The 144,179-nt window shown below is 29.7% G+C and overlaps 9 protein-coding genes and 1 long non-coding RNA gene across 20 annotated transcripts in view; 5 read left to right on the forward strand and 5 right to left on the reverse strand.

The window, feature by feature from the left end:
- Window positions 1-11,380: 11,380 nt before the first annotated feature.
- Window positions 11,381-14,553, reverse strand: LOC137807443 (eukaryotic translation initiation factor 5A-2). Its single transcript, XM_068608090.2, has 5 exons — window positions 14,315-14,553; window positions 12,546-12,668; window positions 12,378-12,434; window positions 11,816-11,890; window positions 11,381-11,722 (listed from the first exon to the last, which is right to left on the reverse strand). The coding sequence occupies exons 1-5, from the start codon at window positions 14,435-14,437 to the stop codon at window positions 11,618-11,620; spliced, it is 483 nt and encodes a 160-aa protein (XP_068464191.1). The 5' UTR covers window positions 14,438-14,553; the 3' UTR covers window positions 11,381-11,617.
- Window positions 14,554-18,426: 3,873 nt separating this feature from the next.
- LOC137807445 (putative LRR receptor-like serine/threonine-protein kinase At2g24230) lies at window positions 18,427-21,905 on the reverse strand. The gene has a single exon (XM_068608091.2). It carries the CDS (start codon window positions 21,211-21,213, stop codon window positions 18,646-18,648), a length of 2,568 nt encoding a protein of 855 aa, XP_068464192.1. The 5' UTR covers window positions 21,214-21,905; the 3' UTR covers window positions 18,427-18,645.
- Window positions 21,906-40,494: 18,589 nt separating this feature from the next.
- UBP23 (ubiquitin-specific protease 23) lies at window positions 40,495-47,479 on the reverse strand. The gene is made up of 10 exons (XM_068608104.2): window positions 46,981-47,479; window positions 46,649-46,763; window positions 46,330-46,440; window positions 45,569-45,741; window positions 44,486-44,812; window positions 44,089-44,214; window positions 43,282-43,905; window positions 42,431-43,091; window positions 41,393-41,486; window positions 40,495-40,978 (listed from the first exon to the last, which is right to left on the reverse strand). The coding sequence occupies exons 1-10, from the start codon at window positions 47,245-47,247 to the stop codon at window positions 40,819-40,821; spliced, it is 2,658 nt and encodes an 885-aa protein (XP_068464205.1). The 5' UTR covers window positions 47,248-47,479; the 3' UTR covers window positions 40,495-40,818.
- Window positions 47,480-54,247: 6,768 nt separating this feature from the next.
- LOC137807446 (BTB/POZ domain-containing protein At2g24240) lies at window positions 54,248-56,370 on the forward strand. The gene has a single exon (XM_068608092.2). The coding sequence runs from the start codon at window positions 54,795-54,797 to the stop codon at window positions 56,127-56,129; it is 1,335 nt and encodes a 444-aa protein (XP_068464193.2). The 5' UTR covers window positions 54,248-54,794; the 3' UTR covers window positions 56,130-56,370.
- Window positions 56,371-57,248: 878 nt separating this feature from the next.
- FAD6 (fatty acid desaturase 6) lies at window positions 57,249-62,685 on the reverse strand. The gene is made up of 10 exons (XM_068608093.2): window positions 62,372-62,685; window positions 62,241-62,295; window positions 61,668-61,909; window positions 61,270-61,413; window positions 61,000-61,151; window positions 60,018-60,140; window positions 59,666-59,843; window positions 58,277-58,395; window positions 57,888-58,002; window positions 57,249-57,561 (listed from the first exon to the last, which is right to left on the reverse strand). The coding sequence occupies exons 1-10, from the start codon at window positions 62,408-62,410 to the stop codon at window positions 57,400-57,402; spliced, it is 1,329 nt and encodes a 442-aa protein (XP_068464194.2). The 5' UTR covers window positions 62,411-62,685; the 3' UTR covers window positions 57,249-57,399.
- A 7,828-nt stretch (window positions 62,686-70,513) lies between these two features.
- LOC137807448 (formin-like protein 13) lies at window positions 70,514-81,161 on the forward strand. 6 transcript variants are annotated; one of them, XR_011080520.2, is made up of 18 exons: window positions 70,514-70,877; window positions 71,114-71,811; window positions 72,674-72,895; window positions 72,984-74,551; window positions 74,650-74,773; window positions 75,313-75,384; window positions 76,220-76,318; window positions 76,420-76,461; window positions 76,664-76,744; window positions 76,829-76,879; window positions 76,964-77,045; window positions 78,265-78,359; window positions 78,559-78,630; window positions 78,711-78,827; window positions 79,906-79,974; window positions 80,051-80,117; window positions 80,502-80,834; window positions 80,940-81,161. XR_011080520.2 is itself a non-coding variant. In XM_068608094.2 (17 exons), exons 1-17 carry the CDS (start codon window positions 70,811-70,813, stop codon window positions 80,660-80,662), a joined length of 3,687 nt encoding a protein of 1,228 aa, XP_068464195.2. In that variant the 5' UTR covers window positions 70,514-70,810; the 3' UTR covers window positions 80,663-81,161. The 6 variants fall into 6 exon arrangements, 2 of the variants coding, with proteins under 2 accessions (XP_068464195.2, XP_068464196.2); XR_011080521.2 differs by having other exon boundaries at window positions 81,091-81,161; XR_011080522.2 differs by having other exon boundaries at window positions 80,530-80,834.
- A 2,594-nt stretch (window positions 81,162-83,755) lies between these two features.
- On the forward strand, window positions 83,756-94,057 carry CPL4 (C-terminal domain phosphatase-like 4). 3 transcript variants are annotated; one of them, XM_068608097.2, is made up of 9 exons: window positions 83,756-84,054; window positions 86,873-87,015; window positions 89,562-89,641; window positions 90,069-90,184; window positions 90,912-91,092; window positions 92,118-92,407; window positions 93,016-93,201; window positions 93,289-93,327; window positions 93,453-94,057. In XM_068608097.2, exons 2-9 carry the CDS (start codon window positions 86,873-86,875, stop codon window positions 93,744-93,746), a joined length of 1,329 nt encoding a protein of 442 aa, XP_068464198.1. In that variant the 5' UTR covers window positions 83,756-84,054; the 3' UTR covers window positions 93,747-94,057. The 3 variants fall into 3 exon arrangements, with proteins under 3 accessions (XP_068464198.1, XP_068464199.1, XP_068464200.1); XM_068608098.2 differs by having other exon boundaries at window positions 89,565-89,641; XM_068608099.2 differs by lacking the exon at window positions 89,562-89,641.
- Window positions 94,058-107,231: 13,174 nt separating this feature from the next.
- LOC137807450 (CBL-interacting serine/threonine-protein kinase 6) lies at window positions 107,232-109,277 on the forward strand. The gene has a single exon (XM_068608103.2). The coding sequence runs from the start codon at window positions 107,689-107,691 to the stop codon at window positions 108,988-108,990; it is 1,302 nt and encodes a 433-aa protein (XP_068464204.1). The 5' UTR covers window positions 107,232-107,688; the 3' UTR covers window positions 108,991-109,277.
- An 8,229-nt stretch (window positions 109,278-117,506) lies between these two features.
- LOC137807451 (uncharacterized) lies at window positions 117,507-119,905 on the reverse strand. 3 transcript variants are annotated; one of them, XR_011080524.2, is made up of 3 exons: window positions 118,835-119,905; window positions 118,665-118,752; window positions 117,507-117,903 (listed from the first exon to the last, which is right to left on the reverse strand). It is a non-coding gene; the product is annotated as an uncharacterized LOC137807451 (long non-coding RNA). The 3 variants fall into 3 exon arrangements; XR_016519168.1 differs by lacking the exon at window positions 117,507-117,903 and adding an exon at window positions 118,004-118,292 and having other exon boundaries at window positions 118,835-119,789; XR_016519167.1 differs by lacking the exon at window positions 117,507-117,903 and adding an exon at window positions 118,004-118,306 and having other exon boundaries at window positions 118,835-119,789.
- A 23,608-nt stretch (window positions 119,906-143,513) lies between these two features.
- Window positions 143,514-144,179, forward strand: part of LOC137807453 (Cytochrome c oxidase, subunit Vib family protein) — a 1,130-nt gene continuing 464 nt past the window's right edge. The window contains exons 1-3 of one of the 2 annotated variants that reach the window (XM_068608106.2): window positions 143,514-143,668; window positions 143,769-143,906; window positions 143,991-144,066. In XM_068608106.2, the coding sequence (XP_068464207.1) occupies window positions 143,594-143,668; window positions 143,769-143,906; window positions 143,991-144,066 (289 nt within the window). In that variant the 5' untranslated portion in view covers window positions 143,514-143,593. The remainder of the gene's footprint in view (window positions 143,669-143,768; window positions 143,907-143,990; window positions 144,067-144,179) is intronic. The other variant, XM_068608107.2, reaches the window with a different exon arrangement.

Genomic DNA, 144,179 nt, shown 5'->3' on the forward strand with positions numbered 1-144,179 from the left:
TTTATTCTTGTAAATTAGTTTCATTGATATTTGAACTTAATAAAATTATTATTTTATTTTCAAATGGGTTGTGTCATTTGAATAATAATAAAAATGATCAATGGAATAAGTTTATTGTAAATATTGGTAAAATAATTGTTGTACATAACTACAATTTTTTTCCCGAAATATCTTGGCAAAAAATTCGTTATAATCTACAAGTAATTATATTGTATAATTTAAATTTAAGAATATTGTGTTTATAATGTTATTAAGTTATGACTTGCATTTAAATAACTCAAGGTCATGTTTAATTGTTTTTAATGTTGTCTCTAGATGTTTTTGAACATATTTATTATTTTAATATAATGTTTAGACAATATAATAAATAATTTTTAACCTTTTGAAAATGTAAAATGAATTTATAATTAAAATAAGAAATCACATTTCAACACTAAAATAGGAACAACGACACTTATAATATGTAAATTAATTTTTAAAAAATAATGTAAAATTTTAGTTTTTATTAAGATGAATTTTAAATAGATAAATATTTAAAATTCGATAGATAAAAGGTTTATTTCTTATTTTATTATAATTGTTTTTACGTCTCTTATCTCTAAACTCTCGTTAAACATAGAAAAAAATTAAGATTACGGTTATTCTACCAAATTATAGCTAAAAAGAGATAGAAAAATAAAACATTTCAATGTACCAATCAAATGTGTTTCGTAAGTAAAACATTTATGGTTTATATTTCATTGTTTTTTATTGTGTATTCTGTTAAGAAAAAATGTTCTTAAAGTAGGATTCATTTTTTCAAGCTTATATGAATTGTTTTGAGATTTTTGAAAATGTCTAAGTGAAGTTTTATCTATAGACACACATCAATTAAATTAAAGCAAGAGAAAATAATAGTTTCTTTTATTTGAGGGTTTGGTTGTTTAGAAGTGTAGAATGTGTGATAACTAAAATACTAAATATATGCCTATAAAAATTGATATATGTACATTTAAAAACATTATTTGGAATGAAATGAAGAATGCATGTTTTTATGAATCAATTGAAAGTTGAAAACAATGTAGACAAGGTGCTTGATGCATTAGAATGATGATTTGGATGAATTATTACTAATTTTCTGGTTTTTTTTTAATTTTCAAACTAAATATTGTTCAACTGATGTATCATCATTGAAGTGATGCATAAATGGTGTGTAATGATTACACTCATTGTTCAATATCGTTCATTCTTACTTGAGTTACAATACGGGTGTTTAAACCATGACATTGTAGTTGAAACAAAGACTTGTGACTTGAGTGAGGAAGATGTAGATGAAACTTTTTCCCTTCTTGAAGCATATCGCTCAATTATTGTGTTCGACTCTCAAGGTATGGTAGATACCAAGTATTTTTGTTACAAGTTTGAGTGAGGTGCAGGAGGTCGATAAGCATGAGTTTTATATTCTTGGAGAATCATGCAGCTACGTTTGGGGTACTCAAGTGGTATCATGGTAACTTTAGCATTAGTCGAACAATGATAAAAGTTTTGGAACATGTTGGAAGAATATCAGTATGTGTATATTGCTCGAACATTAACAGTGCACTCAAGCGATAAATTAGGTGAGGGGAGTACATAATTAATTTATGCCCTCTAGATAAATCTCACCTAAATGGTGAGTGACCGCTCAAGTAAGGAAGCTTGTTCCTAGTTATGGAACGAGAGTCTCCTCAAACAACATGTTTTCATGTGTTTATATGTGTGTTGTTATGAGAATGAATAATCATCATGATGTATACATTGATGAATTAATAGTATATGCTTTAGGCATGTGATTAATGTAGGATATGTATATGACCGAAAATGATAAAGGTGAGATCATTTACTTATGTGTGAGTAAAGATGTGATGTATATGGACAATGATATATTTATGACATGTTGTGGATATTTGGGGTGACATCAGTAAGAATATTATGTGGCACCTCACGATTATTTATCTTATTAATTGATCAATTACCATAATTATCCTATTATATTATTGGTAATTACTTGATGGACGTAATTACTATTACCATAAATAATTAGGGTTTCCCCTTGGGTGTATTATAAATAGAGATTACCAGACAACTAAAGAAGACACTCTCATATTCTAACATCACACGGCCGAAACTCATTCCCTAAAGGGATTTTCGAGCCTCTCATCTCTTTGTCTCTCTACTCACATAATTCCATTCTAAGCGATACACCCTAAAGGGGAACCCGATCAAGATCATGTCTTCGTCCCTCAGCCATACAATCACGGGTCTACCAGGGAACCCGATCAAGATCATGTCTTTGTCCCTCAACCATACGATCACGGGTCTACCAGGTATTATTTAATCATCATTATTCTCGTTTCATTATATGATTGAGGAATCCTAATCCAACATGTGGTATCAGAGCGTTTATGTTGCTTAATCGATTCTTCTTTCGTTTTCCCTAAATTTGGAAGAAACGAAGATTTTGATTCAACCTATTGATTTTCGATGTTTTTATTTTGGTATATTATTGAACCACTTATTTTCGAAAATCCACCTTGATATCATAAAAATAAATTTTAATTTTTTCGAGATCCATAATTATTTTAAGATTTTGAAAATTAAAATTTAATATGAATGTTATGTGTTCTTCGTAATTTTCGTGAGTATTCTCTTATTTGGAATGAAATTAATTTTGATTCTATGTTCATCATCATTATTTGTTGTTTGTATGAATTTTCAAAAATTAGGAATAAAGAATTTTCGGAAATTAATTATTCCCTTAATTAGGAAATTTCAAAAATAATATTTTTCCTTAATTCAAATTTTCGAAATACAATTGATTCCCTTAATTAGGAATGGATTTGATTTGATTGTGTTTTCCTAAAAAAATAAATAAAAATTGATATCTTAGTCTCCAAGTTTTTCCTTATTTAGAATAGTATATTCTTGCTTATTAATTTTCGGGTATTATTATTATTATTACTATTTTCGAAAATAGCAGTCGTGTCAAACTTGGAAACATATCAATCTAATTAAAATTTTGAAGACCAAATCTAAAATCAAATCCTTAATATTCCGCTACTCACCTTATCAGATTTACGAGTAACATATTTACGCGTTTCCTTTTATTTATCGAATTAAATATGGTAAATCTCATGATACTGTAATTATGTTTAAAAAAAATACTTATTTTGTTAAACTCTTAAATATATATATATATATATATATATATTAAGTTTGACAAAATTAAAATTAAATTTTTTGCTTAAACTTAATAACAGGAGTCTCCCTTTTGTCCAACGATGATGGGTTATGTCTTGTTATTTGAGTCTAATTAAGCACCTTCACTTACTTGTGAGTACACTTAATTATTAAATATTCACATGACATTTGCCTAAAAACACAATTACTTCTATTCTGTCCAACGATGTTTGTGGAACTTGTGTTTTGCAAACTTAATATGTGCATAAGCTTAAATGTTCACTTCTGTCCAAAGATGATGTGTCACATTCTTATTGCACATACCTTACTTATAATTGTTCATTATGCTTAAATAATTGGTAATTAACCAAAGTGAAAGCTGATTATTTAAGTAGAACCTAATCTAGTCTATTATTTTGATGTTATAATAGATTTTATCACAACTTCATTATCATAATGGTTCTTACTTATGTCTGCTTTAGATATAAGTTTCCCTATGTCACTTTAACTTTTTCCTTAGCCTAAGTATCTTAATTCATCGTCTAACCAACCCCTAATATGGAAATTAAGACCTTGACTGGTGAAAATCAGTGAAGGTTTCCTAGTCCACTTCATTATGACTTCTCTTCCTTTTGCGTTTGAAGCCTTCAAAGTCAACTATAATACTCAGAAGGACAAATAGTCCATGAGTGAGTTGATTGCTATGACTGTTCAAGAAGAAGAGCGCCTGAAGCTGGAGAAACCAGATGTTGCTTACCTCGTGGCTACTGAATCAAAGAAGCGGAAGGGCAAATTCCATTGAAAAGGAATCTAATAAGGTCCCTAAAACTGATGTAAGTGCACCCTCCAGCTCTAACAAATCCACTAGCAAGTCCTACTGCAAGTTCTGCCGCAAGGTAGGACATAAGCAGTCTAAGTGCTCAAGCTTTAAGGAGTGACTAGCTAAGAAAGGTAATCATCTAAATATGATAATTGAGTCCTTTAATTTAAATGTTCCAACTAATACTTGGTGGTTTGACTCTGGTTCTATGGTTCATGTGACCAATTCAATCCAGGGATTCCTTACAATCCGGAAGCTGGAAAGAAACCAAAGAACACTTAAGATGGGGAATGGACAAGAACTATTTGTCGAAGCTGTGGGAACCTTAGAATTACTTATGAAAACTGTAAAATGTATTAAACTTTTTGATACCTTATATATTCCCGAAATTACTCGAAATCTTGTATCAGGACCAAAGTTAGACATTGATGGTTTTTATGTTTCCCATGGTCATGGCAAACTTACTATTTCTTTAAATTCTCAATTGTTTTGGTACTGGTTTTCTGGATAACGGTCTCTATAAGTTAGAACTAGATGATAGCTTCTCTAAATCTTTGTTATCATATAATATTAATGAGAACTTAACAAAGACCAAGAGAAAACGAGACTTAGAAACTTCATCCATGTTGTGCCATCAACGTTTAGGCCATATTTCACGAGATCTCTTATCTCGACTTGTGAAGGATGAAGTCTTACCATCTCTCGATTTCACTGATTTTGGAACATGTGTCAAATGCCTCAAAGGCAAAATGACATCCACGACTAAGAAAGGTGCCACTAGGAGTTCAAAATTATTAGAACTTATTCATACTGACATTAGTGGCCCTTACAACATCGTTGGAATAACAGGACATAATTCATTTATCATTTTTATAGATGATTATTCTCGTTACATGTACTTGTATCTCATTAAGGAAAAATCTGAATCACTTACAACTTTTATAGATTATAAAACTGAAGTTGAAAAACAACTTGATCTTCAAATAAAAGTTGTGCGATCAGATAGATGAAGTGAATACTATGGTAGACATACTGATTTGGGACAAGCCCCTGGTCCATTTTATGAGTTTTGTAAAAGCCAGGGGATTGTGAACCAATACACCATGCCCGGTACTCCTCAACAAAACGGTGTTGCTGAAAGGAGAAACAAGACCCTAATGAACATGGTACGTAGTATGTTAGCCAACTCCAATTTGCCCTTATTCCTCTGGACCGAGGCATTAAAAGCAGCAGTTCATATACTCAATAGAGTTCCTTCCAAATCTATCCCTAAAACTCCTTATGAACTTTGGACTGAAAGGAAACCGAGTCTTAGATATATGAAAGTATGGGGCTGCCTTGCTGAAGCTAAAGTTTATAACTCTTTCTTAAAGAAGCTTGACATGAAAACAATAACTTGTCACTTCATCGGGTATCCCGATCACTCAAAGGGTTATAGATTTTATTGTCCTTCCCACGTCACCTGCATTGTAGAAACCAAGCATGCTCATTTCCTGAGGATTTCAAGATCAGTGGGAGCAGTGACAATCCTTACCTGGATTTACTAGAAGTACAAGAGGCGGGGGAAGATCTACATCAACTACTAATTTGCCTCTGATCACTCCTCTTGTACCCACTTCGCGCGTCACTGCACCATCTACTCCACGCTCAGAACCTGATGCTACTCTGAATCCATCCGAGAATGAAGGCACCCTGAACGACAAACATCAGTACAATGCAGAACCCGCTAATCAGCTCAGGAGGTCATCTAGAACTAAAACTGCTACTAATTTTGATGATTATGTAACCTACCTGACTGAAGCAGAAATGGATCCCGGAAGGTATACTGATCCTACCTCTTACAATGAAGACATTACTAGTGATCAGTCTTCTGAATGGAATAATGCCATGCTCGATGAGCTTGACTCCATGAAGAAAAACAATGTTTGGGATCTGGTAGAATTACCCGACGGAGTAAAACCCGTAGGATCTAAATGGGTGTTCAAAACCAAGCTAGATCAGAATGGAAACATTGAACGCTTCAAAACAAGATTGGTTGCAAAAGGGTTCACTCAAAAAGAGGGAATTGATTATCAAGAGACCTTTTCACCTGTCTCTCGAAAAGATTCCTTAAGGATCGTAATGGCCCTCGTAGCTCACTTTGATCTAGAGCTACATCAGAAGGACGTCAAGACCGCTTTCCTTAACGGCGACTTGTATGAAGACGTGTACATGCAACAACCAGAAGGTTTTAAACCTGAAGGTCAAGAACACCTAGCAAGCTGAAGAAATCCATTTACGGGCTGAAGCAAGCCTCACGGCAATGGTACATAAAGTTTGATGAAGTTATGAAGAAACAAGGTTTCCTTAAGAATCAAGTGGATCAATGCACCTACCTCAAGATGAGTGGGAGCAACTTTACTATACTTGTCCTTTACGTAGATGACATTCTATTGACAAGTAATAGTATAGACATGTTGCATGAGTCAAAGCGCATACTTTCGCATAATTTTGACATGAAGGATCTCGGAGAGGCCGCTTATGTTATTGGCATCGAAATATACCGAGATAGAGCTAAGGGGATTTTGGGATTATCCCAAAGGGCCTACCTTGACCGTGTCCTCACTCATTATAACATGCAGCATTGCTCTCCTTTTGTGGCTCCAGTAATTAAGGGAGATGTTTTCGGTTCTTTTCAATGTCCGAAAACAGAGGTTGAAAAAGAGCATATGGCGATGATACCTTATGCATCTGTAGTTGGAAGCATTATGTATGCTCAAGTCTGTACTCGTCCGGATATCGCGTACATTGCTGGAATGCTAGGCCGGTATCAATCTAATCCTGGTCTAGATCACTGGAAAGCAGCTAAGAAAGTACTTCGATATCTACAAGGCACAAAAGACTATAAGTTGACCTATAGGAGAAGTGACAGTTTAGAAGTGGTGGGTTATTCTGACTCTGATTTTGCAAAATGCAAAGATGACAAGAAATCCACTTCTGGGTATATCTTTATGTTAGCAGGCGGGTCTATCTCATGGAAGAGTCATAAGCAGCAATTAACAACAACCTCAACAATGATGGCAGAATATGTTGCAGTGTACAATGCAACTTGTCATGGAATGTTGTTGCGAAATCTTATCGCTGGACTCAAAGTCATTAACTCCATTTCCAGGCCATTGAAGCTTTATTGTGATAACTCAGCTGCCGTTAGTTTTTCGAACAATAACAGTTCGAGTGGCGCTGGATTATATCTTGATACAAAGTACTTGTTCGTACGTGAGCGAGTTGAGGAAAATAAGCTTTGTGTTGAGTATATTAGTACTAAAAATATGCTTGCGGATCTGATGACTAAAGGTCTCCCACCTAAAGTATTCGAAGAACATGTTTCGAAGATGGGATTATCTAAAGACCTTATTTAGCATATTTATACTTACTTATGTTTAATAAAATTTCCTCATTTACCTTTATTTGTGTGTCCTTAAATATGTTTATGCATGCCTAAAAATACATAGACACTAACTGTACAAATCAAAGTCTAAAGGGCTTACTTATCAATTGATCCTAAAATTTACTTAAGTTTTAAATTTGTATTATAGTATGATTAATGGGGGTCTTGAGTTGAATATTGATTCAAAGACTGTATTTCTCTGCTACAATTACAGTTTAGGACTAAAATGAGTATTAAAATCTGGCCAGACTTATCTAATGCTCATAATAAATAATCCTTTGGCCAAGTGGGAGAATGTAAGAATATTATGTGGCACCTCACGATTATTTATCTTATTAATTGATCAATTACCATAATTATTCTATTATATTATTGGTAATTACTTGATGGACGTAATTACTATTACCATAAATAATTAGGGTTTCCCCTTGGGTGTATTATAAATAGAGATTACCAGACAACTAAAGAAGACACTCTCATATTCTAACATCACACGGCCGAAACTCATTCCCTAAAGGGATTTTCGAGCCTCTCATCTCTTTGTCTCTCTACTCACATAATTCCATTCTAAGCGATACACCCTAAAGGGGAACCCGATCAAGATCATGTCTTCGTCCCTCAGCCATACGATCACGGGTCTACCAGGTATTATTTAATCATCATTATTCTCGTTTCATTATATGATTGAGGAATCATAATCCGACACAGTCTATGTAACAAATAGAGTCAATGTAATGAGTAGTCTCTGTGGTAAGCAATCTATGCAATAGAGTGTTTAACAATCATTGAGTAAAAGAGATGTTATGAATTTATTGATGATCTTCTCACGTAGACTAAGACATAAGTTGTGAGAAGTTTACGATGGAGACATACTTGATACTTGTACGTTTTTAAAAAATATTTTATGATAATTTTACCATACATTATAAATATAATGTAATTACAAATTTTAACATGTTATTATTTATCATGTTCTAATTGAGATTTATACTTTATTTACCTTTTTATTTTTTAAATTTATATAATTTTGTTATGTGTATGTATATGTGTTGTGTTTCTATGATGTTGTTCATATAAATTTTACAAAATATATTAAACAAATTAATAAATATACATAAAAAACTAATTATGTATTTCCGTCTAAGACAGTAATTTTAAATTGACAAAAGTAACTTAATTAAATTTTTTATCATAATAAAATACTGTTATAGAAAATAGTAAATTAGGTTTAAAACAACGTAATTCGTTGGTTTCAATTTCAAAACACAAGAAAAATAATAATATCCAAAATGAAGTTATTAATAGCAAATTATTTTCATAAATGAAAAATGAATAACATAGTTTCATAACCAAATTTAAAAGATACATATAAATTTAAAAAAAAAGATTGAAAAAACTATTAATCCAAAATTTGATTGCTCCTTAAAATACAGTTGGTTAATTGTGTAATCGGTTTGATTATCAACTCAATTCAATTTATTGGGTCCATCCAAATCTTTAACTTATATTGGATTAACCAATATGATCATCCATAACTATGATTTTAGCTTATATGACTTGTGTAGTTGAGGAATGTAAACCAAAATAAAATTAATAGATTTTGTTAGTTTTTTTAATTATAAAAAAGAAAAATAAAATTAAAAGTAAATAAATTTCACTAATTTATTCATTTTCACATGTATCTATGTCTTTGTTTTTTAATCAAATGCTTATGATTTTCATTTTATTTCGTGCTATCAAGTGTGTTATCATTAGCAGCCAAATCCAAAAGAAGCAGCAGTTTCAGACCAATTTCATTATCGTTATTATTAAATGTTGATTAGATGTGAATAGTATAGCAGTCAAATTAATTGCAGTGAAGAGGCATAGTTTGGCCAACTTGTAGGAAACAGAAACGTTCAACTTTATTCAATAAAAAAGAGTTGTGAAATAACTGCTCTATAAGAATTTATTTGAACCTTATTCCTATCACACACTAAACACAGAATTATTATTATATTTTTTCTTAACTCAAATTCATACATGATTTCAAAGCTAAATGAAATAGCAAGCGGATTCAAATATCTAATCATTCCTTCATCAGAAATCGATCAATAAACAAAGAAAAATTTAGGTGATCTAAGAAGAGTAATGATAGTCTTCACCAATTTTGTAACAACTGGTAAAGCAAAGTCGTCAAGCTTCAAAAATGAAGTTAAGGTACTGATATATTGATAATTTTTACTTTTTATACCACAATATTACGATTCTCAGTATTATTATTTTAATATTTTTTCATATTATTTAATTATAAATTTATTTTTTATTATATATATTTATTTTTAATTCTACCACATTACAAATTATATACAACTCTAACAATTATCAAACTATTATTTTCCTATCTTATTATGGAAGACGCATATATTAATTCCTATGTCAACCATCGTGTTGGAAAATGAAGATTTTATGCCTGGTTGAAACGAAAAATCTAATTTTAAGAAATGCACACACATTTCAAGAACAATAATAAATGTTTGGATGATCCAATCTTTCAAAATATAAGCTAGATTTTCCGTCACCAAATTATGTTCTCAATAAAATAGAGTTTTGTAGTTAATTTGTTAAGAAAATTTGTTTACTTTAGAAAAAAAGTTGGGTTTCTTTTTTAAAAATGATTTATATCTAAATAGATTGTTTAAAAAAATAGTAAATATAATATGAAATAAAAATAATTGCATGTATAATAATATTTCTTTTACCTAATGATTTTTTTTTTCATATTTCTCTCCATAAAAATTGTTTGATGATTGGGCATCTACATAACAATATACACATACACCAAATTGAATTCGCACGCAATGTACTATGATGTGTGAAGTAAGTTAAGGATTTTGCAATCTCATTAACATTGACATTATAATATTTATATATATCTTGAACAACTTTTTCACCAGACCGTAATAATATTTATATCTCTAACAAATTTAAATATAATATAACATTAGTCTCCATAACTTTGGTATATATAATATATATTGTTTTGCCGACCAAAAAAACTTCCTTCCCGACACACTATCTTATAGCATCATTTATAATAATTAAATAATGAGAATAAAAAATCAAGAAAAAATAAAAAGGCAAACAACTTTGGTGACCCAAGTTAGACATGATTTTCAAATCGTGATAAACTTGGCCCAAGTATTAGAATATGATCTCCAACATTTTGAGCATTGCCAAGTTTGTGCTATCATGATCCATATGTTTAGAACAGGAAATGCTAATATTGTAGTTTAAAAATTCAAAGTATGGAATTGCTAATGAATTCCGTTGGATACATTATTGTGTTGGTCAGGATTATGATTTAGATCAAACGTTGCAACATGAGGTCACATCTCTATTACGGGTATTCCAGAAATGGAAATTGCTACAAATTGGTGAAGAATTATATGTCTAAAAGGTAGACGTAAATTACGAAACCTCTTGAAGAAGAAAAATGCACTTTATCATTTGATAAGTGCAAGACCTGTTCAAAATATGCAGTAACTTGAGTCTTGTAACATGTCCGAAGGTATGTTAAAGGCAAATATGATGATAACTTCAATTACCAGCTGTACAAGGTAATTCCAATTGTGCACCATTTTAGCAGCAGCAGGTGTTCATCGTAGACATCACCTAAATTAATATATTAGAAAAAACTTTATTCCTACTCATGGTTTGTACAACTTCTACAATTAGAAGGCCAGAAACAAACGAGATGAGATAATAAATGTGACGCAGAAAATGGAGGGAAAATTATGAATACTATCACCTTTTATTATAAAAAGGATAGGAAGTAGAATTATAGTTAAAAATCGATGTTAACTTTACCACTAATCCCAAAACGAAGATGGCTATCCAGAAAATTCACTACAGTCACTATCCTAAATTTATGTGTATCATCTGACAAGTGCAGAGAGTAGCAATAGGATTATATATTAAACTCAATAAAAACAAATAAGCATGGGACATTTATGAGAATTTCATCCAATCCAAGACCGTTGTTGTGCAAGGATTTAAGTTTTTCAAGCACAGGCAAATTTCCATCTGATGAAATTTATTTTGCACACATGCAACGGAAATATAATACTACCTGTTAGCAACATAAAAATAAAAAGCATGCTATCAGCTATAGCTAGAGCCATAGCATCATTTTAATTTTTGGGACCGATGTCCTTCAAGGCACAGATCTGCTCTTCTCCCATAGCAGACATGACAGAAACCACAAGATCTTTTCCTTCAGCAAAACCATCTTTAATCTACATACAAAAGCAAAATAAATCAATTAATGAGACATAGTTCTTATTCGGCATAAAACCATGTCTTAAAATAAAATGATTTTAGCAAGACACCTGAGAAAGCAGCGAATCATCGGTGGGAAGTCTAAGATCATCCTTGGTATTTCCGTTCTCAGTCAACAGACTCACCTAAAAGAAATCCACAGCAATTGGTTAAGAATGCTTTGCTACTCTGAGAAAAATCATAATAATCCAACTGCTTTTTCTTGCGGGTGACATTCTTGCTTTTAAGCTAACAGTGAGGGTAATCATTTAGCATCCTTTTACTTGTTTAATTTAACCAAGCTAAATTATTGGACTTAAGAAATACATCAACTTGGAAGTGCACCCAAAGGCATCTTGGATTAGGTATCGGATCTTATCTTGAATTGAATGTAAAGATTTCAAATAAAAAAAAATTATAATAAAAACACGTGGAATCAATGTGAGGTTCAAGTTTCTCCATGTGACGGAAGTATTTATCTTCTAAGCAACCTTCAAGAAAAGATAATCTAAAATCTTAGAAGATGGTATCCCAGCAATGTAGTTGATAAAAATTTCTCTCGTTCTCTTTCTCATTTTACAAACCACAAAACAATTCCACGTCACCTGGAGTTTGAAGTAAAAGAAAACTTACAAAGCCATCTTCAGATATATCAATCAGCTGATAGTCAGTGCGGTTCACGTGTGGAACCTGCAAAAAGAGCAATTATGATTGAAATGCATCACTAGCAAAAAAGGGCAATTATGATTGAAATGCATCACTAGCAAATATTAAATACATAAGTGAATGCAGTATTATTACATCACAGTTGTGGGATGATGGAACGATATCTTCAAGCTTTTTCCCATTAAAAATATCAATTGCAACAAAGTGGCATTTAGCATGTCCATGCTTGCCTGTTTTTGATGTAGAAACTTCTACAACCTGTTAAGATAAATTGAAAACCAACAGATGAACAAAAGTGTTGTTTACTTAACTGGCTATCTCAAACTCAGATCAAAATAACAGACAAATAACATTCAACAACGACCAAAATCATATCACATTAGATGAGCTCAACAATCACAGACAAATAACAGCAATACTTAAAATATTTTATATAGAATGACAAATTTGCTAGAACCAAAGCGTGGGAGGGAACTAGATCATATATATAGAAAAATAACAACAAAAATAATAAAATATTAAATTTATAACATAAATACATTGTTGATAAATCATAATGTTCCAACTGAAGTAGCAAAATTATTTAAAGAAAAGGCAAGTTTTGAAAGGAGAGAAACTGAAGTTCATAGTATTTAGTGACAAACTAAAGAACTAAACAAGAAAACTGGGTGTCATGAATGGGCTCTGATAAGTTACCAATCACTTAGGAAACCCACCCTCACAGGCTAACTATTAAAGGGTGAGAACTTCAACACTTAAATACTCCAACGAACATCTGGTGAGAACTTTAACACTTAAATACTCAAACGAACATCCAATACAGTTCGATGTAGGACTTGGGCATCCCACAGTACTGTAGTTCCTATCAGACTCATTTGTACTAAGTAATGGAACCGAACACATCCAATAAGGATAAAGCAACTATCAATGAGCACCTATGCAGGATAGGTTGCTATTATATTAAAGAACATATTTCTGAAGCATATTTACATTTGTGTGTTAGGATTATGGGTGAGACGCCGCAATTTCTTGAGTTTCATTTGGTATCAACAATTTGATAAAAAGGTGCAAATTGTTCAGTAGCCCTTGAGATCATTATACATTAATATACCTGAAAAGGCATACTTGTATGCGCCAACAAAAATATTGAAAAGACATGCCATCAATCAGGAGGAGAGTGGAGCAATGTAAAGGCACAAAGCAACCATATTTAGACATTACAAAATTGAAATAGGACACATTCTATATTTTATTTTGAGTAAGGACAAAAGATCAAGCAAAGCAATCAGTGTGCCCTCCCACACTAAATGGTATACTCACACCATAAAACACCAATAGGATATTTCCACATAAAAAACTCTCGTTAAATCTTCATCTGCATCATCCATTCATCTTTTGTTCATACTTTCTCCTTCTTTATTCCTTAATATCTGTTATCCACAATCCTATACGTGAATCATGCGAAGTGCACGCTATTCGCATCTATCGTCACTCACAACACATCATCTCTCCACTAAAGACGAGATCAAATAAAAACAATTCATCTCACGTTCCAAGCTTCTCGGTTCTTTCCACTTTCTACTTCCTTCTTAGCAACAGAAACTCTGAACTTCCTTTCATAATATTTTAATACAAATCAATCTAAAAACCTACTATTCTCAAATCACTTCCTTCCTATCCAAATTATTTATTCCTTTAAACAAAACAAAATCTATCTAAGGAAATAAATAACTCATCGAATCTAAAACAAACAAACAGACTCTACATCGATATTTCTCAGAAAAAAAGTGAGTTGAGTTCCTGCTCGATGCAATAGATGAGATCAGAGTGAAAATCACAGTCAGAGAATCCACGTGCAAACAAAATCGTGTAAATGAAAAAAGAAACGAAGAAAAATAGAAAACCTTGCAAGGCCTAGATTTAATGACGATGTAACCATTCTTGCGAATGGTACCAGCCTGCTGAGGATAGGTCTTGGATGCTCCTGCATCTGCGTGAGAATCGAAGTGATGTTCTTCGTCAGACATATTCACGCTTCTCTCTCTTTTTTCTCTGCGCAGAGAATAAAAACTACACAAAATGAAGAAGAAGAAGTGAAGAAGAAGAGTCACTACTACTCACCCGGTAGTGTGGTCCCGTGTTTTTATGCTAATCCCCAGATTACCCTCACCTAATTCACTTTTTTACATCCAATCGTAGCCGTTCATTATCATTCATAAATCCTAACTTAATTAGGATTTGTTTGCATAATATTCTCTCCCTTAATTCTCTCCTCAAGCTAACCCTTCTGTTAGCAGTTGCTTCGTATTTGTTACTCAACAATTTTTATTTTTTATTTATTTTAAATTATGAACTTGTTTTTATTTAGTTCTAAATTTTGAACGTTTGTGGTAAATGAACAACTAAGCTGATATTAACAATTTAAAAAAACATATATAAAGCACAGTATTAATTAAAGATGATTTATATATTTTTATTTGAATTCATATGATTTTTATAATTTGAATTTATAGTTGATAAATTTTAATTTATAATTTTTATATTTTATGCTAATTAAAAAAAACTTGAAGAATGCACAATATTTAGTCCAGTCAGCATCAAATCAAAACATGCATTATTGGATTGACAATCTGTAATTGGATTGATGATAAAGTAAAAACAACATTTTCTTATTTTCAATTGGGCCAAGCCCAATAAAAGAAATCGACAAAGAAAAGAGACAACAAACATTTGCTGAAAGTATAGAAACTCAATAATCCAAATGAATATTAGATAACATGTTTGGGCAAGATTAGAAATTAATATTAAATAGATATTTATGGATGGTGAGTATGGGTAATTTAATTAAATACTTCTTATTGAGCAGGTATAAACATAATGGTATGTGGATATATATTACCTATTGTAAGTTAATTTTCTTTAAATATTTTAAAAATTAAGTGATAAAAAAATATTAATTATCAAAGAATTTTTTAGAATTTAATTTTATATATTTATGTTTTTTATTTAGATTTATGATTTTTTTTAAAAAGGTGAACTTTGTAAAATTTATACTTGCAACTTATTTAAATTTATGTTTTAGTAGAAAGATCAGCTTTATTTTCAAAAAATTTATTATATAATTTTAAATAAAATTAATATTTTATTTAGGTTTATATTTTCAAATAATTTAAATTAAAATTTAAAAAATGAAAATAAACAATATTTGATATAAAAAAGTTCATAGTATTTTCTTTTTGGATACCTAGTAAAGAATAACACTAAGTATTAATAGTAACCATCTCAACCCATTTTCATTTTAAACTCACAATCAATTTAAAAAAAAAAATCAATTCCCTAAAAGGAAGGTGAATGATGAAAGTTCAAATTTGACTATGATTATTGAGTATGTACTTGATTTGTATTTTCAAAAAATTATTTTTACTCTTTGAATAAAATAAAGAAAACACATATTCATATTAAGTTTACTATCTAGCATTATTTCAATCCTTGAACTAGGACCACAGAAGAGAAGGAGATAAGAAATTATTTCTTAGTTGTTTTTTGTGGTTTATAGAAAACTTGCTTTGGAAAAAAGAATTTTGATAAATTTTAAATGAAAACTTATTGTGGAGTAGTGCAAAATCATTTTAAAAAATAGTTTAAATAATTAAAAAAGTTAAACGAAATCCTTAATTATGTTTAACTTTAATGTTTATGTGAATGGGTTTGAAGGTGGGATGATAATGTTATGGAACAATAGAAATATTATTTGAGAAAAGAGTTTTAAAGTGGTGTGAATGTGACCGTGTAGTGTCATTAGGTGACAAAAGGGCCAAAGCCCATAAAATTCTCTGGCAGATAAGCAAATACTATACTTTTGATATCATCTTTTTTGCTGCAGTAAAACATGTATAAACCCAAAGGGATTTTTTAACTGTTGGAAGAAGACTACACAGAAATTTCAATAATCTCATCTTCTCTTTTTTTATCATTACCCAAAGGGATAAAGTATTCTAGTTAACATGTCTTCCAAACACATTTAATTTAAAACTAAAACAAAATAATTGCAATGTTAACAACAAAGGAACAAAGCATAATAACAAGTATTCAAAAAAATATGTTTAACGGCTATAAAATAAAAATACATTTTAATGATGGATATACTTCATTCTAGTTATTAGTTTAAAATTAATCGTTAATATATATATATATATATATATATATATATATATATAATCATGCATCTTGTAGAATGAAGATGCATCACTTACTTGGAAGTATATACTTAACTAATTTCAATGCCAAAATTTAAAATTAAAAAATAATAGTGACACTTGCACGTTTTAATTTATTTTATTAAAGTATAATATTTTTTAATGTTAGATATTTATTAAAAATATTTTATAGTATATAGCATATAAATGGTATAAATTTATTTTATGAACGAACTTGTTAATTAATATTAAGTTAGAGTTAAAGTTTAATTCATAATATTTAAATTCATATGATAATTTATTAGTTTTATCAGATCATGATTAAAGTTGATTTCTAAAAAATTTGTAATATTGAAATTATACTTAAAATTCAATTTTAATATTAAATATTTTTATTGTTTTTTAATTTAAATTTAACATATTCTTTTTAGCACATTAATTTTGCTTGTACATTATTTATTTATATATATGACAAATTTGATGGCAGAGAATAATTTATTTGGTTTTGACTGGTTTATTTGTTGACAAAAATAGTTCCAGTTGTACTCCACTTCCATTTATTCAAATGTCAATATCTTGTGACTTTTCTCATTCACACAGCTTGTCTTTTACCCCCATTTTCAACAATAACAAACATATATTTGTGGCACTGATAACGGTTCATAAAATAAAATCAAATCAGTTATAATCCAATGATAAAATAATGTTTATAAAATTATAATTAGTTATAAGTGTTAACTTCACTGTTTTTTTTCTTATGTTTGACAATATAACAAGGTATAAGTTTAATGTTTTGTGTAAACTATTAAAATCTCCTATTACTGTGCAAATTTTATTGTATATACTTTACATGTTATTTATAAGAGTATTAAACATAGAGAAATAATGGAAAAATTATTATTTATTTGAAATAAAATAAAAAGTGAACTATATAAGAAATGTTTTCAATTGTAACTTAAAATAAAAGTGGGAAGAGATTTTACTTTTTCACTTTGGTTTCTTAAAAAAATAAATATTTTTTAGAATATGTCAAATAAATAAATAATGAAGAAATTTATATTAGTAAAATTAATCAATAAAAAATTAAGGTTAATTATGTTTAATTATAACAACTATTTAAAAATAATTAGTTAAGAGTTAAAAATTCGTATATTTCAATACTAAAAAAGTATTTTATACAACTTTATACATGGAAAATAACCAATGTAAATTGAAACAAACTGATAAATTTGTAATATTTTATAAATTTCTCCCAACGAGTGTTTTTGTAATTGATGCAAAAAAATTACCATTCTGCATGGGTTGTAATATGATACATGATATAGAAAGAGGTATTTTAAAATGGTCATTAGAATTTATGTTCATTTATGAGAAAAATGCACTAAATTATCCCATAATTATTCTATATGACAGTCACATCCATTCAAATTTTAAAATACACATTAATTTTCTTTATCGTTTTTAATAAAATGACATTGATATTCCTTTAATCTTTAAAATAACAAATTTGTGTAGACTTTCTCTGTGATGGTTTTGCCAGTTGGGGGTTCTTGCATCTGCCTTGCCTTCAACTCTACTTATCTCTGACAAACCTTTTATAGAAAATCATTTACTTATCAAATCAGCATGTGTTTCTCTCAACATTTACAAATGTAATTGTTTTATCAATTAATTCTGACTATATATCCTTATTTTTGTCTAACATTTGATTGAATGTTTTAAAACATAAACAGAGAATGGTTTCTTAATGTTATGATACTTATTATATAATAACGTCAACTGCAGCTAAAATCTGACATAAAAACAACATCAAAACAATATTAGGAAAATGACAAGTTATAGTTGAATGTATATTCATCATCAAAGTTTTGTTCATTTAGCAGAAGTGGTGGGGGTAAATGAAAAGAGATCAACATTGAAGAACTCATAACTGCTTTACATTTTCTCCGAGGAAGCACGAGAAAAGCTCTCAAGAAAGAAAAAAATGAAAAGGAAAATGCAATGAAAGAAAAGGACCTAACTCATTCTCATCATGCTAACTAATCAGCAGTAGGTTCAATATCCTTTAGAAGTCCAACTATCTGTTGCATGCTTGGTCGTTTGAAGGGATGGTCAGCAGTGCAAAGATAAGCAATCTTAAGAGCCTCTTCCATTTGTTCATCTGGTCCTGTGTCACGAATTTTTGGATCAATAGCTCTTGAAGCTTGGTTCTTTCTCACAAGTCCTCTCACCCAACTCACCAAAGTTGCCTCTTTATCATCAGGGTACTCATCTCCAACTGGCTTCTTTCCAGTTACTAGCTCAAAGAGCACCACCCCAAAACAGTACACATCAGATTTTGGGGTTGGGGTGTCCAATTCTGGTTGAGTAAACTCTGGTGGAACATAACCAGGTGAGCCACGCGCAATTTCATCATCCAAGCCACTTCCAAAAATCTTGGCCAGTCCAAAATCAGACAACCTTGGCTCCAAGTCATAGTCCAAATAAACACTGCTAGCCTTAACTGCTCTGTGGATTATTGGAGGGGAGCAACCGTGATGCAAAAATGCCAATGCTCGAGCCGTGCCAAGGGCTATCTTGTGGCGAAATCTCCAAGATGTGAGTAGCCCTTCAGAGCCAGCATTTTGAATTCCATTGTTGTCAGCTTCTTCCCATGTGTCTGTGCTCCAATCATCTGTGCTTTGTACCCCAAGTGGCAGGTCGTAAAGCAGGTTTTGCAAGTTACCATTCTCCATGTAATCATATATGGCAATTCTTTGGTCCCCAGCTACACAATATCCAGTTAAAGGAACAAGATTCGGGTGCTTGATTCTACCAAGAAACTCTAGCTCTCTTGCAGCCTCCTCATCTGTTAATGTAGAACCAACAACCAAAACTTTAACTGCCACATGAATACCACCAGGTAGAAATCCTCTATAGACTGGCCCAAATTTCCCCTCAGCCAAAAGGGTGCCCCTGTCAAAGTTGGAAGTTGCAGCCAAGAGGTCTGCAAATGTGATATTCAACAATGGCTTCTCAAAGATTACTACTGGGACTGATGTTGCTTGCTTAACATCAGCCACCCATGTCGTTGAATCAGTCTGGAATGAAAAGGGACCTGAAATGTTTTGTTCCTCTTTGTACGAAGATTGCTTGAATTCCCACATTTTTGTTTTCCTTCTGCAGCCAAATGCTAGAAACAAAAGCCCAGCAAGCACAAAGATCATTGAGAAGGTCAGTGCCAGAGCTAGCTTCATTCCCGTGTGTCCAGTGTCTCTTCTTTTGAAGAGTCGCGGGTTTACAGCAATTGGACAACTGTTCAATGATCCAAAGAATGCTGTTTGCAGGATCTCAGGTTTGATTTCAGAAGCACAAAGGGTTAGGTTATTATAAGAGAAGTTGTATTTCTCCATCCGTGGGAGTTTGTCCAAGACAGATTGAGGGACTGCTCCGGTCAAATTGTTGTTTGAGAGGTCTAGGACTTGGAGCTTTTCATTCCTCAGTGAAGGAATTTTCCCACTCAGATGATTCAAAGAAAGATCAAGTGCATTCAAATTGCTTAATTGTGAGATTTTACCAGGAATTTCACCGACAAGGCTAGTTTTGGACAAGTTCAGATATTCCAAATTCAGTAGCATTTCAATTTGGGGCAATTTCTGTATGGTAAATCTATTCTGAGCAAGATTAATGTGCTTTAAATTCAACAAGGACTCGTTCAAATTTTGAAAAAACTCCCCACTAAGCTTATTCTCTGACAAATCCAGGTAAACTAAATGAGACCAATTGTAACCACTAAAGTTGTACAGTACCTGTGGAATGTGGCCTTGAAATTGGTTTCTGCTAATGTCCAGAACCTCCAACCTTCCCTGAAACACGTCCACAATGGAACCCTGAAACGAATTCCCTGATATGTTGAGATTAGCAATGGACTTCAACCCAGAAATATCTGAAACACGACCGTACAAATTATTCCCAGCAAGGTTCAATATCCTAAGCTTAGGAAAAGCAGCACCAAAACCTTCTGGTAGTGTTCCATTGAGCTGATTTGATGAAAGATCAATTGAAACTAGAGACTGGCACTTGAGAATCCCAGAAGGTATGTTGTGTGCAAACCTGTTGTGGTCGAGTTTGAAGACCCGTAGACTCGGCAGTGAGCAGACAGCTTCAGGAATTTCCTCAGAGAAATTGTTGCTGGACAAGTCAATGCTTTCTAGCAAACCAAAGTTGGCAATGTTGCTAGTCAATGAACCAGAAATATGATTCGAGGAGAGGTTAAGGTTCTTGAGGGAGCTTAAGCTCCAAAAATCTGAAGGCAAGCCAGTGATTTTGTTGTGGCTAAGATCCAAAAATTGAAGTTTGCCTAGCTTGCCTATGGTGTTATCAGGTATAGTGCCAGAGAGGTCCATACCGGAAAAGACCAAGTCAACAACATGTTCTCTATCGGCATCACAAGAAACCCCTTGCCATGAACAGACAGAAGCAGAGAAATCGTAGGCTTTTGAGGATGTTAAACTCATATTTTTCAAGAACTCCGATACAAAGAACCCATCGGTATTTGGTTGCTGAGATGCCAAATGCTTGAATAAGAGTGCCAAAACCAGAACAGAACCAAACACTCCCAACCCCATCAAGGAGTGATGTCTGCTACTTGCAAAAGATGCAAAGCACCAGAACAGATTCAAAACATATCATCCAGTGTGGATTGTTTACAGTAAGAAAAATCTGAGCCAGGGAAACAACTTTTTTACAGCATAATATAGCATAGAAGGACACAACACAGGCTAAAGGACACGGTAGTTGAAAGAGTAAAAGTACACAGCACGAGCCTATAAAACTAATGGTACTTTTTAAGAAAAACAAAGCCACTGAGATAACAGGAAGATTGTGGACTATAAACAAGAGAATGTGAACAAGTTTGTCTGGATGCGAGGATCCCCCAAAAGCCAACAAAAAGAAGGATAAATAAAGAAACAACCGATGCAAGAAGCAAACTATTGGCTTTGTCTAGACTCAAGGTTGCGGAAAAGCTGTGATGCTTTGGTTCTGTGGCAGCACTTTTTGTGTAGAGACTTAGTTTTCAAGAGGGCCTTTTCCCCCTTCAAAAGAGGCAGAGACAGCGCAACATGCAGTGCAGTGTTTACTGGGAAACAAATGTGAACAGTGCAGTGCTTCCTCTTCATAAATGGGAAGTAACTGAACTCATTGAGGAGACGGTTGGTTATGGTGTGAATATATCAGATTTATTGGTGTGAATTCAATGATTCTATGTTGAGGGAGGGAGGGTGTTTATCACCATTTCGAGAAAAGAAAAGAAAAAAAAGAAACAAAGAAAAGTCTCTTTTCAAACTGATATCATTATTATATGAGGAAAATAAATGATTTCTTATTCTCGTTTTTACACAAACCTCTGCCATACTACATTTATTCACTGCTTAAATTAACATGTGTTCATTTTTAAAATGATTAATAATTAAAATTTTAAAGAAAGGATTATTTAAAACTATATCAATTTTAATTACAAAGTTAATTCACATAAACAGCAATGAATTGTGTGATTTAATCAAATCATTTAGGGTTTTGAAATCCGTACCAATAGCAAATAAATAAATAAAAAATCAGTTCTACTTAAAATGTTTACATGGGACCACATATAAAAAAATTCACTCGATAAATTTGCACGCGTAAACTTTTTATGATATTATGCTTTAAAATATTAATTACATTAATAATTTATTCAAATATGGAGAGCCTTTCTTACGAGTCACAGGATTATTTGTTTCTAATTCAATTTATCTTAAACTTTTAAACTATCTTTTCTTTTACAATGTATACCATAGTATAATCAGTAAAAAAAATTATTCTTTATCTCGTAGCGAAGAGTAATCTTAACTATATTCGTAATAGAAAAATTCTGATTTTTTTTATTTACAACCAATATTTATTAATTAAAATGATTAAAATCTCACCTACACATCTCAATAAAATATTTACTTTATTGAAAATAAAATGTCTTGATCACATTTTCACACAATTTATATTACACATCAATATATTATTTAATCACACATAAATTTAATTTTTTAATAACAATTTAAAAATGTAAAAATAATCACATAAATACATAAAATCAATATTTCAAAATACATGTATAATTAAAATTTATATATAATTTAATTAAAATAATAAACAATCATCAAACAATCTTTTAAAAACAATTGTTTTTTAAATTTCACTTAACCAGATAGAACAATCCCAAAAGTAAAATTTATCCTAAATCCATAATGTCTTGATTTATATATACAAGTATTCTCATTTAAATCATAATTTGATAAATAAATCAAAGATTTAAATTTTGAAATACATCCCGTAATCAATTTAAACAATCAACCATTTATCAAATTGTTTAAACTTCAAACAATTTTCATAAAATAATGTCACTTAACAATAACAAAACAAACCCTCCAACAGAAAATTTAGAACTTGTGACAATGTACTTTTACATCCATATCATTTAACATAAAGTTTTATCGAAAGATAAAACTATATTTTCTTACAAATGATAAATACTCACAAAGAGTTTCAACTCCTAAAAATAAGGATAACCTAACTTGCACTACAAGACCTTGATTTATTATCTAATCACATAATTATAATCTTGAACCAATAAAGACTAATACTAGGACAAAATACCTCAAATGCAAGACACGTGTACCTACTACACAACAAAATTCAAAATTGTTTAAAAAAAATGAGCAGAATTGAACTTACTTTAATCAAAATTTTAATTATACAATTTTATTCTAATAACTGTTAGGAGTTCAAACATGACGTAAGATTGATAAGATAAAAAAAATACAAAGAAAAAATAAAATAAAGAAAGATAAAAACTCATTTAAAAAGATGATGATTATTTTAAAATAAAATTTAAATAATTAAATTTTATTACATCATTTTTTATATTAATAATAAAATATTAAATATTATTTTAATTTTATATCATTTGATTCTAAAATTATTTTCTACATCTTACATAAGAGATATAATACAAATACTTATAAACACATGTAAAATACTTCATTTGTAATCGAAAAGAAGATATCATTCAAGTAAACATGCATGTATCATATAATGATTACCAATTAAATGCATTATATACATGATATCAAATTGTGTATTAATACAATTTTTCAAAACAATATCAAATAATGGTAGATACTTTTCTTGTTCTGCTCCAATAACGTGTAATTAGTTTATAAAATTGTGAGTGCCATGTGTTTGCATTTGTAGAGTTGTCAATCAAGTGATATCTTTATGAAAAACAAGATTAAAATAAATTAGATGTTGAAAAAACAATGCAACCGATTAAAAAGAGAATAAAATGTAAAACATGAATTTATCACCAACAGAACAGTTCCTTTTCTGCTCCATAATATGTTGTCTTGGTGTGGTCGAATATGTATGAGTGTGTTTTATGAAAGTTATGATGTGGTGAAATCAATGTTGTTTTGGTACTAGAAAAGCAGAAAAGAGCTTTGGTTGGGTAGTTGTTACCAGCATCTTTACTTTATATTGGTGGTTTCACAACCCACCCTTCCTTCAGTCCCCCAAAAAACTTAAATAATTGTGTTATGATTAATATTATTTGAATGGGTTAGTTAGGGTTCTTGGTAGAATATAGTGCATATGTTTGACTTTCAAACTTGGAAAATGGTTTATTTCTACCCCCATTTTCCCACCTTAATGCATAGTGGCAGTAACCTAGAATCTACCATGTGGACCCTCTCTTTCGCCACCATTCTCACTTTAAAACTATTTTCGATTTCAATTTCAATTTCGGGTTTTGAGCCCTGCGGCTTCTTTGTCGCATCACGTGAACCAATGCCAAGTTCTAATTTTGTTCGTAACAAGCTCCACTTTATGTTACTCACATAATCTTTTCTATTTCTATAAATATTATATTTTATTACATTTATTTATTTATTTGTATCATCACAATTAAAGATTTTTAATATGGATTAAGAACAACAGTAAATATATTTAGTTTTAAAATAAGCTAGAAATAATATTTTATTAAAAACTACAAATTATGTTGACGTTATTCTAACTAGATATTATATTACACATGTATCTATATTGTCTCTTTGTGTAAGTAGACACAATAATTTTAAAACATGACCATAGAAAGGATAAGCTATTAAAAATAATTAATAATGCACCATTTCATATAAATGACATGTTATATTTTTTATACATTTTTATGCACAATGAATTTACAATGGACTTAAGCACAAAAGAACAAAAAAATAATAATAATAAACATTTGTCTTTCTAAAATTATGTATTATATATATATATAACTTAATTGAAGAATTTGGTTTCAAAAATATCACAAAATAAAATATGAAGTTCATTACATCTACAAATATTTGGGTGCGTAAGGACTTTTCATCATTTTCATTATCTAATATCTCAATTACATCATAAGTGTTTACAATAAATAATTATTCACATCAATACAACATAGTAGTATATTATTATTATATTTTATTATTTAACTAACAAAAACTTAGACTCCAAAAATATTGTTTGAGCGATTTATAGTATAAATGAATGCACTAGAATTTCATTGTTGAGATAGTGTTGTTGAGGTAAAAACTTTATATATATATATATATATATATATATATATATATATATATATATATATATATATATATCATTTGAGTCTCTTGCAAGTGCCTTGCCAATATTTGAACAATAAATTCAAATAAAACATGAATTTATCTCATGTTACTCCAAACTCAAGTTACAATGTGTCATTTGAACTTGATTATACATGGACTCACCTAAAATTCTTTTATCATAATTTAAGTGATCAATCATCACTCCAATAAAGAACTTATAAAAAGAAGGGATTATCACCATCACTATTTCACTTGAGCAATAATCCTTTGTTCATAAGGTTAAAATTATCGCTTGAGTATTGTTCGACAATATTCACTTAAAACGAAAATTACATAAAACAATATTTTTTACATAAAACTTAAAATTTACCTAAAATCAATTTTAATAAAAAAAGCATCTAGTAGGTTCAAAATATACTCTCTTTTTTTATACCTAATATTAGAAAGCATAAATTATGTAAAAATGGTTAAAAATACTCATTTTAACCCTTATAAATCATTACCCAGTTAAAAAAATTCATGTAATGTAATGATCAACATCCATCCAATTCAATTTTAATACATAAACCAGCAATTCAACAATACATACTCAAATCAATAATTAAATAAAGTTTTAAATAACTTCCATTATAATCCATATAAACGAAATACACCAAATTTCAATCAAGAATATAACTAGTTAAGCAAATTATTTTTCTCAAATAACCTAACCAATATTGAACTAAAATACTATCGGTAAAAGAATTGAGAGATTTTTAAAAATAAAAAGACACTTACTATAAATTAAAATTTATTCAAATAAAAGTAATCATGGACTTGTCAACTACACTACAGGACTAGGTTGAAGGAGTTAAGAATTAGTATGAGAAACTTAAAGAAATAATAGGAGTTTAGACTTGGAGAGTTAAATAAAAATGAAGAAATGAAATAAAAATAAAGAAAAGAGAACAAATTAGAAGAAAGGCCATGTGCCATGAATCTTGGAACATATAAATCAATTCACGTGTTTTCTAAATTTAGTAAATAGTTTTAAATTCAAAATCATGTTATACAATTATGTTAACACATAAAAAGAAAAAAAATTTACAATAACTCTATAATTAGTTTATCTTGCATAAAGAATACATGTTTCTAGTGTGTTTTTTAATCTTTTTTATCTCTACTTCCATTATTTGATAAATATTTTGTATATTAATTAATTTTTTATTTACTATATCAGTTTTATAATCAACATTATGTGCCAATGAGAATTATGTTAACTATTGTAGAGAGAGATCAACAAGTACATGGAACAATGACAAATAAAATTGAGAAGTAATTTGACATTCTTTTAAAATAATGCAACAGTACTTTTATAAGAAGAAGAATGGGCAACGACCAAATTATATACTATTTATAAAATGATATGTAAATGTGATTATTTTATTTAATAAACATTGTAAGGACCGAGAAAAATAATCTTAGAGTATAAATGGTACAATTAAAATGGTACCTGAATATTTTATTATTAAAGTGAAAAAGCTATATAAATAGAAATTTAGTTATTCAGGTTTCATTTTAAAAGAACCATCATCTCTCTAAAAACTCATTTTCCTTTCCTCTACCTTCTCACTAAAATTTCGACCTCCTCGTTCATCAGATCAACGATCGGAGTCTGCCATTGGACTCTTGGCAGTGAACTCTACAAGATTGACCGATCAAAATCTTAGATAGAGTAAGTTCTTTCTTGGCTCCTTTTCATTTGAGTTAGTTTTGACCTGATTAGGTTGCCTTTTAGTTTAAGTTCGCATGTGAGGTTTTTATCTTCAGAATTAGTCTCTGTTAGCTCAGGGTCTTAGTGATATAGTTGGATTTGTGATCAGGACTCTGTGGTGCAAGTTAAGGTATCCTTAAGCTTTTGGTGGGTTTGGAGCTCTTAGTGAGCATCTGCTAAAGTCCAGGTAAGGGAAGCTAGTTTAAAATCTTCAAAAGAACCCTAGGTTAGAAGATTTGAATGTGAGTGTGATGTGATCACCAATTCCAAATTTTGTTGCAAGATTTCTTGTTTTGAGTAGATTGTAGTTTGATTGAAATTGAAAGTGTTGTGATTGAGAATTGGTTATTTGATTTAAATGGTTTTGGAATTAGAAATCATATATATGTATAGATGGACATAATAACTCAATGATTCAATGAGAGTGATTGTATCATGCTGAACAGTAACTGTCAATGTAATGTGTAGATTTATAATTTATGAATTGAATGAGATATTGATTTATAATCTAATAAGTATATTAAGTTATGCAGAATTTTTCTGCAGATTTCGCTCAAGCTACCAAGTTCTAGCTCAAGCTAAAGAATTATGGGTGTTAAGCTAAAATTTTGGGTGCTCTCTAGAGGATTTTAGCCGAAGCTAGCGAATTTTAGCTCAAGCTAAAATTTTGGGTGCTCTCTGGTGGATTTTAGCTCAAGCTAGCGAATTCTTGCTCAAGCTAAAATTTTGGTTGCTCTCTGGCGAATTTCTAGCTCAAGCTAGAGTTTTAAAATAATAATAATAAATAAATAAATGAAAATAAAAATATTAAACTAATTTTTATTTTCTTTTAAAAGATTGATTTATTTATTTCTATATAGTTTTTCTTATAAAGTATGTAAACTTTTATTTCATGTATAGTTAATTGAAAATCTCTTTAATTAGACATTTATATGATTAGTCAATGAATTGTTGTGTATTTTGAATATTCTAAACATTGGTATGATTTAATTGTTTGATGTTGGATATTATGAGGTTCAAAATATGAATTTTAATCAAGACATAATATTTTCAGGAAAGAAAATACCGTGTTAAGATTGTTTAGGATGTGCATTGACTAGGGATTCATCTAGAAGGAGATATCCTGACTCTACTGAGATAATGGAATCATATAGATGAAGTTATTCAGGTGGTGAGAGTCGAAGGAGGTTCATATGAATGGGTAAGTTGTTTGAAAGATAACTAACTTGACCTGTTATATGAGTTAACCCTGTCATACTGGGAGAGATATGATATTGAGATTAATTATGCGCATAGCTGTGTGGATTTGACAGTGATGTAGTATGACAGGTGCAGGTCTGAGTCTAGGTCAACGCACGAATCTTCCGGAAGTATGAGTCAAGTGTCTATGTGTTATGAGTCAGTAGAAACTGATATGAGAAAGATGAATATTGAAATTGTTGATAGACACTTGATGGTTATGTGGAATGCATGAGAAAGGATGAATTTATGTGGATGTTTAAAGTTATATTATGTTATAAGTTTTAAAAATACCTAGCTTACCCTTTGCTTTGTTTTGTGGTTGTTTTTCTTTGATCTGTGATGATTGTGTATTTTACACGGGAGCAGATGATATTACAAGTGATAAAATTTCTCGGTGAGAAGATGGATGATGGAAAATGTTTATTTTCTTTTGAAATTTTGTTTTTAATTTTATGTAAATGTTTCAAGTCTTATAAAGAGAGAGATAATTTGAAACATTATATGAAAGAGTTGCAAATATATTTGTATTATTATTTTTATTTATTTTAATATTTCATACAAATTATGGTTATTAGATATGGGAAAATATAGGGATGTTACAAACATATCTTATGATATTTTATTAATTTATATTTTGATATTCTTTTTCTTTTTATGATATGAATATAGAACCAATTATTAAAGTAGTAATAAATATGATGTGATTATCAATAAATTAAACTTATCTTTAATTTTATCAATATAATATTATAGAAGTCAATAAATTTATTATATGAGATAATATAATTATACTTAAATATTTTGAATAAAGATGTTTTTAATGAATTACTAAGGCAAAAATTAGATTTTTTTTATGAATTTTTTGAAGAATTTTCTAGTGTTTTTATTTTATTGTTGATCGATAGAGATTTAACGTTTACATGATTTTTTTTTAATTATTAAATCTTTAGAATAAACTCCATTGTTGGTACTAAGGAATATAAAGTTCTTTTCATATATATATATATATAACTTATTTTAATTACTTTAGGAAAATCAGGTTTAGGGTTCCTCATATTTTTCGTGAAGGAAATGCATGTGCTAATAAATTGGTTAAATTTAGAATTTATTCATAGGGAACCTTTTCATTTTCATTAATTTGTTCTTAGAATTCTTTAATCTACTTATGTATCGTTTTTGTTAGCATGTGAGTTTTGGTCTAGTCCCCCATATTCTTGTATTTTCTTTCTTTTTTTTATTTTTTTAATAATATTTTTTCATGTGGTGACAAATGATTATTGTCAGCTAAGGTGTCAGCCTAACTGAGATATCAAATTGCATATTGATACGCATATTGATACATAACATAAAAATTTTATAAATAAAATAAAATTATATATATATATATATATATATATATATTTCTCCCATAGTTATTGTAGAGAGTGTTAGAAAAGAACATATACGAGATAACAAAAATAAAATTAAAACTAATTTTGACATTGTTTTAAATGAAGCGATGATATTTTTATAATAAGAATAAAAAAATCACCAACAAAAGTATATACTATTAATAAAATGACATGCAATGTGATTTTTTTTATATGGGAAACATATTGGATTTATAACTTTTAATCCTTTTCCTTTTTATTGAAACTAGTCATTAAAATTTTAATAGATATAATATGACTATAAATCAATTAAAATTAACTTATTTTATTAATATAATATTATGAAGTCAATAGATTTATTGTATAGATAATATAATTATAATTAAATAAAATTGTAATTGTAAGAAATTGTAAAAAAGAAAGAAAGAAAAAACCACATATCCTACCTCTCTCCCATTCTCTTTCTATCCCTTCTCTTTTCGATCTCTCCTCCACAACTCATATATTTCAAAATCTGATCACATCCTGCAGTAGCTTAGGAGTCAGACTACATTTCTATTCGATCATATTTTCAAATAGAGTAAATTTATTTTTTTACTCTAAAGTGTTCCTCTTAACTTGTTTTACAATATACTAAAATTTGGTAATGTTTGAATAATTTATTTTAGGTCCCTATATTTTAGAGTGGTTGTCCTACTTGAACAGGAATTTCCTCGGGATAAGAAATTACAGGTAAAGGAAGTTATCTATGTTTTTTAATAGGATCTTAGATAGTTGATTTAAATAACAAGTTAATATAATAATTGTATGCATGTTAGGTTATAAAATTAGTTAAACTGAATTTGATTATGAGTTTATATGGGTATGAATTTCAAATATACATGTATAAGTCATTTGAGAAATCTTAAATGATGTAGGTATAAGTGATTGATATGCATTGTATGTGAATGATATATGTTGTATGTGATTGATGAAAGTTGCATGAACTTGATGTCATACATTTGGGGTAATGTATGAGATGTTGTGTTTTCGTACATTAAGTATGAAAAACCTACTAACAGATATCCTCTGACTTCACCGATGATTTAAGTCACATAGACTAAGGTTTCAATTGGTGAGAAGTTGAAGAGGGAGTTTATATGCACCGTTACCGCTTGTAGTCACACGGTATGGATGTTTGGACTTACCATGATCCGATTGGAGTGAATTAGATGTTAGTCTTTGGTAGAGGCATACTTAATGAGTCTTATGGAAGATAATAAATCTATATGTTATCAGTGATTGAAATGAAATGAAAAGGGTACTAGGGATTGAAAGGAAATCAAGGTACCATGAGACAAATGGATTTATGTGGCCACAATTTGATTAATGAGTCTTACGGAAGATGATAGATTCATATGCAATCAAGGTACTGTGAGGCAAATGAATCTATGTCAACTCAGTATGATTGAAATGAAATCAAAGTACTCTGGATTGAAATGAAATCGAATTATTATGATTGATATTTGGATTTTGTATGACCGTGTTTGAGTAAAAAGGAAACTAAATTAATTATGAATTACTAATCAAGTTAATTATTTTAATTGTATGTTGTGTGTCAAAACTTTATTTCGATAATTTACCCTTGCATGTATTTGTTTGTGTATGAACTGAGAAAATTGTATTATATACACGAGCATATGATCATACAGGTACAAGAAAGGCTGAAAGGCTGTAGAGTTTTTTTTTAGCTATGAATTTGTAAATATTTATATTTTTACAAGTCTTAATCATGTAATAGGAATGTTTTTAAAACTCTAAGTTATTGTATAAAAATATGTAGAACTTGTATTATAATAGTTAAATGTATTTTCGGGATATAATATTAATAAAGGCTTGTTTATTGAATTATTAATGTGAAAAATTATCTTTTTGTTGTTAGAAATTTCCCTCTTTTTCTTTTTATTATTTAAAATGCTATAGTTTATATTTTTTAAGCATTTTAAGGTAATTAATCATTGGCTAAAAAAATACACAAAACACAAAATATTGTAACTTTAAGTATAATACATTTTTATTAAATAAAAATTTTCATGTTAGGTATCACTATGCAACTTGAGATCTTAGCTAGGCTTATACCTCAAGTAACAACAATAATTTGTCATCACATGAAAACAGTATTATTACAAAAAAAGAAAAAAAATACAAAAATATGAAGGACTAGACCAAAACTCATATGTTAACAGAAACGATATATAGGTAGATTATACATATTCATAAAGAATTTTAATAACAAACTAATTGAAATCTCACGTCAATATATACTTGCTTTCTTCTTTCAGGCTAGACTAAATTTTTTGACAATTTTGATTTTTTATTTATTGTAAAAAATGTATAGTAAGCTTTATTTACTTGAAGTGTATTTCTTTAAGAATTGTTCTAAATCATATAACTTGGTAAACACAATTTGGTAAACACAATTGTAGATGCAAGCAAATACGTCGTTTAAATAAAAATGATTATTATTTAGTAAAACTTGTTTATAAGTTAAAGTCTTTTATAGAATACATTATGTTTACTATGACATGGTAAGTGACTAAATGATTCACATTCATAATCTTGATATACACATTATAGATACTTAATCATAATATTTATGAGTGATGATATATTTCTACATTTATTGTTTCCTTGCATGTTATCTTTGTACTATCTAACTATAATAATAGTTATAATGGAAGCATTAAATATTATTATCTTAGAAGCTTTGATGATAATGTATTATGATTAAAGAACCTATATTGTATATTTATAGTAGAGTTTTATATAACTATGATGTCTTATATTACCATACTAGTTAAGCGAGACATTATAACATGTAAATATATACTTTTTATTTGTAAATATATTGTGTGAGATTTTATTGATTTCTACTTTTTAATTCTTTCTCTTTTTACTATAATAATATCAAAACTACTCATTAAATTTTTAATGGATATGACATGACTATGAAACAATTGAAACTATTATCTTTAATTATTTTTAATACAATGTTGTAAAATTCAATAAGTTCATTATATGAGATAACAAATTTATAATTAAATAACATTGTAAATAATTTTTTTTTATTATATTATTAATTCGAAAGTTATCTTTTAGAAATTTTACACTTCGATTATTTACTTCATTCAATACCACATTTCATATAAATATTTTTAAAGAATTATTTAGAGTGTTTTATTTTTTTTATTGGTGGATAGAGAATTAATTTATTTTCTGTAATCATGCATATGATTATTCGAAATATATAAAATAATATTGTATTCTTAATTATTAAAGATTTTAAAATTAATATGATATGTTATAAAAAAAGTTCTTATTTTATTCTATAGAAAGAATGTTAACGTTACAAAATAAATAAAATTTATATGTAACTTTTATTTCTACCATTGTTACTGTTGAGAGGGAACACCAAAAGAAAATACGTGATAAGGAGAAATAAATTTGGAAAATGATTAACATTCTTTTAGAATGCTGCGATGATATTTTTATTGGACAAATAAAGGGTTAATTCTTGTCAATTGTTTTTACTTATTATATTAGTTTCATTTATTATTAAAAGATAAATTTTAAGTTGAATTTAAAATTATAAAATTGTTTTATGTGATAAGTTTTGTAGACATGTATATTATGAATTTGAAATATGTAACATTCCATACTAAAAAATTATTAAATAGAAATCAATTTTATAACTAGATACCAATTTAGAAATTATTTATCAATAATAAAACTAATTTAGAAATCATTTTTTTTTCTAAAATAGTATCTAATTTAGTCAATATAGCAACTGAACCGATAAGGGTTGTATGATTGATGTCACGTCTCGATCTCCATCACTAGGCCGACTGAGGTAAAGGCTCATATCCATAAGGCCGACCGACAACACAAGTCCAATTACGTTCAATCAAGGTTAGCGAAGCTAATCCATGATTAAGAACTAGGTAATGCAGCCCTAGATACGGTCTAACTCCTTAACCTGACCCAATAAGGAAAACCCAGCAAAGATAATATAAATAGCACATATTCCAAGAATCAGGTACACTATCATATATCGTGCTCTAAGAACTGAGTACCGAACATCTTTGCTGACTTGAGCGTCGAACTGCCTTCTGCAGGTACCCTCCGAGTTTGAATTACGAGAAAACCGAGAGTCAAGACTAGAAAGGAAAAGCGAAAAGTTTGCAAGGTAAGGAACTAAAGGACAGTACGACCGACCGATAGAAGGAAAAAGAAGAATCCTATCAATAGTTGTCTAGGTCTCAACCCCCCGTACGAGAAGAGTAACTAATTATTTTTTGTCTCTAAATTTGATTTCTATTTAATGATTTTCTTGTAGTGACGGTATTTTACTAATCATTATATATATTTATAATTTTTTTTGTGAAACATGATTATTTGAGTATATAAAATCTGAAAGTTCACGTAAATATTGATTAACATAATGAGGGATGTTGAGAAAGATGATTAGAGAAAGATGATTAGAGTAAAAAAGAGTGATGGATGAGAAGAAGGAAGAACATAAGATGCTTCATTGATGTTTTGAGAGGAGAAGTTGGGGTGTTGATGATAAAGGTCAAAGTTGATAAAGAAAGGTCCAAGTTGGGGCAATGAGCATAAAATGTTTGAGTGGTGAAAGAGAGAAGAAGGTAATGATTTGCATTGATTAAGGGTGAGTAACATGAAATCAACCCACAAAATTAATTTGAATAATCATACCATCCCCCACTAATATTTTAATGTGGACATTACTGTTCTACTCTCATTATGTATTCCATCTTTTTTCCTTAATCATGCCACCATACTTATATTTCAAACCACGTCAAATAAACAATCTTCCTGCAAAACAGGGACCACTTCATCTACTCATCACTTCCATCTTACTATCAACTAATCCAAATCTATATTATCTTACAAGCCTTTTTATCTTTAAATTTCAATACCTTTTTAACAAATATGAATTATAGTAATTTAGTTCTAACTTTATACTGAGTTAAATATATTTTTCGTTTATATATTTTTACGTAAAATTGATTTTTATGTTCTTTAGACAATATAAATATATATAAATATATGATACATATAATAAAAAAATTATTAGAGTAAATCGTTTTCAAATTATTTTATGTGTTAGGTGAATTTCAAATATAAATATAAACTAAGATATTAAAATATTTCATATTTTATTAGTGACGTGAATGTTATAATATAATTAATGTTGAAAATTCATTTGTTAAGTAAAAAAGAATAATAACATATTTTAATAATTTCTTTAATATAAACATCCAGAAAATCTAAGTTTGAAGTATTAGAAACAAAAATCTATATTACAAGAGGAAAAATGTATTTTATTTTATTTTATTAATAAAGATAAAAAAGAGAGTGTTATGAAATATTCCATGTAAAGATGAATATGTGGTCAAAGTTTGTGTTTGGTAGAAAAAGAAATGATGCATGGCAGAGATGAAGGAGTATATAAGAAGGTTGAAATACTTGAGAGCATTCTTACACTATTTTCAAACATCATAGTACAGTTCATGATTAAAGATAGGAGAAGTCATTATTTGATCTTCTACAAAATGTTTCTCAATTCATAAAACCATGCTAACTTGTGTGAATTTCAATTAAAGTCAGGTGTCTTTCTAAAATTTATTTTCTTAATACTTGTATTACCAATTTTCATACCAAATTAAATTAGTTTTTATTTATTTATTTTATGGGTTTTTTTAGTTTCTATACCTGCTTTTAGCATAATGGGACGTTTACAAATCAACAGTAATTAATCAGTTAACAAAACTATTTAAATATAGAAAATTAAATACATTTAATTTTGTATTTTACGTTAATTTTTTATTTAAAATAATTATTTATGAATTTTTATTTTTTATAGTTATGTATATTTGTAAGGGCCCGTATAATATTACTAGAAAGACCTAAAAGATTAAGGTAAAATGACAATTGCCTTTGATAAAGTTGCGAAGAATCAAATTAACTTAATAATTCATGAAACACAGTTTAAGAAATATAAATGAATGTCGTGATGATATCATAAGTTTTGTCTTGTCCCTTTAACATTGATAGCTAAATTTGTAGGTATTTTGTATATTTATTAACTTTTTAATTAAAATAAAATAAAAGTAATTCAAATTTAGAAAATAACTAAATTAAAATGGCTAATTTTAAATTATGTATAGAACACATTTTGAGATAAAAATAATTTTTTAATATTAAAAATATAGTGAAAGTGAAGGATATTATTCACAAGATGAGAACACAAATTGTGTTTCAGTTTAATATAAAAAGGTTGGTATTTAATTTTTTTTATAAAATATTAAGTTATTAGAGTCACACATATGTAAGAGCCTGATAATAAATATATCTACATTTAATAATAAAAATCTAATTCATAATATAAACAGTTTTTTTTTTACTTTTTTTTTCTTATAAAGAAACATTTTTAATGATCAAAGATCTCAATTTAATTTATTAAACATAGTTGTTTTTTTCAATCATTGTCACTAAAGTCTAAACTCGTTTTAGTTATATAATTTTTTTAAGAAAAACTAAAAAAAATTATAAATAAAAACTAATTTAAAAATTAAAAATAATTAATCACTATATTAACTAAATTATATACTATTTTGAAAATTAAAAAAATTATTAATATTTAAAATAGTTTTTATTATTAATAAATAGTTTGTAAAATATCAATTTAAAAATTATTTATTAATAATAAAAATTACTTTAAATATCAATTTTTTAATACTTTATAGTGTTTAATTTATTTAATATAGTAACTAATTATTATTTTATTTTTAAAATTAGTTTATATTTAATGATTTTTTTTAGTGAAATTTGAAAAATAAATTTTTGGTGTAATATAAGAGTTTATTGATTTTGATGTAAAAATAATAATTACAATTTAATAGTTTTTTATTTTTAATCTTAATACATCATAAAAAAATTCTTAAAATTTAAGTACTTTGAAACATTAGAAGTTTTAAATTAGTTTAGAAATAATAAAATTATAAAGATTTTTATGCTACAAATAATAATATCTGATTTCCTATGATGCGAATTGTTATGACAGTCATAGAAATAAACTAATTTCAACTATTTATAACATTAATAGCTTTTCATTATGAATAATTATAAATTATTAAATAAAATTATTCTATTTAATAACATAATTCTTATCATAATATATTATTAATATAAAAAATTCTTAATAAGTATAAATTAAACCTCACTCATAATTTAACATTAACATAAAATTCTCAATTTTATCTCCAATGATATTAAGATGACTTAATGCGTATTCATTCTAAGTTTTTTTTTTTTTTTATATTAACATGAAGGTAGTAAGTCTTTCTTATAAAGTATCATAATAAATGGTATAAAAGTTTTCATTACTTAAAACCTTAATATATGTAATTTAAATAACTAGTGAAGCAAAAATATCTCATTTATATTAATAGATTTTTTTACTTAATACTTAAAATCAAAATCAACTTTAAGACCATCTATTTTCATAAATATATCATCAATAATTATATTAAGCATGTTTCACTATATATTAACATATATCTAGTATATTCTTTTCGTAATTTTAATCTCATGATTAGAGTAATTTTTTTATGCACAAAATCTCATAAAACAATAGTGCAAGAACTATGCAGTACACATTAACTCGAACATTAATATGATATGGATATGAAAACAGAAATATGTATAATTTAAAATGTAGGATATGATGACACAAATTTATATATTATATAATTTATAAATTATATAAATTGACAATAAAAATTTATGTACATAAGTATATTTCAATTTTTTTTAGCAGAAATATGTTTTTCATGGCTGGTTCAAAAGGATTTGTTTCTTATTTTTATAATCATACTAAAAATTTGTACAATAAGTTTGAATTTTTAAAGAATTAATGTATTTTTTCTTTTAAAAATTAGGTTAGAATCGTGTTAGAATGGTTAGAAATCCAACAAATATTTTTTAAATTTAACATTTCATCCATACGTGTTCTACGAATCTAAATCACTCTTATTTCATTCACCACCTACCACATAGTATCCTAATATATGTAAATTTAAATAATAGAAAATAAAATAAAGATATTTTCTTTATAATAATGGTTCATGTAGCATATCATCATATACACTTATTCCTTAATTATAAATATATATCAATTCATAAACTTTATACATACACCTAATCAATTCATATAATCCATATTATTTTTAATATCTAAATACAATTATTTCCAGAATCTCAATATAAAATAAAATTCACATAATTCATAACACATACTTTGCTAAACATAGTATACAATTAATTATAATATCATATAATCTCATTTAAATTCAAGAAATCAAATAAAAAGAAAGTTACGAAAAATTAAGAGGGGAAATTTTTTATTTTAATCGTCTTATCTTCAATGTAAATTAAAATATACCACTTTAAATTCAATTTTAATCAAACATTCAATCTTTTTCAACCGACACACAACTTTATTTCATTCCAATCAAAATATTCAAATACTCATATTATTCTCACAATAACGAATTTTCAAACATAATCAAACAATACAAGATATGTTTAAAGTAATAAAAATAATTTTTTAAAGGTTTATTATTAAATTATGTATATCACGTACACACAATTTATCTCAACTTTAAAACATTTATATAAACCTTATATATATATATATATATATATATATATTTTAAAAAAATATATATATAAAAAAAAAAATATATATATATATATATATATATATATACTTGTATAATCTCTATTTCATCACTACAGCATCTCTTTCTATAATATTCCTTAAAAAACTGGTCAAAATAAATAATATCATTAATTCAATAATAAGCATCTAATTGAAGATTCGATTCAACACGAAATTATAAATATTATATATACAATATTTTGTTCTCTCAAAATAACTTAACAATTTAAGTCGCTTTTTATATTATGTTTTTTTAGAAAAAAAATTCAAAATTATAAATTTTTTGAAAAGTTGAGTTACTCCTAAAAAGAGTTATCCATATACCTTGTTTGCAAATTGAGCATATCAATGTAGACTAATATACATCCAGGAGTTTAAATCTCAGATACATGAAAACCACACATAAAAACCATTTAAAATGAAAAAAAAAAGGAAACTAAAGATTTCAAAAGATTAAATGAATTATTATTTTTTTACCAAGTTAGAGATCAAATTAAAATTTCCATTTTCTCAAAAAAACAAATTAAAATTCCTTGAATTGGAGGACAATGAAACTCCCAAAAACTAACAGCTAAGAATTAATAAAATGTAACCTTTTTTTTTTTGCTTTTCTTTAATTCATGATCCAGATTATACAATCACCAATCTTTGACAATCTATAGTTCTAAGTAACGGAAAATAAAAAAATAAGGGAAAATAAAAAAAATGGTAATTATAGCAAACTCTGCTGTCACAGTCTTCCATTATTCTCTATCAGTTCTTCTTGTTCTTGAGCTTCTTGATGGAGGTGGAGGAAGAAGCTTCAACCCAGATCTTTCTGACAAAATCATTGAGGTGAGTAAGTTTCTTACTAGTCCTCTTGGACCTAGGCTCTTGGGCTTATCACATTCATTATTTTAGGGATCTTGTTATTATTTTAGGGTAATAGTTAGCATCCTATGGATCATTCCTAAAAATTGGGGAAGGGGTTTAAAAATGGGAGGAAGAACATGTGTATGGTGGTTGATTCATCGTCTCACAACTTTAGTTTGTCGAGCACAGCATGAAGGGTAAATCAATGATAACCGAACACAATTGAACTTCTGTCTCATTTTTTTGTTAGAAAGGAAAATTAAAAAAATTAAGTGAAAAAAAAATCTTTCTAAAATCGTTTGATGAAAATAAAAGAAAAATAGATATAAAACATGTAATGATTGATTCTAAATCATATTGAGCATTGAAGAATTTTTGTTTTCATATAAAAAAATCACGTGTCATGGAAAGTAAATTTGGAGTTTCTTTGTTTGATTAGTCAAAATATTTCTGGAAATGTTCTGTAATTTCTTGAAATAAAAATATTCAATTTATTGTCACATTAAATTAAAATTTTTAACAAGAGTGTTGTAGTGTTTATTTAGTAAAACAAATATTTTAGCTAAGGAAGCTAAATTTCTACATTACTCGTGAAAATAAATTTAACGAGTATTTTTTTAAAGTAAAATTTTTATTTTAATAAAGGAAAGTTAAATTTCTACATTCCTCATGAAAATAATTGAGATTTGACCAAAACCTTTCAAAATAAACTCTAATATTGTATTTTAGGAATAAAAAAATTACTATAAAAAACTAACCGGCACTGTTAAGTTGTGATTACATTTATGAACGAGAATCAGTTAAACAAAATTCCTCTTTTAATTCATTAATTCAAAACTGAATATTCCTTTTATTTTAGAAAAGTTTTCAAATTAAGCACAACCTTATGGGGAAAAAAGAAAAAAAACAAATGCATATATATTTCTACCGATGATTCACGGAGTACTTTCTGTTATTCTCATATTACTTTAGCCTTTATAATTAATAAACCATTATAAATTTTCGCATTATTTTTTAAACTTTATACTACCTTTTTCAATCATCCCATTTTCTGTATTAAAATTTAATTTATTAATCGATAAGCAATTTATTCTGCGTAATCCAAACGAAAGCCCTTACATTTATGAATTAGTGTATAATTTATTAAACAAATCTTCCTATAAATTAATTGTACATGCCATTCTAGTACCCAATCCAAACTTAAACCAAAAGCAAAGTACAAGTTCAGTAGACGTTACACACTTAGTAATAAATTTGAAGTACAGAATGTGTTAACAAATTTAAATCCATGAACAAAATTTCAGAGCTACGGCATGCAGCTAATACAACAGAAATACAGTTTGAAAATGAGATAATTTGAACATGAACACAAGTGCATAAAACCCCAACCCTCTGCGCCTCTGTCACAAAGACATGCGATCCAGCTAAAAAATTTGTACCGGGGAAAAGAATAAGGTAGGTAGGTGCTCTCTTCGTTACACTTTCAGCGTTTGACAAAATTGCTACAAAAGATGCCCGCAGACAATAGCAGGCAAATAGTTAGGACATCATATCCTAAATGGAGGATTCCCTGAACAAGATTGGTCCAACTTTGCCCTTTTGGACTTCGACTTCTCAATAGCAATTTCTTGGAAAAGATTTGGCCCACCAAAGCTATGTTTGATGCCCCTTATCTTCTTCCTCTTCCCTTTATCATATTCTTCATCCCTGCAATTTTTGGGGCAGAAAGATACAAATTTGTAAATATATGCAAAAGTTTTGGATCAAAATGGTTCCAGCAACACAGCAATAACAAATCCTAAGCCCCATCCCCCATCAAAACTCAAAATATTGTGGCGGGTAACAGCTCCTGTTTCAAAGCCATGGAAACCATATTTTGTACACTTGAACTCAATGTACAAATTATTATTAGCAAAAGGAATGGATCACGTGCATCTCAACTATTTAAAAGCATACATCGCATCCTATTAAATAGAAAATGTTTTCTAAACACATAAATCTTGGAAAAGATAAATCTTAACAGATAGTGAAAAGGTAAAGCCTTCGAAAAATGCAAATTAATAACAGTCCACGTTACTACAAATAATAACCAAGAAAGAAACAATGTATAGCTGAGCTCACCATTCATCCCCAATATATCCAATGCTGACAAACTTGTCATTCTTTGACTCCAAGGGCCGTGATGATGGTAATTCTATATCATCCCAACGTGCAACTGTATCCAGATAAAGAATAGGGATGTTGTTATATACCAAACAAAAAGGTGCCAGACTTTCATAGGTGCAGAGAAAGAGAGAGCAGGGACTAATTCAACTTTACAAAACCATTAGATAACAAATTGACTATTATTAATTGAAGTGGCTAGTTTTACTATGGATAAACATTAAATACATGCAGAACAATCTAGATCATCTTCAAAGTAACATTTTGATTACACAAATACAGAAAACATTTGATTGGTTTACTTGAAGCATTCAGCATTCATTGATATCTAATCATAACATTTATTATGTATAAAATCCTCGAAACTAAGCACTTTCATCCCACATTACCTACATATAACTAATACTATAATTTAGGAACATGTGAATATTGACACAGCTGCTATTGCCCCCACAGCATAGAAAAAACCACTCAGCAGTGAATGGGTTTCATGAATAGAGAGAAGTGAATGAAGGTGAGATTTGAAACAAGTGAGCAAGTTTGTCATTCCTCAATATGACTGAGATTTTATTGACAGGAAAATTATAAAAAAAAACTATACCACTCTATGAATTCTCGAGCCAAAAAAGGGTACTTCAAAATTTTAAATTAATCAATTCTAGAAATCTGATAAACCACAAGATTCCTTTTTTTTCAAAAAGCAATAGTGGATATTAAGGCACCAGGTCAAACAATCAACACTAACAGAGCATGAACAGGTGGACTAGTATTAACACAAAAATCAACTTGTGTAGTATATTTCTATATGCTAAAATGTACAAGCAGACATATATAATTGACCATAAAAAAATATATTATTATCCAAAGACAGCACAAACAATTAAGCAATTTCCTCTTACACAGTACTAGAATAAGAACAAAACCAAAGGGTGTGGAACAAATATTTTCCGTATCTTGCCAGACAGAACTTAAAGGGAAATATTTATGAAAGCTTACCAACTGTCTCCTCCAGACCTCGGGTGAGCATACTCATTAAACCATTATGCATTTGATCTCTTCTACTATCTTGTATATTAGTAGCCTGTCTAGCTTTAAGTTGATTTACTACTGAACCACTCCCAGATATACTTTCAATTTGTGTCATTGATGCAAGCACAGCACAGTTCCGATCAACTCTCTTCCGAAATTCTCCTTCAACACTATTTTCTGTCAGAGATTCATCATTAGATTTAACATTATCACCAGATCTATAGCCAGCCTTTGTTGCTTTACTTTCAGAACAACTTGACACACAAACATATTCATCAGTTTTTCCACGTGTAGATGGTTTGCAATCTTCTGATGAGAAAGCAAGCTTATCCAATTTGTCCTTGTTTGGATTTTTCTTACTCAAAGTGAGGCGTTTATGTTTTTTTTTATTCCTCTTCCGTGGGCCCAAGTATGTCATGTATAGGAATATTGGACGAAGATGCATACCAGATACCTGATACTTAAGGAACTTCTTTTTCAATTTTTTCACAGACTTTTGATCACGTTCTTCTGAATTCAATGATCTATTTACTGACTCGTTAGGATGCAGTCCCTGAGAACCAACCAGATCTCCATTCACCTTACTACTTGTTTGCTCACACACCAAACCAGTTGCAGAAGTTCCAGGCTAAAAAAAATAAAAGTCAACACATAAATAATTCAGGCTCAGAACAATAGATACATATAGTAATATTTGTGCTTGAATCTTGAGATGCATCGTCATTAACTTTATTAACAATCTAAGTGAAGATAGTTCAGTAATCTACAAAACTGAAATAGAAACAAGTAAAATATTGGAAAATACTGAAATTATTTACCTTCGTAGACTGAGATTTTCCATCAGTAGCAAGTTCACAAGTATGTGAATTAGTGGATAATGGCACTAATGAAGGAGAATCCATAATGTCCTCTTTTGAAATTATATTCTCCTTACACAAATAAACTTTTTCTCCAACTGGAGCAGCTAAACCTTTCAAATTATGATGGAGACTATAATCCTTTCCAGAGTGGCCTAATGATGACAGGCATCCAAGTTCTGCTTTAGCCACAGAGAGCCCATCTGGTAAATCATGTGCCTGTGTATTGGAAGGAAGCTCAGATCCATGTTTTTTACTTTGCATCAGGTTTTCTTCTAATATGACACTATGATGAACAAGAGCGTCCTTCACAGAAGTTGATGAGTCAACATTTGACATTTTCTTTTTTTCCTCTTCAGTCAAAAATGGTTCAGTACAAAATTTGTTTTCAGCAGGAACATTTGGATACTCCATCAATACATGGCTTGAAGTTGAAGATTCTTTATTTCCATTCACATTACTCTTCACATTTTCCTTCTTAGCAATGTCAACAGGCTTTCTTGGAACAATACTTTTTCTGTCACGAACATAAAACAACATGTATGCTTGCTGATTTAAAACTTCCCGTTCACTGACATGACTTACCTGTTGCAACAGTGCAAATTTAGTTAAAATGATAAAAATAATTGACTTCAATAAAAAAAAAATTGTGTCTTGCTTTATTAACCCCAATCCTAGAAAGATTTCATTCATTGAACAATTATTTAACAAGTTATGCAGGAATCGTGAACAGAAAAAAAAAAAAACTATAAAGCACATTTTCAGTACCCGGTTATCATCCAAAGTATACCACATGTTATTTGAAGTGCGAACATAACAGTAATAGTGTCCAGAATGAGTGCTGGAACCGGAATGAACCAGAACCCCATATAGAGAGTACTTCACATCTCCATCCTGCCAAATGGAAGAAGATTGAAAGTAAGAAACCTAACATTAATACACAATAAGTTAGAAACACATAACAGTCAAACTGCATGTCACTTATTTCAAAACAAGAAACACATGAATTCTACTGTGTATGTCCTTTTGAGCATAGTAAACCCATGCAAAAACAAATATTACATATATATTTATGAATTTATCACACCAAAAAGAAAATAGAGGTACTAGCACAGAAAATAAGATAATTCATATCAATTTAAAAAATATACTTTATTGTACTTACATATGAGCCACTGACAAAAGGTTTCAAGTCCAGTGCACAGCCAAAATTAACCTTCTTTTTAATCTTTTGTCCAGGATCATGTGCATGGAACCGCTTTAAGTGAATAGTAAGCACATAAGGTGCCTTATGAATTGTTAGCTGTTTAAGAGCCCTAACTTTCTGTTTGCATCGTTGACAATGGTATTCTCTCTCCCCTCCATCCAACCATTCTGCAGCGGTGAAATTTGCAAGTGCTTTTTGCAATGAATCTGCCTTGAATATTTCAAGACTTAAATCTAAGAAAGGATCAAATTTGTTAGAGCAATAAGAACACTGGTGACATTTCACCTGCAAAAGCAACCAAGGAATTTTTCAATTATTGTAATGAAGTATTCATATTAAAACTTGTATACTGATACAACTTGGAATTATACAATAATAAGACAACTTTGAACATTTTCCTAGTATTTGATTTATAGGGTACATTTAAAAATAAGAACTTTCATATAATCTAAAATCTTCATTTAGTAAAATTGAGGCTTAAATATGTAGTTGGTCCTTGAATTATAATCATATTTTATCTTTGGTCCTTAAAAACTTTGTTTGCTCTTTAGCCCCTCTAGAATTTTATTTTATTTTTTTAACTTCAACCTTTTATTTGAAACAATCCTGGTAAAATACTATTTTATTTTGGTTCATGTTAGATGTACATCATTTTCTTTAAGTCCCTATCAAGATATTTCAAGTTTACTAATTCAAAATAAACAATACATTATAGATTCTAAAACAAATAAATATATATTTTACAGATAATAAAATAAATTAACTACAGAAAAAACAACAAATACATATGGTGATAAAAATCAACCAAAAAAAGGTTAGGTACAAAATGGAAAACATGACAATATTTCAGGATATGAAAATATATTTAAGCCTAAAACTAGATTAATTTTATATGAGTACCATCCCCTTTGATTTTTTAAAATTGGTCATATCCCAATGTGCATGTCATATCGTATCTCTGTTCTGTGCATTTCTGTGAATCCTAGCTCAATTAATAATGACGTTCCTCAGAAATTTCACCATGAAGCAAGAAACAAATACCTGACTCCTGAGACGACCACCAAAGATTTTATGGACAAAACTTTTCTCATAAGCACCAGGAGATTCACTTGGTACTCCAGAAGGAAGACAACATTTATGCATACACTCAAGTAAGTTCACCATATACTCATGTGCATCCTCCTGCCTTGCATTTCGAAAATTTCGTGATATACCTAATTTAATGTTAAGAATTACAAATTTCAAGCTAATAAAAATAGGAGACAGTAAATAGTGATTATTGTCTAAAAAATATAACAACCACTCTAGCTAACAGTATTATGCCTCATCTAACAGAGAAGCACATAAAATCTAGTTCTTAAATTTAGATATAGTAAAGTATAACTTGTCTAACCTTATCACCTTATCAGCTAAAGAATGATAAACTCTCTAATACTGTTAAATTATTCTTTCACTTTCAAAATATGATAAAGGTAATGTAATAGAGAAACTTCTAAGAATAAGCATAAGGACAAATATTTCTTTTAAATAAATGTCAAAAAATCAATCCTCGTATTACTCTAGAGTAAGCAGCCAAGTTATTTTCTGATACATTTATATGGAGAGATGTTAAGTTTCACTGTTTAAAATCTCCATGGCAACATTCTCTTCTGCTCATTGAGCAACGGTGATCTACCTCTTATCAAGTGTCTAGGATGATGATGATAATGATGATGAAATAGAAGAAATGAATCATAATTTTCCATTCATAAATAAAAAAAATACTTTCTACCCATAAATCAAACAATGAATCATAAGGATACATCGTAGATTTCCAACCAGATCCTCTGGGGATAATATTCTCCCAGTTGACTGCAGTGCCCGACTAACATGATTCTGTATGGCACACAAAGCACAAAATCCGGCAACGCGACCTACAGTAATTGCACAATATAATGAGAAACTCAGTTTTTTCATACATATGCATAACAGCCAACTAAAAGAAAAAAATTGAAAAATCTAAATAAAACATTACATTGTTCAACTGTACTAATTTTATCAAGCTCTAGCACACCAAAACACAAATAACAGTTAACAAAGAATTCTCATCGAAATAATCACACTAAGTGTAAAGTTGCTCACATGAAGTTTTATGCTTCCCACTTTGAAGATACGCTGCTAAAGGCTCTGTGTATGTCAAACACTGTAGTACTGAATTGAGAAAACAAGTGTTCCCCAAATTGCGCAATCCAGCACCCTGAAAATTATGAACAGCATCTCAGTACTAAAAAATTATAAAAACTAAAACATGCAGAAGCCATTCAATACCCATAATACAAAACTATTATGTTTTTTTTTCGTAGTTCAAGGGATTCGCTACAAGAAATAAAAAAAAAAAAATCCCTGGCAAGAACAAAAGTTCCTAATTACATACAAAAGTATAATCTCAAATTCTGAAACGAAATTGAACTCACTATTCTGCGGAAGGTAATTCCAAAGGTAAGTTCCGGATCCAAGCCAATCTCAAATTCCGAAGAGTCGCGTTTCTTGGGAGTGGAACCGGATATTCCAGGTTCGGAAGAGGAAGGATTTAGGGTTTCTATGTGAAAATCATGGGAGAAACCCTTAAATGGCTTCTTGACAGGAATAAAGACAATTTTTCTCGGTAAGGGAGTGATGGCACTGGTTGAAGGATCCAACGGATTCGGAGGTTCTATTTCGATCAATGATGTTTCCGTCATTGATGTACTTCTAGAAGCTTCAATTTGGAAGAGAAAGAACTGAAACAGCGAAGAAGAGAAGAGAAAGAGAAAAGAAGCTGCAGAGGGGTTCGGCTTCTGGAGAGAGGAGTAATAGCTGAACCTTGTGTCTACTAAAACCCTACACCACTGTTTTGCCTTTTCTTTTTTCTTATATTTCCTTTATTAATTTAAATTCTCTCTCTATGTATATCACCACAATTATGGGTGGTAGGGTCTGGGCTTGGGCCCAAAACTGAGTATATAGTCGTTAAAATTTTGGGTCGTGTTAATTTAATTGAGTCACTCTATCTAAACCGCGTGGTCAAAGTTCTGATCTATTTTGACTTTTTCTTATCTTCCATTACGGAAACTAAATCATTCTCACCAAAAAGAGAATAAAAATATGTGATTATTGAAATCAAAATTCATTATCTTTATTTTATTATTATTTTCATAACTAAAATATACAGTATAAGTTTGAATTCATGAAATCAGTTTTCAGATAATGTTACTGAAAAAAAATACATTTGTATTTTTGTTCTAAGTTAAAATTTTATAATATTACAGGTTCTTTATGAAAATATGTATTGAGTTTTTTTTTTCAATTTACAAATAGAAAATAAATGTCACCCAATCTAATAAATGTATTCGAGTTTAACATATGTGTACACACGAATATACTATCATGTAAGGATATTTAATTATATTACTTATTTTACTATTTAACTTGTATTAATGGTAAAAAGGCGTTATTTAAGTAAAATATATTATAAATTTAATATTTTTCCTTCTCTTAATTGTTTAATATTAAATAAAACTGATGGGTTAAAAAATTATCCATCAACATTTTAGATGTTACATTTGTTATATAATAATTTTGAATTATTCAATAGAATTTTAAAAAACATTTTCATTTTACATTTGAAGTTATTATATATTTTTTCTTCACCTCATTAAGAATATTTAGATAGATAAGTTGATGGTATTAAGAAATAAGTTAAAATTTGTGAAAAAATATAAATTAAATAGCTTGAATTCAATAGCCTGTATTTTAGGAATATTTGTTTTATGTTATGATTCTATATTTTTGGATATCACGCAAATAAATAAACAATGTTGATATTTGTAAATAATTTGTGTTAATTTAATAGTATGGATTTAAAACATTTATTTCAAGGTGTAATTTACTGAAATATTGTGTTAAAAGATCAAAAAAAACTATAATAAACATGATTTATTTAAAAAATATACATGTATTAATAAGACACAACTTACCTACATAACTAAATAAAAAAAATTATTCATTATCTAATAAAACAAATTGTACCATTTTCTTACAAAAATCAGAAAACATTATCCACAAAGATGATTTATTTTAAACAACTTACTCCTTGGGATTATAACATGTTGATAGAGGTTGAATTTAAGAAAATTAGAAAAACCTATTTTAAAAATATTAAAAAAATAATTTAATTTAGTTCTTATTTTAAAATATTATTGCACTATTATCTTTATAATAATGAAAAAAACACATAAATTATTTATTAGTACCAAAGCACTTAACTTGAATAATAAGGTCAAGTCCAGGGTGATTCTTAGTTTTAAAGTTTTACTTTTTTATAAACTAAAATTAGTTTTAAATTTTTAATTTCAGATTACATTGATTTCTTGTTTTAATAGTGTGCTCCTGAGAAAAAAATAGTTATTCTTTAAAGTATAAATACAGATAACCTTATATTTCAGTTACTCCTTTATATAAATTTTTAAATTATATTTTTGTAGTTACTTCTTGAATTCTTAAAATAATTAGACTTGTATTGAAACATTACGTTGTTTGGTGATTATTTTAATAAAGAAAAACAGCAACAAACTAATAAATTGAATAATAAATAATCAATAACTTAAAAACTAAAAGCATCCATCATGAAAACTAAATTCTAAGATTTGAAGCTTGTGTAAAACTCATTTTAATGTTATGGTTACATATGTATGAAATTGACACAGTATAAAAATTAAATTTAATGATTAAATCTATGTGAATAAGTCAATTTGAATGTGAGATGTTTATTTCAATAACTTTTTTTAAAAAAAAATTAAGGTATTATCTTAAATATTTAGTTTGATATTGCAAACCTTTTAAAGTGAATAACTTGATTTGTCATCCATCTTCTTACAAGGTAATGTTTAGATTATGTTGTGTTGTGTTATAATATAATATGGAGTCATGTTTAGTATAACTTAACCTTGACTAAAAGTTTTAGATGTTGAAGTTTGTGGTTTTAAGGACAATTATCAAAGTTGACAATACATTAAATATGGTAATTGATTAATTGATCTTAAGAGTATTATCTTAGTGGACTTGAGGTTGGAACATTAGTGTAACTTAATGTTTTCATTTGGTAGAATGTGTTGTGCATCTTTCTTAATTAATATCATGGTATCTGTACTAGGTAAAAATAGGTGTTGTGACTCTATGCCTTTATTGTTGAAGCTTGATGCTTATGTTTAAAAAAATCTCGATATTTAACTTATGAAATTCAAGTAGAGTGACTTGTTAATAAAACATTGCTCAAAGCACAAAGTCAAGTTAGACATGTCTAAGGCATGAAACTAAGTTAAATATCTTGAAGTTGTGAAGTTGAGCTAGAGACACTAAATGCATAAAGTTTGCTAAAGGTGTTATAAGTTTGAAAACAAGTTAAAAATGTTATGACCACAAGTTCTAGCTTAATATGTCAAAGACACAATGTTGAATTACAAGACATTACATGCACAGAATTGAAAATGTTTTAGGTGTCGATTAAGCTACTTATATCTCTAAGCATGGAGTCAATATGTTATAAGTTCAAAGTTGAGTTAAAAATATTATAGCCATGGGGTCCAACTTAATATGATAAAGATAAAATGTCAAGTTATATGTATAAAATAAAGTCAAAGATGTTATACGTGTGAATTGAGCTACATTTGCTCTAGGCATGAAATCAATTTAAATATGTTCAAAGTGTGAAACTAAGCTATATATGCCCAAAACCCGAACGTGAGTAATAAATATGTGAAACAAAACTATAGATGTTTAAGGTTTAAAATTAGGCTAAATATGTTCATGGTGCAAAGGCTGGTTAAAAGGCTAGAGGTGTAAAGTGAGGCTAGAAATGTTTAAGTCGTGAAGTGAGGAGAGGCTAAAAAAAGTGAAACCAAGTTAGAAATTATTGAGACCTAAACTCTCTAACTTGTTGAGGACCACTAAAGTAACCCTCTAAAGTGTTTTGATGATAACAAATATTGAATGTAACTTATATATGTTATATTCTTATGAACTTTTTAATGTGTGATGCATGCAAGTTGTAGCTCATTAGACCTACCAATAATCATACATCATCCATTAATGTTAGATGATACATAACTTTATTCATGTAATGTATTACCTATATGTAATAAGCTATAACATAAATGTTTTTTTATAATTAAAACAAAGGTATAATTAATAAGTCTACATGTTCAAATAGCATTAATTAACTAAGTGCAATTCATATACGAAAATAGAATTTTAGTTTTACAATTTCAAAGGAAAATCAACATTTCAATTTTGTCTTTTATCAACACTAATCAAGTCATGAAACATTAGTTTTGTGTAATAAATAAGGATCACAATATCAATGGGATAACTTGAAGTTTGAACGCAACGAAAATAATATCATAATGCTTATATGAGAATACTCAAGTAGGTCATGAAGAACACATGAGACATACACTAAATTCTCAGCTTAAATAATTATGTCTAAGTGTTTTAAGTGTATGTGGGAGGGCATTGGATTTTAAATTGTTTGTTCTTGTGAAAAATTTGAGGTTGTAGACTTGAGAAAAGATCAAAACAGACTAACTAGAAGTGTTTTGTGTATTTATTATAAATAAGAGTAATTTGTATACTTGTTTTATAAAAAAATATATTTGTAGAACGTCTTAATAAGTCGTCTAAGTTAGAACTAGATGTAACTCATGTGTTTGATGTAAACCAATATAAAAGTGTTGTATACTTTGTTTTTTGATAATCTAGTTTATCATTTGAGAGAAAATATTTAAGACTATATTAAATACTTCCATTATTAGATGTTTGAGAATTTTATCAAATTAAATATGTTCCAAGTGTGAAATCAAGCTAAAAAAACTATGAAGTTGAGCCACATATAATCAAAGTACAATGTCAAACTAAAGAAACTTAAGGAGTAATGTCGAAACAAACATGCTTAAGAAGTGAGGTTGAAATTAATGATACTAAAAAACATACAATCAAAATAAAAAAACTTAAAAATACAAAATTGAGTTAGATATATTAAAACTGCAAAGTTTGAACTATATATACTAGTGAAAATACATATATTTGTATAATATTTAAATAATATAATTTCAAGGATATATGTAAATTTGTAAAATAGTATTAAAAATACAAAGATACTATAATTTAACGAATATATATAATTTTGTAAGAATAGTATTAAAAGAATTATGTGGTTGTTATTTTAGAAAAAAAAAAGTTATTTACTTATTTTAAAATAGAAGCAATTATTTAATTAATTATTTTATTAAATAAATATATAAATTATTTTGTATTTATTAAAAGATACAATTTTTTAAATAAAAATGACATAAAAATAAGTAAAATGGTTATTCCTACAATGTTAAAAATTAATAGTTACTTCTACATTATTTTCGATTCATGTATATTTTAAAATATCATCTGCATTTATAACATACTTTAAAATATTTAGTATAATTGATTTCATTTATTTTTTCTTTTTTAATTCACAAGAACAAGACTCACTTTCACTACATAATTAATATAAACTTAATTTTTGAAAAAAATATATTATTTTTTAAAACAACACTACTATAATTTAAAAATATAACTAAAAAAGTGAAGTTATGACTTTAAGTGATGACTTTATTAAAAAAATAAAGTCGCGACTTAAATAGCAAATTTAGAAAAAAAAAATTAGCAAATATAGTATTATAATTACATATTGGTTGTTTGATAGTAAAAGCGGAGAGGTGTAACAATGAAAGAAATAAAAATTATGAATGCAAAGACGATAATTGGCCTATGCTGAAGAAGTATTTAAAAAAAAAAATTATGTTTGATCAAATAAATATTATATGAAAAAATATTACTAAAAAAAAGGAAATAAATTATGAGTGACTAAGTCAAACTCAAACATAAAAAGAAATCTCAAATTTATATTAATAAAAGCAATATATAAAGGATATTCATATTTTACTAGTTGTAGTGCCTAAATATCATACGTGAAACAGAAAAACCATGAATTGTTTCATATCTTAATTTGTAAGAGTAGGGAAAAAATATAATGTGTTTTAATTCCTTATGATATTTCTATTTTAGTTCTCTAACATTATTCTTAACTCAAACACTAATTTATTTTTTAATAATTTATTAGAATAATTTCTCAACTATATGTAAAATAATATAAAATACAATAATTTTTAAAATTAATATACGTGATATTTATATTAATATTGATATTTTTTAATTCATGTTTGTTTCATAATTAAGTTTGGAGTAGATTTATATATATATATTTTGTAGGATGTTAGAAAACTTGTTTTAGGTGTTTTGTATAAAGATTAGAACACTCCTGAAATGTCTCATTTTATTTTATTTATTTTTTACCGATAAAAAAAATAAAATATATATATAGTCACTAAATTTCTTTTAAATTGTAAATATTTACTAAACTAATATATGTTAAATTTATCCTAGCATTAATATGATTTAATTCAATACTGTTTTCTACTTAAAGTTTGAATAATTCCGTCTACATAATATAAAATATATTAATTTTTAAAATCAATATACTAGACAATTTTTTAAGAGTTAATTATGTTTTTCACTAAAATTGATGTTCGTCTCTAATCCGAACTTTAAACCTCCTTGTATTTGTAGTAAGAAAACTATTAAAATGAGTTTTTGTTAATTTTTTTTTCATGATAAACATATTTTTAGTATGAACTGGGATGAGTGACATAAATGTTATAAATTAACTTGTTATGTAAAAAACATTAGTAAAAACTCATTTTAATAGTTTATGTTACTATAAGTATTTAATAAGTTTGAAGTTTGATATGGACAAAAAACATATTTAACTTTTTTATATCTTAAAGTTTAATGAATATTAAAAAAACCTTAATTTTAGAGGAAATTTGTAATCCCTACTTTTTAGTTCGTTTTACTACTTTTAATGCTAATATTTAATGACATTAACATGTAATTTTAACCACCAACATAAATCTACATTAAAACTTTTTTTTTGTTGAAATGACTTTTCACAAATTACAGAATAATGCACTCCAATACGATGAATTCCCTTTTTAATTCCAATGAAAGTTTTAATAATAGTTGTTATGTGTTAATCAAGTGAGTGAGTGGATGATTATGGTTCCAATTCCAGTGGATTAGAAAACCCTTTTTAGGGTGAAATTTGGGTTGGAAAAGCCCATTGGGGTGAACTAAAGAGTGATAAGGACGCGTTACCAATCAATAAATGTGGAATTGGACCCAATTGGTTACAAAATTTGAAAGACTAAACAGAAGAAGTTGCTCATAAAATCTCAACCTTCACTATAAACAAAAGAGGGTGTGATACCCCCTGCTTTATTCAGATTCCTATCATTGAATCATTGGATTCCATTGCATGTAGATTAATTGGTTTAATTAATTATCTTTTTTGTTTTTGTTTCTGAAAATGTAAAATCATTACAAAAGAGAAATAGAAGGACTAAAACATACAGAAATTAAAATGCAGAACTGATACGAAAAATTAACACAAGTATACTAAATTAAACTACATTTTTAGTGTTTAATATCTATACTGCATAAAAGGTTTTACACAATCAATTAGTGAGTGTGAAGATAACTATGGCTAAAGTTGTGTGCAGTAAAAGTTGGGATTGGGGAGGTCTTAAAATGTTTTACATGGTAGTTGCATACTATATTTTCTCTTATTTTAAATGGAAGAACAAGGACGAAGGGACAAAAGGAAAAGGAAAGAAAAAGAAGAAGCAAGAAAACAGAGAGAGAAGAAAAACAGAGTGACTTAGTGGGAGGGATGAAACTGAGTCAATTCTGTTTTGAATTCAACCCTTCTTGATTCCTTCACCAAATTCCACACAGAGTTTCGAAAAAAACCCTTCTTTAAAACCAGTCGTCTCTTAGAATAACAATCCCCATGTCCAGTTTTTCACACAATCTCATCATTTTCCTGTAGCTTAATCTCTGTCCTCTGATCCCTATCTCTCTCTCTCTCTCTCACACACACACATACACCATTTGCTTCAATTCCAATCCTTGAACTGTAATTATTCACTCACCTATCGTCAACCAAACCATTCCTATTTATTCCCACTCATTCTCTGCTTTTCCCTGTTCATCCATCATCCAATTCAAACCCGCAGAGCGCAGAGCTGTTGAACTGAACATTCACCTACTTCCCCACCTGGGTTTCTGGAAAAGCCACAATCTTGGGAGGAATCGAGTGATGGTGGTTCAGAAAGACAGGGTGAAATTCAACGTGGGTGGCAGGGTGATGGAAACAACGGCAACAACCCTCGCCAATGCAGGGCGCAATTCGATGTTCGGTGCAATGTTCGACGACAATTGGAATCTGATACTATCGTCAAACAAGGAGGGCGAGAGATTCCTCGATCGCAACCCGGATTGCTTCGGGATTCTCCTCGATCTGCTCCGAACCGGGGAACTCCACATCCCACCCAACATCCCGGAGAAGCTCCTCTACAGGGAGGCCCTCTACTACGGCCTCTTGGACCACGTACGCGCCGCCAGGTGGGGCCCATTCGACGGCAACAGGTTAAGGTTGTCGCGGTCTCTGCAGGGCCAGGCCCCGGGTGACGGAACAGCCATTCGGGCAGGCCCTGATGGTGGCTGTTGCGTTGCTCATGGCAGCATGGTTCATGTGTATGATTGGATGTTGGATGAACACCCTCCTCTCAATCTCGATTACCAGAGGGTTAATGATGTTGGATGGGTTGACTCCGACAAGGTTGTGATCGGAGTGAGCGAACGGCTTGGGAGGGGTGATGGGGGGATGGGGCTGTTCAGTTCTCAGAACGGGGAGCTTAGGTATAAGTTTCAGGTTTGCCATGAGAATCAGATGAAGAGTTACACTGCAGGGGCCTTGAGTTTTAGTTCAGATTACAAGATATTTTCTAGTTGTAAGGGGAGGAGTAATGAGTATGGGGTAGGGATTTGGGACCAGGTTACTGGGAAGCAGATTGATTTTTTCTACGAGCCTTTGGGGTGGTCTCTTGGGGATGCTGATAAGCTTCAGTGGTTGGAAGGGAATAATTGTTTGTTGGTGGCTACTATGTTTCCTAGGAAGGACAACTGTTACATTAGTCTATTGGATTTCAGGGAGAAGAAGATGGTGTGGTGTTGGTCTGATGTGGGGGCTCCTTTTGCCGTGGATGAGAAACGGGTGAGGGATGCTATTGCCATGGAGGATAATAGTTCCATCTGTGTGGTTAATGAGTTTGAGGATTTGGGGTTCATGGATTTGAGAAGTTCTGCTGCCACAAGCATTAGGTGGAGCTCCAGAAGTAGGTTGATGAAGGGGAAGATGCCGGAGGAACCCTGCTACCCTAAACTGGCACTGCATGGGGGACAGCTTTTTTCATCCATGAATGATTGCATTTCGGTGTTCTGTGGCCCTGAATGGGTTTTGACCTCTAGGCTCAGACGAAGCTACGGGGGTTCAATATGTGACTTTTCCATTGGAGGGGACAGGCTTTTCGCCCTTCACAGTGAGGAGAATGTGTTTGATATTTGGGAGACTCCAACACCACCACTTGTATGATTAGTTTTTGTTTATTTTTAGCTTACCTTGCTTTGCTATAACCAGACTGCTTCTGGGTTTCTAGATAGTATTGAGTTTTGAAACTTGTATGTATATACGGGATTGAGTAGTTTATAACTTGTCATACATGTAGGTTTACCTATACTAAAGGTGTCATGGTATATGTAAATATCTATAGAGAAAGATGATATATGGACTGCTTATTTTCCGTTTCTTTTTGTGACTCGGATTTCATACTTCACTTCAGATCTCTTGCAGATTCTAATTTCGAACCAGTCCCCTTATTCTGTCTCTTTTCCTTTTCCAGCTCTACCGAACACTTTTTTGACCTTTTTCTTTCACAGCCAACATTGCTGTTTCAATTTGGTAAAGTGACTTCACTGAACTTAAAAAAGGTAAAGGGAATCATGCTAAGTGAAGTCCCATCCCCTGTTTGAGAGTAGTTGTAAGTTGTAACTGCTGCACCTTAAGGATTTGCTTTGAATAAGAATGGCTTCAGATAAAGCGTCACTGGTCACTTTCTCAACAAATAGTATACATAATAAAATACTCACGTAAATCCGAAATATTAGCTACTACGAGGTAAACCACGATAAACAACCAGACACTTTCGTTGTCGAAGTTCTAAATAATAATTTAGTCAAACTTTATAACATTATTTAGCAGGAAAAAAAAAAGACAAGATCGATCGGGCTCTCTTGGAGTGTCCACGAGGAAGGACTTGTTTATGTTTAGAAGAACGTTCCACACTTCCACTTTTAAATTTGCAAACAATTTATGGTTAAATATGCAGTTTTCATTAGATAAAAAGACACTGTATATTATTTTTTAGTAAGAAACTGTATGCTTGAATTTCAGCAATATAATATTATACAACCAAAAGAGCAATAATGAATAACAAAACACTGTCAGTACACAAGTAATTCAGTAGGCTCAATCCACTCACGTGCTTTTTTATCCGTCAGACAACTTTATAATATATTATTCTTCCCACGTGATAACAAGAACCCCACTGTTCAGATTACCACAACACCTACTTTAACTTAATGAATGCATCTCGGTGGCTTCGCCTTGGATAATCCGCAACTTCGTAACACGATTACCCTAATACGTGTGAACTTTGAGAGCAACAAGCAATTTTCTTACTAAACCAGATATGAAGATATAACAATTTTAAACAAGATCGAAAATGTAAAAAGAAAACCGATGGCAAACGAACCTAATTTGATACATACAAAATTTCATGGGATAAAAGGCAGGTTGGACCTAATTAAGCATAATCCGGCATGCTTTTCTTCAAAAATGCAATTGGACCAGAATCTTCAGGGGCAACATCGTCGAACGCAACATAATTTTGCTCTTTATCGTACACATGACACACTGTCATGATTGTTTTCATCAATCTCCAATTCCAACTAGCCTCATTCAGATACTGTCGATCCAACACAAACAAAACAAAATTGAATTAGCAACGGTGATTTTTATTTGAGAGATTTTAAACGTACGGGATTCGAGACAACTGTAGTGTTGGAATAAACAAAACTTCCACATCTTTATTTGGACTTCATCTATAATAAGTTTCAGTAGCAAAGAGAATATACGAACAATTTCATTTTCTTTAGAGAGGAAGTAAAAAAGCCATTACTTGTTAATTATGATAACAATGCTGATAATATATTTTGAAAGCGAACAGTAGAACAGTGGCCTTCATTCCAATACAAGAACAAAAAACAATATATTGGCAATTTTCTATCTTACCTTTCCCCAATTTTCTTCGATGGACTTATGGGCTGCTCTTAAATTATAGCTTGGTATCCTCGGGGATATGTGGTGTGGAATGTGGACATTAATATCATGACATAGGATCTCGATCCTGTTCAGAAAAAAAAGAGTCAATAAATAGCAGTTAGTTAATGCGAATGCTATCGAATTCATTTTGAAAACCTGCATTTTAGACAAATTGACAAGATGGGTAAATTCTTAAAAATTATTCACAGAATCAAAGAACAATCTTTTTCAGATGAGTAATGAAATAAAAACATTCGGCAGTAACTCATCAATTATGCAGTATATTCCACCTCCATGTGTAAATTTATAGGCCAGAAAAACGTACATAACTAAAGAAAGAAGTAAAAAGAATCCATTACCATTTAGGGTAATCACAATGAACAGTTCCATTAAGCTGTGCTTGTGCAGCATTCCACTCTTCTGAGATTCTGAATGGAATATGCGGTGCAGTATGATGAACCATGGTAAACGTACTCATCTGTGATCGCCAGCAAAATAAATAGATAGTGTGACTCTTCTAATTATAACTTTTAACTCTAAAGAGACATGGCAAGAGTATTGATTATATCAAGAAAATTCAGCCACAATTAAATCGTTGTAAAAAATTTCACTGAAGGGGGAAATTGATTTTATACTCTGGCTATTAATTAAATATTATCATTCATTGGCCTTGAGTTGTGTAATACCTTCGTCTTTTTGTCTTAGACCCTCAGTATCCAAAAGTGACACTGGACCTTAACCAAGTTCAGTTGAGCCAAGTAGAACCATTTAAGGGGACAAAGCTCTCCTAGTGCCCCCTTTTTTCTTATTCACAATACTTGAATCTCAAATCTACTTTTAACAGGAACCAACCTCCACTTTACTTGGTCGAATAGGCACTGGTGGTGGGTTGTTCAATATTTTACTATACTGCATGCTCATCCAAGTTTATACTGAAAATCTATCTTCTTCATTCATGTGAATATTACAGACTTCTTTTAAAACTTATACTTCATTAAGATCTCTTAGTTTAAGAATAACAACCAGTTTGTAAATTAACATTCCAATCGATTAAATACAAAGTCAGAGACCACACATGCAATTTTTCATTTGCATAAAATAATACCAGGTACAATATAATAGAAAATATAAGTGTAGATCCATGGTTAGAAGGCCAGGTCCTTACTGGACCCCTTCCCACAATCCCATCAATCCCTGGCTATAATATAAGACTAAAACTATGACATTGGCCTCAGTTTTCTGGCAGCATACAACTACAACCAGGTATAGTCTGGTTTTTTTCAGTCCCCAAACATAAGGTTACGAGCTGTTTTATATCTGAATTCAAGTTTAGCACAAACTGCCAACTACCACCAGCAGAACTACAACAAAAAGCTTATCATACATAAGTCAGGCTAGCTAAATCCATTATATGACATGATCGGACTCTATTATAATCTATCAAGAGAGACCAACGTTAAAGATTCAACAAGTTTTACATTGGCTGCCAAAGGCCTAAAAGCCTTTCATCTTGAGGCTTCGGGCTGACAATAAGACCATAGGAGGAGTTTGCTTAACTAACACCAATGCAGAACATAAATGGAAAAGTTTAACCCACTTCCAAATTATTAAAAATGGCTTCAACAATACCCTGGATAAATATGCGTAAGTCATTACTACCCATCCCAACAAAAACAAAAAAAAAACAAAAATATTGGAGCAAACAGTGGTGAACAAAGAAAGAATTTACAATATAGAATTGAAATTACCCAGAAGTGATAGCCCAACCATGGCATCAACCAGAATTTTATCCATCCCATGATTCCTGTCTTGTAAATAATTAATGGCCACCCAATCGCTATAAAGGAAAAAACACACGCTAAGCTTATCTTCACCCTCTTTACTTCACTTGGTCTGAACTTCTTCAAATCAAAGTGCAAAAGCAACCTGAGTTAGAATGCACCCGCATATCAAGATTTAATTTGAAGCTAAAGGTAATTAAATATGAAATCAAGGCACTTTTAGCTAATGAAGCAGTACTTTAGGAACTGCACAAAGATATTTCAAGCCATAGTTGACCTAAGAGATTAAATGATAAATGATTTCATTATAAGCTTATACCAATGAGCTATAGACATCCAACATCGAAATGGACCATATCCATATATTATTGCTTTCCTCAAAAGGGGAGAAGATTCAAACTCGTCCTTCGATACAGGGTTCCAAGCAGTATCTTCGGACAGCCTGTAGCATAATAAATGGCTTGCAGTTAAATGAAAGTAATGAAACAGTGAAGCTACTGAATCTATGAGACAGTTAAACTCGGAAATAAGCATACTGAATTATGTATTTATTACTGGAAACTTTCCAGTTTTAGGCCAGCATCACCGTACAGGAGAGACAACAGATGGTTTTCCTTCAGCAAGGAGTTTCCTCCTTCGACATACAGCAATTAGTAAAACTATCCTATGAATATAACCACCCCAAGTCCCATACAACTAACATTAAGGTATCACACACTAACTATCAAACCATTCAACCGCATTAAGACAGAAATGCCTGAAGACACAATTACAACACATACACTAATAATTCTGGCCTACTGAATCTCGTTTTGCTTCTTATCCCTTGCAGATATAAACTTTCCAAGGTCTATCTGTCAGAGACAAAGGAATTTAAAAAAAGCATACGTGTGCATCCTGTAAATAAACCAAGGTGCAAGATTTTATCCATAACACGGTGTCACCATTATGTCTCTTACAGTGCATTATGCATGTCATATAAAGCCTGTATTTTATCCTTTCAGTATTGGTGTCATCTGACTTTGAGTTAATCTGGGGCAGAGAGTGTGAATGTATACTGCAAAAATAACTATATACAACAGAATGATGCATTATCCCACTATCAGTTTTAAGCAGAAAATATTGTTTTCCTTCACTGACCTACTCATATATAAATTTACAAGGGCGGATTTGAGGACTTAAAAACATGTTTTCCACTGCATGTTAAATAAAAATATTATTGAGTTCCTCTACAGTATACATACAGGATGCACTTAGAAAATAAAAAGAATACAAAATAGAAGGAAAGACAAACTGCTTACATGTTTGTTTTTGCATGATGTCTGTCATGCTTGAATCGCCACGGCTCATATGGATAAATCAGTGGCAAAAAAGCCAGGGTTCCAACTATGTCTTCTACCAATTTGTTGGATGAAAATGATTTGTGAGCACAATCATGCCCTATAACAAAGAACTGTATGACAAAAGAGGAAAGAGGGTTACAAAACATAAACAAACATGTTGGCCAAGTTCTAAAGAGATATGATTGAGAAGGATCTGAGATACCAGAAAGAAATACAATTATAACTAACCCCAGTTACTGCAGTCCCAGTCCATGCCCAAGCCAGAGGAAGAAGAAACCAGGGAGCTTTGGAAATCATGAAGATCCCCAATGCATAAGAAGTGGCAGATATCAAAACAGATTTCCATGCTTTCACATCATCAATCTCAAAGACCTGCAAAAAAAGGTAAGACATTTTATCTTTCTCATAATGTGCAGAAAACATCACTGCTGTTATTTATGTTTTATTATAAACTTACATGCCACAATGAATGCTATTTTAAGCGCATGAACAAATATTTCACAAAAAAACAAAGTATTTAAGAGGTGACTCCGCATACTACAATTAAACCAAAATTCATGTTCAATGATGCTGCTATGAAGCATTACATCGATCTAAATAATAATAATAAAAATAAAATAAAGCACCTCCTTAGGAAGGGAATTGATGACATCCTTTAAAGTAACATTAGATGGAAGCGGCTCTGCAATTTGCCTGAAACCGTAGTCTTCAGCCAGTTGTTTTCTATACTCCACACTTTCCACAGGAGCTGGTTGTTGTACAGGAACTGCCACAGCACGTATGAGAGTAACCTTATTCCTATTAACAAAACTCCTTTGACGCCTGAACCCTTTCCGGATAAGTCCATCACTGTTTGAACTAAATACGCCTGTGGAAGAAGAATGCCAAGTAGTTAGCTAAAACAAACCCATTCCACACACCATTCATGTTCGTGCCTATTAAAAGTTAAACATAATGGCACCTTAAAGACTCCAGGCCAGCTTATCAAAGGATAACTCTCAAATTTCATGACTAAGTGATACTGATGACTGATACCACCAGGTAATGGTAACAATTCACCGGAGAGAATCTTATTCGAGTGAAATATTTGTGATAATTGTTAATATTTCATCATCGAATACGTCCATTTCCAATATCTTGAGCTTAAATTGAGACAAGGAACAGTAAATTGAATTACGGTAAGGGAAGAGGGTGCATACCTGGGGAGTAGTGTGCAGCAACGTCTCTCTTGCGAAGTGGTTTCTGAAAAGAGCCCTGAAAAATGGAACCAAGATAAGGTTAACATTTGCTTGAAAGTTGAAACACGCTCGAGAGAGAGAGAAAGGAAAACCTTGAATAGGAGCAATGAATCAGCGAGCGTGCAAGCCATTGTGAGCACAGATTAATCTGAGCTCACAAGAGAGGATTTTGGGGCTTTGAAAGAGATAACGCTTTTTTTTGTCCGTTTCTGAAAGCGTCGTGGATGGGAATGTGTTTTATATGGTCGTTTCGTCGTGGGGCCCCCAGAATGTGGACTTCCTTTAAGAGATCTTCGCAGCCGCATGTATGCATTGGACGGTGTCGTTTCTTCTCCGTCCACCACACCACTTCCTCCTCTGCTTTTTGCTTACATTTTTAATAATAACAATAATTAATTGCTTGTTTGTTATACGCAAATACACAATGAAAACAATATTATTGTTTTTCATGTGCAAAAACAAATTTTATTTTGCAAAATAATTTTTATTAATGGTCAAAGATAATAACTTGGGGAGGAAAGTGGAATATGAGTGATACAAAATTAAGATTTCAACCTTTATATATCCAAATTAGATTTACTGGAGGGATTTAAATGTGTATTATGTAAAAAAAAAACAAATTCATCAATAGATAATAGGGAAAAAATGAATAATTCCATTTGTTTGGGCTAAACCCATTAACTCGTTATTGGTCTGTCAAAAGTTAGATAAATATAATTGGTGCATCTAAATTATACAATTTGGAATTGGTAACTTGTAATTTGTTTTTTACCTATTTATTTAGTTGTAGTCATTAATATTATTTTTTAGACAACAAGTACAATAGAAATCAATAAAATTAAATTAAACTTGAATATTCTAATCAAATAATATTTAATACTTAACAAAACAAATTAAATATCAACAATATTAAAAAATATTATAAAAATATTAATGTAAATAAAGTTTAATATAGATTATTAACAATCACCAATATTTATTCCAAAAACATGACTTTCCTATTTAAAAGTACAAAAATCAAAGGAGGGTGTCCGTCCCGCTTGTGACCCAACAGGTTGACAAGTAAAAGTATTGACTTGTCCTATTTAAATAATGACGGTTGGCGATCTAACCTGCCAAACTCAACGTATTTTACCATCCTTACAAGACGTATAATAATGAAATCTATGTATATCTTATTTTTTAATATGAAATCTGTTGTAATGGTAAAGAAGGCTATCAAAGTAACATACATAGAAAAAGAAAAATAATAGAAATTTTTTCATTATAGACATTGAGAAAAAAAAAAATTTAGAGATCTCACATCGACTAGAGATGAAGACATTTCATTGTATATAAGTAGGTGCAAACCTCACCTTATAAGTCAGTTTTATGAGGTTGAGTTAGGTTTAAAGTTCACTTCTTAATACGGTATCAAAGTCATTTCAAGTTTATCTTAGTGAGTATTTGGTAGGCTTATTAGGTCACCCGCTATCGGACTGTTATCGGATCACCCATAATATGTTGTCCCACGAACTATCACTCTTGACGTGAGGAGTGTGTTGGAGATAAAATAAATTGAATCCATAAAAAAAAATCTATACATTGTACCAAGTGTACATGTAATATTTGAGATATAGATTCACTAAGTTCTTTTTATTATGTTGTTTCACTTAACTATTATTTATCACCTTTTTCTGATTTTAGGTGTTTTATTACTTGCCCAATAATCATCACACAAAACATATTTTGATTCTTGTTAGTATTTATCCTCGTTTGTTCTTTATGTATTTTTACTTGGTACAACATGTTACTATTTGTAATTAAAAGTAAAAAAAGAAACATTGACTAGTTATAGTATATCATATTTTTCATGAGAAATATATAAACCTTAAAATAAAAAGAATAATTAATTATAACATTACTGTTTATTTTAAATAATAGCAAAAATAGAAGTGAGAGAATATTTTTTTTATATAAGTGTGAGATAGGTAAATATTATTAGTAAATGGATTGTCAAAATTAAAAAATAAAATAAAACACGTAGGTCTTATAAACAAAATTATGTTATTTTTAAGTTATAATATATTTTAAAAAATTAATGCAAATTATTGATGATTAATATGATTCAAATTTACTTTTACCCATTTCTAATATAAAAGTTAATATGGAGGATAAAATAGAAAAAAAATTAACAACAATTGTTTGTTACTAATTGAAAAAATTATCGTTTGTCACGTTTTACATTTATAATATATGCTTGGCTCAACGTTTTTATTGGCTTCCCTAAGGTAATGCAGTGGTTGACTAAAAGGTGGTGACTGGTCTCTGCGTGTACATGTTTCACATGGGTTGTTGCTATTCCAATTTTTACTTAAATATGGATTTATTTCTTTAAAGTAGCAACATAGAGTTTTTTTTTATATATATTCTTATTGTCAGTTAATAAAACAATATTCTAATACAAACTTTAAATAAGTTTTATGCAAATTGATATTTCTAAGCATAAGATAAATATATAATTAAAGGATAGTATATAGAAACTTAAACTACTAGTTTATTTAAATTAAATTGAGAAAGTTTCATGTACTTTTAAATAACAGATTTTTTAATTTTAAAAAAACACGTCTCTCCTCTGTAACAGCATAAAAATTAATTATTTTCTTAATTTATTTTTTCTCTCCATCTACATATTATCTGAGTATCATCACATTCCAAAATAATACGAAAATATTTATAAAGTGGGAAGAAAAGGACAAATATTTTATTCGTGATAATACATAGCATAATTATTGAGAGTATTACCTAGGTAGCATATACATTTATACAACATGAAGATATATATAATCTCTAAAATATAAGACATGTGACACAAATCTATATATTATATAATTATGAATTATACAAGTTGATAGTAAAAATTTATATGTATAAATATATTTCACATTTTCTTTGAAGCAGAAAGATGTTTTTAATCGTTGGTTCAAAAGGATTTATTCCTTATTTTTATAATCATAATAAAAGTTTATACAATAAATTTAAGTTTTAAAAAAATTAATGTATTTCTCAATTTTTAAATTGTGTTAGAACCGTGTTAGAATGTTCAAGAATTTAATAAATATTTTTTGAATTGGATACTTCATCGATATGTGACTTACAAGTATCGCACAAGTGTGGGTGTCCGATACATATATCTGACACGTCAATTAAGAGGAGTATTCGAATTTCATAAGTACATACCTAAACTAATAATATAATTATTAAGATTTAATACATATAATAATTTTGGATATTTTTAAAGGAAGCAACTCATTACATTTGTGAGTTACTAATATTCTAGTTAATTTATAACCTATTATAATAAGTCTCTCATAATTAGGAGAATGTCTTAATGCAATGTTATTAAATATGAAATATGTGTTATAAGGTTAATTTCATTTTCTTCTAGCTCATCTCTCCTACTTTATTTGTTGTCCAATTTATCTTCATATGTAGAATTTGGCTGTGTTTTATTTTAGGATTATACACTTAGTTGAATAGAAAGAGGACCAACAACATATATTCACACCTCTTCCTAGGAAATGAAAGTAAATAATGATCATAAAGTAATGTTACAGAAAAATAATGAGTACTACTATCCTCCAAACCACCATGACACCTACCTTGTTTTTTTTTTTTACAAAAGAGTTGCATTTCATATATGCCCAACAATTATGTTATCTACCTATACTTCTCATTCACACTTTACCAACCAAAAACACTTTAGACATATCCACATTCATTTAAAAATTAAATATATTATTCTTTTTTTTAAAATTGTTTTTTCTTTATTATTAAAAATATTATAAAGTGGAAGTGAGATGAAAAAATAGTGTCAAATAAACTTTTTTTTAAGAAAAATGTGATTTTGCTATTTTCTTGTTTATGTGAAAGCAGAGTCAGATTTAGGATGATAAATGAGAATCTTGTTTGATATTTCAAGGTTTAAATTGTCTTTTAGAGCCCTAAAGCTTTATTTAAAAACTTTGTTATTTTATTTTATTAATGTATTTTTTTTCATCCGATTTTATATTAACTTTTTAAGACTTTCTGTTTCTCTCTCTTTCATCTAACATATATATATATGTATATATATATATGTATATATATATATATATGTATATATATGTATATATATATGTATATATATATATATATATATATATATTTTGATGCACACATCCTCCTCTTTAATTATATGATTTTGTAGTTGACATATATTATTTTGTTATTCTATTTTCTTGATTTATAATTGTCAACAACATGTTAAATATGTAAAAATACGCATAAATATTCACAAGTCATAAAAGACAATGTGAATTTGTTTAACTTTATCCTCCTATTCATAATTATAAATTAACAATCTTTAATATAACTTACAATTCAAAAGATTAACCTTGAACAAGAAATTTATTCGTGTACATTATATTTAAATTTATCTAATTTTAAAAAAAAATTATTGTTCAAATTTTTTATTTGTTTTTTTTAGTTTTTCTTATTTGAATAAAATATTTTTAATCACCAAATATAAAAAATATTTGATATCAAATAATTGTTAATAATTAAGAAACATCAATATTAATTATATTTTTTTAATGCATCTTGTTTGATGTCATTTGTCAGGATTCGTCAATATTTTTTAAGTGATTCTGACAAAGTTTTCTCAATGTTGGTTGAAATTCTTTTCTGTTAATGTTGGCTATTTATTTATGTTGATATTGCTTAGAATTAATATTATGATATTGGTTGGATTTTTTTTTTTTACTTTTCGATTTATGTCAATTGAAAAATTCTACAAACTACATTAACAAAAGACAATCATATTTTTTAAGTGGTTTTGACAAAATTTTCTCTTGGTTGAAATTGTTTTCTATTAATATCGACTATAATTATTTATGTTGATATTGTTTAGAATTAATTTTATGATATTGGTTGGATTTTTTTCTGACTTTTCGATTGATGTCAATTGAAAAATTATGCAAACTACATTAACAAAAAAACAATCATAGTTAATGTTGGCAGAAAGTTTTCCTATTTATTATTAAGAGAATAATCCAAAAGTATTATTTATAAAAAAAAAATTGACGTGGATGATAAAAACATATTCAGTACAAACATTAATAGAATAATAACTATAATAGATGTCAATTGAAAAAAATAATTACATATGTTAAAAAATAGTCTCTCAAGACATTAATTGAAAAAACCCTGCTTAATATGCAGTACATAATAATAGTGGTCTATAAAAGATATAATTCTAACAATTTAAATAAACAATAATTCTTATCATAATTGATATTCATAAAAAAAAGTGATTATTTCAACAATGTTTTGATATTACTCAAGTTAGCCAACTAAAATCGATTTGAGAAATGAATATAAAGATAATATATTTGAATATAAGAATTTGAAAAAATTTAAATCCTTATTTTTTTCTGAAATTTGGGATTTTTTTTTTCATTTTAAGTAATTCAATTACTCCTATAAAGTTATAGAGTGTCAATTTATTTAAAAAAAATCAAAAAAATGTATTTTATCATAAAGATATTGTCTATAAAAATAAATTACATTCTTTGGAAAATATTTGAATTCTTATTTTAAATAACTAATGTAAAAACCATTCTCTTTCACCTCATAATATAGTTTTGGATAGTTTATCTTAATTTTTTTATTAAATTATCTACCACGGCACACGAATCTATTATAAAATGAAAAAATAAATGGAGAAAACTGTGTATAAAGGAAAACAACAATCATCACATAAATTAGTTTATAAAGTTAAATTAAATCCAAGTCAAATTTTAATACCAACTATTTCTCTTTTCATAAGTAAAAACCGTACTATCTAATATTACGTAAATTTTAGTTACTTTTACTTCATTTAATTTAGTTGTAGTTTTCCTTGGAATAATCTAAGTTTAACAAATGATATTTCAGAAAAATGTTAGAATTTAATGTATTATGTTTAAATTGAAGTTTTTGTTGCTTATAAATAAAAATGGAAATAGTATTATAAATTATATATAAAATATTATTTCAGATGTCACTCAAAATTTAACAAATTATTTAAGTTTTTTCAATATTTTCTTCTACAAATTCACAAGTAACAACACAAGGAATGTAGAATAAATTCTTAGCTATCAAAATACATAATTTACTCATAAGAGGTGCTTTGCACATACTTATATACTATGAAGTGTTTTTATCTTTAGTTAATGTGAAAATTTCAACATTTCTTTACGTCAAAACCTTTTAACTGGTATGTGAGACTATATATCTATTTATGAGTGACCGGATAAGATAGTAAGTCCAACAAACTTTTGTTACGATAGACTTTAAATAACTTTGATATCATATTAAAAAGTGAATTTTAAATTTAACTAAATATGATAAATCTGACGTTTATATTCACTTATTATATATTATAAAATATAATTATCTTTAATTTGGAAAACTAGAAAACACTCATAACGGTCTAACACAAGAAAAAGTTAATGAGCTCTGAAATTGTTACACAACCATATAAGTTGTCATTAGAGAGAGTGGTGTTAGTGAAGGTTGTTGGCCAATTCTCGTACGAATCCCCAACTATGATTCCCTCTTTCTAAGATACTTAGCTACCACATAGTTTGTTTGGTGGTCCAAATTAGTCTCTTACAAGCCACTATTACTATAATTTCTTTCTACCTTTACCCAACCAACCCCTTTATTTCTTTATTCTTTAACTTTCTCACCATTTTCTGACTACTCACTATCTTTTTTTTTTAACTTTAACCATTCATAAATCTTCAAGCACAACAAATACCTCTAACCATTCTCAACTTAAAATCCCGTTTCCCATCATCCTCACAAATTCAGTTAAATAGATATCATATTCTCAATTCAGAACACTTGCTCAACAGAAGTTGGTGCTTTCCAAAGTTTAGATGCAAGGAACAAAACAACAATAAATTATGTATAAAGAAGATTATGTTTTATAATTATATTATTTTATACTATTAAGAAGTATACTCTAAGCCCAAGTCAATCCCATAAAACCGGCTCATAAGGTTGATGTTTGCATCCATCTATATACAACAAGTGTCCAATAAACACTTTTTAGAATAATCTTTAAATGACTCTGATACCATATTAAAAAAGTGAATTTTAAGCCTAATCAACCCCATAAAATCGGTTCCTGAGATTGAGGTTTGCACCCACCTATATACAATGAAATGTTCTCATCTCTAGTCGATGCATATTTTTTATTATTTTTATTCTAAGAAAAAAAAATAACTAATTTTATTGATTTTTATATAAAAAACTATCTGCTGTTATAGACAACAAAAAGTGAACACTGTATGGGACTGTGTTTTTAATTCTACCTACATTAGGTTGATATTTTGCTTTGGCTTATCAATTAATGACGCATTACTTATATTTAGGATCTAACTTTATATTTCAAGGACACCTATAAAGAGCTAAAAATAACAAGTGAAAAAGTAATTTAATATTTTTAAAAAATCTCATACATGTATCATATTCTCTCGTCAGTATTTCTTTAAAATTAATAGAATATGTGAATTATTTATTTTCAAGACACCATCTCAAAATTATTTTAGAGTGTGTGTAATATATACATTATGCTTGTAAAAAATAATTTAAATGACACGTGTGTACATATTCTATTTCAAAAGGTAACTATCTTATTTTTTTCTGGCATTTTAATAGGAACCGGAATAGTTAATGATTGCTGAGGAAATTAGTTAGGAAGTTAGAAGTAATAAAACGTATACATAAAATTAAGAAGACCAAAATAATAAATTCGTTAATTTTTATTACTACTACCTTAATGAAAATATTTTATGGTAAACGTGGATAAATATTAACTCATAAAATAAACGCACCAGATTATATAAAAAAAAAGTGATATAATAATAATAATAATAATAATGCAATCGAGAATTAGTTATAGGTTTTGACCGCGAAACGAAATCCGACATACAATATACATTCCAGTGCGAACAACTAACGAACACTCATGAAGCAATGATGGAGACACGTGGCGTACGGAAAGAGGGAAATGAGCGAGAAAATTTCCGAAAATGGAAAATAACAGTAATTAAATTACCCGTCATGGATATCACGGTACACGTGTATCATGGAAGGGCGTCCACGTCACCAACCGGTGACTGTGAGTCGGTTGGTAACCTCAGCTGCAGTCACGTTATTGAGCTACGATACGATACGAAAAATAAAACGAACGGACCCATCTCCCCCGCAAAACTTTCCTTTTCTTTTCACTGAGAAACAAAAAGAGAGAAACAGAAGCGACGATAAATCCATCCAAACTCTCGTTTCGTTCATTCTTGCATTTTTCTGCGAAACCGCTGCTTCGTGATTTTGTGCCGTGAAGCTTAAGGCAAATCGTGACGTTACGTTAGCCTCTACCGAATGAGAATTTGTGGTTCTCGAATCAATCGCGAGCGATAGGGTGAGTGAAGCCTGAATCTGAAGCTTCGCGGACGTTGGCTATGCTCCGCAGATTGTTCTTCCGCAAGCCTCCAGATGGCCTCCTCGAGATCTGCGACAGAGTTTACGGTACTTTCTCTGCTTTTCTCGTTCTCAATTTGTGAAAAATGTTTTAGCAATTGAAAATATATGATTCGAGGAACATTTGGTGTCTGTTTGATTGCTTGGAAATGCGGCAATGACGCGTGAATTGGATTTGAAAGGGAATAATTTGTTAAATGTGAAATGACTTTAACTTGATATCATCATTAGGAGTTGAGTTAGTGATTGTTGGAATTGACAATTAAGATTCTCCGTGAATGTAGTTTTTGATTGCTGCTTCACCACGGATGCTTGGAAAGAAGCGAATTATAAAGAGTACATGGATGGGATAGTTTGTCAACTCAAGGAGAACTTGCCTGATGCTTCGATTATGATTTTCAATTTTCGTGAGGAAGATACCAAGAGTCAGATGGCAAGTATCATGTCTGAGTATGACGTTACTATCATGGACTATCCTCGGCACTACGAAGGTGTTCCCGTGCTCAAAATGGAGCTCGTCCACCACTTTCTGAGGTCTGGTGAAAGCTGGCTCTCGCTTGGGCAACAAAATGTGTTATTGATGCATTGTGAAAGTGGTGGTTGGCCTGTTTTGGCTTTCATGTTGGCTGCATTGTTGATTTATAGAAAGGTTTATACTGGGGAGAAGCGGACTCTCGATATGGTTTATAGGCAGGCTCCTCACGAGCTTCTGCATTTGTTGTCACCGTTGAATCCTATCCCTTCCCAACTGAGGTATCTGCTGTATGTTTCCAGGAGGAATGTGGCCTTAGATTGGCCTCCTCTGGACAGGGCACTTTTGCTGGACTGCATCATTCTCAGATTCTTCCCAAACTTCGACGATGAAGGTGGTTGTCATCCCATGTTTAGAATTTATGGACAGGATCCCTTTAATGCTGATAAAAATCCAAAAATGTTGTACTCAACGCCAAAGAGAAGCAAAAATGTCCGGGCCTATAAGCAGGTATGTGAATTTCCCTCATGCTCTTTAATGGATTGCTCTGGGTTCTTGTGCCTCCTGTTTTTTATATTACAATTTGTTTGTGTGTTATTTTGGAGCCTGTACTGTATAGGAGGCATGCACTGATTGCCTATATCATGAAAACTATTATCCTGAAATTAATTGTTTTTAGCAGATAAAAAGACTTTGGCGTTACTGTTATTTTGCCAAAAAATGCCGAAATAAATCTGTAGCTGTTCTTGAGATTACTTCCAATCTCATAAATTGTGGCAAAAAGGCCATTTAGACTTGTAGAATATTTGTAAATTGTGCTGTACACTTTTCATATAATTTAAACTTTAAATAGTTATAAACCACTAAATTGCAGCTCAAACTTGTTTTTCTAGTTATCAACCTGAGCTTTAATAATTAAGTTTTGGCAACAACCTTGACATATGATTGTAGTGATACTGATGAACAACATTGGTTATTCATTCCTCCTTGACAAATATGGGAGCTACATTTAAGATAAGTCTTGGTTTTTATCAAGAGGTTGCACTTGGCACCGATAATCCCAAAAATATAAGAGGAAAAAGGGGGGGCATACTTAAAAGAAGAAAGGAGAAATATGTTTGTAAAATCTATGTTCAGCATTTAAGAGATCCTAGTAATATTTCAATACACCTTATGCATATAGGCCTTACAAGATTGAGTTCAGAACTGGCTTGTGCTCTTTAAATTTTAATAAATATTTTCGTTTGCAAAAGTTTTGCTGTTCTAATAGATATTGTATATCAATTCATTTATTCTATCCAGCGAGTTGAATCTAGAATCTGATATAATAACTTATGTAATTATTGTACAATTTATTGTTATTGTGTTGCAGGGAGAGAGTGAGCTTATTAAAATTGATATCAATTGCCATATTCAAGGTGATATTGTCCTTGAGACAATTAACTTGAATGGTGACCTGGAGCGTGAAAGGATGATGTTTCGAATCATGTTTAACACAGCCTTTGTTAGATCAAATATTATGATGCTTAACCGGGATGAAATTGACATTTTATGGGATGCTGAAGACCACTTTCCAAAAGATTTTAGAGTTGAGGTACAACTTGTTTTCAAAAATAATCATGATGCTTTTGATTGTACATTCTAACGGTGAATTTATTTTTGTGGTTTATGTTTGTATTAAGATCCTTTTCTCAGAGATGGATGCTGCAGTAGTTATTGCCGATAGGACCTCATGCTTTGAGGAGAAGGAAGGACTACCAATGGAAGCATTTGCCAAGGTTCAAGAAATCTTTAGCCATGTAGACTGGATGAACCCCAAGGCAGATGCTGCACTAAATGCTCTCCAACTGATAAGCGCTTCAACTATGAATGATAGGTTGGATGAAAAAGGTCCTAGAACGCCTCAAGGAAATTTGAGTGAAGAGGTACAATCTTCATTTTCACCCAAGACATCCCCAGATAATGATATGAGTAGAAAAGAGGACAAGACCAACAAGGTAGAGGGTATTCCGCAGCAACCTAGTACACCTAACAATATTTGTCAACAGTCAACCAGATTTTCTAAAAAGACCTTGGAATCCAATAAATGTCCAACAGGACCTACAAATCTTGATATAAAACTGCAGGCGCCTCATCCTGCCTTATCTTCTACCGATACTTCTTTTTCCCCTCGAACACCTCCTTTAAGGCCTCAATCCACTAGTGCTAAAGAAGCTCACGATTCTCCTCGCCAAACAGAATCGCCCCCTTCTTATGTTTTGCCTTTGCAATCAAAACACCAATCACAAGACAGAAGTCATTCATCTATTTCTGTCCCTACACCTGACACCCAATCGTCATCTACTTTTCATAGCAAGTCACCGGCCGACACCATTTCCTATCCTTCAGCTTCAACAACTACTTCAACTCAATCATCTCCGTCATTTTCTTCAAAAAATGTGGATGAGATTCCTCCTATTAAAACAAGAATAGAGTCTTTCCCTTCACGACCTCCAACTCCGCCTCCTCCTCCCACTCCGCCTCCTCCTCCCACTCCGCCACTAAATGATCATAGACGAGTTCGAGCTAGACCACCACCACCACCACCTCCTCCTCCAAAGAAAGAACTACATGTTAAAGCTGGACGCCATCCTTCTCCTTCATCACATAGGAATGTGGAGCCACAGGTTAGAGATGGACCCTCTCCTCCCCTTTCTCTAAAAGAGGAGCAACCTACTAGGTTTGAACCTCCTCCACCTCCTTGTCTCTCTGGGCTAGTTGCAGGTTCTACTATAGTACCACCTCCACCTCCACTTTCAAGTGAAGTACATTACTCAAATCACACTAATTCATCGTTACAAAAATCTTTAGCTCCTCCCCCTCCTCCTGGGGCACCTGCTCCTCCCCCGCCTCCCCCTCCTCCTGGGGCACCTGCTCCTCCGCCTCCTCCTGGAGCATCTGCTCCTCCCCCGCCTCCTGGAGCACCTGCTCCTCCACCTCCACCTGGAGCACCTGCTGCTCCACCTCCTCCATTGCCCTTTGGTAAAGGAGGTCTAAAACCTCCAGGATCTCTTTCTGGGAACGGTGATGTGTCAAGCACAACAGGACTTCGATCTAGTTCACCAACCAACTTAAAGGGACGAATTTTATCACGAACAATTAACTCAAAGAATAACACAAAAAAGTTGAAGCCACTTCATTGGTTGAAACTATCTAGAGCAGTGCAAGGAAGTTTGTGGGCTGAGACACAGAAGTCTGGCGAAGCTTCCAAGTAATGTTGATTGGCTATTGTATTTGATTTCTTAGGACAGATCATTCTTCTATTATTATCGTGTCTCACCTGCCTTTCCTTTTATTATCTTAATGTAGGGCCCCAGAGATTGATATGTCAGAGCTTGAGCATCTCTTCTCAGCGGCAGCCCCAAGTTCAAGTATTGCCAAAAAGTCAAATGTCCAAAGCTCAACTGGGCCTAAATCAGAAAAAGTGCAACTGGTAATTATTCAGTTTGGAGTACCACTAAGATTGCTTATGGATATTTACATAATCTAGTTGCTTACATTTGAGTGTGATGGGAAAATGCAAGAAATAATTACTAGGAAAATGCGATATTTCCTAGTACTTATAACCGGGGGTTGTCATTTTATGTTGGTTCTATGCAGCCATAAAGTTGTAAATGGTGTCATCTATCAGCTTTTCAGTGAAGGAAACCTTTAGAGTTGACAAACTGAAGAATCAAAGTTAATGTTCACAAAATTACTTTTGAATTTTTTTAGAATGATACTGTTACATCATCAACCATCTTAAACCACTAGTATATGTGGTAGTTTCTCCCTTTCACATATTTACAACTATAAGAGTTCATTTGAATGGTGCAATGTTGAAATAATGAGTGTTTACTACTTATCTGTGTGACGTAGTTCCTAAAGTAGGTTCTATTTATATTTTTTTTCTCAATAACATATAGTTTGTAGTCACAGCAAAATGATAATCCTTTTGATTTTGATTTAGATTGATTTTATAACTCCTTGCAGATTGAGCATAGGCGAGCATATAACTGTGAAATCATGCTTTCACAAGTGAAAGTGCCGGTGCATGATTTAATGGTAAGATTGACATTTACGTTTATGGTCTTATAATGTGGGAAACAAAATCAAATGCTATTTTTAAATAATATTGAGTCCTAATTAATAAGAGAACTATGATTTGATTGACAATTGAATTGTAGCTTTGTTCTTTTGATATTTTATAGCTTTGTTCTTTTGATTAAGAGTCTTCCTAGAATTTATTAGTGATTTGTTTTCATTGGAAACTATGAATGTTGACACAATTTTTATAGCATAACTATAAAGAGGACTGTAAACTCCTTCTCATTCTGTTCTTGTTTTTCATTATTGTTTTTTTTTTCTTCAGCTAAACTGTATTACCTCTTTATTGGAAATTGGTTTTCGGTTCTCTTTGAAATAAACAAAGATCTGAATGTTTTAACATAAATACTTTTTTCAAACTTGTATTTCTGTAGCATAATGCGGGCATGCTGTTTTTTTTTGTGTTTTCAGAATATGATTATCATTAAAAGATATTCTAAAACTTTTATAATGATTTTGTAAGTTTTACGAAGCATAATTTTTGGTGCATTTGTTAGAAATTAAAAATAGTAAATTTTTGGTGCATTTGTTAGAAATAAAAATCTATCATAGAATCTTTGTTTTTCGAGCTTACACTAAATGAGGCTTGACATTAATAAATTAATTGGAATGACTATTTTTATTGTGGGAAAGATGTATGAAATAATTATTCTGTGCCGTGATTCTGGAAGATATAAAGTGAATGAGAAGTCTCGTTGGTTTTATATGAAACATCTGTAGAACTTTTAACTATTTCCTTAAACCATTTTCTGTGTTATATTCAATAATAATGGTTTGTTTGAAATGTTCACAGAGCTCTGTGCTAGCACTGGAAGAGTCAACACTGGACACTGATCAGGTTGAGAACCTCATAAAGTTCTGTCCAACAAAAGAGGAGATGGAATTACTCAAGGTTGGGAGATTGATTATGGTTAAAAATTATGCTACGTTCAACTTATAGTGAGTCTCCTCTTTCTTTTCCAAAATTTCACAACTCCATTTATTCTGACACAGGGTTATAATGGGGAGAAGGAGAAGTTAGGAAGATGTGAACAGGTATATAGGGTTTCACGACTTTTGGTTTAGTGCCTGTATTTTGGATCTCTTCTGTTAGTGCAAGATTTATGAAAATTGAAATTATCGCATTGCTTGTACAGTTTTAACTGTAATGAATGGCTTATCTTCAATGGTGGAAATTGCATTTCTACCTTCTATTGGCATGAATCTGAATTATATATTCATAAATTCTTCATTACAGTTCTTAATGGAATTGATGAAAGTACCACGAGTGGAATCCAAGCTCAGAGTTTTTTCATTCAAGATTCAATTTCGCTCTCAGGTTGATATATTACTACTATCTTTACTACAAAAAAAATGGACTTGAACTTATTACCATTTTGACCATCTTAATACTTTTGTGTAGGTTTCTGACCTAAGAAAGAGCCTGAGTGTTGTGAATGCTGCTTCAGAAGAGGCATGATTATTCCTTTTTACTTAAACCTCCTTTTGCAACATGGTTCCTCTCTCTTATTTTTTGTGATTTTGTTTCTTTTTTCAGATCAGGAATTCGGTAAAACTGAAGAGAATTATGCAAACAATACTTTCTTTAGGAAATGCTTTGAACCAAGGAACTGCCAGGGGTATGTTTAAACAAATATACATATCAGATATATGCAACACGAACCATTCAAGTTTATGACAAAGAAAAGTACCATAAGTTTTAGAAAATATCTGTAATTTATGGCCTTTGTGCATGGTACTAGATCACTAGACACACTGCATTTAGTGTGATTTTGTATGTGTTAGTATCCCTTATTTGTTTTCTTTACCCTTTGTATTTTACTTTATTGTTCCCCCTCACCAGGTTGTGATAGTAAACTGTGAACGTTTTTTTTACTTGGAGGGCAAGCTATTGTTCCTCTCTTTATTATACAATTTAAAACAAAAAAATCCATCAGTATTCTGAACCCTTTATTCCTTGACACTTCAGATATAAATTATTTCTTTATTAATCATCCATATTTTTCATTTTAATTTGGAGAACAACATGCGCCCCGATGTTATTATTGTTACTAAATCAATCTCACCTGTGAACGTCAATTAAGATTGGTTTAGTGAAAACTAAACCAAATTAGATGAATGCATTTGTTTTGGCTCTCCTTGGATATAAGCTGATACAGTGTGTATCTGAGGTACCTGGAATCAGAGAATGAAAATGGAAGAATTGACAGACAAGAAGACAAGTTTCTAGAGAGCAGAGCTCTCCTAAGCAAGAGAGGAATCTCTCTGATCCAAATATCCACCCTAACGAATCCCAAGAATGATCCCAACATTCTTACAAAGGGAAAATATAACCAACCCCACTCCCCCCTTACAGAATCATCCACTTCCCAAATACCCCTCCTTTACTAATAAAAAAATTACCCCTAAACAGAAATACCACTAGACAATCAATCCTGCTTCTTATTCTTGTGCCTACGACTATAGATTTGAATGGGCTTATTCCACCTGAAGGGATGTTTCTATCATAAGCACCATTCTGAAACATTAATTATGGTTAGGGGGATAGAATATTCATTACTCTAAATAAAATCAAAATAAATCAAGGGGATTGTAAAGCTGGTTATTTTGTAGTCATTTTGAAAATTTGTAATGTTTATAATACTTCATTAATAAAATGTAGATAGACATATGATGAATGAGTTCGAGAGCAATCAATATCTTTTTTCTAGACATATGTGCTGAAAACAAAATAATTCACATTTACATAATTTTTTACTAGTGCTTTAGATTTTTACTTATCATTATTTATTTCATTTTGTCAATCTCCTATGTTTATATTCTCCAATCTTCTTTTAGGTTCTGCTATTGGATTCAGATTAGATAGCCTTCTGAAACTAACCGAGACACGTGCAAGAGACAAGAAGATGACTCTCATGCATTATCTTTGTAAGGTACATGTAGCTATTTATTCCCTTTTGTTTTCATTTTTTTTTATTTTGCAAAATGTTTACGAGTTTCTTCTGTGCCATGGAGTGACTTGTAATATTAAGTTGGGGGGAGATTGTTCTTTTTTTCATCTTCTGATATTAAGATCATCGTAATTTTCCATATCTGATGCATTAATCTCATACTGTGCGTACACATACATAGGTGCTAGTTGACAAACTACCGGAAGTCTTAGACTTCTCCAAGGATCTTTCTAACCTAGATCCGGCAACAAAGGTTCTGGACTTCTCAGAGACTCTTCTGCTCAATATATTGATAACTATTGTACTAACACTGACTTGAATAATTTTGCATAGATCCAATTGAAGTTTTTGGCTGAGGAGATGCAAACTATTAACAAAGGATTAGAAAAAGTAGTGCAGGAACTATCAACCGCTGAAAATGATGGGCCTATATCAGAAACTTTCCGCAAGGTATAAGCATCATGCCTTTACTTCTACTATAGTTGATTCACCAACTCTTGTGTTTCCTTTTTTCAATTTGCCCTTGTTCATTTTCACTTCTCCAAGTTTCATATTTCCACACCAAAAAGAAAATTATTTCACTTATTGGTGAACTGTGTATATATCTACATTAATTAAAGTCAATAGAGTTTGCTATCATCTCACTAAAAGAAGACCATATTCTTGGAGTCCCCATTCTGTGGAGGCAGACTTTTTGAGGCTTGTCTGCAAAACTAGTCAAAATGGAAATTTTACTAAAAGGGGACTGGAAATCCTAAATCGAGAGATTGTCAATACAGATTATTATAAACAATAACGTAAATATGAAAATTGTCTTTTAATCTCTACAAACACAATCTTAAATTGACAATCTGAAAGGTTAGATCCAACTAACTAGTCACAAAATTATAACTTCAGCTAAATTACTAACTAATTAACAACTCCAAATACAAAACACCAAGATTTTGACATTGAACCTAAACAGTCAAACACGAACCTCTTTAGCTTTAGAGACGTTTTCAGCACCAAAACAGACATCAATCAAGACCAAAACTGCACCAAAACCAATAACCCAGTAGAAAAACAAAAGAACCTCCTTCATCATCAAATGCTACGAGATGAAGAAGCAGAAGCACCTTCAAACAAAAGGCAGAACAAGAAGAAGAAGGAACAACAGAACAAGCACCCCGTGCAAGGAAAGCAGACAAAAAAGAGATTGGGGCTTCAGATGTCATAGGTTGTTTAGCTCGCCTGATCTTTCCATTTTTATGAATAACGTCGTGATCCTATCTGATCCAACCAAAATGGATTCTATCATATAATTGGGATCACAGAAGCCGGAAAAAAATTGTAAGATTGTGCGACCTTATTATCAAGATAGTAATTATAGCTATCGTGCCTGTCTGTGATTGATCTAATGTGAGAGTTTGTAAGTTATGACTTTAGGAGAACGCAACAAAGATTAAAATTGTGAAGTCCTCTTCTGTTTACTAAATGTTGTGATAAAATTATATGCATTGTCAGGCTTTAACTTTGTTTTTAACCACAGAAATTGAAAGAATTCCTCGGTTCTGCTGAAGCTGAAGTCCGCTCATTGGCTTCACTATATTCTAGCGTGGTAAGCTTTCTACAATATATTATATCTTTTAAAACCTTATAAAGGTTTGCTTTACTTTAAGAGTGTATGTTTACAGGGCAGGAGCGTGGATGCATTGATTCTCTATTTTGGTGAAGATCCATCTCGTTGCCCATTTGAACAAGGTGTGTGACTGAAATTTGGTACTTTTCTTGATAGCTAATTTAAGTGAGCACCCTCTGACTGGCTTATGCTTCTTATTATATTTTTAGCTTTGTACTTCACTAATATTGTACCTTCCTTAAAGTAAGTGCACGGATTCTTCACTTGGTTGCATATATGTGAGTGTTAATATTTTATAATAACTGACTTTGTTTTTAGTTTCGCAACTTAAAACTGATAGTTTCGTTTTATGCAAATTTTAAGACTATTCTTGAACGGTATGCAAGGCTTTACTGTGATCCCTTTTATGGGAAGAATGAGTGCACCCCAACTTGTGTAATAATGTTGATGCCCCTACTTGTTTTTCTATACTGCTTATTCTTGTAATTATTTTGAATTTTCTGCAGTCGCATCAACTTTGCTCAACTTTACCAGGATGTTCAACAAAGCCCATGAAGAAAACTGCAAGCAGCTAGAACTTGAAATGAAGAAAACTGAAAATGAGAAAAAGAAATGTGAATCAGAAAGAATTTTACCTACAGCTATCCGGACTGGCAATGTCAAATAGACTCTACTAGCTTTGAGAATTAGTAATACTCTAACATGACAAGGAATTTGACTGGACAAAACCGGGTCTGGTGTATGGTGTTTTTGAGAAGCGTGTATAGTGAGTGGACACAGTTAGTGGTAGCTGTCATTGATAACCAAAACGAAGAGAACTGCATTGCACTGCATGTTAGGTAACATTTTGAACCCATTGCTCTCTTTACATCTTTTTCTGAATATTAATCTCCTTCCTTCCTCACAGTAATTATTCTATTTTAAACAATTGTGAGTTATAGCAGAAATGGTGTAGTTTGCACGAGTTGTGTTATTTCCCAGTCAACCTGTATATATCTTCCTCTTCCCTCCTTTACTCGGAAACTGTATGATTGTATCTTGTAAGTATTTGCTGCAAACCTGGGATTCGTTATTAATTTTTTCTCTCTTCCTCAGGCTTGGTTCTCTGTTAGCAACATTGATTTCACATCTGTAATGCAATGCTTGATTTCTTCTTGTATAGCTTATATTTGATGTTTTTTTTCTTCCAAATTAATTATCATCTTAGGAGGCCCCAAAAACAATTGAAATTTCCTGCTCCGTATTATCGAATATGTAGTCCCCATAACACTATGCTTTAGTTGGAGATTGTTATGGCTCACACGATCAAGATCGCATATATTTAATACAAGAGTCTGAAAAATTCAGTTGGAATAGTGCTTTGTTGTCATTACTACTTACATTTGTTGAAATGATAGTATCATGTAAAGGCGCAGGTTTAATCACTTTGGTTGAAACGCAAGTAGATTGAAGTTGAGTTTGATAAAGAAATAAGGAGAATTATATTTTGATATCTTACTCCACTTTACACCCCACCCCGAAAAAATATTAATATTTATAATAAAAAAATTTAAAAATAAAAAAATGTTTTTAATGAAAATATAGGTAAAATATTAAAATAATTTTCAAAATTAAATAAATTAAAATATTAATATTTAGTGGTGTGTGAAAAAACCATTTTTCAAAATTTCCAGTTTTTAAAGGCAACAAGTCTCTCAGTAGAAAAAAAATCAAATAATGTTATTTTAATTCTAAAAATGTTTTACTTGATGCTGGTTTCATTGGATTAGTGCTACGTACGTAACAGAGCGTAACTTTTTTTTTTTCTAAAAACATTTTTTCTTCATTGACTCTTTCTTTTCATCTCCTACTTCCTTCCTGCACCTGTATAGCTATGGAAAAGGTTCAAATTGTTTTTGAAAATACTCTGTATTGGTAATTTAAAAATACATTTTAAATTATGTAATTTAAATTCAGAAGTGTATTTCAAATGACAAAATTTAAAATCATATTCAAAATTAAACAGTATAAAATACATTTTTTAATTTAGAAATATATTTTAAAATATATAATTTGAAAACATATTATGAATTAAGCTGTAAAGACATTTTTGGCTGTACTGTTTAGAATTCATTTTTAAATTAATATAAAATATATTCTCAAATCTAAAAATGTATTTTATATTATATAATTTAAAGATATGATTTTCAAATTTTGAAAATAAATTACGAATTGTTTGATATAAAAATTCGAAACATATTTTTAAATTGAAAGTATATCTTAAATTATATAATTTAAAATACGCTTTTAAATTTCGTAATCTCTACGTTATTTTTGTGTATGAAAGTTTAACAAGCATGTTTTCTTTTGTTCTTCGTCCTACTTCATATATTGTACTAGATGAGAATTATTAGTATCTTTGTTATGTTTGAGCTGTCATCTTAGAAACAGGTGGAGTTTATCTTAGAAGTTTGTTTTGTCTTGAGGAACTGCCACAATCTAGAAGAAAATTATAAGTTGAATATATTCTTGAAAATAATTCTATCAGATGTTTTTGGTTAGAGTTTCTTTCGGTTAATTTGGTTTTCCTAATCTTAACGCATAAGACAATGGGTCAAAAAGGTTTACAAAATATTATATTAAATTATATTGTCATAGATATTAAATTAAGACTATTATAATATAATTTAATTTGAATTATCATAATGTAATACAGCTTTCAAAATCACAAAAAGAAATTATATCTCTACAATGAAAAAAATTAAAAACCTAAATATTGATATTATTTTCACAACTTTACGTATTGAGTAACAATTAAAAATAGAAACAATAATATTAAATGAATGGAGAACTATAACTAGTCATAAATTAAAATGTAATTTGTGATTAAATAATAATATTTTATAGTTAATTTAGTAAACTTTTTTATTATATTGTGGTCAAATACTAGAGGTTTGATAAAATTTGATCCTAAACTAAATAAGGATAAAAATACATTTTATCTACATAATTTTATGATGTTCATAATATTAATAAGTTGGGAAGATAAATAAATAATTAAAATATTTTTTTATAACATTTACAATAATAAAAAATAATTTACTTTTTCACGTATGAAACAGAAAAGATTTTTTTTTCAGTTTAGACATTGTGAAGATAAGTTATTAGAGAAATAACTCAAAACATGAATCACTCAAGTCGTAGTGGTGTACCACACAAATAAAAAAAAGCGCAATAATAAAAAAAATCCAAAAAAAACAACTAAATGATTATTAAAGGGAAATCAAGTTATGAAAAATTATCGTAATTTAAATAAAGTATTAATAAAATTGAATCTATGTTCACGACATAAATTTAATATTTTGTGTATATTTTTAAACAAATTTTAAAAATGGAATAATATATATACACATGTATATATATTAAATGCAATTTATAGCATTGAACTATTTTTAATTTTATTATATGTTAAAGATTTTTTTAACTATACTTTTTAAATATTTATGTTCCTATATTATTAATTATATTATATTATATCATATTATTTATTTTAATTTGTTCTATTATTTTTTTGCAGACATGAATATCAAACCAGTAAAGAAAATCCTAGAAAGAATGAGGACTCTACCGATACTCTAATCAGTGATAAATCAAAATAGAGTGGAATAACTTGTTGTATTTTTATTCCATCTCTGAAGTGCTTGAAATTAAAATTTAATATTCCAAAATAAAAAAGTAAATTTGTTATTACGAATAATAATGTACAAAGGATAAATCTTTCATGCTTTCAGAGACACTGAAAAAAAGGCGCCTAAATCCCTAACGCACAAAATTCTCCTCTGCTAATGAAAAAAAAACACTCTTTTCCCCCCAAATCCCCAAAGAAACTGTTGAGACCCCAAATCAATGGAGCTGACCATGGAGCCTAGATCCCAAATCCCTAAAGCGTTTCGATCCAAAAGCCAAACCCTGTGGGAGCCCATAGCGTAGCATATAGGGGCCGAGAAAGCCATTCAGCTTTGGTGGGCTGAGAAGCACTCAGAAAGCCACGGTCACAGTCTTGCTGCTTCGCCCTAAAAGGTAAACCTCTGATACTTACTGCGTTGGGTGCCACCATTTCTGTCAGTGGTTAATACTGTTTTCGTAAATTTACATGGTCTTGCTTGTGTATGACATGCTCTTGCTGATAGCATAAGTTTAATATGATCATGGGGGTGAGAAGAGTGTTTTTGTAATGTTAAACATTTTTGCTTCATCATTTTGTGCAGGTGAGTGATATATTAGTAGTATTAGTAGGAAGACTCCCATTTTCATTCAATTGATCTTGCTACCGGATTTTTTCCACTAACAAGAATAACTTATAAATGGTTCTTTAATGTAAAAGTGGGAGAAGGAAGATACAAGCAACATATATTTTGTTAAGCTAACTATTAATCAAGAACATCAAAAGTTCTACTACTTATTTCGCAACCAGTTAACTTGTAGTGAAACTGAAACGATAACTACTAATCCTTTCGGTATGTGAGTACATGTTTAAACAGATGTTATCATCTTTTGTTATTAACTAGGGAAATCGAACTATTTTGACTGGTAGCTGTTATCATAAAATTTTGGGCATAATTACTAAGGTAATTGTGATTGACTTAATAATTGTTATAGACTGAAAAATTCACTCATCAAATGTGAATAGGCCACACTTTTCAGGTCTGGGTGATGGCAGCATAATTGAATGAAATGAATGCAATTTGAGTCCACAATAAGACAATTTTAGCTTTAATTCAACATTATTTTGCTTGTATGATATCCTTTTATATTTTCCTTATCATTTATCTCGTTTAATATTTTACTCCGCAATAAGGCAATTTTGGCCTTTTATATTTCAACCCAAAGGTAGCACTAGAAGGTTGTGGATCAGTTTTATTGCCCGATTGTTTTGTTTTATTTGTTTCAAATTAATCCCATAGCCGTAGACAATCACTTTGGAGGTGATTGGTAAATTATAAATGTACTTGATTGCCATATATCCTCCAGTTCGCTTGATTTTGAGAACTTTGAACTGTTGCATTGTAGGGGTTATTTCTATCAGTAGGTTGGACAGTCCAAATTTTGCTACTCTGGGCTTGTAATTTAGCATGAAGAAATATGTTTCGGGGCTTTATAACTCTTGGATTAGACATTTTCTGCGAAAGAATCATTCTCCATATCCCAGACACCATAAACCTATGCTTTGCCTTTTGCTTTTTTGGTTTTATTTTAACCAAATTCGTAGCTTTTATATTTCAAAAGAAGCATAAGACAGTTATTGAATTTGTCATGAATAAACTATCTCAAAAGCTTAGACTTTATCTTGAGATGTATAACTTTTGTATTATATAATATAACTAATTAATTAGCTAAGGTTGTAGAAAATTTTAATAACAGGTCTGTTCAATGTCACGTCTCTGTGTTCGACATTGATAAGCGTACTACATGTGTATGACATGTGTCAGATACTTTGCTTAAATTGTCGAATTTAGAAAACATTAACCAATTTGAATAAATAAGATAGAGAAAAAAATGTATTCAAACTACACTGATGAGCTTGTATTGATGTAGTATAAAACAAAGGTAACACTTGCCTTAACCCTAACCTTAACACTCGGTACATACAAAAGAAGTAATAATAAAATAACATTTCATTTTAACAATATATTACAGTAAAGGGTCATTTACTGCATGGGGTTGTGTGTGGAGTAAGAGACAGTAGTTAGTCTTTTCTTTTTTCTCCCTATTCTGTTCTTTTGTGAGGAAAGATAACTAGTGAAGGTAAACTGCACGGGGTTGAATTATTAGGGTCTTAAGGAGGAATTATTAGGGTCACCCTCACATGCAAATGAAGAATCTGTGGCTATGTTGTCAAATAATTGGAGAAATTATCATATCATCCTATAATGTATTCATGAACTCAGTTAATTTTTGTAAAGGTTGATCGATACTATAAATAATAACAGTAAGGGGTCATATAATAATTTATGATAAGAGAGTAAGGCATAAAAAACGTACCATTATTATTTTTAAATGTCCATATTTCATTGATAAGAGGCATAAATAACGAAAAAGCAATGTTTGATTGTGGCGGTGGTGGTATCAGACCAGTTCTGTGACAGAAAATCAAAGGCAAGCACCTGTAATTTTGGCTAATAGTACACTTTCTAAAGTTGAAGGATGGATTATATGCATACATGTGTGGTTGGTTAATGTTGATAAAAGATGAATCCAGTTGACCATGTTTGTTGATGAGAAATAGACAAAATTGTTTTAACAAGTAGTAAATCTGAACTCAAATTCAAGATCCTTAACCGAACTTAAGTAGGGCAGATATGTTTATGAACTGTATTAGTTTGACCAAACGTTACTTATGTATGTTTGGAGAAATTTTTAATAAGCATTTATAGAAGAAAAAAATAAGCTTGCATGAGCGTTTTATGCAAATTCAGAAGTGATATTCATGACCTTAATCACGTAGCAAGAGATCCTTGTTCTCTTAGTAGACCCAAGTTGTAGTGAAAGGTAGCCAAATGTATTTAAGCCCAATTACTTCAACAAGAGTGGGCCAAAGTTGAAGTTACCTTGTCAGTACCATTGCCTCGAGTAAATAATTCCTAGGGATTCATTCATTCGTTCATTCTTATTCTTTATTTTATCTTATTACATTACTTCATGCTCTTTTTCTTGTGAACGACACTTTTGCTTTCAAGATAGGGACCAATATTGTGGGCTGGTTTTCTATATAATACTCCTTTTGTTTGAGAAACTGTTTTTCCTTGGATTTCTAGCTTTTGTCACTTGTTTTTATTTTCCAATTTGTTGTGACCCCTTTGTTTCTGGATTTTGGTTTTGTTGGATGGGTATGATGCAGATGAGTGTTGTTACCGACTCTCCTGTGCATTCATCCAGCAGTGATGACTTCGCTGCATTTCTTGATGCTGAACTTGGTGCAAGTTCGCCTGATTCCTCACCAGTTAAAGAGGCTGGAAATCAAGATGAGCTTGAGAGTGTCAGGTGCTTTTCATAACCTGTTTTGTTTTTTTTATTGTATGTGCTCTGGTACGAGTTAAGAACTCTTGTCAACTTTGGTTTCTCAAATTTCGAATATATTGAAGTTTGTTAGATGTGAGTGACATATTTTTATATCAGATCATGACCTGTTAGAGGTCAAGCATTTTTAACACAGGGAGTACTGTGGTGCTTATAAATGGTATTCTGGAAAATCAGGTTTTTGATGGAGTGAAATTGGAATCAATTGAGCCATAGAACTGATGCTTGAGCCCATGTAGTTGAACAATGCTTTGTTCATTTTGTTTTTAAGTGTACTGTGTGGTGGTTCAGACTTCAGAGTGCAGACAAATTATAGTCATATTTGTTTGTACTTTGTGTCGCAGTGCTAGGCTTCTACCCATTTTCATGTTGTAGCTATTATATGATTTTGCAGAACTACTAGCGGGTGCAAATTTGATTAGTGGTGGAAAGCCCCTGTTTACCCCCAGAGTATTGTGTTTTTTAAGGTTTATTTTAGTGGACAAATTTGCGATTTCACTCCCTTATTCAGGGTTCAAAATTAAAACCCTATTTGAAATTATAGTGTGTTCTCTGAAACATGCTTCATTATTCTGGTTCTGTCTGTCTATTTCTGGCATTTTCTAGCACATTCAAGTTGTTTCTGTCCTTGGGCTGTTCTCTTCTCTGGCACTACCTCTGATGTTCTGGTCTGTTGTTTTGGTGTTTCTGTTCAATTCAATTCACTGTGTGAATGTTCCTTGCTATCACTCTGACAGATCCAGAATCAGTGACTTCGAGGAGGGAAAGTTATTGAGGCTTTCACTTATTTTTTTATAATGAAAGGGAACTCAGATTCATGCTTTTCCTATGAGCCCACTGTTCATAGGAATAAATTTTTTGGAAGTCTTATACTTTTTACCTTTTCTGTTTTTTTGGTCTGTTAGTATTTTGCTGCCAACGTTTTGTATAATGAGTATTGTTTACCACCAACATTGTCTGATCAGTAAGTACTATTATTTACTGCCAAAGTTTTTTCAATGAGTATTGTTTATTTTTAATGTTTTTCCAGCAAATACTGTTTACCATCAACATTTTTACAGTGAGTACTATTTCATGTCAATGATTTTTGGTTTCGTTTTCATCGAGCTTTTTCCAGCCGATTTTGATGTTCACCACAGACTTTTTCTGGCAAGTTTCTTTTCTTGTTCTTATTCTTGCAAGCTTTTATCTAGCTCGTGACAGCCACCATTAGCATTGCCTTGCTGTGTAATGACTATTTTTTGCTCTCCGACATTTTTTGTTTTGCAGCCCTGCACTCTCTGACCAATTTTAATAAGCTTTACTCATGCAATTATGTTCTAGTTTGAGGGGGAGTGTTTCAAATATGATTTGAAATGACAAAGCATATTTACAGTTGATTGTCACTTTGAAATAGAAAAAGTCATGTTTGGGAAATATCTACTCACTTTGTCATTATTTACTTTGTCCACTTCAGCAACCAGCTCACTGACATGTTCACTGAGTCTCAAGTGGTTTTGTGTTAATGACACGTGTTACAAGTTTGTCTCGAATGATATGTATTCTCCAACTTAAAGGGGAGTGGTACATATATGATTTAATCACATTTAATAGGGAGATATATGATATAATTTGATAGAGAAATATCTTACCAAATATTCTCCATTATTAGATACTGATTATGTTCCTTATTATTGTAACTCTTATTCATTATAAATAAAAATACTCATATGTGTACCAAACACACAGAATTCATTACATCCCCTTCTTAGTTTCTCTTTACTTAACATGGTACCATTCTCTGTGACCTGTTTTGTTAGTTATCCTTTCAGCAAGTATTTTAGAGTTGATTGTTGGTGCCTTGGATTGGGCTGCCTACGGAGGGTTTTTCTGTGGAAGGCTCTGACCAATGGGAAGTTGAGGGAAGTGTTGTATAATGAAAGTTATTGACTCTTAGGAGCAGGACTGTGATAGGAACTTGAGTATTACTATAGGGAGTTAGTTTGAGAGGCTCAATAGAATATTTAAGTGTCTGGTTCTTCTCTCTGATAGCTAATTTTCGAGGGTGAGTTCCTCAAGTGCTTGGGTGCTTCTCAGATTGATTGTTGGTTTTTTATAAATCTTGTAAGATCACAACGAGTGGTTTAATTATGCGGCATTGCTTATATGATAATTACAGTCACTGAAATAAGAATTTGGTATAGGATCTTTTCTGCATCCTTCTTTCCATCATTCCTCCTCGTCAACTATTTTATTGAATTTATATTACTACTTATGCATATTTAATAACTAACGGTAAGTGTGCATCGGAGTTTTGCTTTGAATATTTTCAGCTTCTATGAAATCTTATTTTTACTTGTGGTCTGTCAGATTGTGAATCATTTTGTAGTCCAAGAGGGCAAGACTGATTTTAGAGTCATGCTTCTGTTTTATTTATGTTGCAGATATCATTGTGAGAGATGATGCTACAATTTTTTGCTTCATTTTTTGGTTAAATTTCACTAAGTTATACTTTAATTTATGAATTAAAGCAGAATTAAAAGACATAAAATTGAAAGCATTGAGGAAACTGAGGGCTCTACTTTAGAAGGAATCATCAAACAAAACTTAGGTAAGTTTGATTGCTTTAGTTCGTTCTTTGATTATCTTTGCAGGGAACCGGAATTGTTTGCACCACATTTGAAGCTGAGCATAAGTAAAATTTTTACTACTCCACCGTTTCTCTTGAAAGTGAGAAACTCAATTTTTAATGAACTTTTTGTGTTTCTTAGTTTTATCTATGTACAAATCTCTCTTGAACTAGTTCCCCGATTGAACCTTAGCTTATCTAAGTAGCATTGCCATCTGTAAACTGGTTGAGTCAAATAATTGTTTCCCCACTTCACCAAGAAACATTAACAACAACTAGATTTTAAACTTATTTGTAACGACTCAGGTTCTGCGCTACCTTTTCTCATGCTTGTGTAACTATTATTATGATTCTTATACAACTTTACATTTTTGTCTGGGAAGTTTCGTTACTCTTTTTGTTGTTGCAGAGGTATCTGTCAAGGTAGATGTATGTTCGCATCCCGGCTCGTTTGGAAGTATGTGTATAAGATGTGGGCAAAAGTTGGATGGGGAATCTGGTGTGACGTTTGGGTACATACATAAGGTATCCATTTGTTTCAGAAGGTTATGCTTTGGAGTTACAAATTTAGTTTTGGATAGTTGTTACTGCTGCATGGCAGTTTTTGCAATTTCCGTTACTGTTGGAGTAGCCTGAAATAAGCTGTAGAATGTTAAATAGTGATTTCCTGGTTTAATGGTTATCTATTACGAATAAAAAGTGTAGTGGTGAACCTGTAGCACTGCTCATTTGGGATAAAATTTTATATTAAAAATTCTTATTAGAAATAAATAGACATTTGGGTACATACAGTAGGTATCCATTATTTCAGATGTTTATCTTGTGGAATTACAAATTTAGTTTTGGAGCGTCACTGTTGGATTAACCTGAAATAAGTTGTAGAACGGTAAATAGTGATTTTCTGGTTTAATAGTTGTTTGTTCGTTATCTATTATGAATAAAAAGTGTAGTGTTGAACTTGTACCGCCACTCGTTTAGGATATATTTTTATATTTAAATTCCTATAAGAATTAAAATATGATGTGCTGGGGCATTCATATAAAAGTGTTAAGTTGAATCAATGAATTATATGTGCCACCAGAATTTGATGGTGTTGATTCTATTATAAACATTCTAAATATCCTCTAATATTTAATATGACATTTTCATGATTTGGTTAGCATGATGGTTGACTAGTAGACATAACCTAGCTAGTTATTTATTTTGGCCAAATAACAGTTTATTAAGCATGATGGAAAATTTATATTTTCAGGGACTGAGACTTCACGATGACGAGATTTCTAGATTGCGCAATACAGACATGAAGAGTTTGTTATGTCGGAAAAAACTCTACTTTGTTCTTGACCTAGATCACACACTGCTAAATTCCACTCACCTTTCTGATTTGAGTTCAGAAGAGTCAAGTTTGCTTGATCAGACAGATTCTCTAGAAGGTATGTGTAAACCAATGTGCTTTTGCTTTTGGTAATTGGTATTAGTATTCGAAATCAGCAGTTTTGCTTAAATGTCCTTTGCTTCAATCACTTCATTGATATTGGTTAATTGATTTGGCCATTGCAATCTCGTCTTATAATAAAACTGACTGTAGATAACTGCTATATTTCTACTATGCTGGGATTAGATAATCCGTTACTGAAATGTTTGCTCTATGAATCTTTTGGACTTGGTCTGTTAGAGTGTGGCAGGGGAACGAATGAGTCATTTCTGTCTATTTTTATATTTCTTAATCTTATGTTTGTTGATTCATTTGGAAACTTCCAAACATGCAATATGTTGTCCATAATACCATTTTGAATTTTGTTATTGAATAAAGAGTTATTCATTCATGTTATTTTTGTTGCTAAAAGATTAATATCATCGTTTTTTTCTATGCTTCATCTAACATGTCATATGTAGAATCAAGTTATATGCCCTTGTTAATAATGGGAATATAATGGAGAATATATGTTTTTTAATGCAATTGCAACAACCATGCTTCATCTAACATGTCATAAATAGAATCAAGTCATGCTTGTTAAGAATGGATAATAGAAATGGGAAAGAAAAGAAAGATCTTATTGGTTCGGATGGAAAGAGCAAAATAGGAGATCTCTCCTTCTAGGGTTTTCCCTTTACAAAGGATTGCTCCATTCAAAAGAGCAAAGTTCAATTCTTCAATGGTGCAAGATAGAGTGAATCCTTTCCCCTTGCACCCTCCTATTTGTTTAACTTACTAGCCCCAAGACTAACTAATTAATATCCTATCTGTCTCAAAAAATTACATTTCTTATATAGTTGATAGCTCTTTGAATGAATTCAACTTAAAGTCTGGCCTTTTTTTTTGTAAAATGAAGCCCTTTCATTACTTGTAGTTCATAACTTCTCCTTGATTTCAACATTTGATGTTCTGGGTTCTTATTACTTATTATGGATGTTGCTTTTTGTTTCCGTACTGATATGTAATGAAATCAAATCATAGATGTCTCTAAAGGTAGCCTCTTCAAATTGGACCACATGCATATGATGACCAAGTTAAGGCCCTTTGTCCGCTCATTTCTGAAAGAAGCAAGCGAAATGTTTGAGATGTACATATATACTATGGGTGATCGGCCATATGCATTGGAGATGGCTAAGCTACTTGATCCTCGAGGAGTATACTTCAATGCGAAGGTTATTTCTCGTGATGATGGGACTCAGAAGCATCAGAAGGGTCTTGATGTTGTGTTAGGGCAAGAAAGTGCAGTCTTAATTCTTGATGATACAGAACACGTGAGTGCGTTGCTAGTTTCTGACTTGTACTGCTGATTTACTTTATTGGAATGCTTGTTTGGTAAAAGTTATTTTATGTGCAAGACAGTCCTTGAATATTTTCTTTTAGTCTATATGAATAACATACTGGTTTGGCATATATTCTATAAAGTCAATTGCTTGTTGTTTATAATTAATTCAGTGATAATGGAAGAAACTATTGTATTTCAATTGCTAAATATCACTGAAAGGCACGCCTTCCATTTAGCCATTATTAGCAATCTTGTAGGCCTCACAACTTTGGTCAAACTACTTCTGAATGGAAATGTTTCAATTTTAATGAAATAAACGAAAAACGAGTTTATAATGAGTAAAAAAGTTATACCCTATACTTTAGTTTGTTATGAAAAAGAATCGCATTTGCTTGTCTCTAAAGGTCTTTCAGAAATCACTTTGCATAGTTGATCAGTGACTGTACTCTTTATCCCATATTAAGTTCACTTTCTATATAGAAACCTTAGTTTAAGATGTTCTATGATCTACCCATTTAATGCTTCAGGTGCCATTTGTCATTTTGAAATTATGAACTAAATTGTCTCTTTTTAATGGAATGTATGAAAATGTTGCAGGCATGGATGAAGCATAAAGATAATCTTATACTGATGGAAAGATACCATTTTTTTGCTTCGAGTTGTCGGCAGTTTGGTTTCAATTGCAAATCCCTTGCTGAACTGAGGAATGATGAAGATGAAACTGATGGAGCACTTGCAAAAATCCTCAAAGTGCTCAGACAAGTACATTGCACATTCTTTGATGTATGTCACTCCTCATATGCCATCCGGATTAAATGTTTGTTATTTCTGATACAATACTAAAACTGTGTGGTGGGGAATCCTTTGTAGAAACATCAAGAAGATCTTGTTGATCGAGATGTGAGGCAGGTAGTTATGTTATTCATGTGTTTATCTTATTGCTCTCATTATGTCAGTGGAAATATTTATTTAGTTTTAGAATCTTAATGCGTGATTCTCTTGATGAGGTCCTCACAGTCAATTCAATTTTCAAGGTTTTGGCATCGGTTCGAAGTGAAGTCTTGGGCGGATGTGTGATCGTTTTCAGCCGTATTTTTCATGGTGCATTACCATCTCTGCGGAAGATGGCAGAGCAGATGGGAGCTACTTGTTTGACAGAAGTTGACCTGTCTGTGACACACGTAGTTGCTACTGACGCTGGTACTGAGAAGTCCCGATGGGCAGTGAAAGAACATAAGTTTTTGGTTCATCCCCGATGGATAGAGGCTGCAAACTTTTTTTGGGAAAAGCAGCCTGAGGAGAACTTCTTTATCAAGATAAAGCAGTAGTCACTTTTCTTATCAAACAGCGATCTGTGTTCATTATACTTTTCTCACTGTGAAAACTTGAACCATTTTTGTATAGAAAACTTGTTTGCTTTTGGACTATTTCTTGTGTCATGGTTGTATTCGTGCTTACAGTGAAGTTTTGAAGAGAAGGCCGAGAAAATAAGTTTCATGAAGAGCATTCTTTTCAGTTGAACTCATGAGGCTAAAATGTTTGGCTGTTCAGCTCAAGAGTTGTACAAAAAGTGTAACACTATTTCATTGATGGTGAAGAATATTGTAATTTATTGATCAATTTGACGTTATTTTCTTCATTCATGAGGTGTGTTCAAACTTATTGTAAGTCATCTATTCCACCAGTGAAAAAATTTCAAAAAGAATCTGACATTTCTCTACATGAGATGCACGAAGTGCACCCAAAACAAAACATCTTCAAATGACATTTTATATGGTTAAACACGTAATATGATTTTTTTGTTAATTTAAATATATTAACAGTTTTATTATTATTTTATTACACAAGACTTAATGTAAGTGTGTATCTGTATATACATAATTACTCTCGGATAAACTTTGAACTCTAGTTGAACCCTTTGAATCCCCTTTTTTTTGGTCTTTTGTAATGATTGGATGAACCGGTGGTACTCTCCACTATCATTTCAAAACATGTATAGAGAGGACGTACTAACAGCTTTAGCAGACAAAGAAGTTTGGCTTAAAAATAAGATAAAATGTGCAATGAAGAGAAAGAGATAAGAACCTCAAGCAAGATAAACTTTTCCCCATGCATGCATGTGTGCTGTGCCACAACAATCTAAAACATGAACATGCCAGATTCTCTCACAAGCTGCACTTCTCCCCATTATTCTTTATATTGCAAAACCAATCCAAACTTTGCAGTACTTCCCAATTTTGTTCCAAAGGATACGCCCAACGTAATTCAAAGGATCAAAGACCAAACTTGATCAAGAGACCAAACATTCATAACTTTATTTTTAATTTTTATTCAGATGAAAAATCATACCAAAAAGTGAAGGCTGACATGTAAGTGTTGTCAGAATGACTAACCTTTGCCTATTCTTGGATGATACGATGCATTATTTGATGTGTTGATGAGGTGATTGTTGAATAATGATAACCTTGACGAGTGGTTAAACAAGGCCACTTGAATAGCCAAGAGTTTGGAATCCTACGTCTCATCTGCTTGGGTATGGCACGTGGAAAGTGTACTAATTATGCCTAATGTTGGGCCATTATGGGGTTACCAACTCTCCTAATTCTACCACTAGATCTTCAGCTTACCTTTTCAGGATTTTCTAACTTTCTTGTCTTAATTATTTCTGTCTTCTGTTTTCTTTGTAAATTCTGTCAATCTAGCAGTAAAAAGGAACAAGTTTGGTGTAGATTCAACAGACCAAAATAAAAAATAAAACACCTACAAATAGAGGAAATTGAACTAAAACTATAGATTCTTTTTCTGAATGTGTCCTAAAAAGTTGCATGAAAAACAAAGGATCAAAATTATAGATGGAAAGTTACCGGAGTCCAATATTACAATCTAGCAGATAAAAAGTTAGTGTGAGAATAAGGTTTGTAAATTTGAGGAGGTAGCTTTAAAACATAAAATGGTGGTTAGTATATTATGATGAAACCAAGATAGGGGTGGTAAAGATGGTGACAGGACTAGACAGTGCATGTGTGGTATGAAATGGCTATAAATAGAACATCCTCAACCACTTGTTACTCTATTGACAAGAGAAATGAAAACACCACAAAAATCATCACTCTTGTTGACCACTGTCAACTGTGAAGACAAACAAACATGTCACTGAATTTATAATTTCACATGCAACTCCATATTCCCATCATATGCAAGACAATTATTCTAGAAAATTTTGGTTACTAGCTATTATTGATCATATAACTACAAGAGAAACACCTGTAATATATATCTTAGAGGTGATTAAAGCTAATTAAACTTTGTAATTTTTAGAATATTTCGCTGATATGGTTGTTGCTGTTTGGCTGTGGAGGTCCATATAATAGGGTTCCATATCAAAACCTCAACCTTTATATCCCACACTGCCAATTTTTAAATTTAGAGGGGACAAAAGCAAAAGTTGAATGTAAGAAGTCATTATTGAACTCATAATGTTACAACCAATCACTTGTTTATCGAAATGAGAAAGTGTTTAATCAAAGAAATTTCTTGAACATAAGATTGATATGGGACAACCATATAATCTTTTCCATCATTCTTTCTCATTAATAATATATAATGGTAAAGAAAGCCATTAGAATACAAAATTATTTATGAGAATAGAAATAAAAACACATTATAACTTTAAAATTATTATCAAATTTCTAAAAGTATAATGAATTAGAGATTCATACACCTTCATGTTTTCTTTTCTTTGCATCTATATTTAAAAAAAATATTCAAATTATTTTTTAATATTTTTTATTAAATATTTTTTATAATTTTAGAATGTGAAATTCAAAAACTTTTTGATTTCTGATTTATAAATCTAAAAGTTAATTGTAAAATTTGAAATGAATAATTTTAAAAAATTTAAAAATATAAGACAATAAGAAAAAGTTATGGGTGTAAATTTTTTTAAAAAAATAAAATAAAATACACTAATTATACAGGTAAATATGTCCCGTTCCACACACTGATATATGAATTATGTTGGACAAACTTAAACCGGTAAACGAATTAAAATAAACAATTCGCCGTACTTTTCATGTTAAATTTGAGTGTTAAATTAAAATAGGAGTTTCGACAAGTTCCAATAAAAGTAAACAAAAGTTATATAGAAGGTCCAATGAAGTAAGCAATCCAAGTTATAAGAAAAAAAAAATTATAAGTCACCTCACTCGTTTGTGATGAATCCATTTCTTTAACGTAAAGAAAAACTGAAAGTTGCACAAAATTTCCAACTCCTTTTATTCCTGAGTATTAAAGAAGAAACCGATGATTGAGATTGGGCAATCTCACCAGTGGCTGAATATTTCTTAATGGCAACATTATGATAAAAAAAACTCAAAACACCCTGCGATTTATCTGAAAGCAAAAGCAATTTATGAACAGTAGATTGAAAACAGTGAAATATATAGAAAAGATCATAAAACAAAAATAGGTAATTTCAAAACTTGTTAAGAATTATTTACATATTTTGATTTTGAAGACTCTTTATGTTAGGCTAATTGATGTTACCAAATATGATAAATATTGATTCCAATACGTATGTATATGTTGGAAGAACAAGAATGTATGATGACAAGGACAGCGACGAGGTTATTAAGACAGAGTTTGGTCAAAAGGGGTTTTCTCCTTTGAGTATGTTTCTCATGGTTACTCATTAGATGCAACATTTTTTTTGTTTTTTATGTTTTAAAATGTTTAATATTATTTTCTCATTTCATTATCAAATATTTTCTTACTCATGAGAGAGGAAGATGTTTTCATCTCAAACCACTTCAAGTTTAGGATGATAAATCACCTTAAAACATAAATTTTAAGAAAAATAAATTCATAGATAAAATCACTTATAAACATGATCCATAATTTAAAAGTACTTAAATACTTCTAATTGTAATTATATAAAAATATTCATAAGTTTTACATTACTAGTTATTATTTGAATGAGACATATGAGTGATGAGTATGCTACTTTATAACCTATTGTTATATACCTAATTAAGTAAATAGTATTTTTACTTAATTTAAAAACCGTTAGTTAATTAGATACAAATTATTTCTAATTTAATTATTATAGTAATTAATTATTACTTTTTTTTTAAATTGGTTTTTATTTCATGATTTTATTGTAGTGTTAATTTTTTTTTATGATTTAAAATTAGAGTAAATTGAAAATAAGCATCATACTAAATCATACTAAATAGAGTGAATTGAGAATGAAAATGAGAAATCTTGCAAATAAAAGAGTATATATATAATATATATGTATATATAATTTTTCCGTTTTTAAAAGATAAATATATTTTTATAAAAAAAAGAGTTAAAGTATATTTTTTGACATAAATAAATATTGATTTTATGTTGAGAAAAAATAACATTGTAAAAATTTAGACCTCTTGTTTATTTATTTTTATTTCTTGACAAATAAACCTTGTTTCCCTTTAATAAAATTTCAGTATAGAATTATTTTCCATTTTTTATTTATTTTTAATCACTACTTAGCATATTTTTTTTCACTTTATTTTTCTTGTTCTTTTCATTGATTTCTTTTATTCCTTAATCTAATCAAAACATGTCACTGGAGAATGTATGTGACCCTGGACCTTGACCCAAGCATAGTCTTTGTTTCGTCCTTCTCTGTCATTAATATTAATACATACATATATATATATATATATATATATATATATATATATATATATATATATATATATATATATATCGTGATTGATTGATTCTCCGTGGTCCACGAATTTTAAATAATGACCACAAATTTTAATATATACTCATTTTAAGTATATATATTAAATTGTAAGTATTTTAAATTTAAATTTTTATTAATTTTTTTCTATTAAACATTTAAAATATTTATTATTTTTTATCTAATTACTTTCTTGTTTGGTTTTACCGTTAATAACATAATTCTTCTTTTTCTCTTTTTCTTTTAAGTATGTAAATTAATTTGCATATTTTCCAATCTCTTTCAATTCATTAGTCAACTTTTACAAATAAGGAGAAAACGATTTAACATACTAGTTACAAAACATTAAATAAAAAATCAACGAATTGATTTGTCAACTGGAGACAAAAAGATAAAGATAAAAGTAATATTATCTTATTAATTACAAAAATTAAACCATATAGTATTTAAATGAAAATAAAAATACCATAATATAAATTTTTTAAATCAAAAATCAATTATAAGTACCAAATGGCTTAGTTTAATTTTAAATTAATATATAAATTAATTATAATTTACCATTACATTTATTTTATTTTATTTCTAAAAGTTTGTTGTTCTCTAAAAAGAGTTTTAAAATGTTAGCACAATCTCTTATTTAATGCCTAATAATCAATGATGTATGGATATCTCACTTAATTACCCTATAGAGACACATGCATTCAATTCAATCCAATTATAATAATAGTAATACATATCTTAAAAAGAAAAACTATAAAAAAATTATATGTAAAAATTAAAACTTTAATGGTTGTGTATATCATGGACAAAAGTAAAGAAGCATAAAAACAAAACCACTTGAGAATAAATTTGACTAAAAAATATAAAATGTTTAGTATTTGAATACAAATATTTTCTTCCCACAAAAATAAAGAAAATTCAATCACGGCAATTGAGATATTATTTACTTTAGAATTTTATTTTTAATGTAGAAAATGTATATGAATTTTTTTGATCTCAACATCTTAGGAATGTAGGATTATTAGGTATACCGGAAACAAAATTAATTGTTAATGAAATATTTAATTATTATAATTATATAGTAGTATTTATTTTCATTCTTATTTTAATATTAATTTAAATATAACAATAAAATAACAAATGATAAATACATTTTACTTTCATTAACTTTTCTCACTTTCTTTTAATCTAAACCTCTTATTTATCACTTTTTCTTTATTTCTTTAAATTATCTCCTCAAAAACCTAAAAAGCTGGTATTGTTTTAAAGTACGACGGTGAATAAAAAGAACACGTTTTTCTATGCTATCAAACATAAAAGATAAACTTGTGAAATAGTTTTCATTTTATTAAAAAATCCTTTTATTTCTATTTTGTATTTAAAACATTGCATATTATATTGAGATAATTTATTATATTTATTTCTTTAATTTTTTAAATAAAATTTTTTGTTATTTATTTGTTTAACTTGTTTAGTTTAAATAAGTAGTTTTCTATTTTTTTTAAATACAGATATTTTCTGTTATTAAATTAAATAATTTTCAAAATTTATTGATTTAAAAAACAATATCACCCTAAACTTTAAATTTAAATAAAGTAACTCAACAAAATGACAAAAAAGTACAAGTGGCACTGTTGGAACACATGCATGGTGCTGCATCAACTGGCTCTCTATAATTAGGGCTGCCCTACACACATCCATCACTTTCAAGAAAAACACATAAAACAAACCTATTTCTGTATGCATTCAATTTATGTTGCCTTCAAAATTTGTTTATTTATAAAATCATAAAAACTTGGGTATTCAAAATAAATTAATCCAATCAGCATCCATTCTAAAAACAATTGGTTGGATTTTAATATCTGAAATTTCTTTAAGGGTGTAATTTTAAATTTGTAAAGAATTAAAACTTCCGAAGAATGAAAAGTTTATAAACAATTTATAATTTTTTGTTTTATGAAAATATTATCTTTTTTGTAAACAATTTTTTTTAGAAATATAAGCTACTAAATTATTTATTCTCATAATATATTATACTATTGAAGATATGATAATTTAATAGATTAAGATAGTTCGAACATATTATTAGTAAAAACAAGTTTTTAAGTTATATATGGACGATTCAATCCCTTTTTTTTTTTTTATTAATAGAGGGATTTAAAAGTTGGAAGTTTTGGTAGTATACTTTGCGTTTGGAGGTGTAAATGAATAGTTCTACTAAAAGGTGTATTAACTTCAAATAAGTATAGTTAATTAAATTACATCTATTTATTTTTGTATTAAATTATGTGTGTAATATGTATAATCATTATAAACATAACTTTTGGTATTGTTTAAGTATCATAATGAATATTCAAGTAACATCAAATGATAACTTGAAACATGAACAAAAGAGATGTTGATGCATTTCTCTCTCTTTGAGACACTCAATGCTTGAATGGAGGAATGGTCACTCAAGCATTAATGTGTGATGATATGGTGCATGATGTTTTTATAATTTGTTCTAATATACAAAAAAATATACTCCTCAAGTGATAATGTGGTTACTTACATGTTGGTGGTACATTGTGATTTGATGTGTGTTTAGATTTTTTAGTGAATGTACGTTTAGCTTTGGTGGTACATGGTTTATTCACATCTATAATTACATTATTTGGTTTATTTTACCATAAATTGTCTTTATTCTATATTAAATTCTTAGTTTTTTTTTGTTTATTGTAAATAAATATTTTAAAAGCATAAACTATGATTTGGACGAAATATGAAAGACAAATGTAAATAATTCACATGTTAACTATGAATGGTCTCTTCTTAATGGAATGTTTCTAAAGTAGAATTTAATGTGAGAAAAGACCACAAACATAAAGAACACATTTATTTTTGTATTTTAATGTGAGTTTGACCTAATTGACTAGAGAGGATTTAAAAGTAAAAATTAGACACATAAGAAGGAGGCTAAGTTCTATCTTTTACATTATGCATTGCTATCTCTAAAATATTTTTTTCTCTTTTTGTTTTCTTTTTATTTATAAAGCAAATAATTCTCTAGTAATCAAATGCAGTGAGTGTCACCACCATAGAAACCCAAGACTTCATATTTCTTATTTAAGTGGATTAAAAATCTTCCCAATTGTCATAGTACCAAATGTCATTTTATTTTTGTGTGTTGTGTGAGATTCCCAACAAGTAATCATGAATCAAATATCAACATTGTACTAAAGAATACCATCTAAAATTCAGAACTTATAGTTAAAGAGTATGAATTTCCATTTCATAATACACGCAAACAAAATATTAACAATGCAAGAAGATGAATAAGGAAAAAGAAGATGCAATCTTCTTAAATAGATTGTCCTTCCTAATGTTTTTACTCTTTTTCTTTAGTTAATGCTTGTCTTGCTTCTTCTATCTTTTTTTTTTCTTCTTGCACTGACTCTATTATTTCTAGATAAAAATAAATAAATCTTCTAGAGCAACAATACCACACAAACAAAATAACAATTATGCTTTTTAATTGATGGTTTGTATTGATTTTATATAATGTAGAATTTTCTTTTACAATTATACAAACTTTTGGTTTTTGTTTTTCCAATTATGCAAAATTTTGGTTTTTGTTTTAGTTTTGCTCAAAAGAGAGATTATCAGTTAGACGAAATAAAATAGAAACACAAAATTTGTTCTTAGTAGTTTCTTTGCTTAACGACAATTTTCGTTTAAGTGAAAGATTTATCGTTCAAGCGAAAAAGAGGTAGAGTGTAACATCCCTAATTTTTTATCCATATATAATAAAATAAAAGTAAAATAAACACTATCTACTTAACATATGAATATATATAACTATATCTTAATTGTATCTAAAAAAAATATCCATCTTCATAGGGATTTTAATATATACATCAAAAGTTTTAAAAACAAACAGAGCATTCAAATTAAAATTTTCACATCCTCCAGTTGCTCACTTAGGAGCTCTATTACCTGCAATCTCGTCTGCTCCCGTGTACCACACGATCATCACAGATAAAGAAACAAACACAAAACGAATAACAGGGTAAGCTAGCTATAACAAAACTTTCTATATAATTTAAATTTCAAATTGATACACAACATTCATAAATTCTCATACAATTTCTCAAACATTTCATATAACCATCAAGTGTCTATCACGTTCATCATCCACATTACTCCTATCAGATTTCTACTGACTCACATACTCAGACACTTGACTCTATTTCCGGAAGACTCGTGTATTGAAATTAGCATCCAGAGACCTGCACCTGTCATACTACTGTGAAGCCCACACAGTCATGCACATAATTATCTCAATATCTCATCATCTCATCGTCTTCATATGACAGGGTAAATCCATTTGATCTGCTCTGATCAGTTCTTTCAAACCTCAGACTCAGCCAAATGAACCTCTTTCGACTCTCACCAACTGAATAACTTCATCTATCTGATTCCACTATATCAGTAGAGTCAGGATCGTCTCATTCACAGGACACTCACAAATCAATACACCCTAATAACAATCTCAACACGGTATTTCCTTTCCTGAAAATACTATGTCTTGATCACACTTTAACCTCATTACATACATCATTTAACATATCAATGCACCACTCAATCACATCATATTTAAAACAATCCAAATATATCTCAAACTTTACTTATATACATAATTAATTCTAAACATATGCTCTGTAAATCAATCATCATTTAAAATCAAACAACCACTTCTCATCAAACATCTCATTAAGTAATTCAACAAAATATTCTAAAACAAGTTCAACTCATTTATAATATTATTCAAACACTTTCAATTCTCAATCACAAACACCTTCAACAACTTATTCACCTTAAAATCAATATAAAATATTCAAAGTCAATTATTTTAGTCAATATATTACTTTACTCTTCAAAAGAGACAATCCTGCAAGCAAAAACAATTGGAATTGGTGACCACGTCACCCCCACATCCAGAATCTTCTAACCTAGGTTTTAATGAAAAGAATAAGACTAGCTTCCCTTACCTGGACTTGAGCAGATGCTCACTAAGAGCTCCAACCACCAAAATCTTAATCTTAAGGATAATCTAACCTGCACCACAAAGTTCTGATCACAAATCTAACTATATCACTATGACCCTGATCTAACAGAGACTAATTCTGAAGATAAAAACCTCACATGCAAACTTAAACTAAAAGGCACCCTAACCATATCAAAACTAACTCAGAAAATGAGCCAAAAATGAACTTACTCTATCTAAGATTCTGATCGGGCAATCTCGTAGAGTTCACTGTCAGGAGTCCAATGGCAGACTCCGATCGTCAAACTGATGAGCGAGGAGATCAGAATCTTAGAGAGAAGGGAGAGGAAAGGAAAAGGAAACTTCTAGAGAGATGGTGGTTCTTTTAAAATGAAACCTGAATAACTAATTTTCTATTTATATAGCTTTTTCACTTTAATAATAAAATATTCAGGTGTCATTTTAATTGTACCATTTCTACTCTAAGACTATTTTTCTCGGTCCTTACATAGAGAGTAAACATTTTCTCTTATATATTTTTGCTTAAACTAGAGATCTTGATAAAAATCAATTCTTTTTATGTTATTGGAATTCATTCAAGTGAGATTGTGTCCCTCAAGTGACTTTTACATCATAAAATTAATATATTTTGAAGTTAATAAACATTAACTATATAAGCATATAATAGAAGAAAATATTTGAAAGTATATAATACATTTATGGTGTTGTGTATATATGTATAGATGTATAATTGTAATGCATATAATATTCAATGTACATAATGATATATATGTACATACCTAATATAGAATTATAACCTTTTGTAGGTGTGTTGTGCCTTTGCAGGTGCAATGATGATACCTGATATGATATTGTGTTGTATTAAACGCAGAAAGATAACATAAAAATACGGACAATATATAAGGTGGTGAAAAATTGAAGAATATTTTTGTATCAACATTTATTTATGTAAGTAATCACTTTGACATAAGATACATAAGTTCAATTTTATTAATGGTGGTTTATATTGTTCAAGTATTAGTCTTTTTAGGACATGCTTAATATGAATATTTTAAAAGATGCTATAATATGTAATAAATTTGTTTTTGAATTATCTGTTATTGTATTTCAAGTTTTATAAAACATTGATAGCTACCAAATATTTTATATTCTAAAATTATATTTAAAACATTGATAATTAATTAAATACCAATTTAAAAACTAGTTTATAATTTTTATTAATAATATAAATTACTTTATATAATAATAATTTATTTATTCTATAAAATAATATTTAATTTAGTCAATATAATAATTAATTATTTTTATTTTTAATTAATTTTTATTATAAAAAATATTAATTTTATAGTTAATATTTTAATTATTGTTTTAAAGGAGTAAAGTATAACAAATTAAAAAGTATATATATATTCATCTTCGCCGTTTCATCAGGTTTTTAGAATTATGATACCTTACAATAATAACAATTATTATTTTTTGTTTTAAAAAATAAATCTGCATGGTACAGACATATGGCGAGATTCTTATAAAATAGATAACCTAAAGAAATTCACCAAAAAAAGAGATAAGCTAAATAAGTGGTATAATGCATGTAGATTGATTAATTATAATTTATACGCACATGTATACAATAACTTAATGTAATAATTATTTAATTAATCCACCTGTAATAATTTATTACAAAAATGATACAATTTTGATACTAGTTGAAATAAAATAAAAGGGTCTTTATTAGCATATTCATTATTTATTTTTATTTTTCCAATTAGTTTATGTTACTCTGTTTTCTTAAAATACTCTTGATTATTTATTTTAAATTTGTAAGATATATTACCATTCTTATGGACTGTATATTTAATTCATAGTTATAATAGTTAATACAAATCATTAAATTTATTTTTTCTATCACAGTTTTAAATTAAAGCGAGGTATATAATTATAAATAATATATATATATATATAATTATAAATAAATATATATATATATATATATATATATATATATATATATATATATATATATATATATATATATATATATATATCAGCTAGGCTGACACAGTAACAACAATCACGATTCATTAGCAACATGCTACCTATTTAATATATTAGTTAGATTAAAGTATATAAATTAGTTTATTTTAAAAAATAAAAATGTACAAAGTATGTTTCTAAATCAATTGGCTTTTCAAATAAAATTTTATAAAAAACATAAGAATATATTATACATATGGGGCTCTTTAGTCTGTATGGTTGGTGGGTGTCATACATGAAACAATTATAAAATGTTTTTTTATAAATTAATAGAAGAATAAACAGGGCTATTTCCTTTTTATACTGAGAAATTTAAATTAGTATGTCAACAAGACCAAATTAAATGTCTATAAATAAAAATGTACTTCGAGTTTAATTATCATTTTAATTTCTATATTAAGACTACAAAAAAGTTAATTGAATCCTAAATTTTTAAAATATTGACTATAATCTCAATATTTGTAAGATTTAATGTGTTTCTTTTTTAGATTGTTCTCATTAAATTATATTTAATTTAGTATTTTGAAATTTAATTTAATCATTTTTTATTGTACATTAAATTATATATTATTATTAATATTAAATATTTTTAAAAAATTAAAATCAAACACATTGAATAATTAAGATGACATTAAACATTATAATTTCTTAAATATGAAATTGATTTTTGCAGTTTAATATAGAAAGTAAAAAAATAATTAAATCATAAATAAATAGAATAGAATAAAGCTTACCTAAAATATATTTAGTGTATGAAATTATTTACCTAAAATGTAACCCCACTTATTCTACCAGTTTTAAAGTACAAGAATGGAAGTATAAAAGATAATAAATTATAAATTAAAATATTTATAAGTTTTCTAGCACACAAACATTTATCGTAACTGCCATAATTAATAATTTTATCTAAAATATGGCAATTTTTTTATTATTTTGCATTTAATATATCATGAAAAAATAAAATTTCATTAAATTTATGTTATTATTGTTCGAATACTCAATACTAACAAACACCTTGAAATAACCACAACTACATAGGTATTGAAAGTAACATAACCACATTTATGTCTCGAATTACAAAAGAAATAAATAGAATAAATAAATAGAATTATTTTTATATTGAATTTTAATTAAGATAGCTTTTCTTTAAAAAAAACTCGAGTTAAGTGAATAAATTATAAAATTAACATTTTCCAATGACCGTATTCTATCTAAAAAAAAAATTATCATCAGTAAAAATGTAACCGGTCGGTCTAACACTCTTGATACTCCTTGACACGTTTGCGCTCCCAGTTGTGCTTCCCTTCTCTTGATCGTTCAACTTCTCAGGTGGGGTGGTACATGCAAAAGACACTCCAACGCTTAAGTCAATGAAATATCGGTACTCGGTTGTCAGAGTACTGTAGATAATGACGTACCTTTCTTCTTGAAATGCGTGTTATTCATATTACCTTAATGAACCTTTACTGCTGGACCAGGTTAAGGGAGTTTGTTTGCGTTTAGGGTTGTGTTAAACCACCCTTAACCGTGAATTAGCTCTATTAATCTGGTTAACCTTTAACTTGAGCGTTATCGACCAGTCGGAAGACTATTATATTCTTTTATTGTTTCTCTACTAACTATTAAATCAATTTTTGTAATGTGTAGAGAAATATGTGAAAAAGAAATGTTTAAAGTAACAAAGATGATATATATGAATTTTGTCTCTTTTGTTATAAGTGATATGTTGTTTGTGTTTGGATGTGATGTGATTAAGCAAATGGTAACTCTGAAGTTTGTAACAGCCAAAAGAGGGGACCCCTATGAGCTCACACACACCAGACCCTACTCAATAATTGACAAACAAATACCTTTCATAATTAATAAATAATTTTATAATAATTAAAAATATTAAAATAATAAAATAAAAATAGAAGAGGAACCTAACGATTGATGGATCCGATCGAACGGTGTGGCTGGGTTAGCTTAAACAGTGGGATGGGGTGTGGTGTGGTTTGATTGAGTCGGCAAAATGGAAAAGACAAGTCCATCGTGGAGTGCCGGATGGTCCATACACGTGTTTATTTTGTCCACCGTCAGATTTAAATCCAGCCCTATAAATTGAAGAGGAATCACTGTATTGGGGAAGCTGAATAGAATAGAATTGGGTTTAAAAGAAACAATTATTGAGTGATTGAGATAGGGATTTATTGTGTCTTTTCAGGTGGCAACTGCAGAGAAGGGAATGCATAGAAATGAGAATCCATTGGTTCACTCCGTCTGAGGCAGGTGGCCCTGCCAAACGCAGAACTTCCGGCAGACATTGCCACCGGAAACATGTGGAAGACGGGTAGTTAGTACATATTTTTCCATCCAATTCCTCATCTATCTCCCATTCCCAATTTCAAACAAACCCTAATTTCTGCTGTATAGGATAGTATCCAGTGTTATTGTTGTTGTTGTAGTTGATTAAGTAAGGATGAGTGAGAAAGAGAAAGAGAAAGAGAAAGGGGTGAGCGAGGGATCGACGTTGTTGCACGGAAAGTACGAGCTGGGGAGGGTGTTGGGGCATGGAACGTTCGCGAAGGTGTACCACGCGCGGAACCTGAAGACGGGGCAGCACGTGGCGATGAAGGTGGTGGGGAAGGAGAAGGTGATAAAAGTGGGGATGATGGAGCAGGTAAAGAGGGAGATCTCGGTTATGAAGATGGTGAAGCACTCAAACATCGTGGAACTCCACGAAGTCATGGCCAGCAAGTCCAAGATCTACATCGCCATGGAGCTCGTGCGCGGCGGAGAGCTCTTCAACAAGGTCTCCAAAGGTCGGTTGAAGGAGGACGTCGCCAGACTCTACTTCCAGCAGCTGATTTCCGCCGTCGACTTCTGCCACAGCCGCGGCGTCTACCACCGCGACCTCAAGCCGGAGAACCTCCTCCTCGACGAACACGGCAAGCTCAAGGTCTCCGACTTCGGACTCACCGCCTTCGCCGACCACCTCAAAGAGGATGGGCTGCTGCACACCACGTGCGGCACGCCCGCGTACGTGTCGCCGGAGGTCATAGCGAAAAAAGGGTATGACGGTGCCAAGGCTGATATATGGTCATGTGGGGTCATCCTCTACGTACTCCTCGCAGGGTTTTTACCCTTTCAGGATGATAATTTGGTTGCCATGTATAAGAAAATTTACAGAGGGGACTTCAAGTGTCCACCTTGGTTTTCCGTCGAGGCGCGAAGGCTTGTTACCAGACTCCTCGACCCCAACCCGAATACCCGGATCAGTATCTCTAAAGTCGTGGAGTCTTCCTGGTTTAAGAAACCGGTGCCGAGAAAGGTGGAAGACGTGGCGGAGATGGATTTGGAAGAGAAGTGTGAGACGCCCGCCACCATGAACGCGTTTCACATAATCTCGTTGTCAGAGGGGTTCGATTTGTCGCCCCTGTTTGAGGAGAAGAAGAGGGAGGAGATGAGGTTCGCGACGGCTGGGACGCCCAGCAGCGTGATATCGCGGCTAGAGGAGGTGGCGAAGGCGGGGAAGTTCGATATGAAAAGTAGCGAGACGAAGGTGAGGCTTCAGGGGCAGGAGCGTGGGAGGAAGGGAAAGCTGGCGATTGCGGCGGATATTTACTCCGTGACTCCGTCGTTTATGGTGGTTGAAGTGAAGAAGGACAATGGGGATACCTTGGAGTACAACCAGTTCTGCAGCAAGCAGCTTCGTCCTGCGCTTAAAGACATCTTCTGGAATTCCCCACAGAATTCCACACCTGCCATAGTGCTTGAATGAATATATATATGTGTACACTTGCATGTGATGTCTCACTCTCATTGTTTTTTTTTTTTTTCTTGTTTAGGAACTTTAAGTTTTTTAGACATGAAGGTAAGAGTTGTTTAAAGTCATAGTTTGGTCTTTTGGGCTGGCTGGACAGTGGGTGCTCTCTGTGTAGCGTGATTCTTTTACCTGTGCCGAGGATGCATTTTCAATTTCTGGAATCAGCAGCAACGTTGTGATGATGATTCCATATGCATGTAGGTTGATTCTGTCTGTGAATTATGAACTATCAATTGTGCGTGTGTCGTTGGATTAGGTGTGGGGCTTATGATAGTGCGGCTTTGTTGAAAGTTACTTCTACCTTCTTTGAATTGGAGTTTGTGTATGTTCAGAACCACATGTGCTTGATTGAGGAGGATTTGGTTATTTGGTTGCATCACCATCGCAATCCCACACCTATAACGTCAGCCATATTGAATTTTGTTTGGTTAATTAGAAGTGTCATGTGAAATCAACTACAAATTGTTGGACTTATCCTTTAGAACTTAGTTCTACCATAACTGGCTTTTTGAAAATCCCTGTGTGCTTGAATTGTGATATACTATATGAAATTCTGTAGATTATTTTTGTAGAGATTACAGGATACAGATTTAGCAGTTAATAATAGACAAAGACATCAGCATAACGAAGACAACAAAACTTGGCAATGAAAGCTTTTGCAGGGTAGAGGAGAGCTAAAAAATGAGGGAGTTGGTGTGGCCTCTATTCAAGTGGTGCTGATATATTAACATCCTCAAGAAGAGTGAAATATACTCTTCATACTTTAATAAATTAATATTTTATTGATTTTTATTTTATTTTTTAATTTACAAATATTATTATATTATTATAAACAATATCAAATATTATTTACTCTTCATAGTGTCAACATATTTTTTCTCATACCAAGTCTATAGTTAGAGAGGGTTCAAGAATGAAAAAAAGTTATGATATGTTAACACTATGCACATTAAAACGCATATGATATGTTAACACCATGTACATTAAAATGCATATAGTTCACATATCAATAAACTAATATTTTAAAGATATTTTATTTATTTTTTAATTTAAATTATATTATTATAATTGTTCTTGGGTTGGGATCCAGAAAACTATTGAGACTCCTCCTTGGTCGGTCGGCGTGCATTTCAGTTACTCTCTCCACAAGCTCCTTCTTCTCTTATGCTCGCTCAATTTCTTGTTATTCTCGTAATCCAGACTCAGATGGTACCTGCAGAAGGCATTCCGACGCTCAAGTCAGTAAAAGTATTCGACACTCGATTGTCATGCACTGTACCTGATGATGATCCCCTGATTCTTGGAATGTGTGTTATTTATATTACCTTAGTGGACCTTCCTTATTGGGCTGGATTAGGGAGTTGGACCGTGAGTAGGGTTGCATTACCTAGCTCCTAATCATGGATTATCTTTGTTGATCTTGTTTGAGCGTAATTGGACTTATGCTGTTGATCGGCCTTATAGACGTGGGTCGTGAGGTCTCGATCGGTCCTGTGATGGGACTCGAGACAAGATATTGGTTGTACGGACCTTACCAGTACAATGGACCTTCCTTATTGAGTCGGATTAGGGAGTTGGACCGTGATTAAGGTTACATTACCTAATTCCTAATTATGAATTAGTTTCACTGACTCTGCTTAAACATAATTGTCGATCGTTCTATTGATGTGGATTATGACATCGGTTGGTTCGTTGATGTGGACCATGACATTGGTCGATCTAGTGATGGAGACCGAAACATGTCATCAGTCGTACGACCTTTACCAGTACAATAATGATGTGTGAAGTGTATGTATTTTACTTTTTTAGAGTTAAAGAAATATTTTCCATGAAAAAAACACCTATACATACTCTTCACCTAATTATTTACAAAACTACCTTCATTTACTATTTACAGTGCCAATTCACCCTTCTAACAATCCAATTCAAAGTATTTACTAATTATTTACTCTTGTTTCTTTTTATCCTGTATTTATAAAACAATTTTCTAGGTTTTTTGAAGTTGAGCCTTTTAAATTTTGAATATTTAAGGGTTTACGCTTTTTATAAACTTTTTTAAATTATGATTTAAAAGAATTATGTATACTTAACTACATCCGAGATACCTTATCTCTTAAATCAATCATTATAGGTTCTCTTAAATCAATTATTATATACTTAATTATTCTTTTTAGAATCTATATGAAAAATCAATTTAATCTTTCATATTTTAAAAAGTTTAATATTATTCTAAATTTTTTTAAAAAATCAATTTCATCCTACAATATCTTCCTCTTCGTAAAAGCAGATCTCCTGTTTTATTGGATCAAATGCCCTTTGTTGTGGGTTATTAATCCACTCTCAGTACTAAGATAAGGAATGTTTCTTCCTGCACCTTCATACCTTCTTCTCTCACCTCCATAAATTTTCGAATTTTCAAAAATGTCCTTTTATAATATTCTGAATTTCATAATCGTTATTTTTTAAATTTGTAATTAGTTTTCGGATTACATAATCCATAAGTCTTTTTTCATATACATGATTACTTTTTGGATTACATAATCCATAAGTCTTATTTAGCTTTCGGATCATGTAATCCGGAAGTCTTTTTTCAAATGAATTTCTGGATTACATAATCCAAAAACTACTCTATAGGAGTGACACAAAAAGATATAAGAGTGAGACAAAAAAAATAAAAATGTATTTTCATGTTGTGTATGGAGGTGACAAAAAAAGATATAAAGGTACAAAAAGAAATAGTCTAAAATAAGTTCTCTAAAAAAGAATCACCCGAATGTGCTTTATTGAGTCAAATACTCTTTGTTGTCGGTTATCAATCCACTTTTAATACTAAAATGAGTTCTTTACATAAAATAAAACACTTCTATCGAATAAGGGTCCATAATTTCTATTAAACACTTTATTTATGTACCTAAAGACAATTTAACAAGATCCTAACGTGATCTCAATTTTTTTTAAATAATTAAATGTAATGATTCCAAATTTTTCTAAAATATTTAATGTGATAATAACACATATAATTTTATATGGACAAAATCAATAAGGTAAACATATTTTAAGAAGCACAATCTAAAAAAAAACATAATAATAGTTTACATTTTTTTAAAACTATATTATTGACTTCTTATCCTTAATATAAAAACTAAAAGAATAATTAAATTATTATATTGTTCATTTGCATAATAAGTTATTTTATTATAAAGAATTGTATATATAATCAATTATTAATTACTAAAATTTAACCTATCAATTCTTATATTCAATACGTTAATATCATAACTTACTAAAGTCCTGGATTGTCTCATTTTATTTTATTTATTCTTTACTGATAAAAAAAAATAAAAAATAAAAAATAAAAAAATTAATAAAATCTATATATAAGATTACAAAAATATATACAACAGCATGTACATATTTTTTTAAGACTAACTTCAATAATTTAATTTCAATCGTATATTCACTCTTTTTTTTTCATTATATACTCTAATTTTTTTACAATCTTATATTCACTCTTTTTTTACAGACTTGAGTTTTATTAGTAGGTGAATATATATTTATGTATTGTTTGGATTATAAAGGAGAGTAAGAAAAAAAAAAGGTTGTTTAAATTAAAAGAGAGTCTAAAGTGAAAGGAAATGGGTAGAAAATTTATAGTTGATTTAATTGATATAATAAAATAGCATTTTTGTATATATTTGAAAAATAATTTAAAAAAATAGTTTGATATATATTTTTTAAAATAATTTGACATACAAAGAATTTTCAAAATTGAAATTAAAGTTAAAATAAATTATAAATTAAAAAATCTTAACGAATAAATAAATTATACTTTAAAACAATAATATATTAAAATATAAAAATTTGGACTAAATAATTAAATTTAACTTATTATTTTAAATATATAATTTATATACTTTTGTATTAAGAAATATTGATACTTTCATATTTTATATATAATAGTATAATGAATTAATAATATAATTATTATAAACATTCTTATATGTAAACGTATATGATAAACTAATATTTTTAAACATAATCTATTATCTATTTAAGATAATTAATTATATGCACAAATATTTTATCGATTATATATTAATATTTTATTATTATTTTTACATAATCAATTATATATAACTTTTTCGTGAATATATAACTAAAATGTTAATTTTTAACACTCCTTCAAAATATTTTTTAATTTTTTGTTTCTTTAACATATTTGGACAATAGTTTCTCTAAAAAATATTATTTTAGGAGAGAAAAATATCAAAAGGTGGTAAATTAGTAAAATTGAGAGTTATAAATAATATTATTTGTCTTTATTTAAGCTTTTATAAGGGTAATTTTTGTGTTATTTATTTTGACAAAAACTTTTTGTTAGATAGTATGTCTGTAAATAATTTAATGGTAAAACTTTCAAATCTTCAATAAAGTTTTCTAAGTCACCTTTTGCATGACTTTGTCTATATATGGTATACCATTGGACAATTTTCAAATTTTGAATTCAAATTATAATTTAATAATTTTTTATAAGAAAATTTGAACATTATTTTGTTGAATTTAATTAAATTTTTAAAATATTATTTAAATTAATATAATTAATTTAATATACAGTATTCACTTTTCCATTAATTACATAATTATTTAATATTATTTAAAAATAAATAAATAAATAAATTATTGTTGTTATTACACTTTATAAATAAATAATTTTTTATAAGAAAATTTGAACATTATTTTGTTGAATTTAATTAAATTTTTAAAATATTATTTAAATTAATATAATTAATTTTAATATACAGTATTCACTTTTCCATTAATTACATAATTATTTAATATTATTTAAAAATAAATAAATAAATTATTGTTGTTATTACACTTTATAAATAAATAACAAAAAAAAAATAGTGAATTGGGCCTTACACGTACACTAGTAAAATGGCAAATTCTTCCTGTAACATATCTATTTCAACATGTACTCTATCATCTTTTTTGAAAATTTCAAAATTACTTTTTATTCTGAATTTAAGAATTTAAAATTCAAAAAAGTTGGAAAATAATTAGAAACACAAAATTTGAAAATGAATTCTGAAATTTTTTTTCTAAAATGTGTTCTGAAAATTTAAATTTGAAAATATATTACAGAAAAATAATTCTAAATTTTTTTTTTATCCACACTCTTTTTTTCATTTAAGGTTATTTTTCGCCATTTTGTAAGCACATTTTCATCATTTTAGTAGCAAATCAAATGTAAATTGAAATTAATATCGTGCAGGAAGAATGGGTGAGATTGTAATGAATGGTTTTTGATTGCTGCATCCAATCAATTTTAACATGCTACCTATCAATTTCTATAATTCTAAAATTGTTCTTACCCATTTCAAACGGAAGTGTTCATAATAGGCGAGGCTATCAACAAAAAACCAAAATGTCAGCCTATATATATATATATATATATTTTTTTTTTATTTACAAAATTATCACTACATTTTTTTTAGATAACACTTCCGTTTAAACTAATGTTGATGAAAATCATCCGATCTCGAAACTTTTTGTAAAGAAGACAGACGAAGATTGAGACTTATTAAAGAGATTGTAAAGTATTTTTCTTCTTCTTAGTCTTGTAAAAATTGTATAGAGTAATTAGAAAGTTTTGGACTTGTATTTTGGGTCAAAGTAGAGAATGATGTAAATAGAAAAGAGAGTAGAGTGTAAAATAGTAAAAAAAGGGTGCAAATAGAAATGTAGGCAAGGAAGACATGAGATTCCATATGTCTTCTCCATATGTCTTCATCTAATAAAATAAATATTTAAACAATTTTTTTTATGCTAAAAAATAACTATAGAACTTTTTTATTTTAAAATAATCACTACATAATTTTTTAATACTATTCTTAGGAAATTATATATAATTTTAAAATTATATCACTTTAATATATTAAAAATACAAATATATGTTTTCCAACAAATGTTTAATTTCATTCAGAGTAGTCAATCATACGAAACTTATATATTCTTACTAATCTAAGCAATAATTCATTACAAATAATAATTACAAACAATAAAAAAAAATTAAGATAAAAATCTTAAAACTACTAACCTAGTAAGAGAGCAGAGGTTGGAGAGGAGTTCAGGAATTTTGGAGGTGGCATACAACAACGACGATAAAAAGAAGACGAGTAATAGTTTCGAACTCCAAAACTCAACTTGTTCTACATTGAAAAGAGAAAAATGAATGAAGAAAACATATAAAGTATGAAAAACAATATAAATACAATAAGGAAAAGCACATTATAAGTAATGGGAACAATGAGAACAAAGAGAAGTCACAAAAAAGACAACAATGGGAGCAGTAAAGAAGAAGTCATGAAGGGAAAAAAGCTTGTAGGGGAAATGAAAAACATATAGATGAAGGTTATGACCTAGTAACCATAATCTATATGGAGTATTGAGGTATAAACAATGGTTGCCACAACATTCATAGTCTATAGTGTTTATAATAGGCGAGGTTGCCCATCAAAATCGTTGCCTATGTATTTCTTTTTATTTACAAAATTATCACTGCACTTTTTTAGATGACACTTTCGTTTAAACTGGTGTTGATGAAAACCATCCAGCCTCAAAACTTTCGACTAAGAAGGCAGACGAAGATCGAGACTTATTGAAGAGATTGTAAAGTCTTCTTTTTCTTCTTAGTCTTATAAAAATTGTATAGAGTAGTTAGGAAGTTTTGGACCTTGTATTTTGAGTCAAAGTAGACAAGAATGTAAATAGAAAAGAGAGTAGAGTGTAAAATAATAAAAGAGGGATGCAAATAGAAATGTACGCAAGGAAGGTATGAGACTCCACATGTCTTCTCCTCAATGGAGGATTTGCACCAATAAGGTGGTGACACTTGTCACACTCTCATTTGAGAAACTTTCTCCTATATGTAGGAGTCTCTTGGACATTGTTTTTTTAACTTGTTTGAATAATGAAATATTGTCCAATTGAGACATTTTTACTTGTTCAAAGTATACCCACTTAGATTCATTGACATAATTTTCATCTATTCCAAAAAATTTTACAATTCTTCATGCTTTCGCAATAATGTTCATCATCCGTAGAAAATATTCAAATAAAAAACAACGAAAAGAGAAAATCTACAAGTGAAGATGCAAGATTGCATCAGATGTATATAGATGTTGTCAAACCTCCTTTTTACACTGGGGTTACTTCCTACATGTCTAATATCTATACTTGCTTGGAGAGTACAAACTCTAACAACACTTGTTTTTTTTTTCTTCTCTACTTTAGAGAAAATTGTATTAACCCATTATTTCTCACAACTTAAATCATCAAATTTTGTAGTAATAAACTAATAGTAGTGAAAAGGCTAACAACACTTGCTTTTTTTTTTTGCTAAATGAGAAAAAAATTGTTAATCCATTATTTTTCTAATGCACTACTTAAATAATCAAATAGAGACATATATATACCATACAATCATTTATATAATAAAAGATATTATCCAAGAAATATCTATAAAAAAATCTATATTATATTTTTTTTCTTTATGGTCTAGTTTATTTCATCTTTCTGAATAGCTATAGCTAACATTTGTTTGTAGGCTTAGCTAGAAGGGAAAATATTTGTTTATGGACAATAAAGGATTCTTTTTGCATTTTATTATTGATGCTAATTTTGTTCAGACATATGAAACTGAAAGCAATTAATGATTTGCTCCAGTATGTGCGGTCAAGAGAAAAATATTCTAGTATTTTATATAAAGTATTATCAAAATGTTCTTAAAATAATTATTATTCATAAAAAATATTCTAAAAATAAATATACTTAATGTATAAAATTATATTGTGATTAAATCTCAGACATGCAAATAAATTAATGCATGAAATTATATATAAAGTTTAATGAAAATAATTATTTTATTTATAATGATTGATTCAAAATAATATTCATTTATAATTAAATTATATACCTACTAAATAATTATAAATTTAATTAATGATTCTAACTAATTATTCAATAAACCAAACATTATAACTAAAGTATTAAGTTTGTTGATTTAAAAACACACATAAACTATGTGTGTTTTTAAATGTGTAAACTTCTATTAATTCCTTTACAAGATTATCTTTACTTTAATATTTCAATTACTCCCTCCTAATGCAATTATAATACTGGAAAATGACAATTGACTAAAACAAACTACATTTGCAAAGCCAAGAAACATAAATGAGGAATTTGAAATGTTACAGAGATGGAAAATAGTCAAGTTAGGAACTTATCAGATCAAGATTGTTCAAACTTTATTTCAATTCCTATGTCCAAATGTTCATGAGATGGTAATAAGATATAAAATACTTGATCAAGCCAAATTATATGGAATTTTTTGTTGATCTCCAGAAACTAATTAACAGACTTGTCATAAAAGGGTAGTAGAAAAAGGGGATGGAGAAAGCTGAATCCCAGAAACAAAAATGGATAAAAACTATAATTCAGAAACTAATTATAGTAGAATAAAATGTTAGAGAAACTTCATAAGCACAGGATTTAAAGCAGTTTGCACATATGTCTGATAAGTGCATGCTAGCTATCTCACTAAAACCAGTAACTATCACTCACTACCATTAGTGTAAGCTACTAAGTGACACATTTTTTACAATGCAAATCTCTATAACAGTTGCTGGTATTTCTTCTTCCACACTCAAATTCAGGCTGTGCATACAGGCCTCACAACTTCCTCAATGGTGTCACCATCATGAGTGATATCTGAACACTGCCATTCTGCATTGATCCACACTTGTTCCACCTCTCACATTACTATGCTCCTATATTAGAATTCCATTTTTTCCCCTTGCAAATTAACTTAAAGAAAAGAGGTTCAGTACAAAGGTTTGAAAGTGAACTTTGATTATAAATATAATATTTTTTGTAGTTTTATCCTTTCCCAAATCTTAGAATATCATAAAGCATCAACATTTACACTTTCATTATAAGTTTGATTGCTAATACAACATGAAAGAACAGAATTCGCTAATTGTGCAGTCCATATGGGCCAACAAACAGCACAAATATAAAGAAATCTTAAAAAGAAACTTGGCACTTAGAACATAATTCCTGCATCAAATCCAAAGCAAGCATGGATTTTATTCTTCCTAGCTAGCTTGATTCACTTCTCGATTGTAGAGTTAATGCATGACGAACAGTTAATAAATCATCACATTCACTTGAAGCTGATATCTTCTGTTGCAGAACTGTTCAAAAGAGACTACTTGTTTGTTGTGTATTTCAGGCAAAACATGAAACCAAAATACAATTATCAATGTCAAGGCTGCATGATATTTAAAGGCTCATCTTAGTTTCCCTATCAGGTTTACAGTTTTCAGTGTTACTACATGATTTAATAATAGTATAAAACATTCATGGTACAAACAAGGCAAAAGGTAGATATTTTTTCATGTAATGAATGGTACTTTTTCTACCTTACTAAACCATTTTTGTTTCTCATTCCTTCCTTCTGTCCGATCAATACACAGGATATAATATAGAGGTAAAGAATAGAACTAAAACTTATACCTTACAAAATGGTTAATGGTTATAAAAAAAAAATCAAAATGGTTCATTACCCGAGTGATTAGTGCTTCAAGTTCACTAATCCGCAGATATTGGCAACAGAAACCAACTTATGTGCTAATGGAATCCAAGTCCAAAGTACTGAAAAAGAAAGGAAATAAAGTAAAAGAAAAAACAATAAAACATTTAATATAAGATATATAAGGGAAAGAACACATCTTACCATATTCAGGTGCCTGACTAATTAATGCACTCTCCATAGGCTTTTCCTTTGTCTAAAATTAAGGCTACAAACAAAAATGGCATGTTTTTCCAAGAGAAAGATCGAAGATATAAATGCTACATGTCATTATTTCTGATCCTTTCAAACTCCTAATTTAAAACTCATTTCCCTTTTGTGTACCAAAATGGAGGGCGAGAAAATATCTACACTGTCGGCAAGGAGCAGAGGGAGAGAAAAACCAAGGGTTTGGTGAAACTTCATCAAAAAGAGTTTTCAGTTAAAGTATGAATAGTAAGTAATAGAAAGACAGTAACAAGACGTACCTTGAAGGCCTCCATTTGGATTTTGTGTTTTACATCATCAAGGAAAAAGTACACCATAAAAAGTCACGCTTTTCAATATTACGGAATAAAAGACAAGTACTTAAGATGAGATTATAGCACTTGAAACAGAAAAGGATATATAATGATGAACTGCATAATACATAAATACCACCAAAACCTGATCTCCAAGAACCATCAAACTTAAAGAGAATAAGACAAGTTTATACCATAAAGAGAAACTCAAGTGATTGAAAATTAAAATCAGAGATGAAAGTTAAAAGGGTTACACTGAGGAGTTGGTCCAAGAATCAGAAAGAACACAAGTTCTGAAGAGATGAAAGAAAACACACCAAAAAAAGAAGAAACTGACAGAAAGAGAAGTGAGCACACACCCGCAACTGTATGCTCTCATACAATCACTATCAGCATGTGCTCACTCTCTTCTGTCAGCCTCTAGCGTGTGTTGCCTCTATTAGACACTGATCAACATTATTGCATTAGTTTCTTGTGAGCCTTTGTTTTCATCGTCAAATGCAGATATCATAAACAAACATGCTCTCTCTTTTGTGAAACTCTGATGAGTGAGTCAAAATTCTGAACTCCAAAACCTCATAACCTCCCATTTTTGGCATAGTGTTGTCCTCTATCTTGATCTATATATATGCAGCACAATAACTCACCCAACAAGATTAGGGTTCTTTAATTTCTCTTCTCTTCCTTTATGTCTCTATCCCTCATTTCCTTTCCTCTAACCACCAACAACCAGTTTTATTTTATTTGGAAAAAAAATACTTCTAGATTTTTCTTTTCTTTTAAAAAAAAAAAAACTTTTTGACTTGCTGTTCAAGTCTATAGTAAGGTATATGATGGTGATTATGTAGGGACTATCCCCTGTGTCGTTTGGGTGCTCATGATGGGACTGCGTCACCAATTGAAATGTACATGACTAAAGTGTTGAACTCACCAGAGTCTGCTCCTGTTCTGACTTAACCTATTATCACATAGGGTTTATGATTCAGATAAAAATAAGTTTTCACTAAAAACTTTTATAGTTCAACTTATTTCACTCCCTCGTGATACTTTCAAGAATTCACTTTAAATTCAAATAAACAAAAAAATATTATGATAAATTTAAGAATTTAAATAGAAATTGGGTATAGTTCAGTGTATTATCAATCTACTTTTGAATTTATTTAACTAAATACACAACAAACAAACAACAAGATTGAAAGAAGAACATATCCAAACAAAAAATAGTAGTTTTTTTTATCTCGAAAGAAACCGTTAAAATTACTTATGTTTTTGTTGTTGATTTGATTAAAAATAATAAAAAAATATGATTGGATTGTAAAGTACAATAATTTGGTTTGCTGATGATGGTTGTTTTGAAGAATGATGAGGCATTATATGGTTGAGTGCATGAATTTAGCCTTTGCTTCATGATCTCTGTCTTGGGTCAAACTTGTCAGTTGTCAGCGACAAATTAACACCACAGATAAAAAACAATAAAGAACGGAACTTCAACAACTTGCACACTCTAATGAATAATTACCTACTAATGTCCAAATTACAAAGTGCTACTAGCTTTAATGCTATATTTGGATGGAGTAATGAAAAAAAGTCAAAAAATAAATACATAAAAAAGTTTTTTTATTTATTATTTTTAGTTATTTTTCATCATTATTATAATAAAAATGGAAAAATTCATAATTACTTTTATGAATTTAAAGTTAAGATAAATATTAATAAAATATACGCAACATAGTTGACTATATTAAAGTTATAATGTATCATCATTTTAAAATTAATATAAATATAATAAATTACAATAACATATGAGTTCTAGAAGAATATTGAAACAATTTTTTAAGAAAATTTAAAATTTTTGAAAGTGAATATGGGTTGTGAAATTTAGAAAAAGTTTGTGAAATGTTTTTTGTAAAAATTATGTAAAGATATAGAGATATAGATGTAGTGTAAACATATAATATAATTTGTTATACTTGTTTCTTAGACTAGTTTACTTAAACTGAGCTGAAATATGTTTAGTTTTTTTTTAATTAAAATTTTTATCATAGTAAAATAAATTGTATAAATATTCTCATTTTTAATTTTAACTTACACTATCACAGTCTTTTTTTAGTATCTTTTTTATCACTTTTATAACCATTACTTCTTGTTACAATAAAGAAAGATTTTGTTTAAGATATAGGGAAAATGTGTAAGATGATATGAAATTTAAACTCTTTTTAATGTGAAGTGATTAATTATAAGAGTGAATGATTTAAAAAATATATTTAAATGTTTATATATAAGCCGTGAGAGACCTCTTAGCATTTAGCATGAGAATGGTATCTTTGAGATTAATATATAGTTGATTAAAAAAACATGTTATTTTTTTATCTTTAATTTTTCTATCTTTAATTTTTCTATCTTCGTTGTAAAATAAAAATATTTAGTTTTTCTATTTTAGAAAATTTATAATCCTGATGTAATCTTAAATTTTTAATATCATTTTTTTGTTCTTTTTAATAAAAACCGTAGTTACCATTTTCATTGTATCTCATCATGTTTAAATAATTAAAAATTAAAACAAAATGTATATAAAATTAGAAAGTAAACTAAAATGGTAAAAATAAAATAAAATGAATAGCGAAAAATTGTAAAATAAAGAAATAATGTAACCAAGACTATAATATATTTATTGTGTACATATAAAATCAATGTATTAAATCATTATTTTGGCAGGTTGAACATCTTAATATAAATGTAATTCTTTCCGTGTAATCCATGAATCGCAGCTCAAAAAATCAAGAGAGTTTTAAAGTCTTAAAAAATCTAATGACAAGATTTTCCTTATGTATCTTCGGGGTTATTTTTCAATTTGATGATAAGTATTTGTAATTATATTTTCACGTTTAAGTCAATTTTATATATTAGTAAAATGTGAAAAATTCATTGTTTATTATCTTTCAATCTTAAAAGTTTATCTATTTATAATAATTGTATTCAACTCATATACGTATGGATAATAAAACTAGACTAGATCTTGGTATTTGAGAACATTGACAATATATTTATTTTTATTTTTTATTTTTTTTACATTGGTTAAAAGATTTTGTTTCTGTATTAGTACGATCGGACGATCCAGCGAGTTGGTCAGCACTCGACTCTTGCCGCCACCTAAGCAATAAAGAGACGGTCACATCACTACACGCGGTCGACCGACCCATAACGTTCAAGTCAAAGGTTGACCAGGTTAGTAACGCAACCCTAAACACAAACCAACTCCCTTACTCTGGCCCAACAGTTAAGGCCCATCAAGGTAATATAAATAGCATGCATTTCAAAGAGAGGTACGTCATCTACAGTACTCTGACACCCGAGTGCTAACACCCCGACTGACTTGAGCGCCTTTTGCAGGTACCCCCAATCTTGGGAGCCAGACGACCAAGAGAAGGAAGAGTGTAACGGAGAACTTGAAGTATCGCAAACCGACCAAAGGTAGAATCTGAAGCAATCATTCTTTAGATCCCTAACCCGTTCGAAAACAGTTTTCTTATTTTTAATTTTTATTATTCATAATGGTTGAATCCCTGATAAAATAGAATGGATATTTTTGAAAGAGTCAACCCATTCCACCTTCCTTTTGAGGTAGTGGGAAACGGAAAGAGTCAACCACTATAGCAGGTTTAGATGGGAGAAAATGTGACTGGAAAAATGGAGTATGAATAGACATTGAAGAATGTGTTTAGGTGAGCAATGAAATCCCATTGACAAAATTGTTGATTGGTGTATAGTGCAGCACTTCACTTTGCTCTTCAATTTGGATCCAAGCATCCAGTCTTTGACCTATTTGATTGATGCACCAATGTGGCAGACATCCTCTAAACAAACTAACCCTATTTCAGAATGCATGTGGTGGACAACGACTGCACAGATATCTAGGTGCATTGTATTACAAAACAAAACAAAATATTATTATTATTCAGTGTCAAAATATACTAACACATTCATGGCTTAATAATTGAGATTAAAAACAGTTTAAATACATCTTTATCCTTAAACCTATTAACAAAAATGACAATACCTTAAATATCATAATTTGATATTGGAATAATTATTATTATTACTACAAGCTAATTGTTCATAAATTAGGAATGTAGTCACAATCAAAAGAAAATTATACAAATTTAACATGTATTAAAAATTATTTAGATAACTAAATAGAATCAATTTTAGAGACGAAAATTGCTATTAAATTTAGAAACTATTTATCAATAAACAAAAAAAAAATTAATATTTAAAATGGTTTTTAATTTAGTCAATATAACAACTAATTATTTTTTTTAAATTGATTTAAATTTAATAATTTTCTTAATTTATTATAATTTCATTAATTACTTAATTAATAAGGAGGGATTGCCACTTATTCAACCATGGAGAGAACCAGAATGAAAAATGGAGGGGAATATAAAAAAATAGAATGGCTTTGTATACAACAAAATTAAAATAAGATTTTATAATTGCATATTTTAAAATATAAATGAAAATAAAAATAAACGATATATTGTGAGAATAATAATTGCTCTGAATCCGTTTCTTGTTTTTCTCTAAAATTTACAAACAATGTATATGAACATATATAGAATTTAGGATATAAAATATATATTAATAAAATAAAATATTTATTAGAGTGTCTTAAATTTCAAATTCTTAATCCTTAAATGAATAGTGAGTGAAAAATAACAGATAATTTTTTTTTTTCAAATGAATTATAATAAAACGAATGAAATGTGAATTTGAATAAAATCCTTTGATTGGCAATGCGATTATTTATAAAACTTAAAATAGTAATAACTAAATTAAAATAAAATATTAGAAAAAAAAAGTACATTGAACTTGGGGTAAATTCCCTATCTAGCACCATTTACACTTTTATTTTCCTAACTAGCACCCTTTTGATTTTATTTCCCTATCTAGCACCCTTTTGATTTTATTTCCCTATCTAGCACCCTTTTGTTTTTATTTCCCTATCTAGCACCCTTTTATTTTTTATTTCCCTATCTAGCACCATTTCAAAAGTAAATAAATAAATAAATTATTATTATTTTTTTGATAATTTTAATTTTAAATGCATTAAAAAATAAGTATTTTTAATGTTTAAAATAGTTAGAAATATAACTAATAAATAAAGAAATGAGTTTTTACAAAATAAAAAAAATAATAAATTAAAAATATTTAGTTTAAAATTATTTTTTTAAGAATGAAGAAAATAAGAAATTAAACCCTACAACAACATAAAAGTTGAATCTATAAACATAAATTAGTATTTATTTTTATTATTATTGATGATGTAATCATGTTAATTTAAAGTAAAAAAATACAGGACATAATTATAAAAAAAACAAAGTCAATTAGTATTAATTAATAGTGGACACACAAATAATATTGAAGTGTCTACCCTAAATGCAAAATCCTAAAAAAAACTAATGCAAATGCTACACTTAATGCTTAAAAATGAGAAGAAAAAATTTACAAAAATAAATAAGTATAGAAAATAAAAATAGTAATAATAAAATAAAAACAAAAAACAAAAATAAATAAACAATGGCAAAAAAAATAATAACTAAAAACATAAGATATAAAATAAAGGCAAAACAAAATAAGATAAATATACAAGATATAAAAAAAAATCCAAACAAGATAAAGATAAGAGATATAAGACGATACTAAATAAGTAGATGTTGATCATAAAAAGAAAAATAAATGAAAGATGATCATTCATTTAATATTTTCTTCAATGGTAATAATTAATGACAAAAAGTGCACAATTCAATAATATTGGGACATGTTCTTTTTGTGTGTCCTAGTGTTTGACAATATGAATATTTTTTTGTTCAATTATGTTGTTCTCTTATGTCCATATCAGTTTTTATTCGACTTGACTTAAGTCTCCCCTTTGAGATTATTTTCATGTCAGGACTTGGACATAGTATTTGACCAGTGTATGCAGACCAATACTCTTCATTTCTGAGTTCCATCAAATAGTGTTTCATAACATGAAAGATCTATTGCAATGTTGCTGTTTTTATTTTCTATATATATTTATTTTTACATTTTTCTTTTTCTCATTTTTAAGCATTAAGTGTAGCAATTACATTAGTGTTTTTTTAGGATTTTGCATTTAGGGTAGATAGACACTTCAATATTATTTCTGCGTTCAATATTAATTAATACTAATTGACTTTGATTTTTTTATAATTAAGTCCTGCATTTTTTATTTGAAAATAACATGATTACATTATCAATAATAACAAAAATAAATACTAATTTATGTTTATAAATTCAACTTTTAAGTTGTTGTAGAGTTTAATTTTTTATTTTCTTCATTCTTACAAAAAAAATTAAACTAAACATTTTTAATTTATTACTTTTTTATTTTTATTTTGTAAAAACTCATTTCTTTATTCATTAATTATATTTCTAACATTTTAAACATTAAAAATACTTGTTTTTTAATATATTCAAAATTAAAATTATCAAAAAAAATTAATTTTTTATTTATTTTTGAAATGGTGCTATATAGGGAAATAAAAAATAAAAGGGTGCTAGATAGAGAAATAAAAAAAAAGGTGCTAAATAGGGAAATAAAAACAAAAGAGTGCTAGATAGGGAAATAAAAGTGTAAATGGTGCTAGATAGGGAATTGAGCCTTGAACTTGCGTATTTTACCTAACAAATAAAAAAATATAAATCTTTTCACTATTTTTTTATCGGCAAATATTTTCACAATGAAGACTAAAACATAAAAAAAAGGCATCTAAAGAAAGAAAAACAGTATTATCTTCTTATAAAGGCAAAATAAATTACAATACTTCTTTCTATATAAATATTATAATTTTTTTGTCCTCACTTAAAAAATAATTGACCATATATAATAATTTAACTTATTTTTATATGTTTAGAGTCGCCCAATAATTTAACAATTGATATGTGTAATAAATTTGTTAATCTTTACTATAAACAATTTTAAAAAATTATATATTTTAATTAATTGATAGTATAAAAAGTTTTGTTTACAGAAACTAAAGTCATTATTAGTCATATGTAATTGTTCAGTGCATGGGTATATAAGGATTATGTTCACACACTGTCCAGATCACAGAGATAATGAAAGTAAAATAATGTGTTATTTGTTGTTTTATTTTGGATAAAGATTTTATTGCTGTTTCTTAATTGTTTGCATGTCATAGTGCATTGATATGTTGACTATGGGATGCTTCTTTTATGGGTTTAGGGTCACATATTAATCACAGTGGATATCCACAGGGCTCAGTGCTACTTCCACAAATATTCAACACACAAAAACTTATAAACAAGTCAACTCCCATTTTCCAATTTCAATTCAACTCTCATATGTTAAGAGATAAATATATCAATGTATTCCCTGGTGTGGGCAACTATATCTTCTTCTACAATCCTTATAAATAATTAAAATTATATTTACATCAAAATAATAATATATATTTATACATAATATTAAGAACTCAGCTTTAAATTTATTTCAACCTTACAAAATCAGTTAATAAGTTTAGGTATATTATAAAATGTCTTTATCCCTAGATGTGATATTCAATTCAACAAATTATTGTTATGGTAGACTCTAAATGACTCTCATATCATATTAAAAAATGAACTTTAAATTTAACTAAACTTTTAAAAATAGGTTTATAAATTAAATTTTCCCGTCACTTATATTTTATAAAATATTTTTATCTTTAGTCGATGTGAGATTTTAACATATTAGAATAAATAGTTGCGAAAGAAAATCGGTGCAATGAATTTGTGTGTTTAGGAAAATTATAACTAAAAATAACTTGATATCAAGTTTATTTGTTATTGATGCACTTTTATTTTTTAGAAACCTACTTTGTGCATTGTTCATGAGTTATATTTATAACTCAAGAAGAAAAAGTCTTGGTATTCATGAAGAAAAGTCTTGAAAACTTTTTATATTCAAAAATGGAAATAAAAAATCATTTTATATTATGAGGATGTGCATGAACCAATTTCTCAAAAAGAAAAACTAAGGATAACAATGACAAAGAGCTTCAAAATCAAAATCTATTGGTTAAGATATGGAAATACATTCATCAAAATCTTCTTCAAGTATATTATATTGTAGGGATATCGTGTGCGGAAGCGTGATAATTTCAACAAAAGATTATGAGAAATTAAAGTAACAAGTAAAGTGAGAATGATATCAGAATTTTTAGGTGGAAAACCCCTTCAAATAGAGGTAAAAAACCACCGGCGAGAGAGCCAAAACTTCCACTACAATGGTACTGGAGTACAATAAATTCTTCTCAGGCTAATAAATAAATAGCCCCAAAACACTTACACCCAAAAGCAGAAATAGAGAGTATAGGAAAAGAGAGAGGAAACAAGTGTGTGTTGATGTTTGTTGTGTGTTACATTGCTTGAAGGAAGTCACTATATATAGTGGTTCTAGGAGACAACAATAATAAATACAATTAATGGTAATTAACCTGCCATTGATTGCAATTGATTGTGGCAATTAACCTCTCATTGATTGTAATTGATTGTGGCAATTAACCTCCCATTGATTGCAATTGATTGTGCTAAGTAACCTCCCAATTATGACAAGAAAACGGAAAGGTGAGTCATAAACCCACAAATCTCCACCTTGACTTGCCTTTGACTGGAACACTCTCTCTCCATGAAGCCTTGATTAAGTATGGATAATACCAGCTAAGTTCAGGCAATGATCGAACTTAGCCGATGGAAGTGGCTTGGTCAACATGTTTGCAGGATTTTCGGCCGTATGAATTTTTTCAACAATTATATCTCCTGTATCAACAATATCTCGGATAAAATGGTGTTTAATTTCAATGTGCTTGGTCCTTGAGTGATACTTACTGTTCCTGGTCAAGTGGACAGCACTCTGACTATCACAAAATATAACAAGAACATCTTGTTGAAGACCAAGTTCACTTACCAAGCCTCGAAGCCATATAGCCTCTTTCATACCTTCTGTAGCAGCAATATATTCTGCTTCAGTGGTGGACAAAACCGCAATGGCTTGAAGTGAAGAATACTAGCTGATAGCAGACCCACATAGGGTAAAGATGTAAGCTGAAAGTGACCTTCTCCGATCTAAATCACCACCATAGTCAGCATCAACATAGCCAACTGCTCCTCCGGGATCGGCTCTATGTTGATCAAATACCAAACCAAGATCTGGAGAACCTTTCAGATAACGAAGTATCCATTTAACGGCTTCCCAGTGTGCCTTGCCTGGATTATGCATGAACCTGCTAACAATGCTAACAGCATAAGCTAAATTAGGTCTAGTACATACCATAACATACATGAGACTTCCAATTGCATTTGAATACGGGACATGTGACATGCGTCTTTTGTCCTTGTCTGATTTTGGACACTGATCTGATGACAACTTGAAGTGGGCGACAATTGGAGTATTAACAACTTTGCAATCTCGCATTCCAAATTTGTCAAGCATCTTAAGAACATACTTCTTTTGTGATAGAAAAAGTTTTCCAACTTGTCGATCTCTGTTGATCTTCATTTCCAAAATTTTCTTGGCATGACCTAAGTCCTTCATATCAAATTCACTGCTAAGCTGGGCCTTTAACTTGTTAACTAAAGATTTATCTCTTGCAACAATCAACATGTCATCAACATATAACAACAAGTATATAAATGACCCATCAGATGTCTTTTGAAAATAAACACAATTATCATAGCTACTTCTAGAGTATCCATGTCCAACCATAAAAGAATCAAACCTCTTATACCATTGTCTTGGTGATTGCTTCAAGCCATAGAGAGATTTCTTCAAACGACATACATGGTCCTCCTTGTTGAAGATGGTTGCTGCCCCTTCAAGATTGTGTTTGATGAAGACTTCTATGTACATTTCATGTTTATTTTTGCTTTGCTTTAAGTGTGTCTTAGGTAGTGCTTAGAGGTGGTTTAAGAGTGGGCTTTTTGCTGAGTAACTCACCTCATAACCACTGGCCATGTGATAAGAACAAGCATAAGTTTTCTTAAACTGTTTTTCACATGTTTTATAAAAACCACGTTTACTTCATAAAAATAAATCTGTTCTTTTCTAAATAAACAGATTCATTTTTAAACTGATGTCTTGGCTAAGTCTTGTGAAAATTAGATTTTGTGCATCATGTATTTTGACTAAGTCTTCTACCTTTCAAAACGACTGAGTTTTAAATAGTTAAACTTTCTCTGTTTTCGTTTTGAAAAATAAATTTGTTCATCTGTAAATGAATAGATTTTTTTTGTCTCTGGTGCCATATCTAGCTTAAACGTTTTTCAGTTTTATCTTTGTACCAGAATGGTTGACTAAGTCTCCTCACTTAACAAATTCTCTAACTGCTTTTGAAAATAAATCTGTTCATTTTATTTTCAATCTGTTCATTTTATAACAACTTTAACTATTTTTCAAAATTCTGTTATAAGTTGGTTTTCTATAAAATGAAAACTTGTTTCTGAGTTTAAACATCGTTCATACATTTGTAAAAACAAGTTTTATAGCAGAGAATTAAGAGTTTACAAAGGATTAACATTTGTTCTTCAAAGATTTCGAAAATCACAAAGTGCTTGTTCTTGGTTTGGTTCCAAAAGCTTGGTGTGAGGTGCTGCTACTGTTCTAGCAATCTTGCCTACTGGTTTAAGGCAGATCTTTGCATCCTCAATCAGGTGTAGTCGTTTCACTTTTCATTCCTTGTAATAGTTTGGTTGAACACTATTCTTGATAGGTTTTCTTGAAGAGTGTGTGTGAGCTGAAATAGGTTTTTTCAGCAAGAGTACCTAAGTTCTTGTAGGTTTCAAGAACAATGGGAATTGTGTTTGTTTGTATTGTGATTTAGTGAATTTCACCTTGTTGTAGGTGAAGACTGGATGTAGCTCAGTGAACCAGTATAACTGCCTTGTGTTCATTCTCCCTTAATCTCTGCACTTAAGTTTCTGCATAACTGTTAAAACAACGAAGAAATAAATCTGTTCAATCAATAATAAATCTTTTTTTTTTGGCTCGATTCATCCTGTTCTTAAATTTTGGAAAAGTTGTTTGATTCTGATAAGAACATATAAAATTTGTTAAAAGCCACTGGAACAGATTGGTTGTGATAGGTTGCTCAAGAAATTGTCAAAGCTATTAATTGAACCTTAATCAATTGCTTAAAATTGAAGCTTGCTGTTATGTGATTCACTGTTCTTAATTTCTGGAAAACTGTTTGATTTCAAGAAGAACACTTATAATTTGTTAAAAGCCACTGGAACAGGTTGGTTGTAAAGGTTACTCAATTAATTGGCATGCTATCAATCGAACCTTAATCACTTGCTTGAAATTGAAGTTTGTTGTTTTGTGTTTCACTAGTTTTCGTTCTAATATCAGTGTGTGTGCATCTGGAAAATCTATTTGCATAATCTTGTGATTAACCTTGCTGTATAAACGCTTTTCAAACACAAACAGTGCCAAAATAAATCTGTTCATTTTCACATAAATCGATTTATTTTCTGTAAACTGTGTTAAACACTGTTTTTGCGAGAAAGATTTAAAAGGTCAATTCACCCCCCTCTTGAACTTTGGCACTATTAAACCCAACACTCCTTTCCAGGAACAACGAACCCTTCAGGCTGCTGAATGTAAATCTCTTCCTCAAGATTAGCATGAAGAAAAGCAGTTTTCACATCTAACTGTCCCAGCTCCAAATCATACAAGGCAACTAAAGCAAGTAATATAAGTATTGAAGTATGACGAACAACAGGAGAAAATACTTCATTAAAGTCAATACCTTTCTCTTGATCAAAACCTCTTACAACAAATCTTGCTTTATTCCTTGTACTCTCAACACCAGGGATCCCTTCTTTTCTCTTAAAGATCCACTTGCAACTAATGACTCGTTTTCCTTATGGTAACTTCACCAATTCCCATGTTTCGTTTTTGAGAAGACTCTCAACTTCTTCTTGCATAGCAACAATCCACTTTGTTGAGTCGTCACTAGAGATAACTTCAGAGTAATTCTTGGGTTCACCTTTTTCACCCATCTCTTGTGCAATAGTTAAAGCATAAGCAATGTTGGCAGATTCTGCAATTAATCTTTGAGTCAGTTTTCTTGGTCTTTGTTGTGGAAGTTCTTGAGCCATAGACCACGGCTGTGGTAATCCTCGTCGTTTAGGTGGACATTGCTCATGTGGACTCAAATGTTCACTTGTACCATCAATAGCAGTGTGATGAGCATATATTTATTCACACTCATTAGCCTTATTCATAGGTTATTGGACTATAATAATAAATAAATCTATTGTTTTAATTAATATTCTTATAATTGGGTTTATTTGGGCCTTAACTATTATTATTGTTAATTTTGTGTTTTTAGAGTAAATTATCCGGAGGAAGCATATACCTTTGTGAATGGGCCAAATATGCAAAAGTCCAAATTGCTTCTTGAACCAAGACATAAAACAAATTCTGAGGAGAAGAAAGAGAAAATAAAATCTACAATATCTCAGAAACAGAATTGGAAGCAAATGTTCTGCAAAATACAAGAATTCTAGAAAGATAGAAACTTGGAAACGGTTAACAAAATATAAACTACAATATTCTCTCAAGATCCTTGGAGCAGAAAAGCCTATAAAAGGACACAAGCATCAAGGAGAAAAGAGAGAGCTTCATAGGGTTTTCTTAGTTTATTTTCTTCTTAGTAATTCTTTTGTTTTGCCTCCACATGGAAGGCTAAACCTTTTTGGTTGATTCTTTTGTAATTCCCCATTGAGTTCTGAGGTTTTGTTCCAATAAAAGTTTCGATTTTTAATTCTCTATAGCAGTTGTTTTTATTGTCTAATCTCCTGGAAAACTGGTTTTTGTGAGAGGTTGTACTTGAACGCATGATTGAGAGTCTTCCTTATCTTAAACTTTGGTTTCTTAGTTAGTTCGCATTGTTCTAATTAATTTCTTGGGCGCATGATTCAAGGGAGAGGAGGTAAGCATTCCCATGGAGTATATGCATGGAACAAAGTGGGTATTGATTAAACTAGTAGACGCATGCTTTACTAGTGAGTTTCAGTTGAATCAGATCGGCGCATGTTCAATCTGGTTTAGCTCTGTTGGAGGATTGAGAAAAGATTAATCTTTAGAGAACCTGTGAAGAATTCAATGGTGGAAGAACTTGGGATCAACCGCTTTTTATTTGCTATTTTAATCTCTTTTATATTTTATGCACAACTATCTCAAACCCCCTTTTTCTCTTTATTGTTATTGCTAACTTTTATTGCTTGCAGATAGATTCTAAACCGTGATCAGCTGATTTTACTATTGAATTCGTTGGGAGACGACTTGGGGACATTTGTCCACAATTATACTATCATCTCTCTAGTGCTAGACAAGTCTACGCTAGAATCATATTAATTTGACAGCAAAACGACAACTATCACAGTGACTTGATCATCTTGAGTGCTGGAGGAATTGGGAACGTCTTCCTCATGAGCGGGTGTTTTAATCACAAACTCCACCTTCTCTCGAGCATCTTCCTGGTCACCTGTATCAATTGAGGAAATGACAGTATCTTTTGCAGAAGAGAGCATAGCATTTTCATTAAATGTCACATTTCGACTATGAATTACTTTATGAGATTCTGGGTCATATAAACGATAGCCTTTAACCCCTGAGCCATAACCCAAGAAAATGCACTTCTTAGCACGAGGTTCTAATTTTCCCTCGTTTACATGAGAATACGCAAGGCAACCAAATATTTTAAGATTAGAATAATCAACAGGGTTACCTGACCAAACTTCTTCTAGAATGTTGCAATCAATTGATCTGTTAGGAGAGCGGTTTATCAGATAACATGCCGTTGAAGCCGCTTCAGCCCAAAAAGATTTGCTCAAACCAGAATGGGAGAACATGCAACGAACTCTCTCCAGGATAGTTCTATTCATTCTTTCTGCAATCCCGTTCTGTTGTGGAGTACTTGGGATGGTGAAGTGTCTGGAAATGCCTTCCTTCTTGCAGAAATCATTGAATTCATTCGAACAGAACTCAAGGTCATTGTTTGTCCTTAACCTCTTTATCTTCTTGCCAGTTTGATTCTCAATCAATAATTTCCACTATTTAAAAGTGGAAAATGCTTCATTCTTATGTTTGAGAATATACACCCATAGTTTTCGTGAGAAGTCATCAATAATTGTCATCATATAACGACATTTACCTCTGGAGGGAACTTTTGACGGACCCCAAAGATCCGAATGAATATAATCCAAAGTACCTTTGGTTCTGTGTATAGCTTTAGAAAAACTAACCTTTTTCTGCTTACCAAAAATGCAATGTTCACAGAAATCAACCTTTCCAGTACAGTGGTTACCAAGGTGACCCTTCTTCTTGAGGATTAGAATTCCCTTCTCACTCATGTGGCCTAATCTCATATGCCACAGCTTGGTGTTATCTTTGTTGGGTGAGGCAACAGCTGCAGAACCTGTAACTATTGAACCCTCCAGCACATACAAACTATCACATCGAATTGCATTTAGTAACACAAGAGCTCCTTTAGACACTTTTAAAACTCCACCTTCAGCTGAGTATCTACACCCATGAGATTCAAGGGTGCCTAAGGAAATGAGATTCCGTTTCAACTCAGGGACATATCTGACACCTGTTAAAGTTCTAACAATTCCATCATGTGTCTTGATTTTGATTGTTCCTTCACCAACAACTTTGCATTGAGCATCGTTTCCCATCAAAACAATACCATTATAAACTGGTTCATATGTGGTAAACCAATCTCTATTGTAAGACAAGTGAAAAGTACAACCAGAATCAAGAATCCATTCATTTTTAGGCCTTTGTTCAGTGTTGGAAGCTACAAAACAATCCCCATCAGATTTAGTTTCAACAATACTAGCTTCGGCAAATTTTTCTGGTTGTTTACCATTTCCCTTATCTTCTCTATCTTGCTTATTTTTCAATTTATAACATTTAGAGATCTCGTGTCCCTTTTTCTTGCAATAACGACAATATTTGGAGTTCTTACCTCTAGATTTTGACCTAGATTTATGTTTAGTGTTCCTACCTTTCTCTTGGTTTCTCCCTCTAACTACTAATCCTTCACCAGAACTTTCAGAATGAATTTGAGTATCAAATTTTTCTTTGGCTAGTAAATTAGTCTTGACATCATCAAAGCTTAAGGTAAGATAATTACCGTATAACATAATTTCTTTGAATTGTCGATGCGAGGGTGGTAGAGAAACAATAAGTAGAAGTGCTTTATCCTCATCATCAATTTTAACATCCAAATTTTCCAAATCAATTATGATGGAATTAAATTCATCAAGGTGAGATTGGATGGGAGTACCTTCGGACATTCGGAGTGTAAAAAGCCGCTCCTTTAACCGGAGTTTGTTTGCAAGACTTTTGGTCATGTATAGAGACTCCAATTTACTCCATATGCCTGTTGTACTTTTCTCGTTGATGACTTCACGCAACACCTCACGGGACAAGCATAACTGGATTGCAGACAATGCCTTTTCATCCATCTCATCCCACTGCTCCTCTGTCATAGTGGTTGGTCTCATCATTTTACCTGCTAGAACTTTCTTTAAACCATTATGGGTGAGAACAGCTAGCATCTGGACTCGCCAGATAGCAAAGCTGATTTTACCATCAAATTTCTCAATATCCAATTTTGACATTATTGAACAATAGATCCTGGTTGAATTATCGAAAAGCTCTGATGCCAATTTGTAGGGATATCGTGTGCGGAAGCGTGATAATTTCAACCAAAGATTATGAGAAATTAAAGTAACAAGTAAAGTGAGAATGATACCAGAATTTTTAGGTGGAAAACCCCTTTAAATAGAGTTAAAAAACCACCGGCGAGAGAGTCAAAACTTCCACTACAATGGTACTGGAGTACAATAAATTCCTCTCGGGCTAATAGATAAATAGCCCCAAAACAAATTCTCTCTATATGGGTTAAACACTTACACCCAAAAGCAGAAATAAAGAGTATAGGAAAAAAGAGAGGAAACAAGTGTGTGTTGATGTTTGTTGTGTGTTACATTGCTTGAAGGAAGCCACTATATATAGTGGTTCTAGGAGACAACAATAATAAATACAATTAATGGTAATTAACCTCCCATTGATTGCAATTGATTGTGACAATTAACCTCTCATTGATTGCAATTGATTATGGCAATTAACCTCCCATTGATTGCAATTGATTGTGCTAAGTAACCTCCCAATTATGACAAGAAAACGAAAAGGTGAGTCATAAACCCACAAATTTTGGTGTATGAGTTGTGATTGTTGATTCAAAGAAGAAGCCAATGAGCAAAGCCTACTTAGTTAAACAATAATTAGTAAAATTGGAGTACCTTTACCAAAAAAAAATTATTAAATATTTGAATACCTTATAAAGGTAATTGTGAATCAAAGACAAAAAAAAATCATCTCACAAGTAGCAATATCTTATTTTTCTCATTTATTTATTTGAGAGTTGAGACATTTTCATGGTCACTTTTAGTAATATTGTAAAAGAAGTTAAATATATATAACTCGATATAGATTCTGTTGCAAATAAATAAATAGCCAAGATATATAGAAAAAGCTTAATCAAAAAATTCAAAGGCTAATGCCAAAAATAGACTAAATTTTCATTACTCAAGTAAATTAAGCAATACGAAATTCGAGTTTAAAATTGTAAAAAAAATCAATTATAAAAAAAATACAGAAAAGAAAAGTTTTTTAAAACGTATAAAAGGAATTTTAGCACAAAAGATTAGGCCATATTAAAAATATATAAACATCCTAACAAAACAATGTCTGAAATAATAATAAATGCTTTCTAACAGGCAAACAACGATACAATGAGAAAGTTAAATGAAATTGGAAAAAGAAATTCTAAATTAATCAACAAGTTAAAGATGAAAATAACAGAGACATATAGGAAAATACTTAAATAAAAAAAATATTTTGAATACTAAATAAAATATTTTTTAATAAAAATTTAATTAAAAATATAATTTTCTTAACATACTTGGGACTTAATTAAACTTTATTAAAAAAATGAATGATTGATTTTTGCATATCCATACTTTGTTATATTAATTTATTATCACTCCTTGAGTTTTGGTATATTCATGAAGAAAGAAAGATGAAGTTCTTTGAGTCTTAAAAAGAGTTTTATGCTCTTATAAAATTATTAACTAAAATAAAATGTAAATGTTTGAGAATTAAAAATGATGAAAACCACACCATGGGAATTTGAAGTATACTACAAAACTCATAGAACAAGACTCCATAACCTATCTCCCAAATTAAGGCTTCTAAAATGAATGGAGTTAGTGACAAAGGATTATAGGGGAGGGAGGGTGGAGTGGCTCCCTAAATTTTTTATATTAAGAATTAAACTAGGAGTATTTTTAATTTATTTTATAATGTATATTATTTAATTTTAGTAAATATTAAACATAAAATTAAATATAATATAGAATAAGAAAATGGATGAAATGTATAGGAAAAGAATATTAAGATATTTTTGTATATATTAATATTAAGGAAAACAGAAATTCATTTTTCTACATTCTCACTTATTATGTTCCATTTTTTAAAAAGAAAATCTCTTAGTTTCATAGTATGTTATTTATTTTTAATACATGAGTTTTTACAATATATTTTTTTTTCACATGTGGAGAATGTTTCAAATATAAGAATTTAAATAGTTATCTCTTATCTTCATTTTTAAGTTCTTACACACTCTAGATAATTGAAGTGTTCTTATATTTTTGTATGGAAAGAATTTAAGAAGTTTTTTATATGTTTTTTTATCACCAAATTTTAAACATGACCTATTTATAATAGATTTTTCTTTTAGTAATTATGCATGACTTTATTTGTATAGTTATAGTTATACTAATTTATGTACTCATTCATATTATATTAGTCACAAATAAAATTATATAAAAACTTTATTACTTAATCTTTGTTCTAATACATTATTAGAATATGATAAAATGATAGTCTTTTAGTAAGGTGGCCAATCATGAAGAAGGGGAAATTCTTTTCACATTTTCATACTTTCTTCCTATACTTTCATACTTTTTATTTAATTTCAACAATATCCTTCGGAGTATAGTAGGGAATATGGTGAATTCTTCTACCTTTTCAATAAGTAGTGGTTACTTGTGCTGGCTGGTGGTGAAATTGGCGGTTGAGGTAAGTTTTGTGGTGTTTTTATTGGTGGTGACTGTGTTTTTATTCTTTTAGTATATAATTTAGAAGTCACAAAACCTATAAGAAAACAAATAGCAATGTGCAAAATGAGAGTACAAAACTAAAGAAAAACTTTTGATTCTGAGAATTCACAATTTGTTTCTAGTTACAATAACCATCCACTTCATGGAACCATTGCAAGTGCAACAATAGTTATTTTGTTGATAGAATTTCCGTGATGTTGCTTGAGGAAAAACTTATAATTATAAAAGACTCAAACTCTCAAGTAAGTGTAGATTTATCTATGGAGTAAATTAAAATATGTCAAATGATGGAACTGCTCTTTCAAACGTTGCGGCTGAAGAAAAACGGAAGTGTTGCAGTTGGAAGGAAGGTATGGAGGTACGAAGGTGTAGCTAAGGTTATTTAAAAAGTTGAGATTATACTTTATTTATGGTTATTTAATTTTTTTAAAAGGTTAAAATCGGCTTTTCATAATTAATATGGAGGTGCGGGGAGAAGATATGGAGGTGCAATGAGAATTTGCTATAAGAAAATAAGAAAGAAAGTGAGATTTTCTTATTAAAAACGGCCCAGCACCAACAACTTATTTTCGTTGCTTTTGCTTCCAGCACCTCCTTAATTGCTACATGTATTATTATAACTTTTAAAATGACTATCCTTACTCTTTTATTTGAATGTTGGATCTCTTTCCTTTAGTTTTGTTTCATGGTGACTGTTTTAGTCCGTGCTTGGTTGTTCCAACAAGCTTTAGTGGTGGTTTGAAGATAGATGAATTCTGAAATTATGAATGATTTTATTTTATAGTTATAGTTATACTAATTTATGTACTAATTCATAAAACTTATGTGCTCATAATGAATGAGTACTACATAAATAAATATTTGTAGAGTAACATTTCTAAATTAAGTTCACAATATACAATACTCTATAGCACCTAGTTGAAAAAACATTTAAATTGCGTTTTGGATTGGTGAATCTTGAATGAAAACATATAATTTTGAAGGTGGGGAAAATCTCTATTTGTGCAACCATCGACTTTTATCTCGTCAGAAACCCAAACAACAACTCATTTGTCATCGTTATTCATGTCTCGCTTTTTTTGCCAACCCCTCCATGTATTTGTGCATCAAATAAAATTACGTTGAAGATATTTAATTTCATATTGTTGGGGATCAATGACAAATATTCACCCACGTCCAATGTTGTTGCATCGGGTTCACCATAAGTAAGGGAGGTTGGAAAGAATGATTAGGAGTATCGTTGACGACTAACAGGAGATTAAGACAACGACATAGTGGTGGCAAAGAGTCAACATACAATTTATAGTGACAAATGGTTTACGACAATCACATTAAATCTTTGTTTGAATTTGAAGGTGAATTTAAGAGAGAGGAAACGAATGAGTTTGAGGGAAAAGTGAGTGAAAAGTGAAGTTGTTTGGATTAAGAAAAAGTAAGTAGAAAGTAAAAAAAAATGAGAAGAGAGTTTGTGAAAGTTTGTGCGATGTGTAGATATGATTGATAAATAAATTTTTTAATTGATAAAAAAGTAAGATTACAATTTTAACCTTATCATTAAAATTAATTATAAATAAAATGTGATTTATTTATAGGGTTATGATTAGGGGTTAAAAGATTAGGATTTAATATAGTTACATTTTCAACAACAAATTTTTACATGAAACTATTTTTAAAAAAAATAAAGAAAAAATAATTATCAAAATTAGAACAATTATTTATAAATTTAAAATAAAATGAATAATGAAAATAATAATTACAAATTTCATTCATTAATAAAAAAATTCTATCAACTAATTATTGTTTACAATTTTGATTAATAAAAATAAACAAGAAACACTCCGTTTAAAACAAGATAAAACACTACAAGAAAATCAAAATCATGAAATAGAAACCAATTTTATAAAAAAAAATAATTAGTTGTTATAGTGACTAAATTAGAGACCATTTTAGAGATTAAAAAAAATTTAGTTTCTAAATTAAACTATATTATTGTTAAATAGTTTGTAAATTGGTATCTAATTAGCTACAAAAGTTTTAACTACTAATTACTAAATTATTAATAACAATTCTAATATTCTTAATTATAATAATCTATATCAATAATAAAAATCGATAAATATTAATATTATTATTTATAATAATAATTATATTAATTACAATCCTATCCAAAAAATATAATTACAATTATATTATTATTATTATTAATAATATGAATAATATTATTAATTATATTATTATTAGTAGTAATACTAACATTAATATTAATAAATATAATTATCATTTATAACAATTATTTTTTTTCTTCTAAATATGCTTATTAATTAATATGAAATATTATTATTGATATTAATATTTTTTTTCATTTTTCCATTTTTTTTATAATTTTAATATTAAAAGATCTTCTTTAATTATATTAAAAATTAATTTTCTAATCTACTTCTAACAACTTAATAATTAACTCATTTGTGTTTATTTATCATCAATAACAAAAATTATATCACATTCTATGATTTAAAAAATTGAAAACTCATATGTTTTGGCCTAGTCCACGTTTTTATTGTTTCTGTCCGTCAAACCCATACTTACCTTTCAAAAATATTAAAATTATAATATTTTTAGTGTTGTCAATTATTTGTTTTTTCGAATTTTAACTAACGTTCTATTATATATTTTAAAGAGTTCAAACTATTTGTTCGCTTCATTAACGCAAAGTCTTATTATTTTATTGTTTGGGTTTCTGTTTTTAGGCTTGTGTTAGTATAAAATGGGTTTGAGTCACTTTTTTTTTCCTTTACATCAATATAGAGTGGGTGTAGCCTACTCGAGTTACGTCTCTTTATTAGGAGACAATTTTGTTTGGTAACTAAAGTGTTGTAATGTATCTAATATCATCGACCAAGTCCATGAAAGTTTAGGGTTGGTGAAATCCATAAATTTTTTAAAAAACAATATTTTCTTACATCAATATAGTAGACAACGACCTTTATTTTTTTTCATTCTTATTTAATTAAAAAAATAAGTTATATTTTACTTTAATTGTCACGAAATTATTTTTTTTAATAGTTTTTCATTTTAAAAGTTGATAGTGTAAGTTTAGAATGGAATTAACCCATTCTAACAGTGTCTTCAACTTGACGCACATTATTTTTTAGGCAGCTAATTTCTTAATTTTTTTTTAGTGTTAATGTTGTCTTTTTCGTAAAACTGATATAATGGATTGTGTTCCTAAGATGCAAAAATTCGCAAATACTATATTTTATGTCTATATATAGATTAGTTTATTTAAAATTTGATAAAAAAAATAATTTACTTAAAAATTAAAAGCAGAAACTTTGCATTTGTTATTAAATTTTAAATAAAAAAATTACTGATTCTTAAACATGTTTGTATTAAAATTAATTGCTTGAATAATTATCCAAATAGACTTTAGTATTCATATACCTCTTTTTTATGCAAATGCCTTTGTAGATACATATATTATCCAAAGAAAAAAGAGAGAAACTTATGTGGGTTTAATAGATGTGAATATTTAATGTATTTTATTTATATTATAAATTTTATAAAAAAAATATTTGCGTTATCAATATCTACACTAAAATGTTTTTTTTTTTAAAAAATAAATTTATTTATTTTATTTATGTTACCAAGGACAATGTTAATGATTTATTATTATTTTGTTTTAAAAAAAAATAGTGTGGGGTTTAATGTCTCTTTAACCAACATTAAGTTTTTTTTTATATATATTTTTTTAAAAATAGTGTACACTTAGCCTACACTATTAGTGTCCATATTATGACCCACTCATATTTATGGTAGCTAATCAGTGTTATTTTTATAGTGTCACTAATTCAAAACTGTCATTTAACAAATTACTTACTAGGTTCTCAACCTCACAACAACGACGAGGGATTTGGGAGGGGGATTTTGGGGAACAAGGTTAGAGATTTTGAGAGAAGAGCACGAGTTGGAGAGGATGATCATGAGCACGAGTTATGGAGTTCTCAAGTGTGTGAGTGACTTATTTGAATACATTATGCTCCACATAACTAGCATTGCGAATGGAGTTTCGATTTCTTGCTTTCAATTTTACAGTGAATTTAGTGAATTTGAAACAGTAGGGTTCGTGAATTTATGAATTTCAAAGAGCAGGGTTCATGTTTAACAAAACATGACATACTTTTAGAAAAAACTTTATTTTTTAAATTTTGTATGTAAATCTTTACATACAGATATAATCCATATGTAAATATTTTAATTTTTTTTAATTAAATATGTAATACCTTATTTATATACGTATAGAATTTGTATGTAACTATTTTCATTTTTTAATTAAGTATGTATTACGTTATATACGGATATAATCGATATGTAACAATTTATGTTTTTTTTAATTAAAAATGTAATATTGTATATATAAATATGATTCATATATAATTATTTTCGTTTCATGACCGTATTTACATATTAAAATAAATTCTTATGTAACACTCAATTTACATATAAATTTGTATATGTATGTAATAATTAATATGTAAATGTATGTAATAATTAATATGTAAATAAATAATTTTTTTTTAGTAATTTAGACCATAAATAATAGAAGACACAGAGCTTAAATTCAGAAAAATAAAAATAAGATTATTTTGATATTTTCACTTGAACCTACGTGATTTTCCTCTTCTTTCTTAACAACCTCTGAAAGAGGGTCCCAATTTTGTATTTTTACACTTTTTTGCACTTGTATTTCATGTCAAATCACTTTATCCAAACAAGAATGCACCCCCACAAATCAGTCATAGTAAAGAAGATAACAGCCAAAATAAACGGAGGCTGAAGAAAATTGAGGAAAAATTAAGTTTAAAGATAAAAAAAAAAACTAAGACATTTTTTACTTTTTCCCTTTACTGTGGGATGTGGGAAAAAACTTTTCCTTTATCTTCAAGAACCCTTCTAATAATTACTCACCCACATATGATAGAGTTCGTGAAGAATGACTCCAAAAAACTTTATCTTTTTCACCAATTGTTTACTATAAATACAACTTAAAATGGATAATTCTTAGCTGTATGCTTTTGATTTCAAAACTTTCAATTAATTTTTATTTTATTTTCTGCAGCTGCATTTTGAACAACACAAATATTAACCGTTTATATTTTTTTTATTAAATTAGTAAAACGTAACAATTCCTTTTAAAAATTAGTCTCCATCAGGTTTAGAATTCTACCGTCTCCATATCCCATGCAGTACAATTAATAGAGATTTCTTTGTGATCCCGACTTTATTTTGCTCCATTATAAGTATTAAATTTTTCATTTACCCTCCTGTTTAATGTTTTTTTCTTGGATGGTATAATTTGAAAATTTTCTAGATTATATAATCTAGAAATTAGAAAAAGTACATCGAATAACATAATTTATAATAATAATTTAAAAATAAATTTTGACTTTTAGATTGTTTAATTTGAAAGTCAATAGTGTATTCTAGATCTGAAAGTTTTTTTATGGAAAAAAAATTGATTCATACAATATACAGTCCAAAATAAATTTCCAAATTTATGAAGACAAGTTTTTGGATTATCCAATATGTAAGTATTTTTTTTATAAAAGAAGCTTTTAGATAGTACAATTTTGAAAGTTAACTTTTGTTTAATAAAAGATTCTATATATTATGTAATCTAAAGATACTTTTGGATTATAGAATCTCATAGTCGTTTTTTTTTTCATAAAAAATCTTTCTTATAATCTAAAAATTATTTGTTTTTACATAAAAAAAAAGCTTATGAATTATGAAATCTAAAAACAAATTACATAATCTAAAAAATATTTGTTTGCATGATACTAACACATGGGGAAGGAGGTGATGACGACAAGAAGATAGCATTAACAAGGTGTGCGAGCAAGGGGATGAGGCAGTTTTGTCTTTTACACACTCCTATGAAGTTGCAAGAGGAAACTATGCGGCTCAAAAAGCAATTCCCTTTGTGAGGAGATCCAAATCCACGATCCATTAACTGGGCTAAGTTATTTCTGATAAAGCCCAGCCCAGTTTTGGCGAGTCCATAAACGTTGCTGTTTGTGACTGCAACGCAGGTTTAGATATCGTGTCTATTCACTCGCTTGGCATGGCCTATGCTGCAGCGAAATCTGACAAAATCCACACCGATGTTCTCACCAAAGCCAGGGAAGCTTGTTACAAGGTCTCTTCTTTTCCTTTTCATGAAAATGGGTTTCTGCAATCTCTCTCTCACTCTCTCTCTCTTGCACACACGTTGAATTGTTTATGTGTTTTTGAACAAGGGTCGTGATGCTTTCTATGCCTGCTTGGAAAAGGAATCTGACAAGAAGCCCACAGAGATTGCATCTATGGGCTTGTTGTACCCTCTAGAATGCAAACAACTTAGGAATGAATACGTCAAACAGTGTCGATCTTCCTGGGTAACATAGCCCCTTCTTCAATTTTTATGCTGTATTGGTAAAAATCGATGCTTTTCTAAATTGGGTATGTTAATCGTGTGCCAGGTGAAGCATTTTGACAAGCAATACTGCCAAAACAAGAGGGTTCAGACACTTTTGAATGACAAAGGGTCGACGAGAGGTCTGTTGTTGCCCCACCTTTACACTTTCAAACCCAGTACTTAATTTTTATCAATTATTCACTTAGAAGTAGTAGTGATAATGAGTCATGTTGATTTCCCTGATAGCTCATGC

This window comes from Phaseolus vulgaris, chromosome 3 (assembly GCF_051622355.1).
Source record: "Phaseolus vulgaris cultivar YP4 chromosome 3, ASM5162235v1, whole genome shotgun sequence".
NCBI classification, from domain to species: domain Eukaryota; kingdom Viridiplantae; phylum Streptophyta; class Magnoliopsida; order Fabales; family Fabaceae; genus Phaseolus; species Phaseolus vulgaris.

What these genes read in the sequence shown, in the direction of transcription:
- LOC137807443 (XM_068608090.2), bottom strand. Translation starts at nt 14,437, where the DNA reads ATGTCTGACGAAGAACATCACTTCGATTCTCACGCAGATGCAGGAGCA. An exon ending in TTAAATCTAGGCCTTGCAAG is followed by an intron (nt 12,669 to 14,314) that starts GTTTTCTATTTT and finishes TTATCTTAACAG; the next exon opens with GTTGTAGAAGTTTCTACATC. An exon ending in ATATATCTGAAGATGGCTTT is followed by an intron (nt 11,891 to 12,377) that starts GTAAGTTTTCTT and finishes GATTTCTTTTAG; the next exon opens with GTGAGTCTGTTGACTGAGAA.
- LOC137807445 (XM_068608091.2), bottom strand. Translation starts at nt 21,213, where the DNA reads ATGGGGTTGGGAGTGTTTGGTTCTGTTCTGGTTTTGGCACTCTTATTC.
- UBP23 (XM_068608104.2), bottom strand. Translation starts at nt 47,247, where the DNA reads ATGACGGAAACATCATTGATCGAAATAGAACCTCCGAATCCGTTGGAT. An exon ending in TGGGAAGCATAAAACTTCAT is followed by an intron (nt 46,441 to 46,648) that starts GTGAGCAACTTT and finishes CAATTACTGTAG; the next exon opens with GTCGCGTTGCCGGATTTTGT. An exon ending in GTGGTCGTCTCAGGAGTCAG is followed by an intron (nt 44,813 to 45,568) that starts GTATTTGTTTCT and finishes TTGCTTTTGCAG; the next exon opens with GTGAAATGTCACCAGTGTTC.
- LOC137807446 (XM_068608092.2), top strand. Translation starts at nt 54,795, where the DNA reads ATGGTGGTTCAGAAAGACAGGGTGAAATTCAACGTGGGTGGCAGGGTG.
- FAD6 (XM_068608093.2), bottom strand. Translation starts at nt 62,410, where the DNA reads ATGGCTTGCACGCTCGCTGATTCATTGCTCCTATTCAAG. An exon ending in TCAATTCCCTTCCTAAGGAG is followed by an intron (nt 61,414 to 61,667) that starts GTGCTTTATTTT and finishes CTTTTTTTGCAG; the next exon opens with GTCTTTGAGATTGATGATGT. An exon ending in GGTTGGGCTATCACTTCTGG is followed by an intron (nt 58,396 to 59,665) that starts GTAATTTCAATT and finishes TGGCGATCACAG; the next exon opens with ATGAGTACGTTTACCATGGT.
- LOC137807448 (XM_068608094.2), top strand. Translation starts at nt 70,811, where the DNA reads ATGCTCCGCAGATTGTTCTTCCGCAAGCCTCCAGATGGCCTCCTCGAG. An exon ending in AGGAGATGGAATTACTCAAG is followed by an intron (nt 76,319 to 76,419) that starts GTTGGGAGATTG and finishes ATTCTGACACAG; the next exon opens with GGTTATAATGGGGAGAAGGA. An exon ending in TCGTTGCCCATTTGAACAAG is followed by an intron (nt 80,118 to 80,501) that starts GTGTGTGACTGA and finishes AATTTTCTGCAG; the next exon opens with TCGCATCAACTTTGCTCAAC.
- CPL4 (XM_068608097.2), top strand. Translation starts at nt 86,873, where the DNA reads ATGAGTGTTGTTACCGACTCTCCTGTGCATTCATCCAGCAGTGATGAC. An exon ending in AATCATCAAACAAAACTTAG is followed by an intron (nt 89,642 to 90,068) that starts GTAAGTTTGATT and finishes TTGTTGTTGCAG; the next exon opens with AGGTATCTGTCAAGGTAGAT. An exon ending in TACATTGCACATTCTTTGAT is followed by an intron (nt 93,202 to 93,288) that starts GTATGTCACTCC and finishes AATCCTTTGTAG; the next exon opens with AAACATCAAGAAGATCTTGT.
- LOC137807450 (XM_068608103.2), top strand. Translation starts at nt 107,689, where the DNA reads ATGAGTGAGAAAGAGAAAGAGAAAGAGAAAGGGGTGAGCGAGGGATCG.